The 144,179-nt window shown below is 35.7% G+C and overlaps 2 protein-coding genes across 7 annotated transcripts; both read right to left on the minus strand.

Annotated features, from left to right (window-relative positions):
• Window positions 1-33,527: 33,527 nt before the first annotated feature.
• On the minus strand, window positions 33,528-93,104 carry LOC149554035 (uncharacterized). 6 transcript variants are annotated; one of them, XR_016353219.1, is made up of 6 exons: window positions 91,704-93,097; window positions 56,076-56,124; window positions 43,542-43,698; window positions 34,440-34,575; window positions 34,042-34,312; window positions 33,528-33,951 (listed from the first exon to the last, which is right to left on the minus strand). XR_016353219.1 is itself a non-coding variant. In XM_089789365.1 (5 exons), the coding sequence occupies exons 1-5, from the start codon at window positions 92,406-92,408 to the stop codon at window positions 34,148-34,150; spliced, it is 1,212 nt and encodes a 403-aa protein (XP_089645491.1). In that variant the 5' UTR covers window positions 92,409-93,097; the 3' UTR covers window positions 33,528-34,147. The 6 variants fall into 6 exon arrangements, 4 of the variants coding, with proteins under 4 accessions (XP_089645491.1, XP_089645492.1, XP_089645494.1 ...); XR_016353220.1 differs by having other exon boundaries at window positions 43,542-43,670; window positions 56,066-56,124; window positions 91,704-93,094; XM_089789365.1 differs by having other exon boundaries at window positions 33,528-34,312.
• Window positions 93,105-117,756: 24,652 nt separating this feature from the next.
• LOC149554036 (xyloglucan endotransglucosylase protein 6-like) lies at window positions 117,757-120,165 on the minus strand. The gene is made up of 4 exons (XM_089789974.1): window positions 119,933-120,165; window positions 118,723-118,823; window positions 118,437-118,630; window positions 117,757-118,350 (listed from the first exon to the last, which is right to left on the minus strand). The coding sequence occupies exons 1-4, from the start codon at window positions 120,114-120,116 to the stop codon at window positions 117,942-117,944; spliced, it is 888 nt and encodes a 295-aa protein (XP_089646100.1). The 5' UTR covers window positions 120,117-120,165; the 3' UTR covers window positions 117,757-117,941.
• Between the last annotated feature and the right edge of the window lie 24,014 nt (window positions 120,166-144,179).

Below are 144,179 nucleotides of genomic sequence, written 5' to 3' on the forward strand. Positions count from 1 at the left end.
AGGATAAGACTCTAAAGGATGGTTTGAGAAAGAGAACCAAATCCAACACAAAGAAAAAGGACATCCAAGAACCTGAGAAAGATCTTTCAGACTAGAAAGAGGTGGCTGGAAGAATGATTGAGCTAGAGATTTAGGCTATAGATATCCCTAGAGATATTGTCTGAGCCTTTCTCTTATTTTTTTGGGCTTGTCTTGGTTTTCTTTTCTTTTCTTCCTTATTTTTTATATTTTTTCTTGTTTTTTTGTGGGAGGTTGTTGTTTTTGTAAGTGGCTTTTATGCTAATGATACTTTAATCACTTTATCTATGTTTTTCTTTTTCTATTGTGGGGTTTCCCCCATTAAAACTTGTTTTCCTTAATAAAAAATAATACTTGGTCTAATTGATGTATATACCATCCTTGAGTTGGTAAATCTACAAACCTATAAAGATTTTGATTTCACTGACCATGCACATGATTTTTAAATTCCATCTTCATTCCTTTTAAGAATGTAATGCTCATCACATAATATCGTCAATAATGATTTATGAAATCAACAACTTGTCTTCACTTTCTACCTTTAGGATTGCATTATTGTTATCACTTGTGCTTGTGAATCCAATATTTATTAAGTAGGAATGTAATTGTTATAAATAGGGACTACTAAGAGATGGGGTGGGGGGGTGAATCAGTGTTCCACAAACTTTTTCCCAACTATGGATATTATTAACAATCTTTAAACTTGCATGTATGATCATAATGAAAAGTAAACATAACTATAACATAATACAACTCATATTACCATTATTTGTTAACTAGGGAAACCTTGGCCAAGGGAAAACCCCAATGGGGATGGTATCCACAAAATGTTCCACTAAGAAAAAGTATACTATGAAAGATATTAACCCTATTAGGAGTCTATTATATCTATATAATGTATCTATCCTTGTTAGAGGACTAGGCCTTGTTATAAGCCTCAACCTTGTTAGGAGTTGGTATTACAATACAAAAGTATGCAAGAAGAGCCCATTGATAAAATGAGGAATAATATCTTTACAATGCTATCAATAGAGATAGATTAAAAAAAAACTTTTATGCAGTGATGGTATCTTCAATATCTGACCTATCTTCAAAACTAATCATACAATTGTATTGTTCTCTACTAACATCAAATTCACATCAATATTGATCATATAAAGTACACATTCAAACATTATATCATTATAATACAATGCCATATTTTTCCTCAATCATGCTTCTCTTTAATACTATCAAAGTTGCTTCAATACTAATCATAGAAAGTGTACATTATATTATATCATTATAATACAATACGACATTTTGCTAAACAAAAAGTTCTTCCTTTGTACCAAAATCTTTCATCTCGTTGGCCTTGTTGCTTGATGCTTTGTTGAATATTTTGAATTATCTTTTGCCACATGTGGATTAACATCTAGGATATCATCCTAAGATTGTCAAGTAATTGTTTTAGTGAACCAAAAAAAATTCTTAATTGAAATGCCTTTTTTCTACCTTTAACCATTTTTCGTTCTATTGAATTGTACCTTGAAAGACTATAATAACTTTGTCTATACATATCCAAACTTTAAAATTTTTTACCCACACATCAATACATCATGTCCTTCCTTCCTATACGTGTGCATAAGCCTACAATCTTCCAATCAACTATGCTCAACAAAATAATGTTGACTGTACATTGTTCTACTATCATGTACTTAGATAATTTTCTGAATAACTATACTTTAAACTTATTTGTACATTTCTCCTTCTCAAAGTAAGCTATATGTTACCACCCTATCATACTACCTTGGCCAAATTTCCAACAATCTCTTCATTTTGCATTGATGTCAACATATGGAAAAATTGGCTAAGTGTCCAAATTTGCAAAATGTCAAAACTTATGATGTACTTCACATGGCCATCAAAATTTTAAAAATGTGGATCATTTGTATATTCATTTACCATTTTTTACATATATGCTCCCCCTGAGATTATACTTCTATTTTATATCTCCCTTTACATTTCTATATATTATACATGCTATGTTTTTACATTTTTTATACTAACACTCTCTCCCCCTTTGACATCAATGACAAAGATGAGTTAAAAAAAATATGTACATGTCAAAAAAGTTTGTTTTGCCTTGCTTTCCTCATCTTTTTGAATGGATGAAAAGAAGTGTAATGTAATCTAAAAAATTCTTCTTTAGATTGGTGAACTCTTTATCCCAATTCTCCTTAACCGCATCTACTATGCTAGTAAGTGCACAAACTCCATAGGATGCTACCTCTACTGCATCTAGGATTGGATTAAAAAAATTAGCATATTTACTTCTAAATAGGTATTCAACTGCCTCTAAAAAATGTCAATATTTAATGTCAAGTGCTCTCTTAGTAGTGAGAATATTTTTAGGATTCTTCTCTATTCAACTCAAGAATTCTCAATTCATCATTGATCTTGCTGATTTTTTGTTTATCCCAAAGATGTTTTCCTTTGGGTCCATCTCATCCACAACTTTCTCCAACTCATTTGTTTTATGTTTAATATTCTTGAAGATGTCTTGGTAGTATTTGTGTGCAAGCACTCATTTTTTAGGTGAGTCCTTTTCTTCTATAGAACAATTCCTCAACTCGTTAATACATTGATCTAGTATTGTAAGATCATTCCTAATGTATCCACATACTGAGTGGAATATGTTTTCATAATGAACTACCTTTTACTCTAGGTTAGTTGCCTCTTCAAGTGTAGTGAAATGAGTATCAAAGGCTTCCATAATCTTATCTTCTTTCTCCTCAATGTTTGGTTCATTTGACTATATTAGAGGTGGAGAAGGTAGTGTACTCTGTAATTTCTCAATAGATAAATTAAATAACTTTTGAGAATTCTTGCTCATCTTTTGTGTTTCTTTAGCAAACTTTCAAACTGAGAATGTTGACAACTCAATATACTTTTGTAGATCCATATTTCCATCAAACATATTAGTTACATCTTGTGGTAGTCCTAAGAAAAGTTCTTCAAAGGGTGACTTTGAAGTTATTGTAGGTATATATTATATTGGCTTAGGAGGGGTTTGTAAAATAATGATTTGTCTTGATTCATCTTCCTTCTAAAATCATGTTCTCTACACAGTTGAAGTTTGAGATGGTTGCATATCCATTTGATTTTGTCTTGGTTTCTCATCTTTTTTTTGTTCAACTTCCTTCTCTTCCTATGACAAATAGATAGTAACTGTTGTGGCCTCATTCACAACATCCTGCCAATGTGGTTGATAGTTAAAATCTGTACTCCCAGAACTAGGTGTTGATGATATCACTTTTAGTGATTCCTAACTATGCATAATTTTCTGGTCTTCTTGACACTTCTTTTTACCATGTTCATCATCCTCTCAACTAGAATAGTCTGCAATGTTCTCAATGACCAAATTGTCAACATTGAAATCTTGATGATTTACAAATGGATTTTTTGATGTACTTGCAAAGGGGTCCTCACTGGTATCAACTATTATTCTTGCTCCCCCTATGACCACATTGTCATCCTATTGATCTAGTGCATCAACAATATCATTAACCTCAATTTCCATAAGAGAAATGCCAGGTTATACTTTGTATTCTATTGTTGTTGGAGGTACTAGTGGTTGCATAACATCAAGCTCACTTAGTATCTAATATATTGTTTTTTTAATTTATTCTCTTACCTCTTCATATTGTTCACCCATTATTCTTATAGATCTTTTCTTGTCTCTCAATAGGGGACTTAGCTTTTGATAAGTAGGAGATAATTTCCATAGAAAGTCAAATTGTGACATTGCTATCAAGATTTAATTATTCAATTTTGAGTCAAACTCATTGGCCCATGTTTCATGAGTAGTGATTCAACATGAATCCATCTCTCATGAGAATAAATGGAACACTTAGCACTCATTGGATCTAGGTGATGCTCACATGGGTGAACCACTGGAACTTCTGAGGAGGTTGCCCATCCTAGTACTACTCCAACTTGAGCATGCTTAACTATGGAGTTTCCTCCATGGTTAAACCCAAAACTTGCAACCCCATTTGTAAAACCTTCACCAAATGTTGTGCCTTATGAACCATTAATTAGAAAGCCCCTTAAGCTCCTCAATTGATAAGTAGGAGATAATTTCCATGGCAAGTCAAATTGTGATATTGCTATCAAGATTTAACTATGCAATTTTGAGTCAAACTCATTGACCCATATTTCATGAGTAGTGATTCAACATGAATCCATATCTCATGAGAATAAATGGAACACTTAGCACTCATTGGATCTAGGTGATTCTCATAGAGGTGAAGCATCAGGACTTCCCAAGATGTCACCCATCCCAATACTACTCTAGCCTGAGTGCACTTAACTATGAAGTTTCCTCCATGGTTAAACCTTGTTCAGCCCATGGCGAACAGGAAAGAAAACATATAATCAATGAAAAATACTATTCATTATCAAATTCTTTTTCATACACAAAAATGATACTCCATACAATGATAATGATGTCAAATACATAAGTGCCCACCATATTTATAATGTCTAAAATGGTGCCACTAAAACAACACAACTATCATTGCATTGGTAACTGTCTAACTACTCATTTTGCCAGACAACATCATCCCCCCCAAAAAAGAAAATTTGTCTCTAGGCAACTTCAAAAACTAAAAAAAATAGGAGAATACAACATAGAAATAATATAAACTAGGGAAGAGGTGGCATCCCTGAAGTGCTTTGCTATCGATGCAACTAGTACACTTGATCCATGAAAATGCATAAATCCTTCTAAGTCTATGTAGTAACCTCCACTACTTCCTTCAAAAGAAGTGTTACATCCATATCTTATGCCTTAGCTATTTAAAATCCTTGCTCGACCACCTATAGTCTTTGTTTGGCCATCTCCTTATCTCACAAAACTATTGTGTGCTCAACTACCTACACTACCTATTGGCTAACTAAGTTAGTGGCTAACTTCTCTTGAGTCTCCCTCTCAACTATCATAAATCTCTTAGTTGTGATCCTCTTTGATGCCCTAATTCCACCTCTGCATGCCTAAGAGCATAGTAGATGCCTTTATATAACCCCACTATCTTGTGTGCCAGCTTGTCTATTGGAGTGTTGCACAGTCCTAGCTCAAGCTTTGTCACCCAATCAACCAACACCTCTGGTGTCTCCACTATTGGCCATCCCCTAGCCTCAAAATAGGAGAAAAAATTCTCAGGACAAACTCCCTAAATATAAGCTTGGATCAAATGTAACTCCTTCCTATGCGACAAAGCCTGGCATGCAATGATGTGTCCTTTTTCCATCACAACTTGCATAGCTTTGACGTATGCCTTGCATCTATCCTCATCCAACCCATAATCCTCTTTTTCCACATTGTCAAGGGTCTACTCCTCATTAATATCCATCTCTCCCTCTCCTATGGTAGCCACATCCACATCTAGTGCCACCTCCTCCTCTCTAGGATCATCCTCAGACTATGGTACTCCCACCTCTTGTGGCTCTAAAATGGTAGTTGGTCCTAGGGATACCCCTTCATGCCTCAAGGATTGAATGGAAGGACTAACCTCTATAGTAATGAGTCAAAACTATTGTCATAGGAATTCATTAGCACTATCCATCACCTCAATCTTCTTAGGTTGAGTTGCCTATGTCAGTTGAATGCTCTCATTTGGTTGTGCTAGTTGTACTAGTGAAACTAGTTGTACTAGTGAAACTGGCTGTACTAGCAAAACTGGCTGGACTAGCTAGGATGGCTAGGTATTAGCAAAAAAAGAGGAAGATATGGTGACCATAGTGTCAAAGCCAATCACATCTAATCAAACTTGAGGTTCAAGCTCTAGCATTGGCAACTCTATATGTCTGTGATGGGCTCTGCTAGTGCAACTGAATCAGGTGAAAAAATTTGTGAAGGCATAACAGCTATCGTGGCCATCAGTGAGGTCATAACATCTATCGCGACCATCAGTGGAGTCATAACAACTAGCACATGTCTCTAACCAAATAGAGGAATGAGTGAAGCAGTGGCTTTAAAGTGTGCCAAAGTTGGCAATTAGGGTGGGGTGAAGATTGTCGTACCGTCACGTTGCTGCCAACTTTTGTCGAGGTACTTTCTTCCTCAAAATTAGCCCCATTGCTCTCTGTGGTTTCCTCCCTTCTACTGTCTATCTCCTCATATGCCTCCAATCCCTATAATACTTTCTTCTGCCTGGTTGTGGTTCCACCCATGTCTAAATGTCTTCAGTAGAATATTGGGGGTTCTCTTGTTGCCAACTTCCCCCTTGGTGGAACCTCAAAATCGTCGACTAGAACTTGATGAAAGGCTACCTCCAAAAACAAGTCTATGGCATGATGTGACATGAAGAATTTCTGATGTTGGAGTGTCATAAACTCTTCCATCCTATCAGTGACGACCATGGTCCAATCATACATAGTACCATTCATGAATGTAATTTGCAGCAAAGTTATGTTTGAGGCCTGACTTGCCCCTATCAACCTGCTTTTAATTACATCCATGATACATCTCTAGTGGCTCTCCCAAATAAAATCTCTTTGTAGTCCTCAACTCTTGGCACCCTTCACCACAAACTCCATTTCCTCTAGTGTGAGGTCACGGTCTACTAATTTCACCCAATACTATTTACGTTCTTGTGACAACTTGTGATTCTTGATCTCCACTTTCCAACCACCTTGGCTAGGAATGCCAAAAACCCTACTAAAATCCTATGGTTTGAAAGAGAATATCATACGGTGCTTCTTATAAACAAATGCACTCATTTTTTTGTTCCTATTATATGATTTTATCGTAGTTCTCAAAATTGATTCAAATAACTGAATGGAAAATATTAGAAGTTGTATTGCCCAATGTACTTGTGCTTGTAATAGAATTTTTTTGATTAAATTGGTATCTGCAGTCTCTTGCCACCATTTTTGACACTCACTACCATTTAGTCCTTCAAACTGAACTATGAGGTGTGATAGGTCAACCTTCACTTTCTACTTCTTATTGCTATATGTTGTTGGCTTTGCAACTTGGACTCTAGAAGCCAACATTCTCACATTCTTTTCCATATTTGCCTTTAACTAATTCTTTCAATACTTTCTTTTCCTGTAGACTCCATAATAATGGTCTCGTAATTTGTCTTTTAATGTAACCACAAGAAATGGTTAGGGTTTCTCTCTCTTTTTGCCTTCCACAATAGTGATTCTTCAACGGCAATGGTTCCCACAATTGAATGCCTTTCCTTCCTTGCAGATATTCTTTTCTTCCCACGGATGATGTGCCTACAATATTTCCTTTCCTGTGGACTATAGCTTCTTCCTTTTCTCCTTCGGTACTTATTTTTCTTATGACTTCCTCATGTGGATGTTCTTCCTTTATGCCAACACTAATGCTACTACTGCAAATTGCCTTTCTCTCGTTGGCATAAAATTTTGTTCCTCTTACGACTAGCTGGCTTATGTGAATTAACCTTAGCACTTGGTATTTATTTAAGAGACCCACATGACTTTGATTTCTTTTTGTTTTTTCCTTTTCGTATTACCCCACATAATTTATTTTATTCCCAATAGTTTTATCTGTGGCCAAGTGTCCTTGGGACACAAGTGCCTATGGGACACAAGTGTTTGCGACCATGCATCTGCGGGACACTTAGTGTTGTCCACGACCACGTGTCTGTGGGACACTTCATTTTTTTCAAAAAAAAATAAAAAAATTACCTAAGTCTAATTTGGCAATTATTTCTTACTTCACCTCCTTATCACTCCTAATAGATTTTTAACTTTGATCCATTGATGGCCTCAAGGATTTTGCATCCATCCAAGGTCCACAATTTTATGGATCCATTGTTGCTAACTTCTCTCACTTTATATGGTCTCAACCACTTAACCTTGAACTTCCTAGATTTTATCTCATTATAGCCATTGCACTGAAGCATGAGTTCCTGGCTAGAACCTTGTCCTTTTCAAATGTTTTTCATGCCACACTTTTCGATAGGCCTATGCCACTTCTGTCACCCATTGCATTGTTAATCTGTGATCATCCAGTTTGTTCAATTGGTAGAGGCATTCTCGTAAACTCTCCATATCTCCCAGTTTATTTTCAATTGTAATTTGCAAGCTCATGACCATAAATTCAGCCTGTACCATTGCTTCTTGGCCAAACATCAACTAGAATGGCATCTGTCTCATTGTGACTTTGAATGTGGTATGGTAGGCCCACAGCACTAAAGGTAACTTCTCTTCCTAGTCAGCCTATTCAATGCCACGTGATTTGTATGTAATGCCCACCAGAATTTTATTTGTGGCCTCCACCTAGCTATTGGCTCATGGATAGTAGGGACTTGACAATGAATGAAAATTTTTGAATTTTGTTGTCAATAATCTAATCAAGTGGTTGACAAAGTGACCTCCTCTATCACTTATCAACTGAATAAGTATACCATACCATGTGATGATTTGTTCATACAAGAACTTGGTTGTGTTGATTGCAGAATTATTAGGTAGTGTCATGCTTCTATCCACTTTGCTAGATACTCTATGGCTACCACTATGCATCAATAGCATCAGGTCCTACTCGCCTTCAGGGGACCAATGAAGTCTAATCCCCAACCTCCAAACAACTCTTGGGCATGGGACGGGTTTAATGGTATAAAGTCCCTCTTGAGTGGTTTGCTAGCTCTTTAGCATGTGTTGCAACTTAGCACCTATTCTCATGCATCATTGTTAAGTGTGGGCCACCATAACCTAGCAAGAAAAACCTTCTTTGCTATTGTGTTAGGTCCCATGTGGCCACCTATCAGCCCTTCATGTGCTTCTCTTAGAACACTTTGCACTTATTTCTCCATGACACGTCATCGTAGTCTTGATTAGTACCCATCTTATAGAGAAGACCATTTATTAACTAAAAAGTTTGGCTTCTTAGAACTAGCTTCCACCATTCACCTGGCATAATTTCTCTCATAAATTGGGCATTGACAAATACTCCCCTATAAACTTGTACCATTTAGGGAGAATGATGATTCTAAACAAGTGTGCATCCAAAAAGTTATCATCGACCCCTTTTAGCAACTCCCTGGACTTGATTTGGGAGAGTTGGTCAGCAATGAAATGATTCTTCCTAGGTCACATAATGATGGTGAAGGTAAATTATTGTAGTAGCAACAACCATCTGCTAATTCTTCCTTGGATGATTGGTTTGTTCACCAGGTACAACAATGCTTGGTGAACCATGTAAAAGGTAAATGGTGTGGCCAATAAGTAATGTCTAAACTTTTGTACCAAGTACACCATCCTAAGAGCCTCCCTTTTAGTGGTACTATAATTCCTCTCAACTTTTGATAGTAGCCGACTTGCAAAATACACTGTATAATCAAGACCATGATCACCAATTTGTACCAACGTTGCACCGATAGCAAAGTTTTATGCATCCATTTGAACGTGGAACTCCCTGTCCCAATTTGGATATGCCAATATGGGCACTCTCAACAATCTATTCTTTAGTTATGAGAAGGTGGTCTCCTACTTAGAAGTCCAGATATATGGTTCCCCTTTTCATGTCAACTTGTCTAGGAGTAGAGCAATTCTGGCATAGTTCTTTATAAACCGTTTGTAATACCCAATGTGTCCAAGAAAGGACTTGACTCCCAATACGTCCATTTGGGCTTCCATTTCCACTATCAGCCTTACTTTATCCAAGTCATTCTTTAGTCCCATCTTGCAAACAATATGTCCAATTAGTTTTCCCTGAGGAGCCATGAACTGACATTTCTTTGGATTTAATGCTAGCCTTGCTCATCACCACCTCTCCATACATTCCTAAATTTCCTTTAGGTGGTTGTCTTGTCCACTAGAAATGGACCAATCATCCAAAAATGCATAGAAGTTGCATATTGACATTTTGTCGAATATGTACAAAATGATCCACTAGAACGTGGTAGGTGCGTTACATAATCTGAAAGGCATTTGGTTGTATGCATACACTCCATCCTCCACCACAACAGTAGTCTTCAGTTTGTCTTCCTTAGCAATGGAGATCTAGTTATAGCCAAAAAATCCATCCATGAAGGAATAAATCTTGTGTTCCAGAATTGTGTCGGTGAATAGAATTGGGAAGGGATCCTTTATTGTGATCGCATTGAGGCACTAGAAGTCCATGCATATCTGGATTTGGATCCCATCCTTCTTCATTGATATCACAATAGGTGACACCCACTCACTTGTTAGAACTTTGAATATTATGCCAGCCTCTAGCATGCATTGTATTTCCTCATCTATGTGGACTGTGTAGTTTTTATCCATTCTATATGGGCATTTCCACATAGGTATGGCTCTGGGTACCAATTGTATGCATTGGAAACACATCTATGATGGGATTCCCTTTAAATCTTTGTAACTCCGTCTAAATACATCTTTGTACTCCAAATTTTTTTTGAATGTCATAGCCTTCAATACTAGGTTCCAATTGTCTCCCATGTGTATGTTCCTTAGATTCTCTATGTCTCCAAGATTAGTAACCTCTACGGATGACTCTTAGTATCTTATCTATTTTCCTTCAAAGAAATGGGTGGGACTCTCATTGATCTTTGTGTTTCCTTCTTTGTATTCCATGAATTATGGTGGGAATGCCTCCTCATCTTTGAGTTCTTCCATGCCAAGCATGTACGTATGGAAGAGTTCATTATCTTCCATTTGCCAATGAAAAAGTCCATTCAGCAAGCTTGTCTTGTCCTCTGAACACTCCTCCAACTCTAAAATGCCTTTGTCATTCAAGTCCATTCTTCCCTCATATGTTTTGTGCTCTCCATTTGACTTAGATTTTGACAAAAATGCCATCTCTTCATTTACCACTTGAGTTTGGAGATCAATCACAAATTTCCACCCTCCACTTTCCATTGATAGGATATTCTTCTTCTAGTTGTGATTTACTTTTACTGCCACTAGCCATCCTCTGCCAAGAATGGTGTCATATCCCTTTTTCTTCAAGGGGATTACTATGAAATCCAACACAAATGGTTGCGTCCTAATAGTTACCTGTTGAGCCACTAGGGTCCCCAAGGGTTTTATCCCTTGCTGGTCATTGCCAAGTAGGTTGAATGTGAACAACCATAGGGTAGGCTTTCCCAATTTCCTCCATGTCTTTTGGGAATAACATTTACCTTGGACCCACCATCCATAATGGTGTCTGTCAAGATGGTTTTGAGGATTCCCATCTCGACCACCACCAAATAACGATCGTTGCTTACTATCAACAACATGGGATCTATTACAGACCCTCCTAGTAAGGTTGGTTTTTCTTTCATCTATACCATTTCTATGTAGGTACTCAATAATGTCATCCTTAGTTGCGCTACTACTTGTAAGAGGTCTTGAACTCTGACAGGCACCTCCATTTATAGGATCTGATTGACCAAGTTATTTTCTCCCCCCGATCATTGAGGAAAGGCATCTTTCATATCCTTGATAGCCTTCATTTCTTTCTCTATGTCTTCCCATGCCTCTCATAGCCTTTTCTTCTTTGTGCGAGGGTCAGGATAGGTGACCTACTTAGCCTGGTTGTAGGTGACAACCAAAACCTTTTCCTCATCGATGTTAATGAGATTTACTTGTTTTAGACAATTAACATCTTCATGGTCCCCTAGACCACACCATTGACATAATTTTAGTGGAGTGTTGTTCTTCAGACACTCTCTAGCGAAGTGGCCCCACTAGTTACATGTTTGGCTTTGGATTATGGACGTCCCTTTGGAATCATATTTGTCCTGGGTCTCATTGTTTGTGCCAAACATGGATGGTTGTTCTTGTGTGAATAATATCTATTGGCTCCTAGTCTTCATATTGAATAGAAATTCCTTTGTAGAATGCCCTAAGACCTGATAGATATCACACATCACCTTTTTGGAACACACTCCTTTTGAATGGCTCTTCTCTTTGCAATCTATGCACCAGATTTCTCCTTCCTCCATGTAGCCATTGATTCCCATCGTGGATTTGAATTCCTTCTGCATTTGTTATAAGTCTTTTTGAAGTGTTTGTACTTTCTTGTTGGGCTCCTCCTCGTTGTCTACACTGCTACCCTTGTCAGATGATTTATTGCTCCCAGAGGAGGATGAATATTTACTTCTCTTCTTCTTCTTCTTCTTCTTTGTTTTTCTTTCACTTTCTAGATTTAGGGCATGGTCGTATGGATCGGTGTAGGACGTGGGCAAAACTATTTTCATTTTTATTCTCAACACTCCACAGAGGCCTTCTACAAACCAACATTTCTTTAGTTTATCCGCCAATTGAGTAACCATCTAGCTAAGAAGATCTTTAAGCCTTTGATTCTAAGCTCAAATTATGTCCTTCTTCCTTGTTTGCAGTTGTAGATTTTTGCTACAACCTCATTATTATCCCAAAGCAATCAAAATTCTACTTGGAATTCTTTCTTCAAATCATCCCATGTGGAGATCTTTTCCTTGTCCATGTTGGAGAAACAATCCACCAGTACCCCCTGTAAGCTAGCAGGAAATTGGTTTAACCATTCATCTGCATCCATGACCACATTAGTGGTCCATATCATTTTACACATACAACAATGTCATACAAGATCTTCCTTCCCATCGCCCATGAACTTCGGGAGTTTTTTCTTTTGAGACATAGTGCCTCTTGCCCATTGATTACCACTATATCATGTTGTTGAACTATTAAAAGTTGATCTCAACGGGTTACTCTGACCAAAATGCAATGCCGCTCTGGCACTTCCTTTCGCATCAGTGTCTTTTTTCAGCCTCACCTCTTCTCCTACTTCTTCATAGGTTTGCTCTTGTAGTGGTGTACATGATGGATGTAAAAATTGATCCTTTGTCTCCTCAAGCATTGCTAATCGATGTCATGTTTCCTTGAAAAACTCCTCATTTCTTTGTCCCTATGAACTGAGGCACCCTTCGATGGTTCTTGTAAACCCCACTATGACCACCACACTAGGTGATTCCTCTAGCTACCCCTCAATCTGTTCCCCAGTGAGTTGTCTTATTCTACACTGTCGCTCAACTTTACCATGCATAATTTGTAATTCATCAATTTCTCCCCTCAAATTCCTAGTCTTATTCAAAAGATTGGACATTTGGTATATAGCATCATTATAAAAGAAAATCAAAATAGAACACTCTTTTATTTATTTATTTTGTATACATCATGTGTCGACTTATGCGAAAATTGCATTTTTTGAGTGCCCTTGACACCATGGCGCAACTGCTCATGGTTTAGTTTTCCAATGTTGTGCATCTCTTTCCTCATAGAATTTCTCCAGAGTCTCTTGATGATGTTTCTCACATTATGCTTCCTCCTAGTGTCTCTTCTATGCCACATAGGCTTGTGTGATCAGTGGGGGAAGTTGGTAAAAAACTTTGTTTATGGTGGGGCTTACATGCATGTCATCCCACACACTATCTATCATAACCCCGTTCTTCGTAGCCTCTCTTTGTATGAAAGTTTCCAGGCCTACATGATAGAGAATTTGAAATTTTTGCACTACCTCGTGCTCTCCTTCAAAAAAAATGGTTTCATCGTCTCCATCTGTCTTCTAGTTTTCTTGTATTTTTCTTCCCATTTATCTTCATCCTTCCATACTACACTGAATTCGAACTAGCAATGACACCAAATGTTCATCCTGTGGCAAATAGGAAAGAAAACATATAAACAATGCAAAATACTATTCATTATCAAATGCTTTTCCATACACAACAATGATATTCCATACAATGATAATGATGCCAAATACATAAGTGTCCACCATATTTATAATTTCTAAAAAGGTGCCATTGAAATGACACAACCGTCACCATAACAGTAACTATCTAACTACCCGTTTTGCTGGACAACAAACCCAAAACTTGTAAACCTATTTGAAAAACCTTCACCAAGTGTTGTGCTTTATGAACCATTCATTAGAAAGCCCCTTAAGCTCATCAATTGATAAGTAGGAGATAATTTCCCTAGCAAATCAAATTGTGATATTGCTATCAGCATTTAACTACACAATTTTCAGTTAAACTCATTGACCCATGTTTCATGAGTAGTAATTCAACATGAATTCATCTCTCATGAGAATAAATGGAACACTTAGCACTAATTGGATCTAGGTGATGCTCACAGGGGTGAAGCATCGAGACTTCCCAAGAGGTCACCCATCCTAGTACTACTCTAGCCTGAGCGCACTTAACTATGGAGTTTCCTCCATGGTTAAACCCAAAGCTTGCAACCCCATTTGTAAAACCTTCACTAAGTGTTGTGCCTTCTTCTCATGAGAGATGGATTAATGTTGAATCACAACTCATGAAACATGGTTCAATGAGTTTGACTCAAAATTGCATAGTTAAATCCTAATAGCAATATCACAACTTAGCTTTTGTTTTATTGTATCCATTTTCTCATGATTTCTATTATGCAACATTTATGAATACATACATCTCTTAATTTATTTTCTTCCTCCACTACCCTTAATCTTGATTTGTAATCTTTTGTATATTTCTTATGGTAGACTTCCATGTAAATTGATTAGAGGATTCTTAAATTTGATCATTTACTTAATAACGGGTATATCCAAGTTTTTCTTTTGATTGTCATAATTATCATAAAATTCTTTCAACTTGGTTAGGTTACCTTCATTCATAATCATCTCATTCATCTTTCCTATCTCAGGCTTCAATTTTCTTTTCTTGCTACCACTTCCCTATTCTGGTTGATCATCCTTTGATTGTTATGTAGGAGGAGATATTTGACCTCTCATCTTCTTCATTGGTGTCTTTTTCTCCTCCTCTATCTTTTTCTTCTTTCTGGCATATGTCATTAACACTTTTGGCTTCTTCCTAGGTCCAAGTCTAGCTTCCAATTCTTTAATTCTCTTAGATCTTTTAGGCCTCTGAATTTTCTTTCTTGACTGTGATCTTTGTTGGTGATGACCTTGTTAATTTTCTTGTACAAGGTGTTGGTTGAACATTAACAACTATGACTTCTTCTTCTACAAGTTGAGCTCCTGTGGCTAAAGGTATTGTATGGCAACTACTGGTGAAATAACTACAGGTGGTGTGCTTCTTGCAGGTTCTACTGATAAAGGTTGAACTAATAAAATGTTTCCATGTCCATGTTTCTTCATTTCAAACACTATTAGATTATCTTCTGCATATTCTACCTTAGACATTTGTGTATCCTTAGGCATTTGTCTACTTTCTTGTTATAAGATGCCTAAGGATACACAAATGTCTAAGGTAGAATATTTATTATCAACAAGATCTTGTCTTATAAGATGAATCTATAAGATGATAAAAATGATAAATGGGGAACAACTAAGGAAATACTTTTAGATGCATCTTATAAGACAAGATCTTGTTGATAAATCTTACATCAATTTTTTAATCAAGCTCAACATCATTCACCTTCCATTCCACTTAGATTATGTGTTTTTTGTACAATTTTCTTTACATTTTTGTCATTAATATGTATTATCCCTTTGTCGCTCAAATTTATTACTTCATGAATTAGATCACTAGTAATTTCAATAGGTTAATTTCTAACCCAAAAAAAAATTTCATGTACTCTTCTTAGAATAATTCTCATTTATTCCTCATTGTCAAATTTATGGTGAAATATGTATTGTGCAACCATAAGTTGCCATAGATGCTCAAAACCTTCCTTAAATTTTAGATGTTTCTTATACACATTATTAAATTCACTCTTAATGTTTGTGTCTCCTATGATCTCAAACTTGTAGTGTATATATGTCCTAATATCCTCCATTATCAAAACTTTGTCTGGTATTTTCAAAAATACCCCAGCAATGTCATCTTCCAAAGGTGCAATAAGGTTCCTTTTAAATTTATGCCTAGGTTTCTCCAAAATATAATTAACTAGTGAAAGATCCATTTCCACAATTTTTTATTCAAACTTGCTTTAGAAATTAACCGTGCTAATCATAAAATACCTCAGTTATCATAAATTTAGGGCTTTTTCATAAATGTGTTCAAATTGTTGCTCAAATGCTCCAAACCATCTTTTAATCTCTTTGATAACTTATTGTAATATATAAACATTCAAATGGTTTCCAAGATAATTGATTTCAACCTTTATATCTACCCAAATTCATGTTTGCATTAATTGTTCAAGTACACACAACTGAAGAATTTGATTCTTTATCCAATGAGCTAGATTTCTTTTCTGTGATCTCATACAATCGTATTTTCTTTTGTGCTCTTAATTATAGCTTCCTAACAACATTTACATGCTTCTCTCAAGTGCACAAAACTTTATGTTATCATTTAGGGGCCTAATAAATATCTGGTATATGAATTCATATTTCCCTCATAAAGATGCTTGCTTAAGTTTTAACGGGTTTATTGATTTCATATTTTTTGCTGATGTGTCTTTAGTCTTCTCTACCCATACCTTAGTTCTTGTAGGTGTTCCTTCTCTAACAAATTTTTTGTTTAGATTTTCAATTTGTTTTCCTTTCATATTCTTATTCCTTCTTACATTTTGTTCACATTCCTTCCAAAGTTTGTATTTTGCAATTTCATGATTGTTGTTTTCATGTTATTCATTCTACAAAAATCTTGTTGTGTGTCCAAAATTGTTGCAAATCTGACATGCTATAACTCTTTTTTCATATTTGGGTCCAAATTGGTTAGTTTGTAGTCTACAATCCCTAGTAATATGCCCAAAATTATTGCACTTATAACACATAATTCCATTCATTTGTTGCTCCCAATGGTTTACTAGCTACAGGGTTAGTGCATTCATACTTCCTATTATTATTATATCAAGGTTTCCTACATTCATTAGATTTATGCCCATAAGCAAAGCAATTATAACAATAAGCAAAAAAGGGTTTAGTATACTTACTTGTGTAGTCTATCTTCATGTGTCCAAGTTGATTATGTGCAAAGCATCTTTAATTAAATTGTTTCTTTACTTCTTTAGGTTGTTCAAGTTGATTAGGTACTTCTTTGTTCAAATCTTCTTATTGAAAAAACTATTGATTCACTAGATCTCATTCTTTAGTAACTTTAGATCCTTTAGATGATTCTCCTTCAACATATCCAATCATTTGTTTTGTCTCCAACAAGTGTTTGTGTCATAATCTTCTCATCATGCTTCTCAATGCTTGAATATAACTTCTCAAGATGTTTCTTTTTTGTGTGTAAGTTCTCCTTTAACAACATTGTTGTACTTCTCAAGTTATGCATACTGTAACTTTTTAGCCTCAAGTTTAGATGTCACCTTGGTAAGTTTGGATTTCAGATCTGCATTCTTTGATCTCAAATCTAACTAATTTCTTTTCACCTTCCATCATGATCATCTTCAAGTTTGTAATTTCAAGGTCATGTTTTACAATTTCATTCTCCTTCTTAAGCTTTGAAACTTCTTCACTATCCTTGATCTAATCATGTGACTCTTTATTTTTCAATCCAGGTGATTCAATATGCTCTTTCAAATTTTGAATGAAGTCTTGTGCATCTTTAAGTTTGATCTTTAGTTTATTTCTTTCCTTTGTAACTATATAAAGTTCCTCAAGATTATTTTGCAATTGATCCATGTCCATAAAGATCCTATTCAATCTTTTAGGACTCCTCTAAGTAAATATGCTCTGATACTAATTGTCAGAAATGGGGAATACTGAGAGGAGGTGGGTGGGCGAGGGTGAATCAATGTTTACCTAACTATGGATATTATTAATGATCTTTAAACTTGCATATATGAACAAACTGAAAAGAAAACTTAACCATAACACAATGCAACTCATAACACCATTATTTTTTAACTAGGGAAACCCCAACCAATGGAAAACCCTAGTGAGGATGGTACCCAAAAAAATGCTCCACTAATAGAAATTATCTTGTTAAAGATATTGCCCTTGGTAGGAGTCTATCATTTGTATAGTGTATTTGTCCTTGTTAGAGGACTAGGCCTTGTTCGAAGCCTCAACCCTATTAGGAGTTGGTATTACAATGCTAAAGTATGCAAGAAGAGACCACTTCTCAAACAAGAAATAATATCTCTACAATGCTATCAATAGAGATAGATAAAATAACCTTTTACACAGTGTTGATATCTTCAATATCTTATTTGTCTTTGTATCTTTTTCTTCAAAACTTATCATACAACTGTACTTATTTTTACTAGCATCAAACTCGCATCAATATTGATCACAAAAAGTGCACATTCAAACATTATATCATTATAATACAATGCCACATTTCACTAAACAAAAATGTTCTTCCTTTTATACCAAAATATTTCATCTTGTCACCCTCATTGCTTGATACTTTGCTAAATCTTTTGAATTATCTTTTTCCACGTGTCGATTAACATCTAGGATGTCATCCCATCCTTGTCAAGTAATTTTTTGGTGAACCAAAATAACTCCTTAGCCAAAATGCCTTTATTCTATCTTTAACTCTATTCTATTATTTTAACCCGTACTTAGAAAAACTGCAATAACTATGTCCATACATATCCAAACTTTAAGCACTTTTCCCATGTGACATATACATCATGTCCTTCCTTCCTATAAGTGCGCATAAGCCCACAAGCCTCAAGTGAACTGAGTTGAACAAAATAATGTTGACCGTACATTGTTTTGCTATCATGTACTTAGACAATTTTTTGAATAACTATACTTCAAACTCATTCTTACATTTTTCCTTCTCAAAGTAAACAATATGTTATCATAAATGACACCCCTATCATACTATCTTAGCTAAATCACCAACTCACATACCATGCTCTCGAAAGATTGTCTCAATCCATACAAGGCCTTTTATATTTTGTACACCATGTTCTTTCCTCTGAATTTGCAAACCCTTCAAGTTGTTCTATGTAGACTTCTTCCAATATATCATTCATATGCTCACTTGACATCCATCTGATAAACCTTGAATTCTTTGTAAGCAACAAATGCAATTAATATTCTAACTCCTTCAAAAGTGTCATTTGTTGTAACTTTTTCCTTTTTTCTTTTTCTTTTTCTTTTTCTCTTGGGACCATGTGGAGTTAGGATTCATAGTTTGGGGGCTTATGTCCTTAGACTTGGTGATATCTTATCTTCTAACAGTTCACCAAAATCATTCATCGTCTTCTTCTTGCTCTTCTTCATTATCTTCCTTTACTATGAGTGTGACTTGCCTCATACGCTCGTTAAAGTTGGGACTACATGTACCATCTTAAAAAGTGTACACTGGCTTTGTAAGACCTTTACCCTCCTTAGTATTGTTTGGTAGATTAGGACCTTTTATTGCATTTAATAACTTAAATCAAGGTCCTTTTCTCTGTCTCAATATTGTTCAAAATGCTAAGTTGGCATTAATTTCTATGCATGGTTCCTCATTTATTCCTCCAATCTTGAAAATCATGCATTACATGGATTTTCAATTGATTTTCTCACATCTTTCATCATTTTTCCTCTAGCCAATGACAAATCTTGGACCCATGACCACCTTACATTGGATTATCCATTGAAGGTAGAGGTTGAAATCAAAATCTACCTTGGGTAAGGGTCAAGGTCAACCTTTACTCAAGAGGCCAATTTTGTTTGATTCTCAAGCTTGATGTGGAGCATTATGTTTTTTCTTGTCATGTGCAGTTGTCCCTTTCAATTTTGATGCACAAAATTGGTATAAAAAGAGGCTTACACGCTTCATTTGATCATTCATGATGACTATAAGAAATCTATGCTCAAACTCTCAAGGTGCATTCAAGGAGTTCTCAAGAAAGGAAGCATGCAAGACATTCTTCTTCATCCATTAAAGTATTAAAGATATTCATCTATCATTGTTTCTCCTCCTAGATCTAGCTTATTTCTTGTAGATATTGGAGTTTGACTATCAAAGAGGATATCCATATTGTAGGTGTACTTCCAGCCCTCCAATTTTAAGCTTCCAAATCAGCCCATCAAATAAATCTTTTGTTGGTTCATTTTGCTGATTATGGTGTTGTAGGATTCATCTTATAAGAAGATAGCATTTGGTGAAAGCACTGAACTTGAATCCTAATCCTCAAGTTTAAATGTTCAAAGATTTACACGCACTTGGTTCGGAATCAAATTCAATGTTCAAATTCTGACTTACAGTTTCAAAGATCAACCTCCAAGCACAACTTCATGAACACAGATTGTCGATTCAGATAATGAGATCATCAGTATGAAGGTTTAGGTTCGAGGTTCAGAATATGCCATTTTAGAGGTTCATTATTGTCAAGCTTGGATTATGGGTGCAGATACAGTTTTAGTGATTCGAGTGAAATGCAAATTTTGTTTCTTTTCAAAGTTCAGTGATGAGTGCAGATTTACATGTTTAGCTTCAAAACCTATTAATTTCAATGTTTAGGTTCAAATAGGGAATGAATCATATGCTTCATTCTAGCCATTTGAATATCATTAAAATGCATCCAATGAATGATACTTGGTGGAGAAATCAATTAGTTAGCTCTATTATTCATGAAGAAAATCTAGTATAAACTATAAGCACCCTTAGATCATGTATTTAAAGAATGGTCACATGATCATTGATTTTCTTGAGGTCATAATCTGATTCCACAATCTTTGAAAGGTAATTTGGTGCCAAACAAATGGTAAGGAAGATTAAAGGGTCACAATTGCAGTAGAATTGAATTTGCGTGAACAAATGAAAATTGTGATAATACATCATCAAACCTATGGAAACAAACATGATGTGAGCAAATCATTACACCTATCACTCGAGTGCATTGTTATCATGCGAGTGTCATCCATTCTAATATAGATCAATAAATGATACAAGTGCCTGCGGTATACATATAATAGCACAAACTTCTCCCCAAATGCTTTCAGCCCACCTGTTGCAAATTGCAAGGAAAGATGTATGTTGGGTTCTCCATGGCTCGAATTTACTACATAGGGAAAACTCGCAAGCAATTTGATAGAATGCCCGAACAAGTGAAAGAGAAAGGAATAGCATCGATCAAGAATGCATATTAGTCTCCATGTTATTAAGCCATATGATGATAACCTTGCTGCAAAGTGAGGATGGGAATGACATAGAAATTATGATCAAAGTGTTTGATCAAATGTTGACAGCCTCCACCGAGTGGTCATCTCAATGCATTATGAAAGTTTCAAAACAATTCATAGCCACCAGTGGATGAATCTCGTGGGTTGCTAAGTAATATGTACTTCATAATGTTTCCATTATATCAAGGAAGATGTCAGAGATGAGTGCATGCTCGAACCCTTATAGGAAGAATAATAGCAGGGTATTCGGCTCAATGCAAACAAGCAGTGCAATATCCTCTCAGCGTGAAAAAAAAAACATCATTTCAAAATACAATTTGAAGAAGCTTCGGCATCCACCTACGTGTGAAAGTTCAAACCCGAGCTTCATAACAACCACACTTCTATGTGGAGTCTTTGCTTTACCTTATGTCCATGACTAAAGGACACACCCGCGGCCAGTGAAGGCATGAGAGCCATAAAGAAAGATATAAAATGTTGCAGCGGATAGAAAATGGTCAAAATGTTTGACCATATGCAGATAACAAAATGAAATAAAGAACCTGAGCCCAAAGTTGTATTGCTAGACCATTATCCCAACGGAATTATATTTTCAGGTACTAATGGCAGAGAATAAGAGCAAATAGTATTGTCTATGCAGTGAAAGGAACCTGGATCATTGATGTTATAGTTGGAGAATTTAGTCACTCTGCTTTAGGGGTTTATGGGGGTCTATGGAGTCCAAAAGAAGATGCCATTTTGGCTCATGGATATGGTGGATCTTTTCATCTTTGGAAAACGTTGTTCTTTCATTTGAAGATTGGCAGCCTCAGCTAGTTCCATTAGGGCATCTTGCAGTAGTATTAGATCTAGGATGGGCTAAATCTAAGCAATTTATATTGTCAGCCAGTCATGATCAGACAACTCGATGTTTCGCTCCTTGGGAAAGGCACAAGGATGACAAACTAGAAATATCATGGCATGGAATTGCCCGTCCACAAGTCCATGGTCATGATATAAACTGTATGGCTATTATAAAAGGAGAAGGAGACCATCGTTATGTTAGTGAAGCAGATGAAAAAGTTGGAAGGGTCTTTGAGGCTTCACTGTCATTTCTACGGATCTTGCAGCACACCACTTGGGGACATTTATTCATTCTTCAGTTGATGTTAGACATGGTGTTGGAGAGATTATGATCGATGTTGTTGTTTATCTAACTCTTGACAAATCAAGCTATGCCATGGGAAACTCTACCACAGACACTCACAAATTGATAGATTTCCAAGACCAAGACAAATCAGTTTGGAAAGCAATGTATAGGTCCTTGCTTTCTGATGTTTGCAAGGGTGAAGAAAATGTATTTATGATACATGCACATAATTATTGGGCAGATGGCAGGTCTTCTATTAAGAAGAAATCTCATTTATTTAAATGATATTTATTTTAGAATTTGAAAGGTTCCAATCGGTGCTGCATAAAAAGCAAAGTTTTGGAAATATTTGAAATGGATTTAAATATGAAAGAGAAACTTGAAAGCTGTGAAGACATAAATGTGAAAAGTCATAAGTAAGAATCTGAAAGGTCAGTTTTAGTAATTGAAAAGTCACCGATAGAGAAACTGAACAATGGCTATGAGGACAGTATTTATTGTAAATTTTGAGATGGATTGGGGGGTTCTTCTTTTTTACAAAAAGTAGGTGTTGCTAGAGTAGAGGGGAGACAGTAGTTTATGCATTTCATTTTGTGTATTTAGGGGATTTTATATTTTAATTTTTGTAATTGATTTGGCAAAAGGATTGTGAGCAAATAAAGTCAGAGTATTCTTACTTGTGGTGTTCAATACAAAAGAGGTTTTATTTTGAATCGGAGTATTTGGTTATTACTTTTTTTATTATAATCAATCAGAGCATGGTTGTATTTAGTTTTGAACACTTTCTTACATCTTGAGTCAAATGGCGAATGGGTTGTAGATCAGAGTATTTTCAAATGTTCCTTGATACAAAGATTAGGACATTTAATCTTCTTTTCATTTTAGTTTCATTATATTTACATTTACAGTATTCATTTATGCATTACCAATGCTGGGAAGCCATATGAAGTGTGGGTTCTTGGAGTTGGCTAGGTTTAGGGTTAATTCACTGCATGAGTTAGTTTAGTTTGGGGCTAGCTTGGTTTTCCCTCTTCCATTCTCAAGTTAAGAACGTACCCAGTTAGTTTAGGAACAGACAAATTCATTGAATATCACTTGATAAGGGAGTTGTGCCTTTCAATTCAGAGAAAATCTATCAACTTGATAGATTATCCAACTGTTGGTATTGGGTCATTCTTTCAGATTTGGGCATTTGAGAGTTAAATTAAAAATAACAAATATGTTTACCAACACATATCCATGCATTCAAGTTCTTCAATCCATCATTGAGGCACAATTGCAAGCATCCACATGCATGAGGTTTTGTAAGCATCCACGTACATGAGGTTTTGTCTTACATGATTGTCTTTTGATTTTGTGATGATTCAAGGTCATTGCATTAACATACTTGATCACATAATTGCATCAACATTTGTTATGATATTCTACATTGTTACATCTACTTCTACTACATTTTAGCATTCTTTTGAATTTATATCTATTCCAATTTATATCTTGGGATTCACCTACCTTATACAGATTTACTATACCTATCACTACACATACCTCCTATTCTTATGAAGGCATTAGTCAAACACTAAAGACTAGGCCATTACTTATATTGTTCTTTCGTGTATACAAATGTGTATGCATACAAGTGAAATTAAGCATGATGGCCATATAAATTTAATGTCCAATATTATGTATATATTCTAAGACCAATATTACATACATACATATATATTTGAATATGTTTCATTTCTTATTTAATCCTCTTCATCCGCTTCGAATGAGTCTTCTTCCCTTTATATCTCTCACTATGAGGAAGAGTTTACATATTTTCATCATAAATGCCTTTTGGTAAGAGATGCAAACATTCACCATTAGCACCCTTGAAAGAGTGCAACTCTTTATTATTTTTTCCCTTTGAAAGTGACAACGACCCTTCACAATCAAATATGCATATCTTATTAAAATAAGATATGTATTTTTTATTCCTCATTTTCTGATTATAGAACAAACACTTAATTCCTTGATCCTTTTTGGATGTTGATTTCAAATGAATCATCATCCATTTTATATCTTCCCATATGATGAAGAGGTCGCAACCTTTATTAATCACATTCCTTTCAAAAACACACAACCCTTTGGATAAGTCACAACCCTTAATAATAACAATCCTTTTGAATAGTCACAATCCTTAATAATAGTCACAACCCTTTGAAAGAGTTACAACCCTTCATCATTGTTGTTTTTAAGAGATCACTTTCTTATTTCTTATTCAAGTTCCATTCTTCTTCTATTGGTCCTTTTAACTCATGCATTCTCCTCTTCTTCCTTCCTTCATATCCCTTTCAAATGATCTCTACTTCATTTTATATCTTTTTTTTGGGGAGTCACAATTTGGCATTATATATCTCTTAACCTTTCATAATTTTAGTTAGTTTATGTTATATTCTATTTTATTTTTTATTTTTTATTGATTTTTTTATTATTAATATTTAGTAAATCCTATTTCAAAAAGGGGACATTATAATCTACGCATCCCAAAACTACTTGTGCTTAAGCAATTCCAAATTTTATACTAATCTTTCAACATGACTAGCTTCTACTACACATCTAACATTAACTAATGCATTGAGAATTTACAAGCTTTGCAATTTTAAGATGAGTTTTCTCATGTTCTAGAGACTAGGATAAAGGCCATCTTATAATGACATCAAAACTAATATAGAGTGACCAACTTTTGCCAAAAAATAACATCTTTGCACTCACTCTAGTTATTCTCTTAGTCTCGATCAACAAAATTAGAACTATACATGGAACATACACTTGAAAATATGAAATATACACTAAAGAACTTGTAGGCACAAATCCTACATACATTGTTTGAACCCTTCTTATTGGATTGAATGCAATTTTTTATTCATCTTTACCACATTGGATGGAAGTATCTAAGCTTTGATACCATATGTAATGTTCCCAACAAGAACTTTAAATGATTTCCTTAAATTCCCAAGTAGGGTTTGGATTGTGCTTAGATATGCCAATTTATTTATTCTCTCTAACGTTCTCTACTCGGAAGTTGCCTATTTCAAACAATTAACACACATCATCACACATTTCAAACAAATTAAAGATTATAATACATTTGACATTTAACATACTTAAGCCCTAATACTTTATTTCTCTCCTAAACATCAACCCTAAGGAGGATGAGGAGTTACTTGTTATAGGGCACTTGACACCAATCTACTAGTGTGCTCTCTAAAGGCTTTGGGACCTCATCCATATCCCATCTTGGGATTCACCTATCTTGTGAGGATTTACTCCACCTCTCTCTATACAACACCAACCTATTTTCTAAAGGGATTATAGTGAGTGATTAAGGATAGGCTATGAATATTGAATCATCTCATTTATTATAAATAAAATATAACAAATATATTCCTAATTTCATTGTTATGAATGGATATAAATGCTACGACATATATATTAGACTACTTCCCTAACCCTAATTGAGGATGGTGGAATTATTGTGTCGGGGTGCTTGGAAACTAATTTACAAGTAGGCTCCCTCAAGGCTTCAAGACCTTGTACATATCCCATCTAGTGATTCACCTACCTTGTGTGGATTTACTCCCTTTCCCCCTATGCAACACTAATCTATCCTATAAAGAGCTATAGTGAGTGATTAAGAAAAGGCTATGAATCTAGAATTACAAATTATATCATGTATTATAAATAAAATATGGCTGATATGGTTCTAACTTCACTAGTATTAATGGATATAAATGCTACAACATCTATATCAAGGTACCTCCCTAACCCTAATAGAGGATGGTGAAGTTATTGCGCTAGAGCGCTTGGAAACTAATCTACAAGTAGGCTTCCTCACAGCTTTAAGACCTTGTCCATATCCCATCTTGGGACTCACCTACCCTATAAGGATGGACTATGATTATAGAAATATCTAATGTATTATAAACATAACATAACTAATATAACTTTGATTTCACTATTATTGATAGATAAAAATGCAAAAGCATGTATATTAAATTGCTTCCCTAACTATAATGGAAGATGATGAATTCTTGTGTTAGGGCTCTAGGAAACGTATATACGAGTAGGCTCCCTCAAGACTTTAGGATTCTATACATATCCAATTTTGTGATTCACCTACTCTACATCTCCCTACAAAAACCTCATATCCTTGTGAAGGAATTTGTAGGAAATTAAAGAATAGGACATCAACTATATTGATCTTTCATAAATACAAATGCATATGCATACACATGAAATTAAACATGACTATCATACAAATCTAAACTCTACTATTATGCATATATTTCAATTTATATATTTAAGTTTATTGTATATCCCACTTCTTCTTTAATTCCCTCTATCATCTTTTTCAAATGACCTTTCTTCCTTTTATATCTCTTAATGTTAAGGAGAGGTTGCACCTTTTGCATCATAAATGCCTTTTGGTGAGAAGCACAACCTTCACTATTAGCACCCTTGAGAAAATGCAACTCTTTACTATTCTTGCCCTTTGAAAGGGACCCAAACCTTGGCAATCAAATCAACTTATTATTTAAATCAGATCTATTCTTCTAATTCCTCCTTTTGTGATTACAACACAAACACTCATTTTCTTGATCCTTTTTGAATCCCCATTTCAATTGAATGTTTATCCAATTTAATTTTATATCTTTCAATATGACAAAGAGGTCACACCCCTTCATAATTACAACCCTTTCAAAAAGGTCAAAACCCTTAATAATTACAATCCTTTCAAAGAGTCACAACCTTAATGATTGCCATTCTTTCGAAGAGTCACAACCCTTCATCATTGTTGTCATTTGAAAAATTACTTCATTCTTTTCTTCACATTCATTTCTTCTTCTATTAAACCTTCTTTAACTCCTATGCTCTTCTTCCCTCCTCCATATCCCTTTCAAATGAACTCTCCTTTTTTATATCTTATTTTGAGGGAGTACAACTCTTCATTACATACTTGTTAACCTTTCATTCAATTTGCTTAATTTATATTATATACAAAAAAAAATTTGATAGGTAATTGGCCAAAGCCTAGATTATATATTATTATTGTAAGATTAATTATTATTATGTGTTGATCTCAAATAGATTTGAACCCAAGACCTCCCCAATGAGAGACTCACAATTTACTGATATGTAAAGCCTATATTATATACTATTTTATTTTTATTATTATTATTTATTAAATCATATTTCAGAAAGGGAGCATTACACCATATTTGAGATCTCATTTGATACTCCAGAAATAATAATAAAAGAACGGCTAAGGTTTTCTTGCTTCATGCGAACTTTCAATTTTTTTTGCGTACGGCCCTTTGCTTGCACTCCCCTTCTGTCGGCACTTGTCATACCACATTTACTATGGGAGCTTTAGGTTAGGATATAATGGCTCCGGCCACTGGTGAACCAGTTGTTTCTGGTGTTCACGCTGCTGCTTCGGACTGCCATGGCGCTGCCACCGAACAAACGCCCGCGCGAGTTTGTCTCGAAGGTTTTCCACGAGGTAATCCTGATATTGTCCTTCATTTGCAAGAATTTGATGCTGCATGTGACTGGTTAGAACAAGATACCTTGATAGGGTATTTTGTTGGTAGGACTCCCCCTGAAGCTATGCTCAGAGAATGGGTCAACAAAAGCTAGACTCCTCATGGAGTCCGCCTTGACGCTGTGCAAAACCTTACCAAAGGTTTTTTTTATTTCGCTTTACTAACCCGTCGCAAGCAGACGCGATTTTTACCAACGGCCCTTGGTCTGTGCGTTCCTCTCTGCTTGTTTTTCAGAAATGGTCCCGAGACTTCTCTGTCTCGGATGATAAAAAGCTTAGGGTTCCTGTTTGGGTCGAATTCCCAGGTTTACCCTTGCCCTGCTGGCCATTTATTGAGTCTATTGACCAAGCCCTTGGCAAAGTTGTTACCAAGGAGCTAGAGAAATTTTTTAATGCTCGCCCTCAGCAATGTGTTTGCATTGAAGTTGATCTTTCTAAAGATCTCAAAGATTCTGTGGAAATCCAGATTGGCGCTCAAACCTTTGCACAGAAGGTGCTTTACTTGAACCTACCTAACACCTATTATAGGTGCCAGTCTACGGAACACAAGATCAGGAATTGCCCTCTGGCTACACCTAGGGTCAAACCTCAGCCTAAAGCAAGACCTGTCAAACAGGTCGAAGGAAACAAAAAGAATGGGTTACTGTTGGGCGCAAAGGCAAGCCTGCCTTGAATCCTTTGGCCCCCAAGCCATCCTATGCGGCAGTTACCGCGATTCCTCTGCTTCCACCGAAGTGTCAACGCCTGCTAGCGTGGAGACGCCAGCGGCTTCTGTTGCACTTGTTCTGGTTTTGCAGGTTTCAAACCCTGCTGGTTCGCAGGGGATTAAGGCAGCCGCCAGAGCTTCGTCCTTGGCTGGGGCTCGTTCTCCTCTTGCAGTCGCTTCCATAGTACCACCAGCAACAAGGCGTTCTCACAGTCCTCCTGGACGTGCGGAGCTATCAGGGGTCAAACGGCAGGCTGTAAGTCTAGAGGATTTCCCGTCTGACTTCAACCCGATTTCTACCTTTTTGCAGAATAGTTACTCCTCTAGAGGACGAGGATGATATGGAAGAGTTCTCATGAATTTCCTCTCTTGGAATGTTCGAGGTCTTACAGACCTCCCCAGAAAGTTCTATGTCCGAGATACCCGTCATAGACTTGGGAATTTAGATTTTTTTTGCCTGCAAGAAGTTAAGATTTCTGGTTTCATGCTTTCTGCTGCATGCCGCGTCATTTGGCAGGATAGCGTCATGTTTTCTTCTCAGCATGAAGCTGGCCGAGGTGGTGTAGTTACTCTCCTGTCACCTCGCCTTCATTCTACTATTATCTCGCACGGTTCTGACCCCACACACCGTATTATTTGGCTTTTGCTTTCCATTAACAATCATTCTTTTGGAGTCATTAATGTTTATGCCTCCAATGATGCTGTGGAAAGGGCACAAATGTGTGTTTGGCTTGCTGACAACTTGCCGCCAGCTACTTGGGTCCTGTGTGGGGACTTCAATATGGTTGAAGTGGCCTCTGACAAAGATAGCATTCTGCCTTTCCGTTGGACAGCTGGGGAAAGAGAAGCCTGGTTTTACATACGTCATAAATTGGGCCTTTTTGATCCCGATACTAGCCGCCGTCATGATAGTGGGGCCTGGCACACTTGGTCCAATTTTCGAGCCGGTCCTGACCGCATATTGAAACGTCTTGATCGTACTATGATCTCAGCGCAATCTTTTTTTTTCTTTTCTGAAGATCAGGATCTACCTGTCATTCCCCTAACAGATGTGACGTTGTCAGACCACTATCCCACTTTTTTTGGCATTTTTTGGCAAACAGCTGTCCCCAAAGTGGCCAAGTCTCAATTCTTCCTCAACACGTCTGTGTTGTTGCATGCTTCCACCATCTCCCACATACGTGTCTGAAATTTGGAACCACATCCACATTCCCATCGAGGTTGGATTCAATGGTGGAATGACGCCATTACCAGAACGGCTCAATTTTTGCGCATCTACGGGCGTCAGCTGGCAATTTTTAGAAAACGGTCTTATGAAGCCAACACCCTTGCCCTCAAAAAAGCCTCTGAAGCGCTCACCTTCAACCCCTTTGATGTGGATCTTCAAATTCAGCTTGCCAAGCTTCGCCATGAAAAGAAAATTGCTGATAACTATGCTGCCCAAGGAGCTCAAATCAAAGCCTGTCTCCACTGGTTGGAGGTTGGCGACAAAGCCTCGAAGGAGTTCTTCCAAGCTCTCCGAGCCCGTCATACCAATGTTGGGATTAAAAAGATAAAACAGGGAACTGATGTTCTTTCCAGTCTGCCTGACATCCTGCAAGCTTTTGTTCTTCACTATGAGAACGTTTTTGCTTCGCAAGGCCATTCGGTTGCTCAGGAGGAGGCTCTCAGAAAGTGTATTACTGTTACTCCAAACCGCCTCACGGTTGAGCAACACGCTTTCTGTGAGCAACTTCTTTCCCTCTGAGACCTTAAAGAGGCAGTTTACTCCATAGCGGATGACAAATCCCTTGGGTGTGATGGATTTCCCTGTGAATTTTACAAACATCTTTGGGAGCAAATTGGTCCTGATCTGCACAAAGTCTATCTTGAAGCATACCATTCTAAAAGCTTAGGAGCGATCATAAATAAAGGCAATATTAAATTCATACCTAAAGCTGGTGATCCTGAGGACATCTGCAACTGGAGGCCCATCACCCTCCTGAATGTGTCTTATAAGATCATTGGTAAGGCGCTCTCTCTCAAAATCCGCCATATGCTTCCTCTAATTGTGCAGCCTGAACAAACTGGCTTCATCAAATCTAGGTATATTCTTGACAACATCATTGCTGTCTGAGAAGGTATGGAATGGGCTCGTAAGTCCAAGCAGCAGGCTATCTTTTTAAAGATAGATTTTGGTAAAGCCTATGATCGCATTGAATGGCCTTTCATTTTGGCTATGCTTCAGACTCTGGGTTTTGGTCCCAATTTCTTTCAGTCCATGGAGATGCTCTTTGGTGACGCTAATGCTTGCATCACCATCAATAATTCGCAATCTAAAGCTTTTGGACTTTTTCGTTCCATCAGACAAGGTTGTCTGCTAGCTCAAGCGCTTTATGTCCTTGCTGCTGAAGGTTTTGGTTATTTTCTTGCTCACTCTGTGTCTTCAGGACTGGTCCGTGGCATTTCCTTGCCTGATTCTTCCTCCCAGTTAGTCAATGGTCATTTTGCTGATGATTCTTTTCTTACTCTTCTTGAAGATGAAGAAAACATAAAAAATGCTTTAAATTGTCTGGACACTTTTTGTCAAGCCTCTAGCTCTGTCATTCAATGGCATAAAACGCTCTGCTACCGACAGTCTTTTTTGCCAGCTCCACCTTGGCTCAGCCAATTCCAATGGAAATGGGTTACTTATGGAGAAATCTTCCGCTTTCTTGGCATTCCCTTTGCTTTCCAGGCTTCCCCTGTGGAACTTTGGAATGCTGTGCTTACAAAGATTAGCAAAAAGCTTGATTATTGGATCACTAAGCCGCTTTCTCTTGCTGGTAAATTCCAGATTTTTTTTAAGATTTTGGCTGCCACCCATGTGTATTATTCTTCTTGTTGGGCTCCCTCCAAAGCTTCCTATCTCAAATTAGAACATTTGCTCAGAGATTTTGTTTGGGCCTCTGGTTTTGACCATCATGGTTTTCACAGAGTTGCTTGGGATTTCTGTTGTCTCCCAAGGGAATCTGGGGGTCTTGACCTGCTTTCCTCTAGGAAGCAAGGCCTTGCCCTCTGTGCTAAATGGATTATCAGAGTTATTTCTGGAGATGAAGCCTGAAAAATTCTTGTCAGGCATTGCATCTCTTCAGGCTTCCCTGCTAACAGACCGGCATGGAAAGGGATTGGTTTTCAGACCCTTCTCACTATGAGTGAACCAGTGGTCATATAGGGCTCTTTTGTTATAAAGAGCATCTGGAAAGCCTGGGAAGCTGTTAAACCTTGGCTTCATTGGGCTGGTGATGAGTTTCGCAATGGGTTGTCCTTAAATCAACAGAACATTTGGTGGTCTCGCCTGTTTGCCTTCCAGGGTACTCTTGCCAAGATTCAAGGTGCCAGTGCTCTGCGTTTCTTTAAACGTGGCATCCGCACTACCAAGGACATTTTTTCAAGAGTCACCATGAATTTCAGGTCATGGGAGGATATGCAAATTCAATACCGCCTTGTTCATGCCGATCGCCAGACTTATGACCTTCTGTTGTCTTCCATCCCTATGCACTTACTTCATAAAGTGGGGATTCAATTTGTTCGTCCTTGGTGGTATGATTGGAAGTGGTTTCCTACCACTCCATTTACCAATTATAAGCCCAATATGGGATACAGATGGCTTTCGCCCCACCTTCCGATGGTGGACACGCTTAATCAATGGTGGCATTTGCATTCTTCGCTTTCTCAATGGAGAAAACGGTTCGACACCTTTTGGAGTGCCATTACAGAACCTAAGATTGCTCACTTTTCTTGGTGCCTTGCCTTCCAAGGTCTTCCCCTGGGGCCTCGGCTCAAGCACATTGGGGTTACTAATCCCAGATGCCCCTTATGTGGCCAACCTGAGTCCTTTTTGCATATTTTTTGGTTTTGCAAGCGTGCTCAGAATTATTGGCACTGGATTCATGATTTTTTCAAGCCTTTCAGGCCCGAACCTTTTTCATGGCACATGATCGTGCTGGGTGATTCCCCCAGATTTCCTCGGAAGTTCTCCCAGATTTGGCATACTTTCAGGATGGAAATTTTGTTTTCTCTATGGAAAGATAGGAATGCAGTTTTATTCACTCACAGTTTTTTAGATGTTAACATTGCAATGTACACTAAGGCATGCATTTGTAACAATGTCATTATGCAGATACAGGTGCAAGCTAATAAAGTTGCCCTGGAGGTTACCCACTTACAGGAATTGTTAAATCATTGGAGCAATGCTCCTTGCACCATTGCCAGAGTGCCTCCGGATGCCTCGGCTGATGCCTCCTCGTCTTGCGATCGTCGTTCCCGACGCCAGTCCTCTAGCAGCCATTCACACACGCCGTGCTTCCAGGGTCCCCGCCACCACTCTCCCAGCAATGGTCATGGCGGTTGGAAGCGTTGCTCCGCTTCCCCACCGCGTGGTGGTTCTGGCTGGTCCCCGGCTCCCCCCCCTGGGCGGGCTTTTGGCCGGTCTCGGGCTCCTCGCCCTGGACGAGCGCACTCTGGCAAGTTTCCTCGGCTAGCCTTGGCAATTTTTCCTCCACGGCCAGACAAGAAGGATGCGGAGACTGCGACTACCCCAGATCTTGCAAATGCTGCTGACGGCTGGACTGTTCCCAGTCCGCCTCACAATCCCACTGATGCGTGGGGATTTCCTGATAAAGATGATCCTCCTCCCTCTGCTGGTACTGCCTTGGCAACTTGAGGTTGTTTAAAATGTTTTTTTTTTTATGAATAGTTTATAATTTCTGGCTGCAGCCATGTTGTTTATTCCGGCTTCGGCCGTTTTAACTCATTTGCGGGGTGATCCTGTACCCTCCGACCCTTTTTTTGTGAATTGTAATCTTAGTAAATTTTATTAATTGAAAAGGACTATTCATCAAAAAAATAATAATAAAAGAACAGCTACAACACCTACATATATAACCAATGATCTTACGTAATATTCTTCAAATTTAAAGAAACAGCCTGATTTTGCTTATGGCATTTTCAGAGTAGTGGTTTCACCAAAAGGATTCATCTATCAATGATCGGCCCTTTTTTGGGCTTTGTACCTTAAAATTGTGAATTGTTACAGAAGATAAAGCCTGCAAATAGCTACTGCAGTAAATATTTTACAAAACATTAAAAACAAATCACCTTACACAAAATATCTGATCAGGATCCACTTACAATTTCACTAATTATCGTTGACATACATGAAGGATGGACCCTTGATCTTTTGATTAATAAACAAGCTATGATTTCTGGCTTTAAATTGTTTAAGCTGTAATAATTTTAATTTGGTTGTGTAGACTAGGCATTGGAGATGCAATACAGATACACCATATTACATATATTTACGCTCTTGCTAGTGGAACATATGATAGAGACAACGCAAAAAATTGGTTGTATGTGTGGCCCAGTTATAATAGCCAAGTCAATTGACAACTTGTTCGAGAAGTAAGCAATAAATGTCTCAAACTAATAAACTTTCAGAGCGATCGGTAACATGTGCAAATGCTTGATCATGCCTTTAGTACCACCTGTAAACCAATTTGCAATTTCTATTTAAGATGGTATATTGCATTTTTCACTGCATTTTATTCCATCATTGAACATAAACTTTGCTTTACCTTTGAAGCCAACAGGATGAAATAAGGATGTATTTATGCCTGTGTGTTGAGGTCCAAGGATATTGCTGTGCCATTACTTTTAGCAGAATTTTACCATCGCAAGGTACTATGTAAAGGTACCATATTGCTGTCCTGAAGCATGAGGAACACTCAGAGAGCCAACTCTTTGCATTGCATCACTGTGTTCTCTATCATGATCTGACTTACTGGATACCTGCCTCTCCATCTTCTGCACAACTGGAGCGCTCATCATCCTCTCTTCCATCATTATCTATAGCAATTTATAGATGGAAGGAAATGTTAGAGCCACACAGACCATCCATAGCAAGGTATTATGGTGAATGAGCCATAAAAATTAAACCTAAGACGGAAGCTCTAGTATAAAGGAAAGTATTTACATCTAGAGCCTTTTGAGACTCCCTCTCTATCCCCACAATGGAATGATCTGTAATTGCATTGCAGGAAATAACAACGTGTTCAAACCTTCCATCAACAGGTACAGCTGTTTTTACACGAGGAGGGAGGCGTCCATACCTAGATTAACACAAGGGAAGCAATAAAATGCTATTAGTCCTGATTCACTACAAAATCAGAAAGTTATAAACTAATTTGCTAACTATGGCTAATGAAAATTGCTTTTCCACTGATAGATGTCATCACATATTAAACTTTAGAAATAATATTTTGAATGAAATGATGAAACAGTTGGGAGTACATCTTAAGAAGAACGATAACATGTCTGTATAGGATATGGTTTAAAGCCTTTATGGGAACACACATGATCCTAATGCTCTCAAACCATGTAACAACCTTTCTGATTTAGTTTAATTCATTAAAACGATTATTTCAGCCATTTTCAAACAGCCTGATTAACTAAGGACATAGAAAGTCTTGACCAACCAATGATGCATCTTGGGAAGAGGAGGCATTTCAAGCACAATACCATCACTTGATTTGCAACAAAGCTTTCAAGAAAGGAGAATTAACGAATAATAACTAATAACATTACAGCTAGGTATCACTAGCAGAACAAGTAATTATATACATGCACCTCAACTATAAAGGTACTAGTGCATTAATGAAGAATCACAAGAAAGTCACTAACTCCCCATGCCCAAAAGTCTAAAATACCGTCGTCTAAAGGTCCCCAAGAGAAGTGACTCTAGATCCAAATGCTACACTTAGTAATTCCTTTTTAATTCCATGTTGAATAAGTAGCTATTTTTGTTAATGGAGGAAGTTAGGGGAAATCTTGCTCCTGATGCTTCAGCTCATTTGATTACATCCCGTGCAATGCCAGATTGTAACTCCCTTGTACAATAATAATCAGGTCAAGAACCCTGAACCTGTTAAGAGTGATAAACATTATGTTGTTTTTTCAATCTTCTGTCACTATTTTGTATACCTCCTTACTGATTTAAGACGGTTCTTCTCTAATGTTAGTATAATTCTTTCTTGGCATGTAACACCTCACCCAGAAACCCATGATAAAATAACCTAACTAGACATAATGTTGATGCAATTCTTTTTTTAACATTAAAGATACATTAACAACATTAATGTGGAAGCAAGATATGTATAAGTGCATGCTCAATCTAGCCAATTCAGGGGGGACGATGCCCGATACTTGCAAACCTGCATCACAAAGCCGAGCATGTGCAGACATGTTTACAATCATAACAAGCAATGGTAGGGATCAGTATATCGTGTAGGTCTTGTAAACAAGTAACTATAACTACATCCCTCATCATACACACATCAAACAGAAGCATAGAACATGTCCATCATCAATATAAATGCAAATATAGGGGTCAGTAGGTCAGTGAAACATAAATATCCATAACATCATTATATGATAATAATAAGCATCATCTAAGTAGCAACATGAAATAAATCAATGTATCAATGTATCAATGTACTGCATCATCATAGGATAAATACTGTCATAACATCAAACTATCATCAAATCCAACTGAAAATCTAAGAAACATAAAAGTGGCCTAAAAGAGTTTGGCATCATAAACAAAAATAACAATCTATTGGTGGGCATTGCATGGCATAACAAAATTGCCATCCAGAATTTCAGTTTACAGTTTTCCTCAGCTTATGCATTGTATTTCACTAGTATGGAATTATGAAGCTAATTAAATACATTCAATTTTTTTCTCTGTGGAAAATTTAGGACCATCAAGAATCTTGGTCAATGTCTAATTATACAATATAATGACAATAATAAACTGTTCAAGTTTAAATAATGTTATATTATATTTTTCTTTTCACAACCTGTTTTATACCCTGAACTTATTCAATTTAAGATCTTTTCAGTTTGTTTCTTTAGACATGTTTGATTGTTGTGTTTGTGTTACCTATACTACTTTTGTCTCCTTTCAGATATTAGATGTGCCCTTGACTACAGAAACATGGTACCAAGTTCTGGAACTATTAACGCAGGCAAATCATGGTGCTTGCACATTAGTACACAACATATAAGAGGTAAAGGGTTTTCCAAGCACTGTTAGAGAAAGTTGTGGGGCTTAGTCAAGAACTATTAGAATATTACAATGTTTCTTTAATGGTCATCTTAGTTGGTCTTTAGTTTATTAGGTAGTTTCTATTTTCATCTTTAGTTCACAATGGTTTCTTTTAGAAACATGGTCTTTGTAAATCTATATAAGGAGCTTTCATCTCCTCTATTTAATACAACTATAGCAACATCGATTTACCATAACATGGTATCAAAGCAAGATGATGGGATTTTATAAAATTTGGTGAATTTTTGAAGGAAAATTCAAGCCTCTTTTGATCAGGAATTTTTTTCCAGAAATTTGTTTTTCGATTTTTAGAAATTAGAGATATTTTATGAAGCTTTTGTGGTTCGTCTTCAAGGATTTGTTTGCTGGAAATTGCAACCCTGGTTAAGGGTTTGATCCTACGATTTCTTGGTTACAGCAACAGTCTTTGTTTTTTTAGGGTTGCATGTACTTGAATGTTTGTTGCATGTGCTGATTTACCATGCAAAGTCTCATGTTTTAGTGCCCTTAAAAATTTCGGTGGGCTTTCATAATTTTTTTGATGGGTTTTCATAAATTTTTCCGTAAAAAAAATTTTTTTATAAATTTTCATAAATTTTTCCCTTCAAAAAATTTCTGATGGGTTTTCATAATTTTTTCCCTCGAAAAATTTCTGATTCTATAATTCACAAAATTGTGTAAGATTCCTTTGTGAGTTTTTAATTTTTTCCTCAAAAATTATTTGGTGGGTTTTACCAATTTTTTCTTTAAAAACGAAGCTTTGTATTGCCTAGTTTTGATTGATTTTTCATCTCAAAAATCATGTTCGGCTTTTTTTATTTTTTCCCTTGAAAATTGTGACTTTTTTGCAATCTTTTTTGGGGCATCATGCTCATCTGTAATGTTTGGGGGGTTTGTCGTTTTTTCCTCAAAATCGTGCTAATTGTTCTCAGTGTTTGTCTTTGTCTCCAAGGAAAAGCAACTCCATTATCCAACATCAAGTTGGATATTTTATGGTGATTTTTGGTCTAACATTTTGAGGATTCTAGGAGGATTAGTGGCAAAGTGAGTGGCAGGCTCGTCTCTTGTTGCAAAGCATTTTGAAGAAGGGAACACCCTTCTCTATTTTTTCTTGACGAAATTCGGCTTCTTGGTCATTAACATTTTGCAAAGATAGGGAGGGTCTCAACAGCAACAAAATGTTTTGAAGAATTTGAGATTAAAAGACATCAGTCAGACAATGACCACTAAGGGAGGGTATTAGAATATTATAATGTTTCTTTAATGATCATCTTAGTGAGTCTTTAGTTTGTTAGGTAGTTTCTATTTTTCATTTTTAGTTCATGATTGTTTCTTTTAGTAACATTGTCTTTATAAATCTATATAAGGAGCTTTCATCTTCCTCTATTTAATACAACTACAGCAACATTGATTTACCATAACAAGAACTTCGAGGAAATAACTGCCCTTTTTAGACTATTGAGCATATCATGACATTGGTTTCTCAATTAATTGATTTACCATAATGTGCCTGACGATAATACCCTACCTTGAACAGAGATGTGTCGTAATGCCCTTCCTGCCTATGAATTTTCCCCTCAAGTTTTCGACGAGCTAAATCTAACATATACTCGTTGGAAGTCCACAAAGTAGATAGAAAACATAATTTGCCACCCCTTAAGAGACTGGTAAATGCTAGAAGAACTTTTGCATGATGCTATTGTTACATCCCAATTTTCAATCCAATTTAAAATCTTCATATAGCCGTTGAGGTTCACATGATGTTAGTGACAATTAAATTTGTTATAATCTTATAAAATGGTAAGATGGTTAGTCGTTATAATTTCATATGAAGATAACAAGATAGTTGATTATTTATCACGAATTCATGGAATTGAAAAGGCGGTTAGCTGTTATCATTACTTATGATTAATAACTTATTATGATAATATGATTTAACTATGGAAAATTTCCTTGTAGGGAGCACGTCAAAGGGGTGGAAGCATTGTCAGAAAAGAATTGGGCATAGGAGCATCACCAGCACTCGGAAAATAGGTATGAATTGTGAATCACCATATTTAAGGACCTAGAGACTGCATAATAAGATACACACATTAGACACGCATGAGCTATTGGATAAAAATATTAATGATCTTAATTTAATTAAAGTACGAACCTTTATTGGCTTTAGGTTGACTTTTCCACCACATCATTATAATACATATTTATGTACGTATAAATAGATATAAATTAAAGGTGACATCATAGTATTATTTTTATACAAGATTTTATCTATTTAATACATAAATTTACATGCATGTACACGAAGATAAAATAAATTTTCTAAGATGAAACATGTATTTAGATATACATATTTAAAAGGTACGACCTTGGATAAACAATTACCATGTGCCATCTTAATAAGATATATTCATGTGCAAGTAAATAAATATGTTTATAATATTCTTCTAACTTATAACCTTCAAATTCTTTTCCTTATTTATTCAATTCTTTACTTGAAACCAAAATGCACACTTGGCATATTATATCGGCGTCCAAGGCAAAACATTTTCTTTAAGAGTTACAGCTTCTTGGAAGTCTTTCAAAAATCAAATGCCTTTACATATATTTGGAAGCCGAGAGAAGTTGGATATGTTTTTTGCCTCCACACGGTTTTACTCCTGAATTTCTTTCCACAGTTTTATTCCTTGTTCTACACCCTTGTTTAAGGCAGAAACTAGACACATTCTGTTACTGCATTTTTCCTCGTGTTCTTTCCCTCTGCATATTTTCGTGCCATGATATTCCCGTTTCATTAAATACTTTTGCTGAAAGACGTGATTGGTAATCACACTAAGGTTTGCATTTGGAGTTATTTCCATGAAGGAACTAGTTTATAGCGTCCAGGCAAGGCTCCAATACTTTCCAAACTTACCAGGTTATATGGATGACTTACCATATCCAAATGATTTATAATGTGTATTTATCAGATACCACTACATTGTATTTACAGCAGTAAGATACAGTTCCTTGAAATGCAGTACAACATCCTTGTTTGATATCATCGGATAGTTCCTCCTTAAGTCAGAACTTCTCATGATAAGTCAAGACCAATTGTTCACGATATGATTTCACATCTTTATTTTATTGCTGAATGTCAGAATCAAATGGTATTTATTTTGCAAAGATTACATTTCTCAGACCTATCTTCTATTACTTCTTCGAACAATGGGTTCAAGAATATAGAAAATTGAGGCATACTATCATGAGAGCTTTCATCTGAATCAGCAAATGTTTCATCAAATAAATTAAAAATTTAGGATCTCCATTTAAGAAATAATGTTGAGAATTTGATAAAACACTGGCGTTGATGTCGAAAGCATGAAGACAAAGACTCTAAGAGATGAATACATCCCAAAATTAATGTGACTAGGTAGATTCGGAAAGAAAGAAAAGGCAAAGTATATAGAATATGCAATGAAGAGAAACAATAGTATATAGAGTTCACTATGATCAGTAAAGATATACATAAGTTGAGCCTCATTGAAAGTATAAATAACATGTAAGGCAGTAATTATTGGTGTCATTGATCATGTCGATCAAATGGCAAAGTGTTATTGTTCGGGCTTAATTTAATATATATCTAATATGCTTTAATGTGGGCACATCAGAATGAAATAGAGTGACACTGGCTTGCCATTGGGTTGGAGTGTGACCAATTTAATCCCATCAGGCAAAGAGTACAGAATATCGAATGAATATGAAAAGATCATCTTTAGTGAATACAAAAATAGTGGTAATCAAGACACTCTTGTGCAGATCATATGCCGTCAGGGGTGTTGATGTGCTTATTGTTGAAGACTCATGGATCTAATAAAGCAAGATAATAATCGTATACTATAGCCAGATGTTGGATAAGAGGCAATCTGAAAGACTTTCAAATAGAAATAAGTGAATAAGATAATAATCAATAGCTGAAATAAAAAAACGGCACTATGAAGGCTATCACAAGTGATTACAAGAGATCTAGAAGACCAAGGACACTATTTCCCAGTTAATAACAAGTAATAGACAAGATAAAATAAACATATGGTACTATTAAGGAGATTCATCACCGGTGATTGTTAATAAAGATATCAAATCAGTCTCCAGCAGTCATCGTAAAGGTTGTGAAAGAAACAAAGTTAAAACCGGGCACATAAAAATCAAATAGCAAGTCCTCCTCATGTGGATGCTGTCAGGACTTAGAAGAGCCACGAAGTTATGTAGTCAATAAAAGCCAACAATAATAAATATCTATTAGCTTCTGAACCCCAAGTCACGTATGAAGAAAAGGAAAAACTATCTAACTAAAACAATAGCAAACACAAAATATTGAAGGATTGACGGGAGTATCTAAAGATGGTGTTGGTCCTGAAGATGAGCAATTCAGTTAAGACGCACAACTTTGTGGATTTGAAGACAAAACTTTTGATGAAAAGAGGACAGTCGGGCAAACACTACGCAAGACCTATACAGAGTGACACGTGAATGCAAACAGCTCCAAGTCAAGAGAGAAATCGAAGTCAAAAATGAAGCCGCCCACATCCAAAGCCGTATAACACACAGGAAATCATATTCATCACGTACACAAAGTAATGGAAGTTTATGAGATGGAAGAGAAATTATAATAGAAGCCATCCACATCAAGGTTCTGTGACTTAAATTCACGGGATTATTTTTGAAGGAAAGCATTAAAAAGTTAAAATCATTCAAACTATTGAAGGCACCAAAATTTATTCTTGAAAAGGCGTGGTTAGTAATTCAAAGGAGGTGCGATTTATTTTTAGGGATATGATTTTTAATTTCAAAAGGTCACGTTCCTTTTAAGATATAAATATAGAAAAGATATGACCTTTTATTCAAAAAGGCATGACTTTAGGAAGGATAAGAACATTGAGCCAAGGAGACATTGTAACATATCCAAACATTTTTTATATTCTCTCAGGAGAAAAGTATTTTTATTTTATTATTGTATGGAGGAATAAGGGGTCTATTATGATTTTGTAATATAAAGTCCATTATTTTATTTTTTAAATAAAATAAAATGTCTTTTGTTTATTTTTAAATGGCGTGGAGATTTAAACTACAGGCGAATCGTCCTTCGTAATTATATTTTAGAATTTTGCATATAATTTTGATATCAAATAAGTGGACATGGTCAATTAGCTTTTTAAATTTGATCATCGTTGGTGTTGTGAAATATTAAATTGTTTCCGTACCGCTGTCCAATTTGTCTCCTTAGCGGAGTTAAAACTCAATCTGGACTAATTTAAGATTGCATAATAATTGGTCTGTCACATTTGGATTATTAAAATTGTTAGCAGTATAAGTGCATTGAACATTATGAAGTTGTATGTAAAAATTCACCAAAGTTGACTCTATCGCCCGGATTAACAAAGCACTGGTCTTTTGTTATTAAAGTCAGAAAATCTATAATATTCCTTCTACAAGTGTCAAATTCATTATTAACAAACTTTACACAAAACATTCAATTATCAAGTATTCAGCATCCAGTTTCATTTTGATCAAGTTTAGGGACCTTGCCAGCCGAGGAACTCGCAAAGTTTAAATTCACTATAGAAAACCCTTGAATTGAGTAGTCAGTGTTCAAGGTGAAGGTCTACCCGCTTGGGTGTCGCGGAGCCCGAAGCGCAGGGGAATCTAAGTGATTTCCGTTTGTTGGCCAGAACTGATTGAGAAGTCCTATCGGAGCAGTAGCAGGCTCTTGGATTTCCAATCTGCGGTTTTGGGAACCAACATGGGGTTTGATTTTGAACCCCTGACCCTCTAATATCAATTGTTTGGTTGTTGTTGCACCAAAAGATCGACTTGTCAATGCCCTATAAAACCACTTGACTTTTAGAACAAGGGAGGTAGTTAAACCATATCATGAACCCAAGCGATGTGCTATACAACACAAGGAGACCAAGGGAGCACACCTTGCAACAAGGGTCCTATGCTTGAGCAGAACACCCAAGCTTAAAAGGATAGAGAAGACATTATCACTATTAGTATTTTATTACGAATGTTTGCAATCTCAAGTAGTATACATTATGTAATTTAAAACAAAGCCATTGTTTCATACATTAATTACTTATATGGTGTATAATATAGTGAATTAAAAGTTCTATACCTACAAGAAATTGAATACTCAAGCGTTAGTCATTCCCAACAATTTTGTTTCTTCTCGTTAGACATGAACTTTCAAGTCCTTAACAGACACCCATTCAAATTTGAGGTCATGATCATGGTGTGGATCATTGCAGAAGAATATCCCTGGAACAGGAATCAAACCTCAGATCAATAACAACCTTGAAATCTATATCTCATTGATTACAGCAATAATATACCATTACATTCTATAATGTGATTGTGATTGTGCTAAATATTTTCTTGTTCATCAAGTGTTCCATCAAGCTTGAACTAAAGAAAATAATCTGCCATAAGAGACCTCAGGTTAGTCTTCTCAGTATCTAAGACTCAGTCATGGCTGTTTATATATTAAATTGCTGAAATTCTTCAGTTCCTAATAATATAATGTTATATTATTCATTACAACAAACAACATAATTCAAAGGGAAGAAGGCTTCCCTCTAAGGATTATCAGTATTTCTGACTACACAATGAAGGTAAACAGATGAACTTTGTTTTACAGCAGATGGAACCCCAAACACAATCATACAACTTACAAGAGAAAATTTGAATAACATATAAGAAAAAATTACAATTTTCAGGAATCTCTATCTGATATAAAAAAAAATTTAATGTTTTGTTTTCTTTAATATAATTTACAGAATACTTTCTTCAGATAAACAAATCAATAAATCAAGAAAGCGCATCAAGCAATTTTCACAATTAATTAATCTGAACAAAGACAATAAATATGTTCAACTGAAATATAAGAAATTGCATTCATAGCTATCGAAAAAGAGCTTTGTGAGTACTTACCTGCATAACTTCCTTTCAACAATATGGTATAAACGCCCTGGAACATAGAGACGTCGAGGATCTCTCAACAGCTTATCCTCTGGAGTAAAAGTGTCTCCCACACAACTGAAGCACAACAAGCATGGCAAGCTGTCCCACAATAAAATCAAGTCACCACCTGGCTGACAAGAAACCTTGAACTGAGTTGACTTTAAATTTGTAAGGATTATTTTGTTTGTTAAATATGTCTATCAGCAACCAAATATATTGCAGATATTAATAAGTGATCAAATTCATTTAGTAATGTTATGGACTGGAATTAAGATTATAATTAATTGAATGTTACAACAGGACAAGTACAATATTTTTACACCTCTTCTAGACACTTTAGCAAGAAAAAATAAGTTTCATTGATCATCAAAAACGAAATGCTCAGTTAATTGTTTATATGATGATTGTTAGATACATTAATATTATTTGTAAAGTTTTTTTTGATATTGCATCAGTGTAGGCATTGTGAAACTGTTGACAAGCCTACTCACAGATACATGGTACTGGGTTAATCATTTGTAAATGGATCCAGTTTTCTTCTAGTCTCCATGGCAAAGTGATCATGCCTAAGAGGATACTTGTGTTGCAGTTTCAAAAAGAGGTCTTTGATGGCAACAATTTGAATGTTTATTACATATTTGGATTCTTCTTGAAAACTATGCAATTTAAGAAAAAAACACATCATCTCATGTCAAGTGTGGCTGCAAAAGTTATGGATTCCAGAAGATTAAGGGTGAAGTCTTTTAGAAAGTGGCAGTTTTGAAACTTTCAAAGTAATTTTGAAAGCACACCTTTCTTGTATTAGGCGGCTTCACTCTATGGCCAGGAAGCGTTCCACGGCATTCCAAACTCTTGCTTTTCAGAAATTACTAAATTTTGGAATATTATTCGATCTTGTGAAGCATAAATACGCCATTGTAAGTATCAATTTGGGCATTCGAATTAGTTCATATAGGGAAATGAATGAAATACATAGGAATTCATTGTTCCAAACTTCCAAGTAAACAATTTGCCATTGTTAGCTCACCTGACTTAGAGTTGTGTTAAAGGCCTCAAGGACTGAAACCACTGATATTCAGGCCTACAACTCTATTTCTTCATTGAAGGTGTGGGATTTGAGAGAGTTGCAGCTCACATTTTGCTGGAGTTTCCTCCTATATGTGCGTTTCTCCAAGGGAAATCTTGTTTCTTCTCACTTACGCATGGTGTTTTCTCCCATTTACATTCCTAAGGTTCAATCTACAAATTGGCAAGTTTGCAACATGCCATTTCTTTCATTAAATCTGTTGTTGATTAACTATAGCATGAAATATCCATCTTAAATAGTGATGTCAAAGCAATTGTTAGCATGAATGCTGATGGTATCCCTTTGGGGGAATATCCTAAGCATTGGAGAGCATGTAGTATGATTGACATGTTGCATTCATGACTGTGTTTGTCATTGATGATAACATAGTATGGTTTCTATGAAGACTGGCAGAACAGCAAACAGAGATCGAGGTCATACAAACAGATGATTGATGTTCAAGTCAAGCACAATTAAGGACATGTTCTACACTATGTCCTGGTAACGAGGTTAAGTGCGCATGAAGTAAGCCGAAGACATACAAAAGGTATGCTTTATTTACAAAAAGTAGTATACAGACAAAGTTTTCTTTAGAAGCAGTTTCTAATGGTTGGATAATATCTCCTAACAGAGATAGAATCTTGATATGCGAAGTTATACAGTGACAGAGGACAGCCTGATGATGACGTCAGCGAGTGCGCAAGGTCTAGAGTCACACGTGTGAGAAGTTGAATAAACTGTGAGCCGACAATGTTGTGTAATTGTGAAATAATTAATTATCGTAATGAGGTCCTATTATAATTAATTGGGAAAGCCTCAAGGCCGACTCAAGCAATTGTTTGTGGACATGGTATAAAGGAAAGTATTTTCCTTGATTGAGAAGTGTGAATAGGATGAGTGTGAAGTGTGAAGTGTGCAAACAAGAGCAGAGTATTGGTAAATGTGAGTAAGCGATCCAAGGGATTATTGAATGTAAAGTTTGTGATATGGTATCGAGATCAGAAGGAGCAAAAGTCTAGTTGAGAGGGCAGAGGAAGAGAAAGTACAAGTACAATTCATTTCTATTATTCTGGAAAGAATATTTATATTAGTACATCATCTTGTGGGTACCATCCCCACTGGGGCTTTCCCTCTAATCAAGGGTTTCCCTAGTTAACATATCTGGGTTATTGTGTATGAGTATCTTGTTATGGTTGCTGATTATATTGCTCATATGGTTAAGGATTAATAAGGTTGATAATTGTTATAATAGTTGGATAACTGATTCCCACCCCCCCTCTTAGTTATATTGGTGGACTTTACATTCTAAAAATTTCTTTCCTTTGTGGAAATTGTTGTGAATGTTTTGCAAATTCATTCTACTACTAGATTGTGTAGAATACGTATTTTACATTATCAATGAGACATTAGATCCCATAGGTAAAGAAGAGTATCTAGTTATTGAAGCAAGATTGTCTATGATTGAAGCCAACATTGCAAGCCTTTCTCAATCAATGGAATCTATGAGAAACCTAATGGAGATGCTACTAAACATGTTTTTCTCCATCAAAGATACCAGGGGCAAAGGCAAAGCCTACCCCAAGGAAAAAGAGGATACCAGTAATGGTCAGAACAATCTTCCAAGCTAATATCTATTCAGAATAAAGGCTAATATTGAGATTTTGCTATTTATAGAAGACATGGACGCAAAGAATAATGATCATTGATTAGTTCAATTTAGCATGCGTTCACCTGACTTGGAATAGAAGATTTTTTTTGGTATGTCAAGATCAACAAAGAATGCTTGGAAAGTTGGACGTGAGTTGGGAGCATCTTGTCTTCTATGGCTTTGAGAAAACAAGCTCCAATTAGTTCAAATAAACTTGTGAAATTGATTAAGAAACTCTTTTATTGTATTTATCATAGAGAGGGTAAGCTGAAAAATGCATTGAATGAATTCCCTTTAACTGAAATAGAGACAAAGTGTGCAAGAGTACACTATTAAATTTTGTAGAAAGGCTGTCCAAATTGGGAAAGATATGCAACATGAGCAGCCCTTGATGAAGTATATTGAAAGCTTTCTTGGCCATTTTCAAAGTTCCGTGTTGCTATCCATAATTGGTGGACATAGATTAAGCATATACACATGTTCACTATATTGAAGTAGATACTCCATACTCTCCAAAGGACAAGAGTGAAATTCAAAATGAATAAGGGAAATTTCACAATTACCAAGTAAGAATCTGCAAGATGTAATAAATTAAAACAATGGACTTCTAAAATCCTCTCGTCGGAAGTTGCAAATGAAATAAAACACTCATAAGCAAGTTTAGAAGGGAAATAAAAAATCGAATAAGTGAAAACGGGAAGAGTTTGAAGAGAACAATGGTACTTCTAAGGTGGATTCTAGGATTTACTTGCATTATAAAGAGTCATTGATGGTTCAAAAAACATTTGGTAGCATCAAAATTCAAGTAAAGAATGTTAAAATTGATGTGCTTTTTGATTCTTATTCTCAAACTAACTAAATTTATCAACATTTCATTCACAAAATTGACCTAGAAATTGTTATGGTAAATCGATGTTGTTGTAGTTGTATTAAACAAAGGTGATGAAAGCTCCTTATATAGATTTACAAAGACGATGTTTCTAAAAGATGCAATTGTGAATTAAAGATGGAAATAGAAACTACCTAATAAACTGAACACTACTAAGACGACCATTAAAGAAACATTATAATATTCTAATACCCTCCCTTAATGGTCATTGTCTAACTATAGTATTTTGGTCACAAATTCTTCAAAAATATTTTTCTATTGCTGAGACCCTCCCTGGATTAGCAAAATGTAAATGACCAAGAAGCCAAAATCTGCTAAAAAATGAACAAAGAAGGGTGTCCACTTCTTCATAATGCTTTGCATCAAGAGATAAGAGCTTGCCACTGGGACAAGTCTACCACTAACCCTCCTAGAATCAGCAAAACATTTAACCAAAAATCATTACAAAAACATCCAACCTAATGTTGGATAATGAAGCTACTCTTCCTTGGATAGAGACAATCACTGAGAACAACTAGCACGATTTTGAGGAAAAATCATCAAACCTTCCAAACTTTGCAGGTAAGCATGATACTCCAAAATAGACTGCAAAAAGCCACGATTTTTTAGAAGAAAATTTGACGAAAACCCAACACAATTTTAGAGGTGAAAAATCAATCAAAACCAAACAGAATCTGAGACATGGATTAGAGAACAAAGCTTTATTTTTTAGAGAAAACGGTAAAACCCAACAGATAACTTTTGAGGAAAAAATTATAAACCCACAAAGGAATTCCATAGGACTATGAGAATTACAAAATTAGAAATTTTTTTGAGGGGAAAAATTATGAAAATTGTTGAGGTATTAAGATTGTTGCAAACGTATTAACATTGCCTTCTTGGTATGTGTTCTTCAAATGCAGCAATCACTTGTATTTATATGAAGAATGAGATATGAATAGACATGTCCCTTCATGGGACATGTCCATTCATAATAAAAATCGTTATAATTATACACACACACACACACACGCACACACACTAGAAATCATTTAACTGAAGCAACAAAACTTCAACAAAAACCCATCAAAAAAACTTTCATGTGGCAAAGCATGAGGCTTTGCATGGTAAACGAGCACATGCAACAAACATGCAAGTACATGCAATCTTCGAAAATCAAAGACTTTTGCTACAACCAAGAAATCAAAAGATCAAAACCCTCATCCAGGCTTGCGATTTCCAGCAAAAAAATTCAAAGATAACTGCATTTTTTATAAAATACCTCTAATGATTTTTATTTCAAAAATAGAAAAACAAATTTTTGGAAAAATTTCCAAATCAAAAGCTTGAATTTTTCTTTAAAATTTCCCCAAATTTTATGAAATCTCATCAACCTACTTTGATACCATGTTATGGTAAATCGATGTTGTTGTAGTTTTATTAAACAAAGGACATGAAAGCCCTTATCTAAATTTACAAAGACGATGTTTCTAAAAGAAACAATCATGAACTAAAGATGAAAATAAAAACTACCTAATAAAGTAAAGACTAACTAAGATGACTATTAAAGAAACATTATAATATTCTAATAGAAACTTATCGACACCTGAGGCCTTATCATTTAGGTTTGTATTGAACAAGGGACTCATTTCCTTGTGCATAAATATTGTGCAAACATCAATTGATACATCTGCAAAGGTTGACACCATAGTACAAATTTTCATCATTGCACAACCAACTCAGACTACAGAGGAGCCCACAAATGATCAATAAACTTAAGGTGCAACTCAAATAATAGTGATTGATCAAGGCGGGTCAAATGAAGATTGTTGTTCATTCCAAATTTGTTGATGAAGTGGTTGTAGATATTGTTCCTTCTAAAGCGAGTGGAGTTTTGTTTGGCAATCTCTACATGGTTGACAATAAAGTTTCATATTACCAAAGAAAATAAAAAGGAACCACTTAGTCAAAAAGTGGCAAGGGCTTCATGTTGTTTGCTTACATAAGCAAGAAGAAGGAATCTACGATCTTGAATCTTCACAAAGGGGGGTTATTGAGTGTAAGCACCGAGATCATTGTAGAATGGTTATCAATGCACATTGTACAAAACAATATAGCATGGATTCAATTGTACCAACATGACAATCATTACTAGTACAAGAGTACCCAAATGATGAAGAAAGGAAATGTTATTATTTTATTGATTACCAAAAACATGAGTACATCATCCATATTCAAAAGATCTTATATAATGGTCGGTTGGTTGGGAAAACCAAAAGACACATCCTCTCGCTTCCTAACTACCTTATCCCAACAAAGCTTAACTAGTTCTAATTATTTATTGTCTACTACATTTACCCCCCCTAGAAAAGAAGTCAGTGTTCTAGACGACTAGCCAACAAACTAAAAAGAAAATCAAACTTCAAGAAGTAGGTTGTGAAGACATCCCTAGACTCGGGGCTCATTCACGAAGGCGTCGGAGATCCCGTTCAATAGCTTTCTACTTGACACGAACAACTTTTTCCATCTTCCATTTTTCTTCCAAAACAACTCTTTCTTCTTTCCATTCCCTTTCCATTCGACTAATCAATTCCTTTCCCTACTGAAGTTCCAAGTATGTCTTTCTAAATGCTACCTCCATTTATGCAAGTGTGTGCATGAGAGGTGGTTGCTCAAGGGTCAAGGGTACTAAATGTTTGGCCTTCCATATCTTTGCTACTTGTTCATGTATGATCCCACTCTGCATAAGTAAACTCTAATTTGTATAGCAATCGGTCCTCATAATTGCTACCAGTGACTCTTCTGCTTTGATGGTGGCATCCAAGTTCTGCCCCTAAGCCTCTTTTATGATCTCCTTAGTAGCCTGTTCCATTCCCTATAACTCTTTGAGGAATTTTTCAGCTTTTTCCTCAAATGAGAGTGTTGCTAGTGTTGCTTCTAATGGTTCCAAGTGCTCCTCCTGAGTTTCCATTCGGTCTTTTGTCTCCATTGGGAGCTGGAGAAGGGAGAGGTATCGTTTCAAATTTTCCAAAAAAATTATCTACTTTTGCCAATAATGTATCCTCATCTTGTGCTACTTTCATCCCTCTACTTGTTCCCTCCATGGGCTTCCCTCCTTGTACTTCATTCTTGCCTATATCTTGAACCCATTCATCTGCATCATACTTCCTTTCTGCCTGTACAGACTCTGTTTGCAACGTCCATAATACCCTCCATACCAATATTCTCCATATCATCCTCCATAACAGTATTCTCTGTACCAACATCCCCCATACCAGCATTCTTTGTACCAACATCCTCTGTACTAACATCCTCCATACCAACAACCTCCGTACCCACATCTTTCGTACTAACATCCTCTATAACAGCATCCTACGTATTGACTTCTCTAGTCCAGCCAACTATATACAGCTGCCCTATCATTTGTATGCACTTGCGGACTGGCCTTTGTCGCGTCTTCTCTCTGTCGTACTCCATTTGATAATCGTACACTAATTTTCCCTCCTATTGTTGGTTGTACAGTAGTCCTTTGTACTCCAGCATGCCTCCATACTCCAATCCCACGTACGAGGAATGTCCTTTCTACTTCAATTCCCTTGTGTATTCCTAATCTTTGTGCTTGTACTCCAAAGCTGTGTATGTGTTTCTTAGTACATGATTTTCTTTTGCCCATACCATTGTTTTATTTCTTCATCTTCTATATTTAGGGTTGTATTTTGATTTTATTATTTTCCATTTAGTTCTTCCCTTTATCTTCCCCTCCTTTACCTTCTCTATTATTTCCTCTAGCTGGCTTTTTTCTTTTATGTCTATGGAAAAAATAGTAGAAGATTCCTTTCTTTTCGATTCCTCCAGCTTAGACTCCTCGTGCTCTATTGTTTTATCGTTATCAAATGTAGGTGTTGGGTATCATCAATTGAGGTTGTGCCTTCTATATGATCCTTGTAAGACCCTAGATAACCTTTGTTAGGATCCATCTATTGAATCTGCAACAAATTGCACTCTAGTTGCAACACTACGAAATCCCCCATTTGCCAGTGAAATAGGCCATTAAGGGAACTCTTTTCATCTTCTAAACATTCTCCCAGTCATAGAATGCCTTTTTTGTCTGGCTCAATTGCATTACCATCCTCTCCCTCAACTTTTGAATTAGAGGCGAGTTCTTGACTTACTAACTAGTTCCTTAGGTCAATTGTGTACTTCCTACCATCTACTTCAATGGAAATGGTATTTTTTTTCCAATTGTGATTAACTTTTGCTGAGGTTAGCCATCCTCTCCCCAATAACGCATTGCATCCCTTCTTCTCCAAGGCAATCACCACAAAGTCCAAGAAGAATTGTTGTGTTCCAATTGCTACCTTTTTTCCCATCAAAGTTCCTATTGACTTGATTTCATGCTAGTATGCACCCACCAATTGGAATGAAGGCGCCTAGAGTGTAGGTTTCCTTAGTGCATTCCAAGTCTCCTCAGGTAGGACATTCACAATCGAACCTTCGTAGAAGATAGTATTTGATAGTTTACATATCTCCATTTCTACCACTACAGGTGTCCTCCCCATTCCTATGGTGAACAAGGTGTTAGTCTCTTTCCCACTTGTGCTTCCTCTTTCTTCTCCTCCTTGGAGGGTACTCTTTTGATACTTGCTCCTTGTGTTATTGCTACCTGCAACTGAGGTAGTGTTTCTAATAGATCCAAATCTTCACGAGAATAGTGGTCTTCAGTACTTGTTTTATGATGTTTGGTACAGGCTGAGTGGTTGGAAGTTTGGTTGTACTTGCTTTCCCTTCCTATGCCATGTTACCTCGAATGTCTTGTCTGGCTTCTTCAAATCTTTCTTTCTTTGTAGCTACATCCAGATATGTAAGTTTCCTGGCCTACATTCTCATGATGTTCACCCCTTTTTGTCTGCGGCAATTGGCATCCTCATGATTACCCAATCTACACCATTTACACAACATTCCTCCATTTTGTCCTCCACCATTCTAGCAGTCCCGAGCAAAATGCCCCCATTCGTTGCATCGACTACATTGAATCATGGGTCTTCCTTCGGAATCGTACTCGATTGCTCCCTTGGGCGTGTTATTACTGTTGTTATTGCTTCCCTGCCTATTGTTTCTATAACCTCTAGGTGAGGCTTCCGTATTTTTGTTTCATGGAGGGGTGGAAGACAGTGTGGATTTTTCTCCTTGGGTAAAAAATACTTGTGTAATCTGTGCCTTTAGATTGTAGGGATAGTCCTTAATTGTGTGGCCTAGCACTTGATGGATATCACATAATGCTTTGCGCGAACATGTCCCTTTTGTGTGTCCTTCCTTTTGAAATCCGTACACCATAGTTCCCTCCCCTCTTTTCTCCTCCTTACTTCATGTTACTTCATTAGCCTCATCATGTATTCCCTCAAGGCTTGGATGGTCTTACATTCATCCCCGCTCTCCTCTGAACTTTTACTACTGCTTCCATGTCTCTTGGCTTTGGAAGTTTTATTCTCACTCTCTATATCTATTGCACGGGTGCAAGCATCGACAAATCTTCATTTTTCTTCTTAATGATGGAGTTAACCCTTTGATGAACCACCTCTTGTTTAATCCGTCGGCAAGTTTGTTGTCCAGCTTCCGTATCAATTCCTTGAGTCTCCTGCTATATGCTATGACAGAGTCATTTTACCCTTGCAGTGTATTATAAATTTATGTGACTATCTTGTCATCATCTTGTAGAAGTCTAAATTCCTTCTCAAAGGCAATACGGAGGTCCTTCCACGTGGTCTTTTTCACAACCTCCAAGTCTGTATACCAATCAATAGCTATACCTCTTAGCGTGGCAAGGAACACTTTTAACCATTCATCTACATCATTTTCTCCATTGGCTTGCCATACGGTTATACAACGTGCAAGATACTCGAATCCTTCCCCAGTAAATCTAGGGAGTTTTTGTTTCTCTAACGCCATTCTCCTTCCGCTCTTCCCTCCTGCGAGGATGCTACAACCTATCGGGCTAGATTCTTGGGTTCTTGGTCCAGTAATAACTCCTTCCCCTTGTGATTCTCCTTTTGTCTGGCTGGAGCTTTGTTCTTGTCGATGCTCTCTTCATACAAGGGTTTCAAGATTCTTCCCCCTTCCTTCCTGGTGCTTCCGAAATAGCCAAGTTGGCTATACCTTCTATAGTGTTTTCAATCAACCTTTCTTCAATTTGATTTGCACTTTGAGAGTAGTTCACCAGTCCCCTTAAGTGGTGACGTCTTTCCTCCTATCGGTGGAGACGCAGAGTCCACAAGGTAGCTTCCCCCTTAGTTTCTTCTTCTAGCACTTGCCTGGGATACTTATTTGGAAGCAGGGGCATTAAAAAAATTTAGTGTTTGGTTATCTCCCTTGGATTGTCATGCTCCTCCAATTCCCACGTCCTCTCGGTGAATTGTTGGAGCTCTTGTTGTCTTCTTTGATCTCTTTCTGTTTTTGCTCTTTCTTTCTCCACACATATCAAATTTCTTGCCAATAGTCAAGGATTTGTCCAAGTAGATCATACACTACTAGTGGTACCGAAAGCTCATCCTGTACCATGCTCTTTGGAACTGCTCTTTCTTGGGCTTCCCTTTGCATGTACTGGTCAATTGAAACTTCCCAGGCCACAACCAAACCCTGTGTCACCTGACCACCTCTTGTTATTTCCTCCTCTTCTTCATCATTATTTGTTACTTGTATACATGATAGGAAGGGTCTTCCCATTACTCCATCCTGCCTAGTCGATGACCTCTATGTTTGGACTTAGGCAACAACACCAAAATGTAGAATGGTTATCAATGCACAATATACAAAACAATATAGCATGTATTCAATTGTACCAACATGACATTCATTACTAGTACTAGAATACCAAAATAGTGAGGAAATGTTATTACTTTATTGATTACCAAAAACATGAGTACATCATCCATATTCAAAATATCTTATATAATGGTCGGTTGGTTGGAAAAACCAATAGACACATCCCCTCGCTTCCTAACTACCCTATCCCAACAAAGCTTAACTAGTTCTGATTATTTATTACGTACTACAATCATTCCATTCGAGGAAAGAACAAATGTTGATCTAGTTCCTTCATATGTAATCTTTAAGCAATGGCAAATCATATAGATATTTGGAGGCAAAGTTTTCTAGGTATAGGTTGCAATGATGCAAGGTGATATGGCAACCGGATCATCATTCAAGGGGAGCATTAAAAAGTTCCTTAGTGGAGAGGTGTGATTGTGAATGAATCTGGTTTTCTTCTAGACTCCATGGCAAACTGATCAAAACTGAAAGGACGCTTCTGTTGCAGATCCAAAAATAGCTCTTTAATGATTGTTTCAATATTATTGCATGTTAGAATTGTCTTGGAAAAATGTGTAATTTCAAAGAATGACACTTTGTTTTGGGTCCATACACAAGAGTAATGGCTTCAGAAAGAAAGGTAAGAACTGTCAAAAATGACAATTATATGACTGTCAAGTTGTGCTGTTGAAAACCACCCTACTAGGAAAAGGCAATTTCGGTCTACAATAAGGAAACACCCATATGGTGTTTCAGATTCATAGATATTTTATTTAATCAACTTTTGGACTCTTGCCCATGCTTGTGATGTTAGAATAAAACTTAAATCAATATAACATATTAAATCATTGTATAGTTATTAACAATAAATATAAATAATAACATGGGCAGTTTCAAAGGTTGATCAGTTCATTTCTAATTGCTATTTCTCATCACACACACATACACACACACACACACTATCCTTTATTCATTTCAATTAGTCTCCCAGATTTATTATAATATGTTATGGTACCAAAACAAGTATGATTCTATTCTTGTGATTTGCCGATGCCAAAATCATGACTTTCTTATCATGGAAGAAGAAACTAATGGTAGAGGGGTCGTAGAGATGGCAAATAAGTCAAGCACCTCTGTAATGTCCACCAGGGATATCACCACAGAGAAGAGTTACAGAAGCCAACATGACTATTAGCATAAGCAGAAAACATACTGCCACAGTATCAAATGTCTTTCCAATTGAGCTAAAGCAACATGTGAACAAAGAAACTGCTACAAACAACATTTGCTAATATTGGAGGGAATTCTCCACATGCATGCATACAATCTTGCCAATTCTATGTAGCAGTCGGGATTGTGTTAGGAAAAGATGAAACAATTTGCATTGTTGCATCTGACAACAATGGCATTAAGGGCCCAAAGGTCTTTAGTTGTAATGGAGAACAACTAGTCCAACAAAATGGTAATCATGCAATTGACCTTGAAGTGAAAGTCACAGCCCATAATAACCCTTCATCTCATGTAAAAGCTTGAAATGGAAGTGTGGGTTCCTAGTCATAATCAAACATACTCTGCATGGTGTATATTGGCCCCTATAGATAACATGTTATCTCAATAAGAACAAATGAAACTCAAAGCAATTGATAAATTCACATAGGCTTTTAATGCATGGACTTGACCAAACCATGATTAATATAAGAGGACCCTATAGTTAATAATGATGCACTCTCGAAATAATGTTCTTAATTTTTTTTATGACATGTTTGAAATTTAAATTTAGTTTTACATCATGTTTAATAAGTTTGTAGTACTTCAAATTCTTCAACAAATGAAAATCTTAGTTACCCTTAAATCAAAAGTGATTGGATTAATAAGAAATAGAGAAAATGCTTAATAAATAAGAAATTAGCTCCACAGACAAGATAAAAAAAAATTAAATTTGAAAAACAAAACTAACAATCAAACAATCATTTACCTCATGGAATCTCCTAGAATGCATCCTAAATGAATCCAAACTTCAATACAAAGTGAAAGGAAAAATTCCAAGAGCTCAATAGATGTTTATAATTTCAAATAGATATTTCACAAAGAAAATTTAAATAGCATACCAAAACACACATTTGAACATGTCCTCCAAAGGAGTAGCTGTTCGTGGCATGAAATCATCCTGTAAAGACAAAATCGATAATAAGAATTTAATGCTACAAGAAAATGCTATACTAGTTCTATAATGTGGCATTTATAAATGAATCTGAAAAATAATCAGTCAGATGTATATAGAAGATAGTAGAGATGCTGTGATGTATGATTATTTTACGTCGTTCAAAAGATTCCTATATCATTTGTTCATTTATGTCAATGTTTGATCACGAATAAAAAGAAAATTACTGTATCTGCTTCTTGCTGTAAACTGAACATGATGCTTCCTTTCTAGTTTCTGTTGTTTTTAGTATTGTTCTAATCATAAATATAGATTGCAGGAATAGGGTATTTCGCTGCAGTTTTTGCAGGGCAGAATATTGCTTTAGATACTTACTTGAAGGAGCAAAGGCTTATCTTGATAAGTTCCAGGGAATGTGACTTGCAGCCAGCTGCCACAGAGATGGTATGGACTCTGCACCAAGATGTGAATCTAAATGGCACTCACTCTTGTACACCTTAACCAATTATTCTGTTATGGCTTACCTTATCTCTCATTGTAAATACCAAACTCAACCTTCATATTTTGCCTGAATAAATGCACTTATAGAAAGTAGTCTTTTTCTCAGCCTAAATAAATTTAAACATCATGAGGTTTCCATGTTTCTCCACAGCACTTACTAGGCACAGTGGCTTGTACACTGTATTGTCCCTTCTAAGATCCTTTATAACTTGGGATTAATTTCTATAACTTCAATTGCAATAGACTTGTTTTTATCTAAACTTGAACACAATTCTTTAATTTTCCAATGTTTATGGTATCAATACTCTTTGCTTGATAAATTGTACAAAAATGGAGAAATTGATTAATGTAGAAGACTATGGACTTGATATTACTGAAAACTGATTTGTGCTTGTATTCTTTCCTTTAGTTTGCAGATATTTCAACCTTCTTAATCTGCATACATCTTTTCCCTAAATATGTTGATGTGATGGTATTACTGAAAGCAAATATTACTGTAATGCTTTGTCTAGAATTGCCCTAGATTTCTCAGATACTCAGTGTTACTCTGTTCAGATGTAATATGCCCTCTTTCTTATATTCTGTTTATATGTTTCTGAATATATATTTCCTACCGGTAATGGGCATGGCTGGGAAATTACTATCTATTTGATGGGTTAAAGCCACGCTGATTGTTCTCTATTATTTCTTTTGTCTCTCATCCTTATTCTTCCCCTGACAGACTTATATGTTAATGAAATATATGAGTAACAGCCCTTGGTTGACTTACGTTATCTCCTTCCTTTCTTATCCTTCTCTATCCTCAGGAAGGAACAAACGCTGTCTGGGAATCTGCAGTTGATGGTGTATTTGTCCGAGTTTATTATTATCGCTGACTGGAATGTTTAAATTAATGGTTGGACTCCTTCACTGTTTGGTGACTGAGATATAATTCCTAATGCAGACGTGTTAGACCTCCTCTATTCTTGATTGGAGGATATATTTATCGCATCGCTTTGATTGTCTTTTAATAATGATATGATTGGTATTCCATTCCCGTGACTGCTGATAGGAACATTGCTTAAGCAAAGTTAATATTGAACAGCATAAAAGAGAAAATATATTTGATTGCTATGGTTATCATTTGCATTTTTTACTGGCTGCTGCATGTAATCACCCTTTATTTGGCAATATTGGAATGCAGACGACTTGTGTTGTTTTCACGCCATCGCCCCATTGCAAATTGGGACCCCCTCTTTTTGCTTTAGCAAGTAGGAATTAGTGTCTTAAGTGGTTTTAATTGGCAACATTTTTCAACTCTCCAAGTCCAAGGGTGAGTTTGAGAAATTTTGACTTGCTATGAGGTAATATTTGTCTAGCGTTTGTGTGGAGTTTTGACATCCTTTTGAGGTATCTTTGTAGCCTAAGTCCAAGTGGGAGGGTGGAACTTTTGGTCCAAATGGTAAAGGTTTTTATGCTTGGGAGAAGGATTGTAAGCAAAATTGAATTCGGTGGAAATCCTTGAAGTTTAGGATTTCCCTTAGTGCAAATCCTTAATGCTAAGGATTCCCACCAGCTATCATTTCTCCCCAAAATCTCAAGATTTCTCCTTTGGACAAGGTGATGTGCAAGCATTGTGAGGGATTCTTATTACAGTGGCAAACTAATCAATGCAATGCTAAACGATGAAGAGAAGCAAAAACGATAGTTTTCCTTGAGGATAACTGGCGTAGTGAATTTTGTGGAAACCCTTAGCACATCCATCCTTAGCTTTGGCATTCGTACCGAGGCCCCAATACCAGACCAAAGGGATGGCAAATCGATACACTAAATAAGGATAACTGGCATAGTGAATTTTGTGGAAATCCTTAGCGCTAAGGATTCCCACTGGTGGAAATCCTTAACACTAAGGATTTCCCCCATCTCCTCATCAACCCAAATGAGATGCAAAGTCATGCTAAGGCATAGCAAATCGAAAATTAGTGAAAGAATGGGTATAAGGGTCAAAATGGCAAGTTTTGGGAGTCTGAGAGGCAAAAGTGAATTTGGTAGAAATCCCTAGCGCTAACACTAAGGATTTCCACCACATTAATCCTCCCAAACCCAAAATTCCACCACCCTCTAAGGCATTCAAATCCAATTTATGGCAAGAAGGCAACATCACGAGTACAAATAGAATAACAAATCGGCAAGGAATGTTGAAATGAGGTAAATTTTGAGATAATCATACTTGGTGGAAATCCTTAACGCCAAGGATTTCCGCCAATGGAAATTTTTAAGGTTAAGGATCCCCACCACATTTTTCCCCTTTTATTTTTGCACAGAAATGCATTTCAAGCAAGTGTTAGGGGTAGAGGATGTTGAGTTAGGATGAAATTGAGTAACAATGATGAAGTTTGGAAGGTTTAAAGATGAAGGCTACACTGCATTTGGTGGAGATCCTTAGTGCTAAGGATTTCCCTTGGTGGAAATCCTTATCGCTAAGGATTTCCACCAGCCAACTCTTATCCTCTATAATTGCCAAAATGACCCACAATGAATTATTTTTGCAGCCCAAGGATGGCAAGAAATGAAGCACCAAATGAATTTGGTGGAAATCCTTAAAGTTTAGGATTTCACCACATTAATCCTCCCGATTTGCAATTTTGCCCCTTTCCCTTTAGCCTTATTTTCCTTGTGTAAAATGAAAGACAAATCAAATGGGCATATTGGAGAGTTGTGAGAGAAATGAATTTTAACCCTATGTGGGATGAATTTTGTTTATTATTAATGTGAATTTATTTCCAAAGTTTGTTTTAACAAACTTAATGATTTTCAGATTGAAATCATAAGGAATTTCAGGAGAGCACAAAGGATCCAGCTACATGAGGACAATTCAAGGAAAATCAAGAAAGATCAAGTTCACAGGTTCACAAAGATGCAAGTGATTCAAGTCAATTCCATGAGGAAATTTCAAAGGATAGAGAAAATCTCAAACTTTGGGAGATGCTTTCTAACAATCGAGCAAGAAATATTTTCAATTTTAACAAACATCTTCTACAGGCCAAGACTCCAAGCACGGGATAAGGATGATGAGGTGGCAATTGGTTGTCTCCTCCAATTTGAAAATTTCAATTTCAAGTGCAATTAATCGCAACATGTCAAGTATACTATTTTCTCATTGGCTGGAAAAACATTGTAATTTTCTTGTTAGCCCATGAATTGGATCCTTCGTGTGATTGGTTGTAAATTTGGCAACCCTAATTGGGGTTTGTGGGAAGAAATCTCGATCATTGGTCTTGAATCGATCTTGGCCTTTCGTTGTAATGGACCTACTATAAAAGGCCAAGGCCTTCTCATTTGTAATTCATGAGCTTAGAAATTAGTTTTAGGAGGTGAGATAAGAGAGCTAGAGTAGAGTAGGATAGCTAAGGGAGAGACTTGATCAAATTATTGCTATGATGCTTTCAAAGTAATGGATAGTTCATTGTTGGTTCTTCATGGTGAATTACTTGTTATTGCTTTGGAGTGTTGTGTGGTTTCCTCAATCTTTCACTTGGAGTAGATTTATTTTCATATTGAATTAGTTTAGTTGAATGGAAGTTGTTGTGGATGTTTACTTGTTTGACTCGAACAAATCCAAGCCATTAGTCTCTTGCCAATGGTAAGGGTGCCTTGTGTTGTAAGCCAATGATTGAATGCACTCAACTTCAATTGATATTCAATCTTTAGTTTGCATCCATTTGATGGGATTGGAGAAGAGATATTGATTTGAAAACCATTTGAGTATTCCTTAGAAGCTTGCACTAGGTGGGTGGAGCCACTGGGGAGCTTACATCTAGTAGAGTCCAAGTCGTCCATGATTCCTTGCATTCGCAGTTAGAAGTAGAAATAAAAATTATAAGTTGGAGTTGGAGTTGAAGTGGAAAATTGTGAAGCATATATTTTCATTGCACTTTGTGAAGCAAAATTTTTAGAAGTGCAAGAGTTGATATCCATTGGATGAATAGTGCAAGTCCCTTTTTGATAACCAACATATCACATCACAAAACTAAGTGAAGTCCACGATTAAGAAGGAACCTTGAAGTCATTTCATGATCTTACTTTGCAAGCTTAGCATGAGAGATGACCTTATATCAAGACAAGATTGAGTGTTTGGTGTTTCTCCTCAAAACATTAAGTATTTGATTTTGCATGTTGTAGTGGAACAAACTCACATCAACAAAGACTATTCAATGATTTATTCATCTTCCGCAGATGCTTAATATATTGAGTGAGGCTAGGAAGGCTGGTCGTGTTTACAAAAGATAACTCACCACAATTTTAGGCAAATTGCACAATTCTGAAAATAATAGATTGATTATTAGTGATTAAAAGTTATTTAATATTATAATATGATTAATTGATCTGATTGTTATATAGTAATAGAATATATCAAATAGTTAGATTTAGATATATATATAACTAAATAATGATATAAATAATTAATAAACATATAATATTTAAACTAATTATACATTCATTATTTATTATTATCAATTTCCATTAAAATATTATTGTCTAAAAATTATCAAATTTATTCAAATTTATTATTCATCTATTGAATTCCCTTTCATTATTATTCTAATATTTAGTTATTATTTATCTTGGATACCAATTCCGATGCCGATCCCAAAGCGGATGTGGGATGTGGAATTTATTTTTTTGGGGGGGGAAGGGGGAATGTGTGCGTGTGTGTGTGTGTGCAAAGAAATGAAAGAAATATACAAAATTAAAACATTTGATAGCAAACTTATAAACCGTCTCAAAGAGTTAGTGATCATCATCATTTTATTCATCAATAGCAGCACCCACCTATATAAGGGTTTGAATATTTCATTACAGCCTTCACGTCGCTTTACTAGCTGCCCTTAATCTTTGTCTTGCAACAAATTTCATTTTATAAATCCATTATAGACTTCTTGTAGGTGTTCAGAATGCCACGAGCTGGCTGTATTTGTGGACTTTAATATGCTACATATCTTTCTTGTCAGACTAGAAAAATAGTTTTGTAATTAGTTGCAGGTATAAATTTGCTTGACTTTCAGACATGAAGGACGACTAGTAAAAGCAGTCGTGAAAGATGTTTTGGATATCCTGAACAAGATAGTTCCGCTAGATGTTCCTACGCATCCTGTAGGACTTCAAAGGAGCATTTGTGAACTAATAAACAATTTACATCTAAGTTCAACGGACTCAGTGGATGCGTCATTATGAGTTTGACAGGCAAAGTATAAAATATGACTGCTAAAATATTACTTATGATGTGTGCGTAAGCTGACTGAAAGCCATTACCAGCCAGCTGAATACGACTGAGAGCCACACAGTGGCTTCCTGCCACATCCAGCTGTCTGGGAATGGAATCCGGCCAGCTTCCAAACACATCAGCTCCTGCCTCTGCATCTTCTGGATCCAGGATGCAGGAGGCCGCATCGGCTTCTAGGTTATTTATTATTAATAGATTGTATTATAATTTTTTGTTAGTTCATTAAATATTATTTTTATTGTTAAGTACTGAATCTTATATTGAAAAAGGGACAATAAATACACTGTTTTTATTTCATTTCCCAAACCATTAAAAGTTGAAAGTTAAAAGTGATTATGCATTTTTTTATTTCACTCACAGGTAAAGTTGTAGCTTTCCAAAACAAAAATTCACAATAGAATGTTTTGCTAATATGTTATTTGTCTACAAGATTCTGAATTAATGTCAATCTTGGCAATAATTGTCATACAGTTAACAAGAAGTGCTTCTGGATTTGACTATGTTTTTGTGCCCATGTTTTGGACAACCACTATGATCCATCATCAGGACACATAGCTAGAGAAGAGAAATGAAGGATAGTAGCAGAACAAGCAGAATAAATAGGTGTGAAAGACAAAACATGGGAAATTGAGAGAGATTTTATGCACATTGAAAACAGTTAAAGAAGTACCATGTCCATTGATTCTAATAGGACAGCAAGTAGAGTAACTGCCACATCACTCCTAAAAACAGGATTTTAAGATCATCCAATGTTAGCTAGTACAATTTACAATAATATAATCCCCAAAAAAATTAACACTAAAGAGCAGATTTTAGGATGTTAGAAAATGGAAATAGAAATGGATCCTTATGTGGTCCACGATACTAGATTATGTTTTTTTTGGGTGTACAAATGGCTTATAGTAATATGAGACTGCCTCGTACTCCCTACAGGAGACACCTAATTGTGCTACAAAAGAGGTGTACATAACCTACCCTATTCAAGATTTGAACTTGTGACTTCTCTTTCAAGAATACAAGTTCAATCTTTACAATATAAGCATGAAGAGATTAAACAAAACCAAAAAGGTGAGAGGAAGGATCTACAACCTTCTTTACAAAAGAAAGGAAGAAAAAAAAACCCACATTTAATTGATCAATATGGTTAAAATTGGTTGAGTCCAATAGGGAATCTACCATTATTGTTAAGAAACTCCAGCCATTGGTCAATGCTTTCTTGTCAGGTTTAAGTTATCTTTGAATCTATATAACTTTTCATTTAAAGAACTTATTGAATGTTTATAACTTCCATAGTTACACCACTCATCAAGAACAGTAGGACGAGGAGATGGGATAGGGGTACAAAGGGCCTACATTTGGGGGTGGCAAGGGTGTTAGATTATGGTGACTGATCAAGAAAGTACTATACATACTTCATAAAAAAAATTTGGCCGTGGCCGACATGGTAGCCGACATATTATGGCCGACATGTTGCAACCCTAAAACAAATAAAATACTTGTATAAAAGGGTTTAGGGTTAGGTATTTTTCATTATGTTGTGATGTGAAATTGGTTCTTGCGGCGGTATTGAGCTGTAAGGGATTACGGATTGTAATCAGGTTGTAATCACTGGATTGTAATAAGATCGGACTTGATGTTTGGTGGACGTAGCCCAGGGATTGGATGAACCACATTAAATCTTGGTGCCTTGTGTTCATTTTTGTGTGATCTATTATTTTCTGTTATTGGTTATATTTGCATATAGTTTTATTTATATCCGTGGTTTATCCTAACAAGTGGTATCAGAGCGAGGTTGTCTTTTAGTTATCCTCTGTAGGAAAGTCTCACAGTTAAGTGGGAGTCTCACGGTTGAGTGGGAGTAATGGCAGATGAGGGTAAGCTGAGGGTTGACAGGTTTAATGGGCAGAACTTCTAGTTATGGAAGATGCAAATGGAAGACTATCTTTATCAAAAGGATTTATGGAAGCCGTTGGACGGCAAAGCCAAAAATCAGGGAACTATGTCAGAGGCTGAATGGGATCTTTTGGACAGAAAGGCACTCGGAAGCATTTGGTTATGCTTGGCACCATCAGTGGCATTTAATATTACAAAAGCAAAGACGACAGAAGATTTGATGAAAACCCTAGTGACACTGTATGAAAAGCCCTCCACTTCAAACAAGGTATTTCTCATGAAGCGTTTATTTAATATGAAAATGGCAGAAGGTGGATCTGTTGCAGATCATTTAAATGAGTTTAATACTATTACTACTCAGTTATCTTCTGTGGGTATCAATTTTGATGAAGAAATTAGGGCTCTCTTGATTTTGTGTTCTTTGCCTGAAAGCTGGAATGGCTTGGTAATGGCGGTGAGTAATTATGTTCCTGGATCTAGTACCCTAAAATATGATGATGTGATTGGTGTTGTTTTGAGTAAGGAAACTCGTAGGAAATCCTCAGGTGGATCTACACCAGGAAGTGCTTTGAATGCACAAAGTAGGGGCAGAACAACTGAGAGAGGAAGTAACTCTGGAAATCGTGGGAAATCAAGAGGAAAGTCAAAGGGGAAGAGGTCTCAATCAAGAGGACCAAACGACTGTTGGTACTGTGGGAAACCAGGTCATAAAAAGAAAGATTGTTGGAATCGCAAGAAAAATGAAGGAGATAAATCAAATGGAGACAAGGAGGCAAATGTGGTAAGTAACAAATCTGAAGAGGATGCTTTGCTTCTGTCTTTAGAAAGTGTTGATGATTCATGGGTTTTAGATTATGGTGCTTCATTTCATGCTACACCTCATAGAGGTTATTTCATTAATTATGTTCAAGAGGAATTTGGGCTTATTTATTTGGGGGATAATGAACCCTGTCAAATTGTTGGAAAGGGAAAAATTAAGATTAAGTTGTAGAATGGGAATCATTGGCTACTACATGAGGTAAGACATGTTCCAAAGCTGAGTAGCAATTTAATTTCAGCGGGGCAACTCGGTGATGAGGGTTGTGTGGTTACTTTTAATGATAAAAATTGTAAGGTTTCAAAAGGTTCCCTTGTAGTAGCAAAAGGTGTGAAAGTAGGCACCTTATATCTTTGTACAGGTCATATTGTTCCTTCTACTTTGATTGTTTCAGAGAAAAATGAATGTTCAGGAACAATTGCTGCAGTTGAGCAGGGAGAACAAATAGCTGCTGTAGATACTGATACAGCGCTATGGCACAACAGACTTGGGCACATGAGTGAGAAAGGTATGAAAGTACTTCATTCAAAGAAAGTTTTACCAGGTCTAAAATGTGTGAATATGGATTTCTGTGAAAGTTGTGTGTATGGAAAACAAAAGAGAGTGAGTTTTGTAAAGACTGGGAAGGAAAACAAAAAGGAGAAATTAGAGCTTGTGCATACAGATGCATGGGGACCAGCTCAGGTATCTTCCCTTGGTGGCTCTCATTATTATGTTACATTTATAGATGACGCAACTAGAAAAGTATGGGTTTATTTCCTTAGACAGAAATCTGATGTATTTCAAACTTCTAAGAAATGGAAATGCTTGGTTGAAAATGAGACTGGTAAGAAATTAAAATGTCTCAGATCTGATAATGGTGGTGAGTATTGTAGTCATGAATTTGAAGATTATTGCTCCACTAATGGTATTCGTAGACAGAAAACTGTTCCAAGGACTCCACAGGAAAATGGAGTGGCTGAACGCATGAACAAGACTATAATGGAGCACGCAAGGAGCATGAGGTTGCATGCTGGGTTGCCCTTACACATGTGGGCGGAGGCTGTCAATACTGCAATATATTTGATTAATAGAGGTCCCTCTACTCCTTTGGGCTGTGGTATTCCAGAAGAGGCATGGACTGGTAAGAAGGTGAGTTATTCTTTTCTCAAGACCTTCGGTTGTGAAGCTTTTGCTCATATAGATGCTGAAAATAGAACCAAGCTGGAAGCTAAATCAAAGAAATGTGTCTTTGTTGGATATGGCATTAATGAATTTGGTTATAGGCTTTGGGATTTTGAAAATCTTAAAATTGTTAGAAGCCGGGATGTCATATTCAATGAGAAAGTGTTGTACAAAGATCTGTTGCAGCAACATGAGAAGAAAGAAGATGATTACGTAGTGTTGGATGATACTCCAAAAGATGATATTCCAGCCATTCCTAATGATGTGCAACAACCGCAGCAACAAATACCACACACACCAATGAATGTTAGACGGTCAACGAGGCAAATTAGACCTCCACAAAGGTTTTCTCCCTCTTTGTATTCTATTTTGCTTACTAATGCTGGTGAACTTGAAAGTTATGATGAAGTTGTGCAGGTGGATACTAAGATTCAGTGGGAGTTTGCAATGAAAGATGAAATGGACTTTTTGTTGAAGAATAAGACATGGGATTTGTGCAAGTTGCCTGCAGGTAAAAAGGCTTTACAGAATAAGTGGGTTTACAGGTTGAAAGAAGAGGAAGGAGGTCAGAAAAGATTTAAGGCCAAGTTAGTCGTACAAGGATTTGCACAGAAAAAGGGAATTGATTTTGATGAGATATTTTCTCCTGTTGTTAAAATGACTTTTATCCGTACTGTTTTAAGTCTTGTGGCTACTGAAGATTTGCATTTAGAGCAGCTTGATGTTAAAACAGTCTTTCTTCATGGTGATTTGGATGAAGAAATATATATGGCTCAGCCACGGGGATTTGAGGTCAAAGGTAAGGAGAACTTAGTGTGCAAATTGAAGAAAAGTTTATATGGCTTGAAGCAAGCACCTCGGCAATGGTATCTGAAATTTGACAGTTTTATGCATGAGCATGGATATAATAAGTGTCATTCAGATTATTGTGTTTATTTTAAGAGGTTGGATGATGATAGCTACATTATTTTATGTTTATATGTTGATGATATGCTTGTAGCTGGGTCTAACATGGATCATATTAAGGGGCTGAAATGCCAGTTAGCACATGCATTTGCTATGAAAGATTTGGGGGCAGCAAAACAAATCCTTGGTATGAAGATTTGCAGAGATAGGAAGAATAGAACATTGACGCTATCTCAGGCTGATTATGTTGAGAAGGTGTTGCAATGTTTCTCCATGGAGAATGCTAAAGCTGTCACCACACCTTTACCTGGTCATTTGAAATTGACTAAGGAGATGTGTCCTAAGACACAGGAAGAGGAGGATAAGATGTCCAAGGTACCCTATGCTTCAGCTGTAGGAAGCTTGATGTATGCTATGGTATGCACTCGGCCAGATATTGCACATGCAGTGGGAGTCGTTAGCAGGTATATGAGTCATCCAGGATTTGAGCATTGGAATGCTGTCAAGTGGATTCTCAGATATTTGAGAGGAACATCCAATAAGTGTTTACACTTTGGGGGCTCTACTACTGATTTACAGGGCTATGTTGACTCAGATTTGACAGGGGATATTGATACCAGGCGGAGTACTATAGGTTATGTCTTTACTGTTGGTGGGGCAGCCGTGAGCTGGGTTTCTAGGTTACAGAAGATTAATACTTTATCCACTACAGAGGCAAAGTATGTTGCTGCTACAGAGGCAGCCAAGGAGATGATATGGCTTCAGTTCTTCTTGGAAGAATTGGGACATCCTCAGAAGGATAATTATTTGTTCACAGATAGTCAGAGTGTCATTCATCTTGCCAAGAATTCTGCTCTGCATTCTAAGACCAAACACATACAGTTGTGGTACCATTTCATTCGGTTAGTTTTGGAGGATGGACAGTTAAAGCTGGAGAAGATACATACAAATGATAATCCAGCAGATATGTTGACAAAGGTTGTAACAAGGGAGACGCTGAACTCCTCTTCAGCTTTGGTTGGTCTTTTAGACTAAACATGAATAAAAGAACAGCAGAGTCCAGGGTGGTTTGATCCAGTGGGAGCCCCATGCGGTAGTGGTATTGCTACAGGATCAGTCTCCAAGTGGGAGATTGTTGTTTAGTGCGGAGCCTGATTAGTCCCCAAGTGGGAGATTGTTAGATTATGGTGACTGATCAGGAAAGTATTGTACATACTTCATAAAAAAAATTTGGCCGTGGCCGACATGGTAGCCGACATATTATGGCCGACATGTTGTAACCCTAAAACAAATAAAATACTTGTATAAAAGGGTTTAGGGTTAGGTATTTTTCATTATGTTGTGATGCGAAATTGGCTCTTGCGGCGGTATTGAGCTGTAAGGGATTACGGATTGTAATCAGGTTGTAATCACTGGATTGTAATAAAATCGGACTTGTTGTTTGGTAGACATAGCCCAGGGATTGGGTGAACCACGTTAAATCTTGGTCCTTTGTGTTCATTTCTGTGTGATCTATTATTTTCTGTTATTGATTATATTTGCATATAGTTTTATTTTTGTCTGTGGTTTATCCTAACAAGGGGATGGCAGCAATGGGGATTGTTGTACACTATTCATAAAGAACTTGAAATGCTAGTTATGAAAACATGTATAGATAAAGAAGTAAAATAGAAAAATTGCAAGTACAATGTACATACTAATACTGTCATACTAAATATTTGAACATTGCAATGAACATTAAATATCGTATCATCAATAGAAGTAGAATAATAAACAAAATTTCAATTTGACAAATGAAATTTTTGAATCAGCAAATGAAAGATTTCTATTATACGACTTACAGAAATATCATAAAAACCCAAAAATTGAATTTAAAATCATGCATGTTCTTAAAGTTTCTTGAAAAATCGCTGCCCCCCAAGGAACACACAAAGGTCCATGGAACGGTCAAGAGACTACTGCAAATCCCCCGCTGTTCTAGGAATGTCGTCAAGTCCCCACATTCCAGTGGCGATAGTGGGGGAACTTGGAAACATCGTTCCCTTCTCCTAGGAACTTGGAGAGAGGGGAGGGTGTTTAAGGGTCGGGAATGTGTCCCCGATTATGCTGATAACTTCTCATTTGAAGAATATATTGAATAAGTACACTTTTAGTTCATGTGGGCAATGAGCCCTTTGCTTCTGGGGCAAGCTACCATACTCTCATTTTGTTTGTAAATAAACTCTATATGTGTTGTTGCATAAACAATCAGAAAAGGAACTTAGAACCTTCACAGATGCAAGGGTCCGAAGCAGTGAGGGCTAGGTCACAAACAATGAATGTTAAGGTTCTTAAGGAAATGGCAAGAAACAAGGAATATGCAGGAAACAATGGAAACTTCTGGAAAAGCTAGGAAACAACATCAAAATCTTTAAGAAATTCATTGAAATGTAACTGGATACCAAAAATTATTTTGCGAAGCTGAGTTTCAGCCCAGAATGTAATGTCCCATTCATTGCCAATGATACTAAAACAATTAAGTAGTTTCTGATCAAGGAGTGACAGTCCTTGAACACCTATTGTCAGTAAAAGTAGCAAGATAATAAAAGGTAGATGTACATATGTTTTAATAGAAGAATAAGATGTTTAGAAGTAAGTGAAGTCTTATAAATAAGACAGTTTTCCAAGGTTGCACAGGGACTTCACTTGTTATTTCAGATTACTTGTTATTTTATATAGAAAATCTGAGTGAAGTCTTATAAATAAGACAGTTTTCCAAGGTTGCACAGGGACTTCACTTGTTATTTCAGATTACTTGTTATTTCATATAGAAAATCTGAAAATGAGTCATGGCAGTGAGTTTCAAAATAAGAACAGCGATAAAGTTTGCAGATGTAATGTATTCTTTTCAGTTTCAAATTTGCAATGTGTCTGTAATGATAAATATGCTAAATGTTTAGATGCATAACAGAGAAGGCAAACATTAAACATGAACAAGAAGATCATAAATCATATCACAGTGACAGCAAAAGATAAACTTCTGACTCTAACAGTGATAAAGTTTACTGTTAATATTATATCAAAGTTTCAGACTGATTAAATATTGAATTAAGCTTGATAAACAGAAAGCTGATATGCAAACAAAAATCAGAATTCTTAATCAAGGTCCTTAGCTATGATGCTCTCCACTGAGTATCGGATACTCGGGTACATGGGTATGTGTACCAGTATCAAGTACACATCCCAGGGGTATGGGTATGAGTACCCCTGCAACTATGCAATTGTCGTCGGTAGAAATTGTGTTTCGGCCAACGGGTCCCTTCAGGAAGGAAATTGTGTATCAGCCGATGGGTCCCTTCGGGAAGGAAATTGTGTATCAGCTGACGGGTTCGTTCGAAAAGGAAATTGTGTAACAGCCGACAGATCCCTTCGGAAAGGTTTTTATGTAACGACATGTATGTGGCCGACGGACTCATTCGGGAAAGTTCTTCAGAAAGTATTTATAACCCCTTCGAGAAGCATTGTATTCATCTTATCAGGATATCTTATCATGAGATCTTACCATCGAAGCATAATGTACTGTGGGCATATGCGAATAATAATAAGAGTTCTGTTGGTTGCTGTTCATGTTCGTATTCTTTGTCTATGTGCGTTTGTTAATTAATCTATGCGGTAAACATTTGGCGCCATTGCCCGATGGACCTGGTACGCAGGCAGGCGGATATGAATTAAATGCCGAATCAGTTGAACAAAAATAAGAATAAGTTGAAGGAAAAAGATGACATACGCATTGCGCAAGAAAATTTAATTTTGGCTTAGCAAACAGAGCGCCGAAGGAGATTCCAGAAGATTTCCGATGGGAACAGGAGTGCCGAAGGATTGTTGAAGGAGACTCGACAACGGCTTGAGTTGGTGGAAGAAGCGAGGGAGGAGTTTCTGAACCTGCATACGCCACGGGAAGAGAATCCTGACAGAAGGAGATCGACTCGCACGGCTCGGAGTGTCGAAGGAGCACGAGCGTGGAGTGACCTCTTCGTCCGAGATATACTTCCGGAATGGACAACTTCAGTTGATGAACCCTCTTCTTCACCAACCAGCGTAGGAGTTGAAAACAGCGTGGAAGCACAGAACAGCGCGGGTGTTGAAAACAGCGCAGAAGCAGAAAACAGCGCGGGTATTGAAAATAGCGCGGGTGTTGGAAACAGCGCGGGTGTGCAGAACAGCACGGGTGTTCAAAACAGCGCGGGAGTGCAAAACAGCGCAGGTACACAACAAAACTCTCAACATACAGTGATAATGGCAGGTCCGAAAGAAAAATTGCCTAAATTTGATGGTGATGAAGCAACTGATCCCATTCGACACTGTAAAACATGTGAAACGATCTGGAGGGCAAACGGCATAACAAATGCAAACTAATGGATCCGACAATTTCCCGCTACCCTACGGGGTGTTGCGATTGATTGGTTTACTGATACTGATCTACAGAAGTTAAATAGTTGGGATAACATTAAGGAGTTCATCGCAAAATTTCAACTTTTGCGTGACGATAATGAAATTGTAGCGGAGATATTCAATACCAAGCAAAAGAAGAATGAAATAGTACGGGTCTTCGCCAGGAGGTTGAAGGACTTAATCAGTAAAATGGAGAATAAATCGGCAGATGGGCTCCAGAAAAGATGGTTCATTGAAGGCCTTCACCCGAAGCTACGGAAAAAGATGAAGATTGTGCCACCATCGACATACATTGAAGCATACAATCGGGCAATGAACCTCAAAAGTGACCAGAAGACAAAGAAGAAGAAGAAGACCAGCTCATCGGATTCAGATGACGATGACCCTTCAGGAGAAGATAGCAGCGACAATGACGAGGGAAGCAACAAAAAGGTTCGTGCTCTCCAGAAGGACATGATTCGGATGATGAAGGAATTCAAAAACATGAACAAGGAGACTAAGGGCAACGACCTATGGTGCACGGAGTGTAAGAAAGAAGGCCATACGAACGGATCCTGCCCAAAAGATCAATTTTGTGAGATTTGCCAGATTCTAGGACACTCGGTAAAGGAATGCCCTTTCAATTTGAAAACAAGAACACCGCAGCAAGTGTTCCTCACGCAAGAGGCATCCCCGTCAGGAGCGAACGGGAACACCAGTACGGAAGGTGCCACATCGGGCGAATACAGAAACAACCGGCTCGGTCAAAATAACAACAATAGCAGCAACAACAATACAGGCAGAAGGAGTTGAATTCAGTATGATGCGAATGGTCGACCGATTGTTCAATGCCGTGCATGCAATCTGTGGGGTTACTTCGCCCGAGAGTGTACAACGGCGAACACACCGAAGTTGTTATGCAGATGGTGTGGACCTGGTGATCATGAAGATGCTAGGTGTCCGAAGTCGGCAGTAAACTTGATCACCGTCAGGACGGACAAAGAAAAGGTACCCCGACCCGGCGGAAGAAAAGAAGAGACTGGAGGAAGCACGGGTAGAGATCCAGAAAGCAACACAGGGAAAAACGACACACCTAAAGGACACGCCGAGTACCTCCGTACGGAACTGTGCAGAACAGAACATTGTACGGCAAATATTGCAAGCTGAGATACCCGTCAGGATAAGTGATCTATTGCTCACTATGCCTCAGCTCCGATCAGCACTCACAAACATTGTTCCCGCTGCTCAACTACCAGGAGAACATGGAAGGAAGCAGGAAAGTGGAGCAAGTGCAGCGGACAAAAAGGAGAAGGAAAGTGGCGCAAGTGCAGAAGATCCGATGCTGTTAGCTCTTTCATCCGGACGCTATCCGACGGTTGTTGAAATGGGCATTCTCGGGACTGTATTGACGGAAACAATTGTGGACGGAGGGTCCGGTGTCAATGTGCTGCCTGAAGACACCTGAAAAAAGTTGGGACAGCCAACATTATGGCCGCCTACATTCCAGTTGTTAACAGCCGATCAACATGGAATCAAGCCATTGGGAGTCCTGACAGCACAACCAGTGATGATTGGAACACAGCCATTCCTGTTGGACTTTGTCGTGATCCCACTGAAGCGGAGAGGATATGATGCCATTCTGGGCCGGGGGTGGCTGATACAAGCCAAGGCAAAACACGATTGGAAGAAAAATACTTTATCACTTGAAAGCAAAGGTCGGAAGTATGTCATTGATCTACACACTTAGATGGTTGGAGAAGAAGCTCTATCGTCGGATTTCGAAGGAGAAGATGATGAGAGGAGGCAGAGTATGGAACCCGATCAGGAGGGAGTCCTACGATTGGAAGGAGATGACGATCTGGATTCAGTAAATGGTCTTTACCACTGGCAGATAGAGGATTACGAGCTCTTTCCAAGTTGTAATATGCTAAAGATCGACGAAGGTAAGAAGGAAGAAGGAAATGAATGTCCGAAGGAACACAGAGAAGCCGAAGGAGGAAATGAATGTCCGAAGGAACATGGAGAAGCCGACGAAGGAAATGAATGTCCGAAGGAACACAGAGAAGCCGAAGGAGGAAATGAATGTTCGAAGGAACACAAAGAAGCCGAAGGAAGAAATGAATGTCTGAAGCAACACAGAGAAGCCGAAGAAGAAAACGCGGATATGACTGAAGCTGAAGGACAGAACATACAGTACGAACCCAAAAGAAGGAAAGATTCTACTGTACGACTGCACAGGAAGAAAGTATTACGTCGAACCATAGATATAGCAGAAAGGTACTGGCAGCAAGGAAGACACACGATACGGTCTACACAGGCAACAAAGAGGAAGGGTTCAATAAAAGTTGTAGCAGTACAGAGTGAATGTGTTATTGACGGACAAAAGGGGCAACTGACGGAGTCCACGGTAGCGAGCTCCGGGAACAAACTGGGCGATATGGAGATGACACAGAACAGGCATAGCAGGTTTCAACTCGAACAGTGGGTATTGAAGTACGACGGCCAGAATGAGATCAAACCGGGCAAGTTCAAGGTTAAGTGGGTCGGGCTATATCAGATTCGGGAAGTAGGAGACAATGGAGCAATCAAATTATGGACTTTGGATGGACACGAAGTGCCTCAGGCGGTGAATGGGTCGAAATTGAAGATATATCACGAGCAGAAGACTTCTGCGTCAGAAAATGGCCTTCGGGAGACCCCTTCGTCATTGCAAACCGATGGTGACGACGATCGAAGGGTAAACTGACTTTGCTATTCTTTCTTTAAAAAAAAAGTACCGTACGGTTTCATAATTGCAGGGGACAGCACCGTACGGGTTCTCATCTGAAGGGAAACAGACGTAACCTACGATTTTTCATATCTGAAGGAGGGTGTACGGATTTCATGTTTGCAGTACGGTTTTTAAAGCCAAAGTACGGATTTCATGTTTGCAGTACAGTTTTTAAAACCAACGTACGGATTTCATGCTTGCAATACAGTTTTTAAAGATGGCGTACAGATTTCATGTTTGCAGTACGGTTTTTAAAGCCAACGTACGGATTTCATGTTGCAGTACGGTTTTTAAAAACAACGTACGGATTTCATGCTTGCAGTACAGTTTTTAAAGACAATGTACGGTTTCCATCTTCAAAGTTGGTGTACGGTTTTGCTGTGGTACGATTTTTTCTTGCACTGTACGGTTTTTAAAAGTTGCACTGAAACCACCGTACGGATTTTGATAGCCTCAAAAGGTTAACGTACGGAATTTGGAGCCAAAATTTGTTAATTTCCATTGTATAGATTTTCAAGACTTGGTGGGATATTACAGTGTGGCTTTTCCAGAAGATTGAAATAGTGAAGACGCCTTCAGAATTGTTTCATCAAAACCCGTGTGTGTGGCAGCTCCAGGAAGGAGGCATCCATATGCAATCAGCAGACAATGTCAAGATTGAAGCCGTACAGATTTCATCACAGAAGGGTGACAGGAGGTTTTCTTTAAAAAAATAAAAATAAAAATATGACAAAATCAAGTTGTTCAGAATGAGTGACAGATGATGCCAAAGGGAAGGGGACGCATCCGTGGTTGCCAAAAAGAGTGCAGAATCGGCAGATAATGACAGAAATGGTGTGTTCCGTGCATTTCTGTGTGGGTTGCGAAGTGCTAATTTGGTCTTGGCGGCGAGGGGCCCTGCCCCTCGACCCCGCACCCGAGGCGCTACCCCAGGACCACGCGAGGGCGCTGCCCCTCGACCCCGCCCTGGACCCCCAATCGTTGCGGATATCAGTCCTGGGAGTCTGACCAGTTGTGAAGACTTGGAGCTGCTGCAGGCATGGAGTGTCTATGTATCAGAGGCATTGAGAGTAGGTGTTGGCCGTGAGGCTGTCTTGGTGGATGCATAGAGAGCTCGGGAGGAGCTGATCATCCAATTGGAGGTAGTGCAGCGACAATTGGCTCAAGGTACTGAGGAGTTGGAAGCAGAGGAAGCAGCACAGGTGGCTATCAAGGTCAGCTTGAAGAGTCAGTATTGTGTTAGCAAAGGCTATAGATGCAACGGGATGAATGTGAAAGTGATATGGCAGATCAATATTATTGTATTAGTTGTTTGAGTTGTGTTCTGTAGTCGTCAGGAGACGAATTTTCTTTTTGGGGGGGATGATGTCGTCGGTAAAAATTGTGTATCGGCCGACGGGTCCCTTCGGAAAGGAAATTGTGTATCAGCCAACGGGTCCCTTCGGGAAGGAACTTGTGTATCAATCGACGGGTTCCTTCGGAAAGGAAATTGTGTATCAGCCGACGGATCCCTTCGGAAAGGTTTTTATGTAACGACATGTATGTGGCCGACAGACTCCTTCGGGAAAGTTCTTCGGAAAGTATTTATAACCCCTTCGGGAAGCATTGTATTCATCTTATCAGGATATCTTATCATGAGATCTTACCATCGAAGCATAATGTACTGTGGGCATATGCAAATAATAATAAGAGTTCTACTGGTTGCTGTTCATGTTCGTATTCTTTGTCTATGTGCATTTGTTTATTAATCTATGCGGTAAACAGCAATTTTCTTAGTTAATTTGAAGGAATTAGTCGAACTTGATGATCACCTTTCAAGAAGGATGGCAAGCATTATGTCAATCATGCCAAGTATGTATCTTAATTGTTATCATGAACCTTATAGACTACCATTGTGTAGATCGATTGGTCAACGATTGCAAAGGACAGACGGCATGGTATGTCAATGTCAAAGGCAAAGCTGAGATCAGCTGATAAACCAATTGTCAAGATCACCTTTATAAGAATGACATACTATCAAAGAGAAGATGATACTATTGATCATCATAAGATATCTAATCAAAACATATAAGTTGATTTAAATATCAAGTATTGAGTCATCATATGAAGGAAAGAATCAACGAAGACTAGATAATCAACTAATGACGAATTCTTATCGACAGACAACCTGAAAGAGGTCTACTAATTTACATGCATGTGTAACAGATAGATGGCAACACCATCAGTAATGATCATAATCCACCAAGGCACCTACGATCTTGTTGGTAAACAAATTTGTCTTCGCACAAAATGCTTACAAAATGATTTGAAAACACCCAAACTCGAAGACAAAATAGAACAAGCAATTGGATCGCATTGCAACGAGGTTATGCAAGTGTCCTCTGAATTTTACACGGTACAGCTCCCCGATTAGATATGCAAAGAATGAGATTAAGAAATGCTTTTAACTTGAAAGCGAATGCTACCCTCACTATTCTTGGATAGGGTGCAAAAACTATAACATAAATAAAATGAAACAACCTACACATCCGACAATGGGAAACACAGTGTCTTTCCACTTGCATATGCATTCAAGAGAGATAATGACACTAAATAAACAAGAACTATGCCCAATATACAGATCCAGCAATACAAGATGACCCCATAATCCAATCTTGATTCAAATATAAACCACAAAAAAGGATTGAAAGTATGCAACCTTCGAATAAGATATGAAGCTTTTCATTTATTCAAAATTCATTTGAACAAGTTATACTGTTGAACATTTAGAAACTTGCAGAGGAAAGAAAAAGACATCTAAATTAACACTAACAGTTTTGATCACAATAAAAAACTGCTCATTCCTATACATTCTACATTTCCCCTGATATACAGCACATAGTCTGCCTCTTTCCGAAAAGGAAGAACCCCCTGTCGTGAAAATCTAGAACTAATAAATAACTGATGATGTTGCTTCTGGATTCGATTGTGTAAGTTTTTTTATCATCAACGTTTCGGATCACACTCTGTGATCCATCATCAGGATGAGAGAAGGAAGTAAAAAAGTATGCAGACTAGCCAAGCCCAGCAGAATAAAAAGAAAGAAGAGAGGGGGAGGAGCACACAACACGAGGCAGAGAAAGAAAGAAATGAAGAGAAAGAATTTTTTAAAAAGTGGGGGGACAAGAGAAGAAAAAACAACAAGATAGAAGAAACACAAGAAAGAGGGAAGAGTAGAGAAATAACTCTTTAATTTATGAATCTATAGCAATAATTTTTAAGAGAGAATTAAAAGATTAAAAATATTAAAAATAAAAATAAACATAAATAATTGAAAAATAAATTAAATCAATCTAAAAATAAAAATAAAAATAAAAGAACCAAATGTATAAATATATATAATTATAAAGGAGAGATCGCAAAAGAACCCGAGACCAACTCGAAACACGAGACAAAGTAAATGAAAGCAAAAAATAAGAACATAAAAAACCATAAAAATACAAAATATTAAAAATAATGAATAAATTGATAAAATTAAAAAATTAGAAAAATAATAAAATTAGAAGACCAACAACATAAAGAGAAGCAAGCCGCACGCGAAAAGAAACAACCAAGAGACCGAAAAGAAGAGGACAGAAAGGAAGTAGAAAAAACAAAGAAAAAACAAGACAAAGAAGAGCCAACGTACCAGGACACCAAACCACAGACAGGGGAGGGGGGGCTATCCATGCTGTTGCCGGCAATCGAGCGAGCGAAGCAAAGGTTGCCACGAGGGGTTCAAGGACCACCCATCATCTCTATTAAGGTTGAGGGGGTGGTGGCTAATTTCAATGGCTTCTTTGAGCTTTCTCTTGAAATAATTGCTCTCTTTGCAAAGGATTTGCGCTTGCTCCAAACAAATGTGATGTTTGGTGGTGACAGAGTGCTCTGCTAAGGCCGATTTTTGGACCCTATCATGCAAGATGTCTGCCCCGTGCTCACGTATCCTGGTCCGAAAAGAACGACCAGTTTCTCCAATGTAGGGGGTGCCACATGAGCACACAATCTTGTAGACTCCTGAGTCAAGAAATGAGTCTTTGGAGTCCTTGAGCTGCGGGACAAGATTACTTAACTTTGAAAGGGGTTTGAAAGCAACTCGGAGGCCCCTTTTTGTTAAGATTTTGCCAATTTTTGACAACCGCTTATCCTTTCTTGATGTTCTTCTCATCAGGAAGCGGGATGGCACCTTTGGTAGGCAGGTTTATCGTAAATCCACCCACACTGACTTATATCTCCACTCCTCTTCCCACCACCACCCCAGCCATAAAGCCAGCATCCTTAGAACCCTTGCCTTGAGAGCCTTCAGAATATGTGATGAAGAACACTTAGATAGTGAGTTATCTCATCTTCGTCAGGTCTTCTCCTTGAATGGATATCCGTGCAAGCAAATTTCTAGGGCTCTTCGCCAGGCCAAATCCTTCTTCCTTTCTTGCTCTAGGCCTTCCCTGTCCGCGAACCTCCCCGCTCTGCATGTCTCCATTCCTTTTGTGGATGGCATTTTTATACATTGTCAATAAACTCCCAAAAGATTGCCAAAATCTTAACAAAAAGGGGCCTCCGAGTTGCTTTCAAACCCCTTTCAAAGTTAAGTAATCTTGTCCCGCAGCTCAAGGACTCCAAAGACTCATTTCTTGACTCAGGAGTCTACAAGATTGTGTGCTCATGTGGCACCCCCTACATTGGAGAAACTGGTCGTTCTTTTCGGACCAGGATACGTGAGCACGGGGCAGACATCTTGCATGATAGGGTCCAAAAATCGGCCTTAGCAGAGCACTCTGTCACCACCAAACATCACATTTGTTTGGAGCAAGCGCAAATCCTTTGCAAAGAGAGCAATTATTTCAAGAGAAAGCTCAAAGAAGCCATTGAAATTAGCCACCACCCCCTCAACCTTAATAGAGATGATGGGTGGTCCTTGAACCCCTCGTGGCAACCTTTGCTTCGCTCGCTCGATTGCCGGCAACAGCATGGATAGCCCCCCCTCCCCTGTCTGTGGTTTGGTGTCCTGGTACGTTGGCTCTTCTTTGTCTTGTTTTTTCTTTGTTTTTTCTACTTCCTTTCTGTCCTCTTCTTTTCGGTCTCTTGGTTGTTTCTTTTCGCGTGCGGCTTGCTTCTCTTTATGTTGTTGGTCTTCTAATTTTATTATTTTTCTAATTTTTTAATTTTATCAATTTATTCATTATTTTTAATATTTTGTATTTTTATGGTTTTTTATGTTCTTATTTTTTGCTTTCATTTACTTTGTCTCGTGTTTCGAGTTGGTCTCGGGTTCTTTTGCGATCTCTCCTTTATAATTATATATATTTATACATTTGGTTCTTTTATTTTTATTTTTATTTTTAGATTGATTTAATTTATTTTTCAATTATTTATGTTTATTTTTATTTTTAATATTTTTAATCTTTTAATTCTCTCTTAAAAATTATTGCTATAGATTCATAAATTAAAGAGTTATTTCTCTACTCTTCCCTCTTTCTTGTGTTTCTTCTATCTTGTTGTTTTTTCTTCTCTTGTCCCCCCACTTTTTAAAAAATTCTTTCTCTTCATTTCTTTCTTTCTCTGCCTCGTGTTGTGTGCTCCTCCCCCTCTCTTCTTTCTTTTTATTCTGCTGGGCTTGGCTAGTCTGCATACTTTTTCACTTCCTTCTCTCATCCTGATGATGGATCACAGAGTGTGATCCGAAACGTTGATGATAAAAAAACTTACACAATCGAATCCAGAAGCAACATCATCATTAACAATGGATTGTGGAAACTTGATATTATTAATTAATAAATAACTTTCCTTGTTTACCATTACCTATAACTGATTCTTGATCCTCTATAAAGCTTTTATAAAACTTTTGCAAATATCCCTCTCGACCTTTTGGTCAGAAATCTTGTTATATGACATCTAAACTTGCTTTATTAGAGGTGTAAAAACCCTTGGTTTACCTCTGCAAGTCTTAACGAACAAATTCCTCTTTCCCTTTGTTTTATTTCTTTAAAAAAAAAATATTTCAGAATATATGTTAACACAAAGGAAAACTCTATGATCATAAAGATAACTCCAGGATTACATTGGATTTTATTTTCAAGAAAATCAAATGTCTCTAAGCAAACTTGTATTCCAAAATTACAATGCTTCAATGAACCTGATTACTGTATGTAAATGCAGGAACAGCCAATCAGCAAAGAGTATCCAGAATGTATCCACGTGGCTCCAATATTCAGCCACAGCTACCTCTTAACTCCTAATGCCAACAGAAACCCCAACATCCAATGCTAATTTAGAAGAATTACGGCCCCAGCAGTAATGCCAGCAGAAGTAATTGACGTTGAATGTCTATTATATAGCATAGGCTTACTCATGTGATTCCCAAATGTATACTCGGTCTTTGCTAGCCGTAATGGCTGATCTGGCCACTTGCATTATTTATTCAGTATTCAATCTGAAAATTCAGTACTCCACACGTATTTCCAGAATACACCTTCAGCTGTCATAATCACTAAATCAATCCCTCCTCAATTATCCAACAGAAGCAATTGATTAACCTCTAAGATGTTCGTCTCCTTAGCCACAGTGAACATAGTAGGAGAATCCAACAAATACCAAATCCATTATACTTCAGAAATGGAAGGAAAAACACTTCTCAGATACAGTGATGAACAGTAGAGAAGTTGGGCAAACTTAGCTATACCTCAGCAGCTAAATTGCAAAAGAATTTCCACCCTTATACATCAGCAAGGGCATACAGAACCTAGGAAAAAGCCACAAAGGCACAAAATCAAATATATAATCAAGTGTGTTTTTCTCAACAAATGGGCTTGTATTTATAACCTCCAAATCCCTTTTTGCTGCCAAAATGTAACTTCACTCAAGAAGCTTCGCCACACAACATTAATTAGAAGCTTCCTTTAAATTCTCTCACTCGACTTGGCTTAACTTATTAATAAATGGCACTTTCCAATGATAACTCAACTCTCAAGTGAAATTATAAAGTTAAATTATAACTTTATAATAAGCCATATAATTATTTAATAATAATTTGGCCACTAAAAAAATAATAACTCCCAAAATACTCATCATTTAAATATGCGGTCTTTTAGATTCTCTCACTCAACTTGGCTTAACTTATTAATAAATGGCACTTTCCAATGATAACTCAACTCTCAAGTGAAATTATAAAGTTAAATTATAACTTTATAATAAGCCATTTAATTATTTAATAATAATTTGGCCACTAAAAAGATAATAACTCCCAAAATACTCATCATTCAAATATGTCGTCTGAAATAGGAGTCATACCTATTATTTCTCCACGTGACCAAATGCACTTTCCAAAAATAGAAAGGGTCCATCTCGATCAACACCAACTTACCACAAATAGTAAGTACACAAAACTAAGCCCAAACGAAGTCCGATCTGAGCCAAATGAAGACCAACTTGTAGATTACTAAGATGTGGAGAAGATAAGACCCTCCCAATCTAAGTCACTGCCATTAAAGACCCTCTATCCACAATAATTAGCCTACAAGGATCACAATAATAGGCTAATCCCTGAAACTTTGATGCCGACAAAATGGGGACATTATGAGAGGACACATATGGCTACATGGCACCACTTTGTTTCAGCAACACTTGGTATCACCTCCAATCTATGAAATAGTTGCCACCAAAGTATTTATCTGTCGTGGTAGAATTTTCAACCATATGCACTGATTAGATTACAATAAAAGATGTGATAATATGTTGATTCCATATAAACAATGTATGTGAAGTGCCCATGTTCATCTGTATATCTTCAATCCATTATGTATTTTCAAACCACCAAGGCTTTCCCCTTGAATGCCAGCATCTCTAGTTGAACACAACAATTGCTCACGTCCTTCGTACACTCTCGATGCAACTCAATTATCATTTGAGATCCCATATCTTGATATTGATACCCATGTCATGACTGAGCGGATTATCCATGTCTTTGATCTCATCGATATTACAGAAAATAATTTTCAACCAATTCTCTATTATCATCGATCACCTTACATATTCCATGCTTGAGCTTTGATAGCAACTCCCGTGATTCAGTACCCAACCACCACACATCTTCGCAGTTGTATTTTAATTGCATTCGGAACCTATCATTTATTGGAGTGGATTGGGCATATATAGGTTTCTCAAAAAAAGGATTTTATTCGTTTGATATCATATGCATGATAACATTAAACGGATTCACTCAATCGATTAGCATTGGATTGAACAATTCACTTTCTTTCTTTGTGCCTTTATATATTGGGTTGTGCATTTTGTTAAACACTTTGTTTGTAATGGTTCTCTCTACATCCAGAATTTGTGCTCAACTGACACTATCATTGCATTTCAATGACTCCTACCCTGTGGATAGTGGACTTAGCCACTTGACCCGTAGGTTACATGCCCCCTTACAACTGCAGCTCAATTGCATTAGACTTTGTCGTGGCGCCTTTCTCCATGTTTTAGATGTATTTGCACCAATGACACAACCGACACCAATAAAATGTGGCTTCATTCTTGACCACCATCGATTTAGGCTTCCTGATACTTGGGCCTCTTGTCAAACAATTAATATGCACATTCTCCTATAATGAGTCTTCTTCCGTAATGAGGGAGATCATGACTTTTGCACATTAATGACACCATTTGTTGCATCATGATATTCTCCTCTATCGGCTTCATATATTTCCCTTTGTATTTAGGTTCAATCTATCTCCCACAAAATGTTGTGTGGCCTAGGTGATTGTGTGATTCATAAGATTCACTTCCTATCTATATTAATAGCTTAATCCTTTATCTATACTACTGGAACTTCGTTATATATATATATATATATATATATATATATATATATATATATATATATATATGTATATATATGTATATATATTTATTTATTTATTTTATTTTTATTTTTTTTTGAAAATACATTTGTTTCTTACTGGTGCATAGGATATATCGGGCCAGGCTTTGGGTTACAAGGTGTATGACTTTATGCAATATGACAAGCCTTCACAAATTTCACCATTTAGAACCCATAAGGAGTATAGTTGGTATATAATGGGAACACTTTCCATGAATAATGAACCATGAGTTTCAACTATATTGTTCTCCTTCTAATTAAGATCGGCAATGGTGTGATGATATTGAACTTGGTCTTTTAATTTGACCTCTGAATCACTGAGCCTGAGCTAATGATGGATACGACCAAGTCATTGAGGCCTTGGAAATTATCTTCTTGCTTCTAAACATTTTGTCCGGTTCCCATCACTAATTAAGCAAAGAGTGCTGACAATATAGATACCAGATGTAAAAGTACATCTTTGTTCTGAAGGTCTTGCATGCACGTGTGTTATCAAGTTGGCCTCCATGACATTTATGATTGGGTTTTCCACAATGAACCCACATGATGTCTCTCTATTGCAATGGTTTTGAAGGGAATGCATTATTTGAGCCATGATCATCTTCAATGTCTTAGAAGTATTTTCAACAACTTCCATAATCAGAACATCCATCATACCCATATATGACTGAACTAATGACTTCTAACTCTGCACTTTTGAACTGGTAGAGCTGAAACTTGAATCTGAACTTGTTTTGATCTTTGGACCATCTGAAACTCTGAATCTGCATACTTTTGAAAAAGTGAATCTGCATCTCGAGCTCAAACCACTACTTTTGCATTTGAGATACTTGAACTTTGAACTTTGGATTTTGAACCCTTAAACTGAATTTCTGAACTTTTGAACTGTTGAATCACTGAACCTTGTTCAATGAGTACGAAGTGGTTCAAAACCACTTTGAGCCTAGCTCAATATAGTTTCAAAATTACAAAGGAAAGCCTTGAACCTTGGGCTTGAATATTTTGGTCCACTGTAATGAAATTTCATCTGAAACCTGCCTTTCACAAAATGACTTTACACAGCATCTTCAACATAAATCAGAGGAGAATCATTAGGAAGACTAAAATTTCGAGTTCAAAATTGGGGTTTCAAAACACCAACTAATAGATCTATTGTGATTTCACAACGCATGCACCATTTCTCATAGAAATAGGGACCCCTAGTAAATTGAATTTTCTACACCAGGATCCTAGTTCGGAGCCTGAGTCATTTTGGACCCTCCCAAGGGTCTAGGACAAACCCTAGTCTCTGATTAGACTGGGGAGGTTTGGACAAACAGAAATGCAAAAAAGAGTCTCAATTTCAATGGTATCTGCACTTTGGGATAGGTGCACATATGCTTACCTTTAAGAGGTGTACATACGTGCACCTTTTGGAAGCGCGTAGTTGCATAACTCTGGAGGAGCGCACTTGCCCAACCATCCTTGAGTGCACAATTTCTCCGAGATCTATGTAAGACCCTGGGCCCCCTCTCCTTCTCTCATTCTGCTCCCTTGCCTCTTCCAGTCCTGCACCTCCGCACTTGTTTCCTATGCGCAATTGCACTCCCTCGCTCTTCACTCCCTACACAAACATACACCAAGATTAGAACCCCCTATAAGGTGCGCACATGTGCACCTTCATGAGGTGCGCATGTGTACACCTTCTTGCATTAAAGAAAACATAATAAAGATAAAAACAACTAAACAAAACTCCTAAGGCTTATGAAGGTGTGCACCTTCCCACATATAAAAAAGAAAAATAAATAAACAAGCAAAACCCTAAGGCACGCAAGTGTGCACTTCTATACTTAGAACAAAAGCTGAACTTAGACTCTTCCCCCCCCCCCCCCCCCCTTTTATGCACTGCGCAGTGCGCGCTTGCATAACTTCCATAGGTGCACAATTGCGCAAAAAGCCATTCAAAGGCTAAATATAACGCACCTGCAAGGATGCGCTAGGTGCACTGAAGTGCATAACAGAGCATTTTGAGTGGGGGCGGATTGCCTTTTTGTGTATCTTGAGTGGTTTTGATCTATTTGGAGTCAGTTGGAGTCTATTTTAGGTCAAGTTTTTACCTTCGGACTAATGTTTGCCTCTCTTGCGCAAATAAAATGACATCCTCGTCCTCTTCCATCGCAGAGAAAATGGCTCCAAAACCTATCGCATTCGAGTATCAAGAAGCACCGAAGAAGTCAAGGTTCCAAGATGGACACGCAGAGATCAAAGACACAAAACTAGGACATATAGACTGGAACGCATTCCTCACAATCTGCAATAAACCAAGGGAAAGGTCGGCAATGATATCTGCACTCATCCGATTGAGGCTTGTGAATGCAACATCTCACCCCACATCAGTTCAATCCTCAAAACTGATAATGACCTTAGCTGAGCACCATGTGACTGAAGAAAAGGTTGTCAAGAGCATATCTAGAGAAATTGTCTTGGACCTCTGACCTTGAAACATTGATAAAGTGTTTCACCTCCCAAGGGTGGATCATTACTTGCAAATCTCATATGAAGGGGCAGAACAATGGTACGAGGATAACTTGAAAGAAGCACAAGAAATAGTGCAATCCTCTTTCCTCATTGACAAGACACCTATGGGCCACAGAGTGGGCAAAGTAGATATGAGAAGGGGATACATGAAGGATGATATTGAATATGCAATTGTCCTTTTGAGCAGTCATAGGTCTCCTAGCAGCAAGTCACCTTCAGACTTGGATGGTCCACTTCATTGAAACCACCAGAATGGCAAAGATGTCAATTGATTGGGCTACCATCCTAAGTGACAACTTGGATGAGCAACTAGTAGTCATCAAAGTCAACCCGCGCTTCTATATAACACCATACATGGTGTACATACTAGCAGCTAAAACCACAGATTACTCAGGCCTCTACAGAAAGGGAAACATGCAGGATGCAAATGCTTAGCCCTATGTGGTATACCTACAATTGGTAAAGAAGAAGCTCCCACTGCAAAGTGTGGAATAATCTTTGCAATCATCCAATTCATTGAAGGAGATTATGCAAAGAGAATGTCAGTAGAGGCAACAGCCTAAATCATAGAGATCGGGGCCTACTACATTCAATTCAAGACCTTCACATATCTTCAAGTAGCTGGTACTCTGTTGTGCCCAAAGAAGCTCCCAAGATACCCATCAAACGGGCTGATACTCTTGGAGATAGCCCGCCAGCTCACTTTTGCATATGACCGAGAGAAAACAACATAAGAAGACATGGGTCTGGCCCATCACAATTGGTGCCTTTGAGGTGAAGCAAAAGCAGGATATTGCCACCTTTGATTCTGAGTGGGATCAATATCCCTTGGAAAAATTTAACTCCCCTCACCCAATCTTTCATAACATTGGGATAGTGCAACATTTGGCAAGAAAACCATTTGTACATGTTGATGCGTTAGAGGATCACTAGATGAATGCAATAGATGACTCTGATATCCGTATAAGGGCTTATTGTAGGATGAGTCTATACATAGCAGAGAATGTGCTAAAGATGAAGATTCCTCTCAAGGTTGTGGAAAAGGATGCCCCAGAAGTTATGGATCCTTTATACAACAGAGATAAAATCTATGACCAACCAATTATGAATGTTGAAATAGGGCGAGATGAGAATGATGACATAGCTCATCAGGCTAGGCATATAGTTGAATTAACAAAGGAATGGATCAAGAAGCCATTTAGAATGGATCTAGTTCCTCAAGCCATACCCCTATAGGCCACTGCTAGACCCATCAAAGGAAAAAGTGCAAAGGTCATCGTACCAACCTTCCTCGCTTAATCCCCAGTAAGGCCGGAAACGATTCATTAACACAAGTGGGATGTTGGGTACTTTGAAGCTGATCAAAGCAAGAAAAGGAAATGGGTACCTCTAAGGGCAAAGAGACAAGCCGTTCGAGCACCTCCACAACAGGTACAACCTGAACCGGCACAAGCAGAGCCATAAGAGCAGGCACAGCTGGAATAGCCAAAGGGGGAACAAGTAGAGGAGCAAAGGGTTCCACCAGTGACAACTGAAGAGGAAGAAGCTTCCCATTCGGCTCCAAAGAAAGCAAGAATTGAAACAACTATGGTGGGAACACGAAGGAGAAGACTAAGGAAGAAAAATACTTCGTCCCCACAGGTTCCTGAGACCATCCCAAGGTTGAGCATAAAGAAGGGGAACAAATAGAGTCTATCCCCTTGAGCCAAAGAACCCATTCGGCAAAAGCTGCAAAGGAAGAGAGGAGAAGAAGCTCTACGGTGACACCTCCATCTACTCCAAGAGAGCCTATCTAGTTATCAACTTCAGAGGATGAACAACCGAACTGGATAGCAATGATGGAGAGTATGGGAACTGATATCTTCAACCTCTCTGACTTTGATTTTATGCCAGTAGGCACTGAGATGGTGGGAGAAAAGATTAGAGATACTCGCACAAGCGAACCTTTAGGAGAGGACTGGAATCAATTGCCGCCTCTACCTCAAGGACCTCTGGGCATTCCACCACCACCATCTTAGGATTTGGCCGTTTTGGATAAAGGGTTGGTAACTCCACTTCCTTTGGTTACCCAAGCAGAAGAAGAACAAGCAACTGAGGAAGGAGAGTTCTAACAGCATGCCAATGAAGTATTCGAGGAAGGACAAATACTAGAAGAAATTCATCAAACTCCTCAGGATATAGAGGCTAAGACCTTAGCCCAACAGAGTGTAGAGACTCCTACTAAAGATCTTTCACGTGAGAAAACTCTAGAGAGGAGTGATAAGGGAAAGGAGCCTGCAGGAGAACTAACCTCTTCAGCCAAGCACATGTCACCCAAGGGCACTACACCAACATGGCTAAAGAGGGAGGTTATGTTTTGATAGAAGAGGCAGCTGGACCTAACAGTGGAGGAAGGAATAAAGGAATTGAACAATGTAGTAAAGAGGACCTGAGCCACCTAAGTGTGATGCAAGAACATTGGCCTTCATAATGAAGAACCAAGATTAAGACCTACTTGCACATATTGCCATTCCTCCTCACACCGACACCAAAGAACTGACTCTGAAAGATTATCAAATCATGGAGATCATGTTGGGAAGACCCATGGTGGATACAACTAAAGTGATGATCACTACAAGCATGAAAGAGGTGTTTAGGCACATAGATTAGGATGAATCAGAGCTAATCACGCTACGAAAGCAGAACAAGCTACTCAGAGGCTACTTGAATGTAGTAGGCCCAATTGACCTGGAAGATCTAGAGGTTGCTTTTGGAGCAGCATTAGGAAGAAAGGGAACAGGAACACAGTTGGATCCATTTTTGGAAGCATGTCAGCAATGGCGTGACAATTTTGAAGTGAAAGGTGTGCTAATAATACAAGGTAATTTGAACCTGTTACACCACATCTAATCGAGTACCAACAAGTTGGTTTCTATAGTGAACCAAGATTTTGGGCTGATTGATGAAGTTAGGCCAAGGACCTACAAGCATTAAAATCAATAAAAGGTCAAAGGTATTGTTTGCTAATGGAGGTATATATTCCTGAGGAACTTGATAAGCTCAATGATTGGATAGAGAAAATATCGACAGGTAATAAGGTTATGGAGGGATTGCACGAATAGATTCAATGGATTAAAGATAAGGCTCAAGAGCAGTTTTTTGAAGCGAAGAGGTATTACAACACCACTTGCCTTAGATTTTTGAGGATGAGTCAAAGGCCAAGCTTTTTGCGTTGCAATCAGTTGTCCAATAGTTCAAAGGTACATTTGAAGAAGCTTCATCAGAAGATGACATCAAACAAGCCTTCAAAACCAAAGAAGTATTATTGGAACCAGATACCAAGCTCAAGGATTTTGTGGAAACAAGGATCGAAGTAAGCAATTACCGGCAAGTAGTAAAGGATAAGTGTGGAGCTTTGAATTTACCGGAAGCTAGCCTAGTGGCTGTGATCATAGAGAAATTTAGAAATAAATATCCAGACATCGTTTTGGTCTAAAGGGGAAGAAAACCCAAATGCTAGAAATTCAATTTTGACACTTTAGAAGAATTTTGAATTTTTTGGAACCTGTCACCAAGGTGCGTAGGTGCACTTATTCACAGAGGTGCGCCGACAATTTTGAAGTAGTAGTGTGCCGACAGTTAACTGCCAGTTCCTAATTTAGAGCATTCCATGCACCGAAAACGCATTTTGGTGACAGTTCAACTCCAAGAAATGCCTAAAGAAGGTCGAGATCCCATTTTTAGAACTTCCAGAGACTCAGATCATCTTATAGATTCCTTCTTCTTCTCTTCTCATTCTTTTCTTCTTTTATGTCATGTACAGGCTCATGCACCCAATAATAAAGACAAACTAGGGTGGAGTCCTACTTAGCACCATTTAGAGAGTCAGTTTGTATATAATTAGATTTGTTTTATTAGTTTTTAGTATGAGTTTGCATTTTAAGAGCTCTCACTCCTAAAACAAAGGGAGGAGATGATTTCTTATAAATACATGGATGTAATATGTACTCCAAGCCATTATTTTGATGCAATAATATATGTTATTGGTGCTCTCATTTTGAGCATAGTTATTCTTACTGGAGTGTGTTATTTTTGTGAATGCATGTTCATGAATAATAATGGAGCCAATGGATTTATTGTGTTGTTATGATTCTGCGATCTTTTAGTTTTGGTGTTTGCCTCTAGTTAACGAATTCCGCTGACGTAACAAATTGGAGAAAGGATCACCTATTGTTCTTGCATAGCATCTTGTCTCACATGAGCGCACTTTCCGTGGCCTTGCAATTTGAGGAAACGTGAAACATCTTTCGATTATTATTGAAGTTCTCATCGACGATTGCATCATTGGAGTTGAGGAAGCACTGCTCCTAATTTCATTGGTTTCCTACCCAATCCTTTTGATGATTTAATTCGTAGATGTGTTGTTTCTGTGGTTTATGTCCGTTAGGAATTTCCCTTTCAAGTTATTGTCTTTAATCTCTCGTTAACCTATCTTTGTTATTTGTTTTTCTAAACACTTGGTTAAAATAGGAATTTATATAGTTGCATCGATAAATTGCCTTCATCATAAAACAAAGACTACCAAAAATATATCTCTTTTTTGGTTACTTTTCAAACAGCAACAAATCAAACAGATTATCCGAAATTGGTTCAAACCAGCAAAGGCCTCCTAGTGAACATACACATTTATCTTCAATTGAGCAAATTTTAGTAGGTTGTAAGACCACCCAGAACCTTGGAGTTGATCATCGATCAGCTTTTCAAGAAAGGGATTCACAAGGATCCCTGCCATTCAGCATCGTGCAAAATGACAGCTCAACACGATCAACAAAGAACAGAAGCACTATCAAGGGATAAGGGACATGTGTAAACATCAGCATATCAACTTATGAGAGGATCCAGATCGACATTCTAGAAAAAAAGACAGCACAGGTATAATCGATTAAACAAGACAAGAGCAATATCGATCTGCGTATGGCAGGAAGCAACCAAGCATCAATGATCAATAGAAATTAATAACCATTGGTGATAGCAGCATTTCAAAGGATCGAATATCATTGGCTAAGGCATCATATTGATAACAGACCAACATCCAAACTAATATCATCAACAAAGGGATGAAGGAAGGTTATTGATTCTTGAAGATCATTGATATCAGAAGATAAAGGATGAAAGCATTCCCTAAGTAATCAACTAATTATGAAACATTGATATCAATTTGCTAAGCAACTTGATCGATAGAGTAACCAAACTATATTGTGTTATTGATCTGCAAAGGCTAACTAATGAAAGGACACGATAACAGATTGGAGATTAACCATAATAAAAAGGTGAGATCTGAAAGATATTTAATTATTTGATGAGGAGGTGCAATTAGATAAGCATCAAGATTATGAAGTGGTGAGATGTCAACAAATGGGAGATTAACTTTATGGAAGAAACACAATAATAATCCATTGTCATTGGTTAGAGATTAATGGATGCATTTAGTATTGTATATGCAGCTATTATTGCTTGTAAATGGTGTAATTACCATAAGATATGATACATCTCTCTATCAAAAGTAACTCCCCATTCCAAGCACACAGACATAAGAAGCTATTCCACCATTCATTCAAGGCATCAGTTTGGAATTTTATCTCTTAACTATCCATTCTTGTATCTGCTCATTTGAGCAATTGCCTTCTTTGGCAAACTAATTGCACTAGCATACAGGGAGATCAGAGACAGCACCATCATTGCAAGCATTAAGTACAGATGAAGAACATCAACTAAACGCTATAGGTGATATATTCACAATTGCATATCCATATTGTTAGATCAGACACAGCAATATATCTTGCTGCAAGCAATACCCTACATAATGCATATCCATATCGCTACACCAGAAATTGCAACATATCATTACACATATTCATGTATATTCAAATCAGAAGTAGCAAATCCTCTATTGATACAACAGAAAGTGCTACTGGTCGATATAGCATAAACATTTAAAATCCCTTGACATATTAGACGAAGCTAATATCATTTAGCAAAGACGTATTATATTCATATATAGACCAAAACATTTTGCATATATATTTATAATTAAATCAGAAATAGCAGGTGATATTGTTCATATTCTCCATTAAATAGTTCAATTGCCAAGATCACATAGTGAGATGTGAAGAATTGAAGTAATTGTTCTGATATTCCAAGATCTCTTAAAAGGGGATATTACACAGAAACATCTGGAGAAAGGCTCGGAACTGCCGATAATTGCTCTCAATTTTTAAGCTATGTTTTTCAAGTTTACAGTTTTTATCTTTTCCGCAAAATTTCTGACCTGGGAATATTTTGGAAAAAGGTTTCCAGCCTATTAACATAGATAGATGACAAGAATCAAAGCTTGTACAATATTATTTCTTCTCATGATATAAAGCTTTACTTTTGAACAAAAAAAACTATTAGGAAATCTATGTAAGCTTGCCTGTAAGATAACAGAGTTGATTATGTCTGCACTCCGCACAGCCAAATTGAGGGAAACACATCGTGCTGGAGCAATTGCATAGCATCTGATCTGTTTCCTAGGAATATTAGCCAGCAACTCTCTGTTACTTGCAGCTTTTAGGGCCAACATGGAAGCCACACCAGATCCTAAAGAATGTCCAGTAAAAGTCAAATTATAATCTGGGTGACTGCTAATTAAGTCTCTCAGAGTCTCCACCTCCTTCTCAAACACCCAAACTGCTGATTTGAGAAGACCATGATGAACATATCCACCCTCAAACTTTTCCTGCCCTAATTTGTTATCCAAAAGCACTGCATAATCACTGTCTCTCACCATACTCAGCCCCCTAAAAGCAAGGACTATATCTTTGGCATTGTGATCAATATAAATAAGATATTGAGGTGCCATCCCATAAGTTTCAAGGTTGCCTGCCCTTTTTACAACACAATGGGTGTCAAGTTGATACCCTCCAGGTGGAGGCCACAAAGGATTGTCCAAGTCCTCCTCGTACACAGCTAAATTAAGTCTACACATTCTGGGTACAGGCTCAAAGTCCTCAAAACTGGCAGTTCCCCATATCTTGCTGTCTTCTGAGCCTGTATACAGGCACCTCTTCCATGCCCATCTACACAAGGCCATAATATAAACCGTCTCGAACAACGGTATCCCAGTCAAGCAGCACATTTTTTATTCAACTTCAATTTTGGGTAAAGCATAAAATCCTTCAAATTCGAATTTGGGTATTGAATTAAATCCGACAAACTCAAACCTCCGGATTCATAAAATCACGCGAATTCAAGTAAGTGTGAGTGCACACATTCCTTCAAACTAAAACTTTAGAATGTTTAAAACCATGCAAATTCCAACTTGGGTTTGTAAACAATTTTTCAAATTCTAATTTCACTATGCATGAAACTATTCAGTGGATAGATTGAGAAGCCGATGTCCTCTTCCATCTTTCACAGCTGAGAGAAATGACTCTACAGCGTAACACCAATATCGACGCTCATCTAATAATTGAGTAAACCATTCAGAACGGTTTAGACTCTTTTAGAGTCAACTCGGCTCTCGCTAAGAAAAGAAATTAAAACGAAGAATGTTTGCTACATCTACCATTCAAAGAATCCACCCGATGCTTACAAAACTACAACTGCTGAATGTTAAACAATAGCTCTTCTCTGCAGAGAATATTGCATGTAGCAAATTATTCTAGTGATATTCCTGGTTTCATATACATATACGGTTCTCGGGCTTCAAGAACATCGGAGACCAGTAGTTATGACTATGGCACACGAGATTCGAGGACTTCAGCAAATTCTAATGGGAGTTGGGGTCTGGACTTGAGAGTCTCTAGTCCCCTATACCGAGGCAGATTATTATAATATTATTAGCAATAATATGGAGGAACCTATTTTAGCATAGACCCAAATGGAGATATTCTCTTAGCTGCCCTGTATTGTTTCAATGAAGTATTTTGATAGTTTTTATTTTTTAATTATGGGATTGACCAGCAATCATACATGTCATGTGGCAAGGCTGTCTTAAATATTTGTAATAAAATAAATATTTGTAATAAAATAAATATTTGTAATTGTATCTTAGTATGCAATGGGTAAATTGAAGAGGTTTGGAAGGTCAAAAAAGAGATTTTTTTTTCTATTAGTTGCATGTATTTAGGCAATATTATCATATTATGGTTCAGTTTGTTTAAAGTATTTTGGTGTAACAATTATTTTAAATTTTATTTTTATGACTAAGTTTTATTAGTTTTTATAAGATTCTCATATAAAATAATATATGCACTATGCATAATAAAAAATAATAATTAAAGAAAAATAATTTAAAATATTTTTTAAGAATTGAATAATAAATATAATTGTATTATAATAAAATTATTATATTTTATTCTTAAGATATATATATATATATAACTATATAACTTAATAAATTTAATTTTTAAATATAACTAATATAAAAATTATCAAAATTTGATAATTAAATTTTTTTTTTTTTAAATTAGTTTGAATATTTATTAATTCAACTATTAAAATTACTTTTACGAATATATATTTTTCAAAATATAAAAAAATTGTAAGGGAAGATTTTAGGAGTAGAATTTCACTTCATCTAGATTCATTTTAGGCAATCTAAATGGTAATGGTGGGTTTTAGTAGTTTAATATAATGTAGGATTACAGGGGTTAATTACACTAGCTATTCTTTATCAATCATGCTTGTGTGTCCATAATGGTTAACAAGTGTATAAATAGTTAATTTTTACTATATAGTTAATAAATATAATCTAATTATTCTAATTTTAATAAAATTATTTTATTTTAGTATAATTCTATCTAATATAAAAGTATATAAGTTTCTTAATAAATTTAATTTTTAAATATAACTAGTATAAAAATAATCTAAAATTCATTACTAATTATTATATTAATTATATTAATTAATTTAAATATTTATTAATATATATAATACAATTTCAAATAATAAATTATAAAATATAAATGAAAATAAATATATAATATAAATTGTTAATTTTTAAATAAAGATATTCTAAATATATAATATACATTTAACATGTCAATTATATATTTGTATCATGATTAAATATCAAGTTTATTATCAATTGCACGCTTTCGATAGGTGCTCAATAATTAAATTATTTTTTAAAATATAATCTTATGCATGAACAAATTAGATTATTAATAATTTTGAATTTAAATAACATAATATTTACTAAAAAAATTAAATAGATTAATAAATATTATTTATTTAAATTCAATTTATCAAATATGAAAAATAACGTCTCTATCAAATATTCTATTGACAAAATAAATTATAGAAACTAAAAAATAATATTTAAAGAAAAAACTAAACTAATATAAAAAATAAAATTTATTTAATTTAAAAATAAATCTTAAATCAATTTTAAAAATCAAAAGTTAAATAAATAGATATCACAACATGAACTAATGTAAAGATCACAAGTAATTATTTTTTAAATAAATTAGAAAAGAAAAATAATAGTTAAAGGTGGAGATTTAAAATATAATCTTATGTGAACAAACTTGATTATTAATAATTTTTAACTTAAATAACATAATATTTACTAAAATCTTTTAAATAGATTAATAAATATTATTTATTTAAATTCAATTTATCAAATATGAAAAATGATCATTTAAAAAAATTTCATCAAAAAAATTATTATGAAAAATTAATAAGAGAAATAAATAATAATAATATGAGAAAATAACAATGTCTCTAACAAATATTATATTGACTAAATAAATTATAAAAACGAAAAACTAATATTTAAAGAAAAAACTAAACTAATATAAAAATATTAAAAATAATTTAAAACTAAAATCTAAATCAATTTTAAAAATCAAAAGTTAAATAAATAGAGATCACAACATGAGCTAATGAGCTAATTGGAGATCACAAGTAATTATTATTTTAAATAAATAGAAAAAGAAAAACAATAGTTAAAAGTGGAGATAACAACTAATAAATATCAAAACAAGAATCAAATGTGGAGTGAGATAAAAATTGGCCAGTAAATAATTAACGTTAAAGATTTTACAATTTTTCTACCAAACTGACAACTTTTCTGACCAACTCACAATTTTTCTAGCCAACTGACAACTTTTCCATAAAAAATTCAATTATTGAGAACAAAGTTCCCACCTAGCAATTGCAAGCTTTTATGCTTGCAATGATGAGCTAATAGGTGTTTATATTAAGTAAAACAAAATTTAATTTTGTACTAAATCAAATAAATAATATTTATTTAATTAATTTATCATATACTAATAAATTTATCATCTAAAAAATATTCCCATAAAAATCTATTATGAAAAACTAATAAGAAAATAATATGAAAAAAATAACATGTATAAAGTGGAGCAAAAAATATAAACTGAAATAATTATAAAACTAAAAACTAAACTTAAGGAAGTCTCGATGCTTCACTTCTGTAAGCATCACCTTGATCCAATGGTTGCTAAGTATTCTTTTTATTAGCATGAGAGATGGATTCTTGTAAATCGCTACTTGTTAAACATGAGTCAATGAGTTTGACTCAAAAACTAAATAGTTAAACCATAATAACAATATCACAATTTTAACTTGATGTGGAAAAATATCTCATACTTATTAATTTAAAGTCTATTAGCTTAAATATATGAATAAAATTATTTAAAAAATTATAAACTAAACTAATTCAAAATCTACCAACTTAAATATATGAAAAAAAAATCATTTAAAAAAATCTCCATAAAAAAAACTATAATGAAAAATTAATATGAAAAATATAAAAATAATATATTAAAAAATAGCAACTCCCACAAATATCATATCTAAAATTCAATATTTAAATGAAAAACCATACTAATTTAAAAATTAAAACTTCAATAATACAAATATCCTAATTGCTAATCCTATTCACTAAACTCAAAAGTAATATTTAAAGTGAAAATCTAAACTAATTTTAAAAAATAAATTAAAAACTAAAACTTTAAAAAATAATTTTAAAAATGAAAAAACTTAACTAATTTAAAGTCTATTGACTTAAATATATGAATAAAATATTTATTTTTAAAAATCTCCAAAAATTAATATTATAAATATTTAAAAAGTACACTAAAAAAATGAATTTCTCCCACAAATATTCTATTGGCTAAACTAAAAATTAATATTTAAATTTTTAAAAAAACAACTAATTCAAATTATTTAAAAACTAAAACTTCAATCAATTAAAAAAATCAAAATCAAATGAAAAGAAAGAAAAACATGAGTTAAAAGTGGAAATAAAAACTAAATAATTTTCTAAATAAATAGAAAAAAATAAGAGTTAGAGTATAGATAAATAAATTTATAAATTAAATACAAGAGTTAAAAATGAAGATAAATAAATAAATAAGAGAAAAAAAGAGTTAATATTGTAGATAATAGCTAATTAAATTAAATAAATAGGAAAAAAAAAAGAGTTAAAGTTGGAGTGAGATAAAACTAGTCGAAAAATAATTAATAACAAGGGCTAACAATTTTCGGTCAAAAGCTAACAATTTTTTGCCCAAAAAAGTAATTTTACTAGAACAAAGTTCCCACATATAGCCTATCGGCTAAATTATTTTAAAATCTTAATATCAAATGAATTTTCATTGATTTGTTTTAAAAATAAATTATATCTCCACAAAATTGATCTAACTTTTTATCATTCTTGTTTAATTAATAGTTATTAAATATTAAATAATCATTCCTATTTAATATAATAATTTTTAAATGTTATATATTATTTTTCATAATTGTCTAATACTAAAATATAATTATTTTTATTTTTAAATAATAAAAATAATTTAATACAAATAGAATGAAGAGTTGGAACGAAATGGCATAAGGATAAATTCTTATTCCAAATGTTAGTATAAAAATATTAAATAAGTAATATTGTGTTCTTTTTAGAATCTATCACTAATGTCATAAAAACGATAAATGAAATTTAAGCCAGCTTTGATTTGGAGGTATTAAAAATATCTGTTAAAATATTGGAAATCTACAACCGCCTCTAATTAGACTTCTGCAAACTCATAAAGGATGGAGAAAATACCTTTGACAAAAAATAATGGTTTACTTGTATTGATGGTATTATGCATGATATATGCATGGCATAAGCGGGGTCCAACCCAATTGAAATTTGTGGTCGGATAGTCACTGCCATTAGTTGCATGAATTTAGGAAACATGAATTCAATTGATAGGCCATTTAGAAAATGATGCCATTTATGGTAACAATGATCTTTCACACAATAAGTGAATGCCTTTCCTTTGTAGTACCAATCTTGGTGCATTGGTGATGTCATTTTGCATATCGTGTATTCGTTAAGACTTCTTGTGTGCCCTTTGGTGCATTGTGAAACATCTTAATGTCATTTGTAACATGAAAAATTGTTTGAATCTAATGTTGTCTAAAATAATGTCTCATGTGAATACTTAAGACATTACATTATGAAAATGTCTACAAATGATTTGAAATTTTTAAATAAATTTTTGCAATGGATAGAATTGTTGAAGGATATAAAGTTTTTCCTTTGTCTTGTTGATGTCGTGATCTTTTGGCTAGAGTACATGAAGTTTAGAAATCCATTAGAATTTTACTTCTTCTTTTTTTCTTAGAGTGCTCCACTTAGCAACTAAACCACCTATGAACAAGCAACAATGAAGTGATGGATCTAAATCAATAATGCATTCAATTGGAATGGTTGAAATGTGAATGTTGTTGGATCTAGCTTAATACCTACTAGACACATTTGGAAACAATATTTAAGAGTTTCCTCACTCATTTGATTCAATGAAAATCATATAATCATTATAGTCCATGAGACTATATTACATTATGACATTTAATCAAACAGGTTTCATGCACCCTCTACTATCCTCATTTGCTTACATCTTACTACCATAAAATTTCATGGTACAACATCTTTTCCTAGAGTTTCATCAAACAACTAGTGTACATTTTCCAGTCTCAATTTTTGTATGTAACCTTCTATCATAATATTCCATGATTCTATAATTAATTGTGGCATATTATCCAAAACATTGAGAGCATCATCAAGATTACCATTATGGCAATACCCTTCAGTCATGGAAGTCCATGAGATCACAACTCATTTAGGCATTTTCTCAAACAAATCTCATGCCATTTTCATGATTCTTTTTTAGGTACACACTACGATCATTGCATTCTAGGATACAACATTTTGTATTCAAATATTTTGTCAAAAAAATTAATGTGCATCATCCATTCTAATATGTTTTTACATATTGTATAATCCTCGCATTTTGAGAACCAATGTTTAAAATGACAATTTCATTACATCTATAATTTGACTTCTATTTGGGTGTTGAGGTTAGATATACTCTAGTAATTTTAATGTAGTTTTGGACTTGCAAAACATAGTTTCATGTGACCTCTATCTTGAATCCATTCACAACTTGGAAACTATTTTCATTGTTTTGATATAAACTATTCATAATTTAAAAAATTTGACAATCAAAATTATGCAAGAAAAACTTCACGTACTATCTGCGTGAAGGTGAAAAATCAAGGAACAAAAATGTTTCTATCATCATTCTTTTTATCTTTAAGCATTTTTTCTCATTGATCACAAAGTATAGGTTGCTCATTTCATATAAGAATGCCTTCGGTGTCTTATTAATAGTTGCATCTAAGGAGGTTCAAGGAATGTGTTCATAAGACATTATGGATAGAATTTAACTGTTAAAAATAAAAAATAAATTTCCTATATTAATTAAAATAGTAATGAAATAATTATATTTAAATTAATTCTAATAACCTTTTTTTTTTATAGATAATAGGGTTAAGCCTTAAATATTTTCTATTATCTTATTATAATATATTACATGAAAACTCGTTCAAGGTGCACACACTAAGGGAAAAAGAATGAAGAAGAAAGCCCCTAATATTCCCTAGGATGAAACATTTTAATAATTTAGTATTCAATGCATTTTCCACAACTTGTTTAGTATAGGAATTTATAGGAGGCATACGCCTAATTACACAAATATATGAGATATACAAAGATACAAATTGAGATGATGTTGGTTGAACTTAGCCTATTTCTTAGACTAAAGTTGAATATGAGTCATGATTAGTCATCTTTAGGCATCCTTCAATCTTATCATAGTTACTCTCCCAACTTTTCTTGTGTTTGATGTCAACAATCCACCTCTACTCTTCTTAAGGTCCTACATTCTTGACTCTTTTGGCTAAGATATATTATTAATCTAACATGATAAGTGAAATCAAAATAACATAACAAGCATGCATTTTGTTTTATTATATTCAGATAAATTACAAGAGAATGAAGCATCCTATTTCCTATTATTATACAAATATTTTTATACCAGAGTTGGATCATATTACATACTACTTAATGTTAATGCCCTTGGCATGAAAAGAAAGATAATTGCCATGACTAACTTAGTGAAATGCATATTAGCTATAAATAACTTAGAATTGCCAAGAGAAGTTTAGAACCAACCTATTCTTACTATATATGTCAGAGTCATAAAATTGTCAAGGGATACAGGCCTCCCCCCACCCTTGGTAGTGAGATCAGTCCTATGTTGTAAAGTCATATACCCATTTCCTTGTTATTGCCTTATAATAGTAATGAAACTAATAATATAAAGACAAGCATCTACTCATTAGGTGCCTAAAATAAAACCATATGCTAGATAACCATGAACACCAAAAATAATAGCATAACTCAAAGTAAACATAAATGATGCCAAAATAGCATAATAGTTATTTGCACAATATCTCTTAATGCTTGCTTGTTAATCAGACTTTGCTCATATATGAGTATAAATATAACAAGAAACATTGAATACAACATCATATGTATATGTCAGCAAAGTACCAAAAGTAGGAGAATACATGCCTAAGAAGAAATAAGAATATGTAAAATGTGAAAATGAATATATATACAAAGGGAAATGTAGAAACAAAAAAACCCGCTAGAAGAGGAAGACAATGGACACCATATAAGAGAACAAAACCTAACCAAAGATAAACAATATGATCATAGTAATAAAAGCTAACAATAATATATAAAGAGTAAGTTCAAATTCATATAGGAGTGCAATAAAACCGATAATGTCTACCAAACCTCCACTATTACCATATAAATAATATTGTATATAAGTCACAACTATCATAAACCTTCAAACTACCCTTGCATAACCTAGCTTAAGAAGTCCTATCATTTAAACTACCACCATGACCCAAAATCAGAATATGAACTAAAAACCTCATCCTAGCCAAAGATGAAGTAGTTAAGACTAGCCTAGGTCTCCAACTTAAAGTCCTTGTCATTGTGATCCAATTTGTTAGCTTTTAGAAACCATTCTAGTTCTTGTTCTGGGTGAGTTTTTAAGTACATACTCCTAAGCAAGAAGTATCAATTCCTTCTAATTAAAGGAAGATGTTTTGAAAACTTAGAGATTGAGAATCACCAAGATGGGGATACCTCTAGCATTTGGTCTCTAATGCCATACTCACTCCTTTTGGGAATGTGTAGATTTTCATCTATATTGTCCATGACCAAATCTAGCTTAGCCAACAATTTTTTTTTGAATGGATTGTAACATAATAAAAAAATTGTGGGTTTGTCTCTTTCTGCTTGCAGAATGGTGGTTACAAAAATTGTTATAATATTTGTGTTAGTATTAAAAGCATATCAACTAGAAAAGATAATTCCTTACCAATGACTTTGATGTCAGCTCCGATAATCAATATATGTTTTACATTCATCATTAGTTTCAACCTTAACTCTAATTTTTTCCCCCCAAAATGACATCTCCCTTGTCCCTATTCTAATATTGATGTGTGTCCATTAGGAGAGATCTCTTTTCCAATATAGTGACAAAATATAATGGAAGAGGATGAACAAAAAAGAAAATATACCCCTAATCCATGTGAGATTCCCTGATAATGATGTGTGTAACTTTTTCAACCTAAAATGGCTAAAAGTACAATCCACAAGGGTTATCATGTCATGATTATTGGAAATACAACATGTAACATTTTAATAACTTTAAGAATGAATAACAAGGGCGGTCACATTGCAAAGTGTTCTAACCTAGAGAAATGAAAGAGGATACTTGAAAGGGGAAGGTAGACAAAAGGGAGAAAAATAAAAAGAGAGACAAATAAAGAAAGGAAAAAGAAATGAGAAAAGAAATAAGTGAGAGGACACACCCAACTATATTGCAAATAACTATTGACAACTATAAATATGATAATAGAAGATTTTCTTTTCTTTTTATATCCATATATATTTGTTTAATGATCAATATTTATATCTAGGAGCATAACTCAATGTAAGAAGAATGGAAAGGATCCAAAAAGGAAACTAATAGGAATGGTTAGTTGATGCTCAAGATCTATCAATAAAACAACATTGAAGAAGATATAATTACCGCAAGTTCCCAAATTGGCTTAGTATGATGGTATCATAAACCTTACATGGACCATTATCCTAGGTTAACTTAGATACAAATTAATGTGACTATATGTTTGATTATTTGATAAGACACTTCCAACAGTCCCTTATTTGCTAGTTCATCTTTTTTTTTTTATCTTCTCTAAAAATATGATTGAAGGTTGAGAAAGTAAATAAGGAGACCGAGTACACAATTATAGTTAAGTAGGGGCTTAGTTTCTAGTTGGGAGTATGCCTATGTCTTAAAGAATTAACAATAATAGTCTAATCTCCTTTAATTTCTAGATATTAAATTTTTATTTTTATTTTTATTTAGAATTTCAAACCTGAACTATTATAAGTTCTTGTATTTCTACCATATTATTCATGGTGTCCTCAAGAGGGTAGGATAAATAAGTTGATTTTTCACCATTGCTATTATGAATGACACACCCAATGCCCACCTACTTGGATTGCCTCTATAAGCCCCATCAAAGTTGAGTTTATACCATCCTCCCTTGGATGGTAACCATTTAAATTATTGCCTAACTCTTCCTTTATCATCCTTACTTGGGCCAATAAAGGAAGGAAGTTTTAACCTTCCCATTTTCTTCTCATTTTTTCATCCCACCATGTCATTGATGTTTCCTTTCTAGGTTGTTTAAGTATCTTTATGTTGTATGTCTCTATAATGCTAGCAATATATAGTTATTTTTCTTTAAATAATATTTGTTTTCTTTCTTTCTTTCCATAATTCCTAGACCATAATGGAGGGGGAGACAAACCATAAAAGGCTATAAATACTAGTTCAATTAGTGTTTACTTATACTTGAAATAAACATATGATGTTATTAGGTAGAGTAGTAATCCAACCTATCTTCTCACACAACCATTACCAACATTTATTTTAGTAAGCATAATTGAGGAGTATGTTATTCATAGTTTCCTAATCCTTTTCACATAAAGGGCATCTACTTGGGCCCTCAAAATCCATTTCTATGAATCAATCAAAGTTATAAGGATATTTTTTCGAAGACTAATCTATGCAAAGAGACCTAACTTTGGAAGGTAATTCTTATTCCAACAAAGTTTCAATGTTGGATTGGATTTGAGTCTAGATAAAATGTTATAACCATCATTGGTATTATAGACCCCTATCTTGGAGCCCGCACAAATTTGTTTATCTTAATTCTAATCTAAGCAAATAGATCTTTTCTTAAGAATTTCAACTATGTCTTTTATGTCATAGTAATATCTACATCATCCAAGTCCTTCCATTTCCATTTTAAGGGGAAGTAATTAGAAGGAAATGAGATGCAATCTTTAATATATTTGCCTCATTGAGATTCTAGAATCCTTTTTGAGGTCTCAAAATTGTAAGAACTACAAAATTTTCGATACACACCCCAAGAGTCATCCCATAATAGAGTTGATTTCTCAAAGGGTTTACATATTCCATGTTAAGTAGTTATTTATAAGGTTTTTGCAATCCATCATTGAGTTCTAATTAAAAATATTAGCAGGGTCATTTTCATGTAGTAGGTATTTTTTGTTCAATATTTTTACCCATTTTAAATTTGAGTTGGAGCATATACCCCATACCAATTGGGCACCTAAAGCCTTACTATACTCTTTGATATTTTTAAACCCTATACCTCTTCCTCTTTGGGCCTACTACTATTATCCCATGCCATTAATCCAAGGTTCCCTTCAAACATCTAAAAATTCTCTTTTCAATTGTTAAATGCATTTTATTTTTATAGTAACAAATCCAAATGCATATGATATGTCTGGCCCAATACGAGTTAGATATTGAAATCCTCCTATCATGACCTCTACCTAGTCTAAAATGTATTAAGTGAATAATCAGTAGAAGTTAGCATACAACCTATCACCATAGGAGTCCCAACAAGTTTACAATTTTCTATCTCAAACATAACCAAGTCCTTAAGATACTTAATTTGTGATCTGAAAATTCCATCCTCTTTCTAACTTATATACAAACCAAGAAAGTATATCAACTCTCCTATCATAGACATCTCTTCATCTCTTCAAAAAAACTTATTATTCATTTCATCATTACAACCAAAGATAATGTTGTCAATAAAAACTTCAATGATAAAAACTTATTAGTTCTCAAAAATAAGTTACTATCTGCAATACCTTTCTTGAAACCCAAATGTATAATATAAATGTTTAACCTTGCATACCAAGCTCTTGGAGCTTGATTCAATACATACACTACTTTCTTCAACTTGTAAACCATGGCTTACTAGTCTTTCAAAGAAAATCTATTGGGTTTGTTAATGTATACTTCTTCCTCAAGTTCTTGATTGAATAAAGTTGATTTGATACCCATTTGATAAACCTATGCACAAATCAATCATATTGCTCCAATTCTAGTCATGGGAGAAAAAGTATAACCAAAGCCAATAACTTCCTATTGTGAATATCCTTTACATAATAATCTTTACTTTTTCCTCACTACTTCAACTTGCTCTTTCATTTTTTCCTAAATACCCACTTGGCTTCTATAATATTCTTATCTTTAGCCTGGGAACCAATTCACATGTATTGGTCTTCTCAATTTGTTCTAACTCTTCTTTTATTTCTTTAACGCATGATTCATCTTTACATGCTTCATCAATACTTTTAGGCTCAACTTGTGATATCAAACATAATTCATTCCTCGGTCTTTCTGTTAGATTGTGGTGATTGATTAGGAAAGTACTGTACATACTTCATAAATTCTGAAAAAAATAAAATTAAGCCCTATTTTATCGAGATTTTGGGCCAACATGTAATTATTAATTATAACCCTAAAGTGGTAAAAATACTTGTATAAAAGAGCTTAGGGTTAGGGATTGTTTTATAGTTGTGATGTAAAATTGGCTCTTGTGGCAGTATTGAGCTGTAAGGGGTTACAGATTGTAATTAGGTTATAATCATTGGATCGTAATAATATCAGACTTGCTATTTGGTGGATGTAACCCAGGGATTGGTGAACCACATTAAATCTTGGTATCTTGTGTTTTTTTTTTTTGTGTGATCTATTATTATCTGTTATTGGTTATATTTACATGTAATTGTTATTTATGTCTATGGTTCAATCCTAACAAGTGATATCAGAGCCTAGTTGTTTTTTCAGTTATCCTATGTAGGAAAGTCTCACGATTGAGTGGGAGTCTCACAGTTGAGTGGGAGCAATGGCAGATGAGGGTAAGCTGAGGGTTGACAGGTTTAATGGGTAGAACTTCTAGTTATGGAAGATGCAAATGGAAGACTATCTTTATCATAAGGATTTATGGAAGCCGTTGGAAGGCAAAGCCAAGAATCAAGGATCTATGTCAAATGATGAATGAGATCTTTTGGATAGAAAGGCACTTGGAAGCATTTGATTATGCTTGGCACCATTGGTGGCATTTAATTTTACAAAAGCAAAGACAATAGAAGAGTTGATGAAAACCCTAGCGACACTGTATGAAAAGCCCTCTACTTCAAACAAGGTATTTCTCATGAAGCATTTATTTAATATGAAAATGGTAGAAGGTGGATTTGTTGCAGATCATTTAAATGAGTTTAATACTATTACTAGTCAGTTATCTTCTCTGGGTATCAATTTTGAGGAGGAAATTAGGGCTCTCTTGATTTTGTGTTCTTTTCCTAAAAGTTGGAATGACTTGGTAATGGATGTGAGTAATTCTGTTCCTAGATCTAGTACCCTAAAATATGATGATGTGATCGGTGTTATTTTGAGTGAGGAAACTTGTAGGAAATCCTCAGGTGGATCTACATCAAGAAGTGCTTTGAATGCACAAAGCAGGGGTAGAATGACTGAGAGAGGAAGTAATTCCAGAAATCATGGGAAATCAAGAGGAAATTCAAAGGGGAGGAGGTCTCAATCAAAAGGACCAAACGACTATTGGTATTGTGGGAAACCAAGTCATAAAAAGAAAGATTGCTAGAATCGAAAGAAAAATGAAGGAGATAAACTAGATGGAGACAAGGAGGCAAATGTGGTAAGTAACAAATCCGAAGAGGATGCTTTGCTTCTGTCTTTAGAAAGTGTTGATGATTCATGGGTTTTAGATTCTAGTGCTTCATTTCATGCTACACCTCATAGAGGTTATTTCATTGATTATGTCCAAGGGGATTTTGGGCTTGTTTATTTGGGGGATAATGAACCTTGTCAAATTGTTGGAAAGGGAAAAATTAAGATTAAGTTGTAGAATGGGAATCATTGGCTACTACATGAGGTAAGACATGTTCCAAGGCTGAGTAGGAATTTAATTTCAACAGGGCGACTTGGTGATGAGGGTTGTGTAGTTACTTTTAATGATAAAAATTGGAAGGTTTCAAAAGGTTCCCTTGTAGTAGCAAAAGATGTGAAAGTAGGTAGCTTATATCTTTGTACAGGTCATATTGTTCCTTCTACTTTAATTGTTTCAGAGAAAAATGAATGTTCAGGAACAATTGTTGCAATTGAGCAAGGAGAACAAATAGCTGCTATAGATTCGGATACAGTGTTGTGGCACAATAGACTTGGGCACATGAGTGAGAAAGGTATGAAATTACTTCATTCAAAGAAAGTTTTACCAGGCCTAAAATGTGTTAATATGGATTTATGTGAAAGTTGTGTGTATGGAAAACAAAAGAGAGTGAGTTTTTTAAAGACTGGGAAGGAAAACAAAAAGGAGAAATTAGAGCTTGTGTATACAGATGTATGGGAACCGATTCAGGTATCTTCCCTTGGTGGCTCTCATTATTATGTTACATTTATTGATGACGCAACTAGAAAAGTATGGGTTTATTTCCTTAGACATAAATCTAATGTATTTCAAATTTTTAAGAAATGGAAATGTTTGGTTGAAAATGAGACTAGTAAGAAATTAAAATGTCTTAGATCGGATAATAGTGGTGAGTATTGTAGTCATGAATTTGAAGATTATTGCTCCACTACTGGTATTCATAGACAAAAAATTGTTCCAAGGACTCCATAGGAAAATGGAATGGTTGAAGACATGAACAGGACTATAATGGAGCATGTAAGGAGCATGAGGTTGCATGCTAGGTTGCCCTTACACATGTGGGTAGAGGTTGTCAATACTATTATATATTTGATTAATAGAGGTCCCTCTACTGCTTTGGGTTGTGGTATTCTAGAGGAAGCATGGACTGGTAAGAAGGTGAGTTATTCTTTTCTCAAAACCTTCGACTGTGAAGCATTTGCTCACATAGATTCTAAAAATAGAACCAAGCTAGAAGCCAAGTTAAATAAATGTGTATTTGTTGGATATGTCATTAATGAGTTTGGTTATAGGCTTTAGAATTTATAAAATCATAAAATTTTAAGAAGCAGGGATGTCATATTCAATGAGAAAGTGTTGTACAAAGATTTGTTGTAGCAACATGAGAAGAAAGAAGATGATTATGTAGTGCTAGATGATACTCCAAAAGCTAATGTTCTAGCCATTCCTCATGATGTGCAACAATCGCAACAACAAATACCACACACACCGATGAATGTTAGATGGTCAACAAGGCAATTTAGACCTCCAGAAAGATTCTCTCCCTCTTTGTATTCAATTTTACTTACTGATGTTGGTGTACCTAAATGTTATGATGAAGCTATGTAGGTGGATACTAAGATTCAGTGGGAGTCTGCAATGAAAGACAAAATGGACTCTTTGTTGAAGAATAAGACATGGGATTTATGCAAGTTGCCTGCAGGTAAAAGAGCTTTACAAAATAAGTGGGTTTACAGGTTGAAAGAAGAGGAAGGAGGTAAGAAAATATTTAAAGCCAGGTTAGTTGTGAAAGGATTTGCATAGAAAAAGGGCATTGATTTTGATGAGATATTTTCTCCTGTTGTTAAGATGACTTCTATCCGTACTATTTTAAGTCTTTTGGCTACCGAAGATTTTCATTTAGAGCAGCTTGATCTTAAAACAACTTTCCTTCATGGTGATTTGGATGAAGAGATATGTATGGCTCAGCCACAGGGATTTATGGTCAAAGGTAAGGAGAACTTAGTGTGTAAATTGAAGAAAAGTTTATATGGCTTGAAGTAAGGACCTTGGCAATGGTATTTGAAATTTGATAGTTTTATGCATGATCATGGATACAATAGGTGACACAGGCAAAGGGATGAATAACTAGGGCCAAAGGCTCACCCAGCTATCCAAACCATCCTGCAAGAGTTAATACAACAGAAGCAAACACAAGTGGACATCAACCAAAGGAGGAGAAGAGGAAAATACTTCTATTGATTCATTAAAATATTTTCATACATGCCCAGCTGTGAGGCCTTCTAGGTTATAGCCAATTACTATACATTCACATTCAAAGATCCAACAACAAATTCACACTTTTAGTCTGCTCTCTCAAAACTTCTTCTCTCCAAAAACTTATTCTCTACTAAAAACTTCCTTCTTCTAAAACTTACCTAGCTCTAAGCCTAAACTCTCTATTTATACTTGCCAAAACGGCTTACAGAACATTCTAGAACATTTCATAAGAGGAGGGCCGACCCAACAATGGTCTAGACTCATCCCAAGAAAAGATCTTAAATTAAATGTCATAAATGAAATAATTCCTGCAAGTCGGCTCTCAAAAATCACATCCAAATACTGGCACTCGGCATACACTGGGTAACTCGACACCTGAAGGAATGCTATAGTAACTCGGCACCTGAAGAGTGCTACAATAACTCGGCAACTTAAGAGGGCGACAGGAGCTCAACACCTAAAGGGTGCGATAGGAGCTCGATACTTGAAAGTGGGACAAGAACTCGGCACCTGAAGGGTGCGACAGGAGCTCGGCACTTGAAGAGTGCGACAGGAACTCGACACCTAAAGGGTGCGATAGGAGCTCGGCACTTAAAGAGTGAGACAGGAACTCGACACCTGTGCGACAGGAGCTCAACACTTGAAGAGTGCGACAGGAGCTCGACACTTGAAGAGTGCAACAGGAACTCGGCACCTGAAGGGTGCGACAGGAGCTCGACACCTGAAGAGTGCGACAGGAGCTTGACACTAACTGCAAAAAGAACAAAAAAAATGAGCAGGATAACAAGGCAACCCAGGATGCTCCTGCATCAATAGGTGTCATTTAGATCATTATGTTTATTTTAAGAGGTTGGATGATGATAGCTACATTATTTTATGTTTATATGTTGATGATATGCGTGTAGCTGGGTCTAACATGGATCACATTAAGGTGCTGAAATGCCAATTACCACATGAATTTGCTATTAAGGATTCGGGGGCAGCAAAACAAATCCTTGGTATGAAGATTTGTAGAGATAGAAAGAATAAAACATTGATGCTATCTTAGGCTGATTATGTGGAGAAGGTGTTGCAACGTTTCTCTATGGAGAATGCTAAAGCTGTCAGCACACCTTTACCTGGTCATTTGAAGTTGACTAAGGAGATGTGTCCCAAGATACAAGAAGAGGAGGATAAGATGTCCAAGGTACCCTATGCTTTAGTTGTAAGAAGCTTGATGTATGATATGGTATGTACTAGGCTAGATATTGCACATGTAGTGGGAGTTTTTAGCAGGTATATGAGTCATCCAAGAATTGAGCATTGGAATGCCATCAAGTTGATTCTCAGATATTTGAGAGGAACATCTAATAAGTGTTTACACTTTGGGGGCTCTACTACTGATTTACAGGGCTATGTTGACTCAAATTTGGTAGGGGATATTGACACCAGGTAGAGTGCTATAGGTTATGTCTTTACTATTGGTGGGGCAGCCGTGAGCTAGGTTTCTAGGTTACAAAAGGTTAATGCTTTATCCACAAAGGCAGAGTATGTAGCTGATACAAAGGTAGCCAAGGAGATGATATGGCTTCAGTTCTTCTTGGAAGAATTGGGACACCCTCAAAAGGATAATTATTTGTTTACAGATAGTCAAAGTGCCATTCATCTTGCAAAGAATTCAACTCTGCATTTAAAGACCAAACACATACAGTTGTAGTACCATTTCATTCGGTTAGTTTTGGAGGATGGACAGTTAAAGCTGGAGAAGATACATACAAATGAAAATCCAATAGATATGTAGACAAAGGTAGTACCAAGGGAGAAGTTGAACTCCTCTTCAGCTTCGGTTAGTCTTCTAGATTGAACATGAATAAAAGAATAGCAGAGTCTAGGGTGGTTTGATCCAGTGGGAGCCTCATGAAGTAACAACATAGCTACAGGATTAGTCTCTAAGTGGGAGATTTTTGTTTAGTGTGGAGCCTGATCAGTCCCCAATGTGGGAGATTGTTAGATTGTGGTGACTGATCAGGAAAGTTTTTGGTGCCTATTTTATCAAGATTTTGGGCCGACATGTAATTATTAATTATAACCCTAAAGTGGTAAAAATACTTGTATAAAAGAGCTTAGGGTTAGGGATTTTTTTATACTTGCGATGTAAAATTGGTTCTTGCAGCAGTATTGAGCTATAAGGGGTTACGGATTGTAATCAGGTTATAATCACTGGATCATAATAATATCAGACTTGTTGTTTGGTGGATGTGGCCCAGGGATTGGGTGAACCACATTAAATCTTGGTGTCTTGTGTTTTTTTTTCTAGACATCACACCACTACTAAAATTACCAATAATCTAATCATCTGAATGATTTAATGAAACATACATTGGTGTTCTATCTGTGCAACTCTAGGTTCTATTAATTTGTATCTATATCCCATTATCAATCTCAAAGAATTGTTCTTGCTTGATTTTGATGTTGCTGACTTGTAGATGCATGATTTACTTCATTATCTAAATCACAATCAAATTTTCATTCATTAGTCTTCACATTAACACTTTTATTTATCTTCCTCAATCTTTTATTGTAACATCTATCTGATTAAACCTTAGTAGAATAAAAAAGAAATATTCATTCATCATTTCCAGGATCAAACTTTCCTATCTCGTCATCTCTTCTTTTATAACACCTACTACCAAAAATTATGAAATACTTAAACTAAATGTACATTACTGAACTGAAGCTCATATGAAGTTCTACCTATACCATATCTGATTTGAATCTAATCAATGTGTAAATTGTTGTAGTGACTCTCTAATGAACATGAGATACCTTGCCCTCAAAATCATAGTCCTTATTGTATCAAGTATAGTTTTGTTCCTTCTTTTTGCTTCTTCATTTTTTTGTGGAGTCCTAGGAGTTGATATTTGTATAAATATATCATTTTCTTCACAATAAGAATTTAATTTGTTTCATTTAAACTCTTCTCCTCTGTCTGATCTTTAAGTATTTGATCCTCAAACTCGATTCATTATCTTCCATCTCTTTGTAATTCTTGAACTTTGAAAAGGATTTTGATTTCTCACTAAGAATTGCAACCCACATAATCCTAGAATAATCATCAACAAAAAATAAAAAGTATCTCTCATCATAGTATGATCTAGTGTTTGTAGGACCACATAGATCTATAAGTACCAAATCCAACGTTTCCTTAGCAGAATGTGTCTTGCTCTGAAAGTTATTTTTTTATGTTTACCTATCACACATTCCTTTCACAACATGTTAGTAGGCTTTACAATCATCTTCCATTGCCTAGGAACATGATGGAAGAGCTAGAGTTGTGCCACTTGAGGTTAACCCTTTAGAGACAAAATCATACATTGCAAGAATAGATTCATTGAGGGATGAATCTTATCGTAAGAGATGAAAGTGAGAATGAAAGAGAAGAAGAAGGAAATTTTGAGCAGGAAGGAGAAGATGAAGTTCTAAACCAAGAGGAAGAAAGGATTTTCAAGGCCCTTTCCAAGATTGGAAAAATACCTAAGATTTGAGGTTTCCACATTTTTGGGCAATCTTAACCTAGAGGAATTAATTGACGATATCAATGAATTGGGAAAATATTTGAACTATGAAGATATTGGAGATCCTACTAATGTCAAGTTTGTGAAGGCTAGATTGAAGGGTCATGCAAAGATTTGGTGGTAGGAGATCCAATTGGAGCGAAATAGAAGAGGAAAATAGAAAATGACAAGATGGGATTGAATGGTGGATAAATTGAAGTGACAATCCATTCCCATGGATCATAATCTTGATATCTCAAAGAAAATGCTAGGATTGAAGCAAGTGGGAAGATCTATTCAAGAGTATATAAAAGAGTTCTACCAAGTCCTCATATGAACAGGCCATGCATAAGCTGACAAGGTGAATGGTTCTCATAACCTTGATAGATTGAGTCCAAGTATTCAGGAGGAGTTGAATCTAGTTAGAATGAATAATATTAAAGAGACATACGATTTTTCCTTAAGAGTAGAGGAAACATTGAACAGGAAGTTTGAGAGCAAGCATAGTAGAAGAGGTCGTGATGGAAGATCTTGTGAACGATCTTATGGAGATCAAAATGAAGACCAGAAGGAGAAGGATGAGGCCAACAATATTAATTAGAATAATAGGGGAAACAATTTAAATTATTTTATTACATGGAATCATCTCAAAACAATTACCAATTGTATTTTTAGGATTTTTGGGTAGCCTAACATCTGAAGACCATAACTTTAAAATTGTTGACTCAATTGGTTATTATAACCCCTTTTCATAAATGAAAAATACTCTTCAGTGTGTAATCATGCGAGTGTCCATTAGTCAAGGTTTGACCTCATTTCAAAGCCATTTTGGCTTTCAAAACTAGGCTTAACATTTTTATACCAAAATTTCATATCGAAAATCTATTATAACTTCACCCACACATAAGATATGATAATGGAACTCATATGGAAGGATTCTATATCTAAGATGAACCTTCACTCATGAATTTAGAACATAAGGAGATCATATGACCAACTTACTATAAATAGTAAGCTTCCACAAGTTGCAACTCTATATTGAAATAACCCTTATTCAAAAGATAGAAATAGAAATATATTTGGTTGATGCAAGATTGTCCTTAGACACAGGATGCTCTTGCATGAATACTTGATCATATTCTAAGAGAAAATTGGATCTACGTGGTATGGTAGACATCATTGTTTAGGTCTAATCTCTGCTACATTGATAGCTCTATTTTCATTACATTTATTTTATTTCAAGGTTGATTCCTATACAAGGGTTTGATGTAGGAAAACTCTTCTCTTCAACCATCTTCCCCTTCTTATCTATGTGTAGGAATGGGCTTCAAGAATTTTGGATTCAGATAGGGGAGGTTATGAAGCACTTGTTGATCCTCAAAAAAAATCATTAGATTTGGACTTGAAAGGACTAGGTCGACCAAGTCATCCCTGTCCTTGAATGAAACTTTTACAAATTCTAGATACAAATAACAAAATCCTGGATCTAGAGTTTCACTTGGTTCTAATAGTTTGATGATAATAAAAAGTAAATCTAAAATTACTTTTTCTCTTCTAACTTCAAGGTGTGACCATTCTATCCATTTTCCTCTTACACATAATTTCCTAGATCAAACTTTTCTTTAATCATCTATCACATTTACATATCATTCCTCATCAATCCATTATAACAAAAATTCAAAACTTTACATTGTGTAGATCACAAATTGGTACCCTTATTTAATTGGAGTTGCTACTCACACTCACTTTTCTAGAGGCTTTGGGTACTCCAATGCACGTAGGGAGTGTAATATTACATTGATCCCCATTTCATACATTATAGTAATGATGCTATGAAATTGTGGCTTGCCAACCAAGACAATACATTTTTCAGAGGGAGTCGGTGGCCCTGGCTTAAGTCATTCTCTCGGTAATGATGACCAATGCATCACAGCTATTCAAGGTCGTGCCCTTGCTAATTTGATATAATTTTGTTCCTTCCCCATATTGACCTTTACAAAATCCTTGACTACTCAATGGGAGTAAAGCTAATGCGTCTATAGATGTTATCTACTACAACCTTCTTTGGGAGCATTTTGAAGGCATTTTAGGTGATTTGTGGCAATGCAAAAGTGACAGATTGAGCAGATTTGAGGAAGAAAATTAATGTATTAAATTTTTTTTGGAATAGTTCATTTTCAAAGGCCCCTGAAGAAGATTTGGAAGTTAAAATTATCGTTTGTCCCTTGGCATAGTGTGAAAAATGAATTGAAATTAGATCTCCTGAAAACCTTTCCACCAATGTGTACCATTATGAGTTTTAAGTGACGAGTAGAAAGTTATGCCTCTACAAAGTTGCAACACTGAAATGTCAAAACAACATGGTTCCTTCTAGATATACAAGATCCGTTCCTTCAAAACTCATTCACTTTTCGATGTGCTCACTGCAGAAAGCACCAAGCATCAACACTATGAAGTTTTTAAAGGTTAGAGGGAAGAAAAAACTCAAGAATGCCTGCCAACATGCCATGTGTCATCACCACAGAGTTTTAAATGCCTTCGCTTGAGACTTTCCCTCTCCAAGTTTCATTGTCGTGACATGTTTCTAGTCCACGATCACACATTCAAAAGGAAGCAAGGTTCACATCCTTTAAGTAAACATGTCACATTTTTTATTAGTAGCAAATCTTGATGTAGATTTGCTCTGTATACACGGTTGTTCTCCATGCATGAAAAATGAGGAACTACTATAAGTAGAGTTGGGAGTTTTATTTCCTCACGATGGCAAGAAGGTTTGAAAAAGGTGGTGTCCATGTTGTACATGTGGAAGAAAAACAATGATGATTGACATGTTGAGACAACCACAACCACAACCATGATGAGGTTTCCACATGAAACATTTACATAACCCTTTGTCATTGCATTTTTGAAATTCAATTGAGAGAATTCATTCTATAGAAGGCATATAGACACATTGCAATAGGGTCATGATTTGGAGAGTTCACTTGGACCTAGGTTTTCTATTCTAAGAGTTTTGTTCATTAGTAGAACATTGCAATACACTTGTATTTGTATTCTTCTAACCTTAGTCTTGTAATCTCTACATATTTAATGGAAAAAATATATTAGACTATGCCCAACATTGCTTTTACTAAATGTTCCTCTCTATTTTTTTAGATGGTTTTAAGGTTCCATGTCATTTTCTATCCTCTATTTCTTTTAGGTTGTTATAGCCTATTTTTGGGTTTACAAGTTATTAGATCATGTCTGAATACTTGTGGTCTAAGCTTATACCATGCCATTATGATGAACAAGATCCTTTGGGAATAGTGGTTTTAGTTGGATAATAGGGCATTTTCCCTATGAGCATTGATGAGTGATTCTTATGGGAAGATATGAATGCTTTGAATTGTGTCTAGAATCTTGCCATTGTGTTCTCTTTTTAATAATGAAGAGTCTGTGGCGTCTTGCGCTCAATTATGGGGTATAACATGTTTATTATCAATGATGGGAGCTCGAACCTTGGGTTTTAAAATCTCTAGCCCACTAGTCTAATTTTGTTTGAATTTCCTTCCCCTTCCCCAAATCCACAAGGAGAAGAGCCAGCTTCTATAAAATCTTAGAGGTTGCCTTGTACGACACATTCCTCTTCCACTCTTGCAAAGCGTTAAGACTTCCTTCATTTATTTGAGAGCTTAAATCTAGGATCAATAATGTCTTTGTCAACAACAGAGGAGAAGGGAAAACATGTCATGGTGGAGGAAGGTGTTAAATCATCCAGGGTCTATAGCACACATGAGTGATATGCTATATTTAAGGTTATATAACATGCTATGAGTAATATGCTATGTTCAAGGTTGTATGCCATGTAATCTATTGTTTGTTTTGTTTTGGTAATCATCATATAGGTAGACATATTTTGGGTATTTTCAATAGGCGATGTTGAGGGCTTTTGGGCAATTGTATATTATGAGAGGGAACATGGTCATTATCTATCTGCTATTTACAAGTGGGTTATAATCAAGTTGGTTGCATTTTGGTTTGGGTATATATGTTAGGTTGTAATGGTTAATGTAAAATAAAAAAAACCATATTCTTATAGTTAATGTATAAATAGTCAACCAATAATGATCTAGAAGTATAAAATTGCATACATCTTATTGTACTTATCATAGGTAGTACAATTGCATTCACTAGCACGCAAAACTAGTGAATTAGTTTTTGTTCAATCAACCAATGATATGTAATGATTTTTCTATTAACCAAATAATTCTAAAGTTTATATATTTATTTATAATTAAATATATTGTAAAGTTTTTTGATCTCAAATATGATAGGTTGATTTGATTTGGTGTTATAGGAGCCCTTTTTTAGGAGGCTTCCCATATTGCTTTTTTTTTGTGGCAAAATATCAGGCCTAAATTTTATTAACGTACATTTAGAATTTAATCTAAAGTTTATTAAAGTGCATTTAAAATTTAAAGACTGAAAAGTATTAACCTTTGAAGTTTTTTCTTACATATTTCTTTTATTGTTTATAAGTTGAATTTAATAATATCAAATTTATGTCCATACATTTTGTTATTATTAATAATAAAATAAATAGAATATTTAATAATATATAAAAAGACATTAGAAAATCTAACATAAAAACATATATAATGTTAATCTTTGATATACTTATTTATAATTTTGAATAAAATTATTATTATTATTATAATGATGAATGTTATAACTTTAACTAAATACCAATTTTAAATTTAAATTTAATCCAACTAAATAATAAATTCAAATTCAAAATAGTTAAGCAATAACTTAGATACACTTAAAAACTATATTTAAAAATGTTAGATAAAAAAATATTATTCTTTACTTCCCAAATAATGTAATAAAATGTTAAATAAATGTAACATGGTAATTATCTCATAATAATTAATGTTTCAAAATTAATTATAAATATTTTTCATTTAATAATTATTATAATCTTTAAATTCTATAATTCATTTAATTTTTAATTAATAATTATACTATACAAATTATTTTTTCTATTACAATTGGTTAAACTCATTTCAACAATATATGCAAACAGTGTTTAACTTAGGCTATGAACTATACTATAAGACATCAAAATATAGATTTATTGATCTTTTATCTAAAGATAAAACACCTCAAATAAAAAATAAATATAATTTATATAAACTTAAATAACAATTACATTTATGTATCTACTTTATATTATCATATACAATTCACGAAACAAGATATTTATATGTCCACTCTAACAAAACATACACAATTTTTTGAATGATCCATTAACTACAAAATATGATCCTTGCACTTAATTTTATAATAGAAATAAACAATAATAATTTATATTATTAGTATATTAGATAAATTTATAGTTTTTAAAATAAATGATTAAAAATTATTTATTGGTGGGTTCCATTAAATTTTATCCATATAATTGAGAATAAGAATGTATATTGAGAATATGAATGACTATGGAAGCTATTTTTTGGAATGGAAATAAGTTCATTTTAAGGATAAAATGAGAATATATATTCCTATTCCCTATTCCCTATTGCAATTGACGCACCAAACAAAAAGATAGAAAACATATTCTTAATTTTCCATTCCTATTTCTGGAGTTGATCAAGAGAGGGAGAGATAATAAGAAAGGTATAAATATAAAGATAATTTTATGTAAAATGAGTGTTCTAATCTAATTACAATAGAAGAATGGTTTCTAAGAAGAAAAAAAAATGACATAAAAGCTAAAATAGTTCTTTGTTATGAAAATATTGAGGATGATTTCTTCTTTAGGCATGTTACGATCCTACACGCCGGGGTAAGAGTGACCTTGTCTTCTGAAAATGTTGAGGATGATTTCTTCTTTAGGCATGTTACGATCCTACACGCCCGGGTAAGAGTGACCTTACCATCCTACAAGGTCACTCTTACCCGGACATGTAGGATCGTAACATGCCTAAAGAAGAAATCATCCTCAACATTTTCATAACAAAGAACTATTTTAAAAGGCATCAGACTGCTCCTTGCCTTTATGCAGAGCATAAGTACTATCCTTGACATGTGTTTTTCCATGAACTGAAAGCATTCTTTATATTTTCATTCGACCATCACTTCGTTTAGATTTAGCTGGAAATAAAGAAAGTCCTCTCTGGTAGGATGAGAATGATAACAAATCAAAAGTTTGCAGAAAGAAAACATATATCAGGAAAAGATTCATCGCCTCTGGAACCAGAGGCAGAGGAATCCATTAATCTAATGTCTCGTACAAAAGTGTTGCCCCACTACAATCCATCCATCATATATTCACTGGCGGTAATCTGAAATGGTCTTGAATATAAGTGGATGCACAAACTGCATTCTCTTAATTATGTTCTTCGTGCACACTCTGGCTGAGGCGTGGGGAACCTGGTGGAATCCCTGCAGTAGTCATAAATCATGTGTTTCTCTTGTATCCACCTCAGCTTCATCCTCTGTTTCCCATCAAGAGAAGCATAAGCAGGCTGATCCCACCACCATGCGGATGAAGATGATGAGGAGCAGCCATTAATGGAGGATGGCCCCCTGTACTCACAAGCATCAATGCTGAAATTCCTGTAAGTGGCAATGAAAGGGGCATGGCTCCAGTCAGTTTTCACCAATCCACCCTGTGTGGCCCAGTCATCTGCATTCCATATGGATGAATACACCCCCATTGCCTGCCTCTCTGGATATGCCACTCCTGTTTCATTCTCCTTGTTCTTGAACACTCTGACTGGTACATCATCCACCATGAATCTGCATTCATATTTCTCATTAGTATCAGTGTTTTAAGCTACTTAATGGCCAATGTATGGGGTTAGAGATTTGTGTTTTGGGCTTACACAACTTGGTGTCGATTCCACAAAAGCGAATATGAATGGAAATCTTGTGTTGGATCAAACCATAGGTAGAGCCTCTGTTCTCTGTTGCCTACTCCCTTGGAGTAAACATTGGTTTGCACAATGTATGGTTCTCCAGATTTGTTGCCCAAAAACTCGAAGTCGAATTCATCACGCTGGTCACGTTGTGAAGACATCTGTTATTCAAGCAATCAAATCAATTAGGCTAGTAGCATAATGAAACATGAGCACTGAATGAGCAGACGGTATAAGATGCAGATATGATTACATAGAATGCAGTAACAGTGCCAGCAGAGTCCCCTGGAACAAGTTTGATCTGCACATATGCCTTCCCGAAGAGATATGTGCTCTTGGAAGCAAATCCGGCCCCTGCACCAACATCACAACGGCTAAGGTTATACCATTAATTTACACAAGAAGAACCATCTATGATCACACAAATCAAGACAGAATAAAATCTGCTCGTATTGAATTACAGAGCAGTCCATTTGCACAACTGCATTCAATCCAGTACTGAATAAGTTATAAACCATGAATTTATACAAGAAGAACCATCTCACACAAAACAAACAAAAAGGATTTGAGTCAAGGAAAACTGCTCTTATTGTTTACCTACTGAGTCAAAATAGGTAAACAATCAATATACTTTCTTCTCATGCAGCAGAAAAAAATTACATGGTGTGGTTTAGAATAAAGTGGATTGATTATTATCGACTGTGGAAACTTAATGTAGGTGGACAATGCTTCAAAATTGATAAGCTATGCATTTAATCACGAGTTAAATATGAAAACAGGACACCCATTGAGAGCTCAGGTGCACTTCAATGGCTACTCAATGGAAGAGAATGTAAACTGAATTATTCGCTCAAACATGAATAACTTACGAAGAAATCCTTATAAAAGCAAAACAAGACAAAGGGTATCTGCTCTTATTGGACTGCAGAGCAATCTCTAATCCAATTCATGTGGTGTTGAACAAGAATAGGTAAACAATGCTTGAAAAATGATAACCTATAAACAAAATCACAAGTTAAAACTCCAAAAATAGGGTTCCCATTCAAAAATCATGATTATAATGAGGTTTATTTCAATTGCTAATCACTAGCTATGAAAAAAAAGCTGAATTGTTTGCTCTCAAACCACGAAAAACATGGCATAAATTTGAAAATAAAAACTAAACAAGAGAAGGGTATCTGCTCTTATTGAATTGCAGAGCAATCTCAAAATAGAGACATTCGTACTACAACATTCAATCCAGTGCACAAGAAATTGAGTCGAACTAATTAAACAATGCTTGAGACTTGGCATCGACAATCTATGCACACAATCACAAGTTTAATTCGAATCAGAACGCCCATCAAAATTTGAAGCTGGTTCACTTCAATGGCTACTCATTAGAGAAGAATGTAAGCTGAATTGTTTGCTCCTAAACCATGAAAACCATCATTAAAAACATAAAAGGACGCCTGGTCTTATACCAGAGCTGTTGTCAAGCTTAAGCTTGAGCATTTGGCCCTCATACATAACATGATCTTCTGCCCAACTAGGGTAAAAGAATTCATTGAACTCAGCACAATGATATCCCTCAAAACCCACCATCAAAACAGCACTGATACTCATAGACCACCAACATAAACTCATTACTTTTCCTGCCCCCGCCATGGAAACTAAACTCTTAGCACTAAACCCCACAAAAGTATAGAAACAATTCTTGCGTAGGTTTTAGGAGACAAACACAGCAATTTATAGGATGATGAATTGTAGGGCGATAAAACAAAACAATCACAAAGTGGGAGCTCCTCCTGCTCCTACCCAAGCATCCCGTGAACCGTACTTCCACCCAATTTAATCAATTTTAAATTCCCCCAACTGTAAATAATAACAATATTTACTTGATGGGCTTCCACTCTGCCTGCCACGCTGTATATTTATGCGGTTAATTGGGCAATGTCATGTCATTTCCATGGCGTCAAGAATCACAATTGATGCACGCCAATCCGACAGTTACCTGGAAAGTTTAACTCACACAGGGAAGTTCCGTGTCGTTTTTGTTCGATGTGTTGCAGCTGTAATTTGGGAAAACAGAGGAAAAGGTTCCTTTTAGAATAGACAGAAAAAGTTTGATTGGGATCTGTTGTGAGTTATCAACTGTGATTAAAATGTGGGGGTCCAGGAAGGAATGCAGGAGTACGGGTGCTTGGAAGATGATGTGTAAGCTTAAATTGCTCTACTGTGGGGCTGAGGATCATGTCCGAGCGAATTTGGTCCAAGCCATTGAAGGCAAAAGCTAAACCTTCAACAATTTTTTTTTAACGAAGATTCCTAGCCCTTGATATTTGTGTAGAAAAGATGAGGGTGGTCTTCTCTTCAACTATCACTATTTTGGCTATTTTGGCACTTTGAGATGACTTTCTCCAAGTGAGCTTATATGTATTTTTTTATGAGTAGGTAGTTGATATTATTTGTATTAATAGTGGATTATTTTTAAAAAAAAATTGTTGGTGTTTAGTCTATTTGTGCACTCATTTCATAAAGATTATTAGGACATTCAGTCACAAGTTGCACTTTTCTTTTACTTAGTGACTGTTGGTGCATGAACATGATAGATATCTGGCGAGCATTTTTAATTGCACTTTTGGACCACTTTGTGTTCCACAATCTTATAGAGAAGTCCATGAATATCCCAATGTCAAAATTTTAACTTTAAGCACTTCATTCCCCTACCCAAGTGACTACTTGATGTTTTCCCTAATTAATCATTTTTTTTATGAAGATTGTAACTTTCCAATGAATTCTCATATAATCTATAAAATATAATCTATAACTAAATATATGTTTGGTTTCCTTTATGCTCTTTTTAGATTTAGATTTAAAAGGGGCATTGCTTTTTCAATAATTGTTGGATCACATTTAATGATCTATCATGGTGAGGATGACAAAAAGTATAAAGAAAAAAATCTCCATGGATATGAATTTTTTAACTCCTTATCCTTTCTATTATCATAATGATAGATTAAAGTGCATTGAAATGTTGATGAAAAAACTTATACAATCAAATCTTTACACAAAAAAACTACTTTTATTAAGACTATTTATTTTTAACATATCATTTCATAGAATTAAAATTGTAGAACAAAATTTGTCTGGCTATATCTAATTCTCCATTTAAAATCATTGTGCTGAGTGAAATTGCAGGGTGATCTTGTGTCCCTCACCCCCCTTTTTTTATGGGTATGTATCTTTAATATTTAATTAATAGGAAATATCTATTCATCAAAAAAAAATTAAAAATCAAAATTCTCTCCTTTTTAGAAATCATGCCTAAAAGGCATTTAGTTTAGCGAAACATGTGTCAAAATGTTATAAATCTCTCTTTTAAAAATTATGAGCAAGATTATGTATTCGGAAGGGGAAATGAGCTCTACTAGGGTTTGTACGACTTTTGTCTGAATCTTCGCTGGTTTCTATTGTCTGTCATATCGCATTTACTGCAGGAACAAGTTTTTATTTATAATGAGCTCGGCCTTCTCTGGCCTAGCAGTTGATGTTAGTGCTGGAGTTGTTGTTGCTACTAGAGAGAATGGCTCCGCTGACTAAACACCCATGCAAGTTCGTACCCAAGGTGTTTTACGAGGTAATTCCTCTCCTAATATTATTTTAAATGTCAAGGAGTTTGATAGTGCATGCACATGGCTAGAACAACAAACCCTTATTGGGTATTTCATGGGTCATACTCGTTCTAAAAGCATGCTACAGGAATGAGTTTCCAAGGTTTGGACACCATAGGGTGTTCACCTTGAAGGCGTCCAAAGCCTTACCAAAGGCTTTTTCTTTTTCGCTTTGGCAATGCAGGCCAAACTGAACATGTTTTTGTGCGAGGTCCCTGGATTGTTAGGTCCTTGTTGGAAGCTTGAATGTTGATGATATTCCTATGGGGGAGTATTGTAGAAACATGATTAGATCATTATCATAATGATATGTTACATTCATGGCTGCATTTGTCATTAATGTCAACATAGCAATTTTCTATGGTATCTGACACAAGAACAACAGAAAGATCAAGTTGGTATGGACAAATCATTGAGTACTTTCAGTAGTGAGGTTAAAGGGAGATTATACTATGTGTCTAGTATACGTAGCTAACCTTGAAAGCATAAGATATTAAATCTGGAAGAAGTTATGCAAGTTTCGGTGAATACTGTTTTGAGATAGAGTTTACAGAGGCATGTTTTGGTAAACCTATTATATCTCTTAGCAAATTTTTTATTCTGAGAAGCCGAAGTTAAAGGTGTGAAGAAGACATGTTGGTGATGATGTAGAAAAGCTCGCTTATCATAATATTACATGTACGAAAATTTATTCAAGTTGCAAGGCAAAAGATTAAGTGTAACATGTTCTTAATGTGGTCCTATAATAATTAATTGAGAAGGTGTAATAGTTGACTCAAGGGATTGTTTTATGGATTCAATATAAAGGAAGGACATTTTCCTTTATCATATAAGAAGTATGAATGAAGGATATATAGATGAATGCGAATGATTGAAGATTGGAATGCAAAGATATGAAGAGCTGAGCGGAAGTGAAGGAAAATTCATTGTTGAGGTTTTATTGTGTGATCCGAAGTTGGATACTTGGATCCGAGGTTCATGACCTAGTCTATAAGGTCTGAAAGTGATTGGTTTGGTTGATATGATAGAGGAAAGAGGTTAAAGTATAGTACACACAATTATTCTGCAAGGAATAGTTGAGAGATCAGTTGGATAATGAGTTTAGTGGTTTTTCCTCGGAAGCTATTTGGATAGTGGGTCCTTCTGTCCTCTACAACTCCTAATAGGATTGGAATATTCTAACAAGGATTCAAAGTCTCCTAATAGGGACTCATATGGACTAAATGTTGTAATAGACTCCTAACAGGGTCCATCCTCTAAGAAGGAATATTTATAGTAGTACATCATCTTGTGGACATAATTCCCACTGGGGTTTTCTCTCTAATCAAAGGTTTCCCTAGTTAACATATTTGGTGTAATTGCCTATGTGCATCCTGTACTATTGACTGTTTACTTTGGTTGAATGGATAAGTTTGTTTAACAACCCCCCCCCCCCCCCCCCCCACAATTATCTTGGTGGACTATTGTTTCTAACAATTGGTATTAGAGCATCAGGTCCTTGAAGATAAAGTTTAACAACTTTGGGAGATCCATGGCAAGCATGTTCAGGAAAGATAGTTCGAAGTTTGATAGAACAAATTATGATAGCTAGAAGGAAAAGGTGAAGACACATCTGTTGTGTATGGGTCCAGGATATTGGATCTTGAAAAAAAACATCAAAGACAATCATTGCTAAAAAGGATTTGGAAATTTGTACCCAAGAAGAAAGAGATCTTTTTATGTGGGACATGAGAGCTAGAGAAATAGACCGCACTTCCTAAAATTGAATACAATCAAGAAAAGTCACTTGTTACTTCACATTTGATTTAGAAAGCCTTGGAAACTAGTTTTGAAGGTGATGAACATTCTAAGAAATTGGGGCTACAAAATTGGATTTGTGCATTTCAAGATACTAAAATGATGGAAGATGAATCTATAAGAACAGATATAGGCAAAATATCATAAATCACTGCAGGTATTAAATCTCAAGAAGGAACCAAAGAAGATGATGATGTTATATGAAATATATTGAAGACCTTAACACCACCATTTAAGTCAGCAGTTCAAATGATATAGTTGTTGATATCTTGTACTAAAGATTTCACAAAGGAGACATTGCTTGGAAGACTTGAAGCAATTGAGAATGACCTTAGACAGTCCAAAGAATTGACCAAAATAGAAATAGCTTTTAGTGCCTTGAATATTCAACCTAGTTTATCAAGGAGCATGAGTGCTATAGGAGACTTTGCTAGCAGTGGCAGATTCGATGAGGATAGAAAGATTGAAGAAGGTGTAACCCTTCTGGTAAGAAGAGAAAAATATGGTAATATAATCTTATTTTATTAAATGTTGGACTTACAATGAATTTGGTCATTATGCATCTAAGTGTCCTAAAAGAGAGAAAAAGTATAAAGGAAATTTCAAACCTAGAAGAAATAAAGAGTGTCTATATGCAAATGAAGAAGATGAATATGATGAACAAGCAGTAAGTGCTAGTGATGATGAAATAGGATTTACAACAATCAAAGAAGAAAGTCTAGAGAAAGTAGCTTTGGTATCACAGGTTAAAAATAAATCTAATTGGATAATTGACAGTGGTTGTTCACATCATATGACTAGTGATATGAACAAGTTTGTTGATTTCAAAAGTCAGGATGGAGGCATTGTCAGAGTTGGAAACAATGCAACATGCCATGTTAAAGGTATTGGATCTATAACTCTTGATGGTAAAACTAACATTGAGGATGTATATTTTTTTGTTAGATTGAAGCACGATCTTCTGAGTGTTGGACAACTACTAGATAAAGGTTATCAGTTGCAGTTCACAGAAAAGACATGCATGTTCATAGACAAAGATGGAAAGATAATTAGTATAGGAACTAGATCTAGAGGTAATGTATTTTAGTTTAATCTTACTGAAATGACATGTTTGGTTGCAAAGGTAGATGACAGTTGGTTATGGCATAAGATATTTTTTCATATAAACTTTGACAACATTGTGAAGACTAGTAGTATGTTTGTAGTTAGAGATTTGCGTAAGATTATAAAACCTACTAATACAATTTTCAAGGAGTGTGTTTTGGAAAAGCATAACAAAACTTCTTTTCCCTGCAAAACGTTTACTAATGCAATAAAATTAGAGATTGTACACACAAATCTCAATAGTCCTACGAAGACTGAAGGATTTCATAGTGAAAGGTATTTCATGATTTTAGTTGATGACTTTTCTAGAGTGATGTGGGTTGTATTTCTTAAATAAAAAATTGAGGCATTTGATAAGTTCAAGATATTCAAGAATAGATTTGAGAATGAATCACACATAAAGATTAAATGTTTAAGATTAGATAGAGGAGGAGAGTTTGCTTCAAATAAGTTTAACATCTTTTGTGAAGCTAATGGAATCAAAAGACAGTTTTAGCTCTTAGAACCCCTGAACACAATGGTATAGTAGAGAGAAGAAACATGTCAGTAACAAAAGCAACAAGAGCTATGTTAGCTGAGAATGATGTATCTAAGATGTTTTGGAGAGAAGTTTTGAATACAATAGTTTACACTATGAATAGAGTACAGGTTAAGAAAGACACAAACAAGACCCCTTATGAATTGTAGTTTGGTCACTAACTTACAGTTAAGTCTTTCAAAATTTTTGGTAGTAAGTGTTATATCAAAAGAGATGATGATATTGGTAAGTTTGATGCTAGAAGTGATGAAGGTATGTTTCTTGGTTATTCATTGAAAAGCAAGGCTTATAGATGTTCTAATATGAGAATTAAGACTATTATAGAAAGTGAAAATGTGAGAGTTGATGAGGAATTCAAGATACAAGAAAGAGTAGTTGATTACAATTCAGATGATGATGTTGTTACTAAACCAAGGAATGATGAAGTATTCCTTCTGACTAAGAATGATTTGCAGAATGAAGGAGAGCTGAGGCAGGAACAAAGCTCAAAACCTTCAGTAGAGCCAAGAGTTGAGATAACAACTCCCACTTCAGGAAATAATATGACAAAGAATCATCCACTTGAGTAGATTATTGGAAGTAGAGATAAAGGTGTGATGAGAAGAAGAAGAGTCAATGAGGAACTATGTTTGATATCTCAAGTTGAACCTAAGAATGCAGATAAAGCATGTAAAGATGACTATTGGAAGCAAGCTATGAAAGAGGAATTCGATCAGATAGTAAAGAATGAGACATGAGAATTGGTCCCCAGACTAGAAAACAAGAATGTGATAGGAATGAAATGGGTATTCAGGAACAAGATGAATGAACAAGGTGAAGTTGTAAGGAACAAGACAAGATTGGTATGTAAAGGTTACTCACAATAAGAAGAAATAGATTATGATGAGACCTATGCTCCTGTGGAAAGAATAGAAGCAATAAGATTATTCTTAGCATATGTAGCATATAAGAAATTCAAAGTATATCAGATGGATGTCAAGTCAACATTTCTGAATGGAGAACTTGAAGAAGAGGTATACATTGAACAACCTAAAGGTTTTCCTTTGACAGATGATAAGAACATAGTATGCAGATTGAAGAAAGAATTGTATGGCTTGATGCAAGCACCCAAAACTTGGTATGCAAGCTTAGACAAGCATTTGACAAAGCTTGGATATAACAAAGGCATGACATATATAAATTTCTATTGGACAGAAATTGATGATGGATTAATGATTTTGGTATTTTTTGATGATATCATATTTGGAGGAAATTATGACGAAAGTGACAAGTTTGCAAAAGAAATGAAGAAGAAATTTGAAATAAGTATGATAGGAGAAATGAAATATTTTCTAGGATTATAGATTGTGTAGGATAAAGAAGGAATATTTATTTCTCAGACTAAGTGTTTGAAGGATTTACTAAAAAGGTTTAGTTTGGAAACATGTAAACCCGTTGAAACACCTATGATAATTGGACATAAGTTATCTACAAAGGATGAGACACCTACTGTTGAGTAGAAGAAGTACATATCTATGATTAGAGGTTTGCAATATCTGACTCACACAAGGCCAATTATAGAAAATGCAATTGGAATTGTTGCAAGATTCCAAATTGATCCCAGAGAAGCACATTATACAACAATCAAAAAGATATTTAGATATCTGAAAGGAACACCGGAGTTTGGATTGTGGTATGATAAGTCTAATGATTTCACTCTATGTGCTTATACTAATGCTAATTAGGCAGGCAATATGGATGACAGAAAGAGCACCAGTGGTGGAACCTTCTTTCTTGGAGGAAGATTAGTTTCTTGGCTAAGCAAGAAGCATAATTGTACCTCATAAAGTACAACAAGAGAAGAATATGTTGCAACAACAAACAATTGTAATCAAGTTGTTTGGATGAAGTAGATGCTAAAGGATATAAGGATAGAAGTCAGTGAACTTGTTGTCATACATTATGACAACACAAGCACAATAAATATTTCAAAGAATCCAATGTTGCACTCTAAGACCAAGAACATTTCTATCAAGTATCACATGCTGAGAGAGAATGTTACAGAAAAAGAAATTAGATTGGAGTATGTAAGCACTAAAGAAAAAATTGCAGATATTTTCACTAAGCCTCTTCCCAAAGAGACTTTTGAGTATTTGCAAGGTATGCTAGGGGTTATGCCTCTTTCTACCATAGAGTAGAAGATACAATAATGCATCAGTCTAGTGTAATAGAACACTATTGTTTGTTTGGATTGAATGTTGATGCTCCTTGTATGGGGGAGTATTTGTGATGGAGAAAGTCATCTAGGACACTTGTTGGATGTTGTTTTGAACAATGTCTTTGGACACTTGAGCTAAGTAAGAATTAGTTGTTGTAGAGTTTGATGCTTATTGAAACCTTTGACATTGATGTCAATGAGGGAGAAGTTTAGCATGAAAAATAATTTGAGTACATAGAAGGAAGAAGAAAATAGTTTGGGAGAAGTACAACATGGGAGAATGATTGATGAAGAGGACTTGAAAAAAAGGTTAACAATCTTTTGTAGTTGGTATTCTTGGAACTAGATGTTTTTTATCTATGTTGCCATGAATGCCAAAGGGGGAGATTGTTGGAAGCATGAATATTGATAATATTCCTATGAGGGAGTATTGTAGAAACATGATTAGATCATTATCATAATGATGTGTTACATTCATGATTGTGTTTGTCATTGATGTCAACATAGCAGTATGTGGTATCTAATAGAAGAATAGCATAACAAAGCATAAGATATTAAGTTTGGAAGAAGTTATGCAAGTTTTGGTGAAGACTATTCTAAGATAGAGTTTATAGAGGCATGTTCTGGTAAAATTGTTACATCTCTTAGCAGAGTTCTTATTTTGAGAAGTTGAAGTTGAAGATGTGAAGAAGACATGTTGGTGATGACATGGACAAGCTCGCTCATCATAATATTACGTGTACATAAAGTTATATAAATTGCAATTTGAAAGATTAAGTGTAACGTGTTCTTAATGTGGTCCTATAATAATTAATTGAGAAGGTGTAACAACCGACTCAGGGAATTATTTTTATGGATTCGGTATAAAGGAAGGACATTTTCCTTTGTCATGTAAGAAGTATGAATGAAGGATATATGGATGAATGCAAATGATTGAAGAGCAGAATATGAAGATAAGCAAAGCTAAGAAGAAGTGAAGGAAACTTCATTATCGAGGTTTTATTGTGTGATCCAAAGTTGGATACTTGGATATGAGGTTCGTGACCTAGTCTACAAGGTCTGATAGTAATTGGTCCAGTTGACATGATACAAGAAAGAAGTTAAAGTATAGTACACACAATTATTCTACAAGGAATAGTTGAGAGATCAGTTGGACAGTGAGTTCAGTAGTCTTGCCCCAAAAGCTATTTGGACAGTGGGTCCTTCTATCTTCTACAACTCCTAACAGGGTTGGTACAACTCTTAACAGGGTTGGAATCTTCTAACTAGGATTCAAAGTCTCCTAACAGGGACTCATGTGTACTAAATGTTGTAATAGACTCCTAGTTGTAATAGACTCCTAATAGGGTCCATCCTCTAACAAGGAATATTTATAGTAGTACATTATCTTGTGGGCATCATTCCCACCAGGGTTTTCCCTCTGATCAAGGGTTTCCCTAGTTAACATATCTAGTGTATATCTATGTGCATCTTGTTATGGTTACTATTTACTTTGGTTGAATGGATAAGTTTGTTTAAGGTTGATAAATTTTTTAATTATTGGATAATTGATTCACCACCCCCCCCCCACTCTCAGTTATCTTGGTGGACTATTGTTTCTAACAGTTCTCCCTCTTGGTTTTTCAATGTTGGTCAAGAGATTTTGTTGTTTCTGATGATCAGAAGCTTAAGGTGTCTATTTGGGTAGAGTTCCTTGGGCTTTCCATTCCTTGCTGGTCTTTTTAAACCACAATTGTGCAAACTGTCAACAAGGTTGTGTGCATTGAACTGAACAAATTTTTCAACACTCGACCTCATCATAGGGTTTGTGTTGAGGTCAACTTGTCTAGGGACCTCAAAGATTCAATATAAATCTAGATAGGTGGTACCACCTTTACTCAGAAGGTGCTTTACATTAACCCTTTGAATAACTGCGATTGGTGCCAGTCAACTAAGCATAAGATTAGGGATTGTCCCTTGTTGGACCATAATTGCCCCCTATTTCAGAAGCTAAGTCTATTATGGCCACTAAGAAAGATGAATGGACTATGGTGGTGAAGAAGGGGAAGGGTTTGATTGTGGCTAAGTTGAGCTCTTTTCTTATGGATAATGGCAGATCTAGCTCAAGCTAGATACCAATAGAATCCTTAGTTCCATTACGTCGTCCACCTCCTATTTCAAACCTTAGAGGCCAGGGGATAGTTGGCATTCATGCCTTGGATCCATGCCCTCTTTGGACTCGAGTCTCGCAAGTGACATTGATGATTTCCCAACAAACGCTATGTCGATCTCACAGCCCAAATGGCCATGATGAGTTTTTTGATAATGGGGAGAAAGATTGAAAGAGTCATTACTCTTGATGACTCCTTGTTTGAGGCTCCCTCATTTTTGCACAACAACTTCTCCTCTCTTGGGGATGAGGATGACATGCAAGATGGGTTATCATAACTTGTCTTTCATGGAATGTGTAGGGGTTGACAAAGCTCCCTAGAAAATATTTTGTTTGTGATACCAAGCATCGGCTTGATCTTGATGTGCTTCGTCTTCAAGAAGTTAAAGTTGTTGGGTTTCTTCTCACCTTAGCTTGTCGTGTTATTTGGCCAGATAATGTTGTGTTTGCTTCTCAGCATGAATTTGGTCGAGGTGGTGTTGTCACTCTTCTCTCCCCTCATTTAATTTTCTCTATTATTTTGCATGGTTTTGACCCTATGCATAGGGTAGTTTGGATATTGTTGTCTTTTTAGAATCATTCTTTTGGTATTGTTAACATTTATAACCCCCAATGATGCTATTGATCACTCACACCTGTGGTGTTGGTTGGTAGATCATTTGGCACTTGTGACCTAGGTTTTTTATGGGGATTTTAACATGGTTGAGTTGGCCTTTGACAAGGAAGGTCTTCTGCCTTTTAGATGGGCAGCTGGTGAATAGGAGGCCTAGTTTTACATGCAAAAGAAGCTAGAGCTTTTTGATCCTAATGCGAGCCACCGCTGCCCAAATGGGATTTGGCATACTTGGTCCAATTTTTGAGCTGGGTCCGATAGAGTCTTCAAGAGACTTGACAGGGCTATGATTTCTTTATAGTCCTTTTTTCCCTTCTCTCAAAAGCATGCCCTACCTGTCACTCCCTTGCTAGATGTGACGCTGTGAGATCACTCCCCCATTCTCTTTTCTATCACCTGGTACACAACTCAACCTTGTCTATGTAAAACTAAATTTTACCTCAACACTTCCTTGTTGTCCCATCTGCCAACAGTTGCACACATCATGTGCGTCTAGAATCTTGAGCCTCGGCCCCACACTCATTTTGGATGGATTCAATGGTGGAATGACGCTATCCTCTCTACTGTGAGATTTCTTCACATTTACAATAGACAACTGTTTATGTACCACAGAAGATCTTATGAATCCACTACTCAAGATCTACATATGACCTTTGAGGCTCTTTCCATGAATTAGTTTGATTTAGATCTCTAGGTTCGGCTTGCCAACCTTTGACACCAAAAATAGGTTGTAGACAACTATGTTGCTCAAGGATCTTAGATCAAGGCCCGTCTCCATTGGTTGGAGATCAGTGATCAAACTTCCAAGGAATATTTATAATGCTATGAGGGATCGTTGGTCTACAATGGGTATTAAACACATCTGAGAAGATCAATAGGTTCTCACTAACCTACCAAACATTCTCTAGGCTTTTGTGCATCATTATGAGTGGGTTTTTATGGCTTAGGGGCCCTCTATTATGAGTGATCAAGCATTACAAGCATGCCTTGGTGTTACTCCCAATAGGCTTGCTCTTGAGAAATATGACTTTTGTGAGCAAAAGCTTATGCTTACAGACCTAAAGGAAGCTATCCTTTCCATGGCTGATGACAAAGCCTCTGGATGTGATGGATTCCCTTGTGAATTTTATAAGGTACAATGGGATGACATTGACCCTGATTTGCTTCATGCTTGTCATGAAGCATACAACTCTAATTCATCAAGCAACATCATTAATAAAGGGAATATTAAATTCATACCTAAAGCTGATGATCCTGAAGAAATTTGTAACTAGAGGCCCATCACTTTGTTGAATGTCTCCTACAAGATCGTTGCCAAAGCCCTCTCTCATAAAATTTGACATCTGCTCCCTCAGATTGTTCAGCCTGAAAAAACTAGCTATATCAAGTCCTGCTATATCTTGGACAATATTATTGCTTTCTGAGAAGCTATGGAATGGGCCAGGCAATCCAAGCAATAGGCCTTATTCCTCAAGATTGATTTCGCCAAAGCATATGACTAAATTGAATGGCCTTTTATTTTAGCTATGCTTCAAGCTCTAGGTTTTGGCCTAGTCTTTTGACAGTTGGTGCAGATAATTTTTGGGGATGCCTTTTCTTACATCACCATTAATGGATGAAAATTTGAAGCTTTTGTGCTCTTCAGGTCTATCTGACAAGGTTGTTCTCTTGCACCTTCTCTCTATGTTCTAGTGGCTGAGGGCTTTGGCTATCTTCTTTTCAATGCCATATCAGGGGGTTTGATGCGTGGCATTTCTCTACCAGAGTCCACCACTCAACTATTTAATGATCATTTTGCTAATGACTCTTTCCTCACTCTGATTGAGGATGAGGAGAACATTGCCAATGCCTTGTAGTGCTTGGATACCTTTTGCCTTGCTTCTAGTTGTGGTATTCAATGGCACAAAACACTTTGCTACCGACAATCCTTCTTGCCAGGCCTTCAGTGGTTGCAGTAGTATGGATGGAAATGGCTTCAACATGGTGAAAATTTTAAATTCTTGGGCATTTCCTTTGCTTTTCAAGCCTCTCATGTGGAGTTGTGGAATGTTGTTCTTGCTCAGATTGAGAAGCTAGAATATTGGATCACTAAGCCCCTTTCACTTGTGGGGAAGTTCCAAATTTATTTCAAAGTGCTTGCTGCTATGCATGTGTACTATTCTTCATGTTGGGCTCCCTCCAAAGTCTTGTACCTTAAGCTTGAACATCTCCTCCAAGAATTTCTCTAGGCCTCTAATGCTATGCATCATGGCTTTCAAAGAGTTGCCTAGGTTTTATGTTGTTTTCCCAAAGATTCTGATGGCCTTGGACTACTTTGCACTCGCAAACAGGGGATTTCCCTTTGTGCCAAGTGGGTCATATAGGCTCTCACTGGAGATGAGGCCTAGAAAAGTTTGTTACAATGCTGCATTTCTTTAGGCTTTCTGGTTAACCGACTGTCTTGGAAGGGGATTAGCTTTGAAACCCTTCTTGTGACTTCTGAACCTATTTAGATTTAGGGCACTTTTGTTGGTAAGAGCATTTGGAAATCTTGGGAATCCATCAAGCCATGACTTTACTAGGCTGGTAATAGGTGTAGAGATGGGCTCTCAATGAACCAACAAAACCTTTGGTGGTCACCCTTGTTTGCCACTCAAGGTGTGCCTTTATCCAAGATTCAAGGAGCTAGTGCTTTGCATTTATTTTGCAGGGGTATTAAATTGCCCAAAGATTTATTCTCTAAGGTTAATATGAGCCTTCACTCATGGGAGGATCTGTAAGTGCAGTATAAGCTCATTTGTTTAGATCGGTAGACAATCGATCTTCTAATTTTTGCGATCCCTCCCAATTTGTTACACAAGCTTGGAATTCACTCATCCCACCTTTGGTGGAAAGATTGAAACTAGTATCTTGCCACTCTAATGATTAGTTACAAGCCTAGGCTGGGGTATCGATGGCTAGTGCCCCATCTTCTAATGGTCGATACTCTCAACCAGCATTGGCAATTGCATTCTTCTCATAAGACTTAGAGTCTTAGATTTGTCACTATTTGGCATTCCATCACAAAGCCAAATATTGCTCACTTTACCTAGTGTCTCCTTTTCCAAGGCTTAACTTTGGGTCCTCGACTCTGACATTTGGGAGTTCCAGATCCTAGATGCCCTTTTTGTGGACAGAATGAAAGCTTCCTGCATATTTTTTGGTTCTGCAGAAAAACCCATAATTATTGGCTTTGGATTTATGATTTTTTCAGGTCTTTTCATCTAGAGGCTTTTACTTGGGATATGGTGGTTCTAGGTGATGCTCCCCGTATCCCTTTTAGATATGCCCAGATTTGGCATGCTTTCAAAATGGAGATTTTGTTTATAATTTGGAAAGATCACAATGTTGTTTTATTTTCTCACAACTTTATTGATACTCATGTTGCTATATATTCTAAAGCACATATATGTAATAATGTCATGTTGCAAATACAAGTATGAACTGACAAAGTTGCATTGGAGGTGGCTCACTTGTAGGAGCTACTTGCTCACTGGGAAAATGCCCCTTGTGCACTTGCCCATGTGCCTTTGGATATTTTTTTCGGTGACCGCAACCCTCCTCATGGTCACTAGTGAGGCTGGAGAAAATTTTCTCGTTGCTCATAGACCCCCAGGTTGTAGCCTCATTGCTACTCTCCCAGTGGTGGCTTTTGTGGCCATTGCCACTTGGCCTTGCCTCCTCAAAGATTAGGCTCGAGTTGGTCCCCGGTGGCTCCCCCTACTGCCACTGTAGGTTGGCCGTCTACTCACCATGACCCCAAGTGGGCTTTCCCTCAACTGGATTTAGACATTTCTCCTTCCAGGGCTGAGGAAGATAAAGAAAATGATGCTGATAAAGATTTGTTGATGTTGATGGTTGGGCTCCCCTCGAGCCAACCACTAACCCCAATGATTTCTGGGGTTCTGATGATAAAGATCTTCCTTCGGATGGTACTACACTTGCAGCCTAAAGGCTTTATGTTTTTTACTTTTATATATATATATATATATATATATATATATATATATATATATATATATATATATATATATATTTGATGAATAGTTGATCTCCAATCTTGGGCTGTTTGAACTCGCAGAGTGATCTTGTATCCCCTAACCCCTTTTTTATGAATATGTATCTTTAAATTATAATTAATAGAAAAGGTTTATTCATCAAAAAGAAATTATGAGCCAAAAAAAAAAAAAAAAACTTCTCTTTTTAAAAAAGTAATGTCCAAATGCATTTAATTCATTCAATCATTGTCAACAATGTATTAATAGCTTTAGTGAAATAACCACTATTGTATTAATTGTTAGAGTGACATGATAGCTATTGTAGATGTACGACCCCTATTGTATTAATTATTGAATAAAATGATGACTAGTGTTTACATCATAACTTGACTTTGTTGTGTATTTTTTTATTTATTGATTTTATTTGTTAAAAAATTAGTCATTCAATTTTATTTTGACTTATTAATTGTTTGAATGACATGATGACTATTGTACATGTCATACTCAATTTTATTTTGACTTAGTAATTGTTTGAATGACATGATGATTATTGTACATGTGATACTCAAGCTTGTGTATTTTTTATTAATTGATTTTATTTTGTAATAATAATAGTTTGTCATTATATATTTTTTAATTGAACAAAGTAAATAACATTTAAATAATGGTAGTTCAAAGATAATTTAAGAAGGAAATAAATTAAAGATGTACACATGGCCATTACTATGCCGTAGCATTTCTCTATATGAAGTGGGAGAGCTGAAATTTCAATCCAACAATTCGAAATGGAAAAGAGGCCTTGACGACCATAGAAGCCATTGCCCGTGACTATACAGCCACGAAAAATGCACTTCCTTTACATTGCTTTTTCTAACTTTTTAAAAAATTAACTAAGTCCTCTCCTTCGTATGGAAGTGCATTTTCGTGGCTGTATAGACGTTGCCCATTATGACCATCAGATTTTTTTAACTGTTGTTATGGGAAGAAAGAATGTTTTGGTTCTGTGGAATTGTACATCACTGACATATTAATTTTGCTGCTGTAAGTATATTGGACGTTGGATTGTGGGCATCTACCTGTCGTCGACAATGAAGAGCAAAGCCAATGGTGCGTCGCAATGCCAACAATGGTGCATCCGATGCCCATACTGTTACAGATTTATCCTTCTTAACCCAACAACACCAGTTGCATCACGCGTTCCAGTTGCGGGTTGTCATGTTGGGCGCCATCATCATTCAAGCCGTGCCTGGAATACTAGAATTATGTTCTTCGGTGTTTTACGTGCATGGTTGTTTGTATAATCCATTTCACTCCAACTTTAGTTCTCAATGTCTTGATTTTGATTTTTATGATTTATGTATAGATGGATATGGATAAACTAGTTTTTATTAGTTTTTATTTTTACAATAGGAATTTACTTAATGCACCATTTTAAATTCATCCTCCATTAAAATAAATAAAAAGGGATGCAACATTTAGAAAATATGACATCTAAATGCAAAGATAAGTAATGCCTACTAAATTAAATAAATAAGGATTGCATTGAATATTTAAAATTTTTACAAAATATGTTAATATCATGAAGAAATTTTGTTAAGTTAATGATTTTTTTAAAATATTATTTTAATGTTTAAAGTTTAAGTTTCAATCTTTAGATTAAATAGTTTATAAAATCTTATGACAAAATGTATAAGATAAGATGACCATATTAAAATTAAAATTAATTGATTATTTTTATAAATTTAGGCAATATTATTAAGCTTCAAATTGATTTTATGGTAATAGACCTTCAAATAGTGTAAATTTTAAAGATAGATTCAATTGAGTATTTGTATTAAAGGAAACAAAAAGAAATTACTTCAATATTAAAGAATTTTACTATTTTAGATTTGATAGATAAAACTTAAAATTTCAAGATCTCCAGGAAGTAGAAATAAATAAAAAGATGAAAAATATAAAATTTATTTCAAATATTTCAAAGAAATAAATTTAAAGACTGAGATACGATAAATTGAATAGGGATATCACTATAGTTAGTATTTTTTTGATTATGGTATATTTTAGTATATAGATTACTTCTCAATTTCGCTTTAATTTTTACAGAGGGTTGTCAACTACAAAATATTATTGAAGAAAAGACCATGCATGATCACTTTTTTCATATTAAATAAATTAGTTATGGTACCTTAGTGTAGACATAAATTATAAACTAGGTTAATTTATTATTATTTATGTTTACCTAATCATTTATATCATAATTTATTGTTGTCTTCGTATATTGTAAGTATTAGCAAACAAGGCACACACATATGAATGGCTCAACCCTACAAATAAAAAAAGAACAATTTATCTTTGTACAAATTTTGATTATTTTAAAGCTCAAAATCAATCGTTTATACAAACGAAAAATGAGATCACAATAAAAAATAGGTAGGAATGGTAAAATATATATATCATAGAAAATAATTGTTTGGTTTTTATTAATATAAAAACTCAAGATTAATGGTTTGTAGAAAGAGAGAGATATTGCAAACAAGAGATAGATGGGTAGAGGAGGAGAGAGATAGGGATAGAAAGAGGGTGAGGTGTAGAAGGAAAAATAAGAGAGAGATTAATACATATGTAGATTAAGAAGCAAAGGGATATGGAGAGGTAAATGAGATATAGAAGGAGAGAGTGAAGCTAGAATATATAAAAATATAAAGAAGAGAAAATGAGAGGAAAAGAGCTATAAAGATAAAGATAAAGATAGAGGTAGAGATGGAGATGGGGGAAGAAATATGGTGATGTAAAGATTTAAAGGTATAGGAAGGGGGTGATGGAAAGATGAATATAGAGTAAAAGGATGGAAGAAACTTATATTTTAAAAATGAGATAGATCGAGAGGTAAAGGGAGAAAGAGATCTAGGGAGATAAAAAGGGAGAGATAGCGAACAAGATATAGAAAGAGATATAGATGGTGAGATAGACTAAAAGAGGGATGAAGAGATGAAGAGATAAAAGAGAGGATGAGAGAGAGAGAGAAACTATGGGACAAATACTTAGTTGACCTTTCATAACTCTGTGGCATGCCCATTGCACACTAAGGTGTGATTGCTAGTATAGTTTTTCTTGAACTAGTGAAGGGAATTAAGTTCCAATAAGAAACAACAAAGTACATAAGTTGAGCTAGGGTAAAGGAGGGTATAGTGAATCAGGATCTAATAGAAATTCACTTAATTTTATCATTTATTTACCACTACTAGATAATTTGTATACCAATAATTGATCATTGTTTTGCTTTGTTGACCTTTGATTGGCTCACCTATGCACCACTTTTGGTGACTTATGAACCACTATTGGAGATTTTTGAACCACTAGTGGAGATTTGTTAAGCACTCTTAAGGATTTATGAACCACTATTGGTGGTTTGAGAGAAAAAATATTGGTGATAGGGGTCAAGTATTGGTTAACATATTTTTGGACCACTTTTGGACCCTTTTGTGCATAACATCTCTAATTGAGTTCATCGTTGTTGTTAAGAAGTCAAAAAATTAGCTTTAAATAGTTAAGTCACATACGAAAAAAAACAACTTAAAAAATAGTCAAAATATGATTTCATACCTCAGTTGAACACGTGAAGTTTTCTATATCCACTATACGCTCATTTCCCCTAGTTAAGGAAACCCATTTCTACCAAAAAACAACAATATGGGTATGTACAGGATCATGGTGTGCCCAACTATGGCCATAAGTGACAATGCAACTTAAAAAAATTAGGATGAGACAAATCAACGTGAAATTTGAACAATGTATCAATCTTATATCAAAAATAAAAAGAAGAGAATTTGTAGAGAATTGAATGTAGGTTCTAATCTACCAACCCTTTTTTGAAAAAAAATCTCTATGGTGAGAATTTCAATTTTTAATGCAAAAGTACAATTTTTTTAGGAAAATGATAAGAAGTAGGTGTATGTATGACCACCTTAAACAAATCAAATAACAATAATTTTTACAAGATTCTAGATATAAGTAGTAGACTCGATCTCAATGTGACACATATATTTTTTATTTTTTCTAAATAAATAATTAATTATGATTTTTCTACTACAACTTTTTTAGAATAAAAAATTGTGTGTTTGACCACCTTATCTTAGTCCAAAATTTATAAAATTAGTTTTTTTTTTTTTTGTAGTAGGCGATACATAGAATGTGATGCATGTTTTAGACTTTACAAATATTATATCATTTGAAAGTTATAGCTATTTTTTTAACTAATTATCAATTATGATTTCAGAGGTAAATCAATTAGAAAATAAAAAATAATTACTTGTTGAACTCAAAGTTTGATAATAATTATATTGATGAAAAGATGAGAATCTCCTTAAGAAACTGTTTATGTTTCATCAAATTTGGATGAAAAAGGTCATAAGCTACATGGTCGAAGTCACGAGATTGAAGGAAGTAGGGGATTTTTTTAATGGGGTTGACCATGTAGGTTTGGCATCCCAAATCCAAAACCAAAGTAAATTTGATTGTGTTAGAGCCATAAAATATTTGATAATACTGGGTATCCAATAGTTACTATAAGATATATGACACATAGAATAATATATATTATATATATTTTAATATATAAACTATCATTAATATATAAATTATATTATATCATACTATATCATATTATAGAGAGGGAAGAGGAGAGAGGCAAGAAGGGAGAAGGTGTTGGCCTAGGTGTCTTGGAGATTGATCGGTAGATAGTTCAGTAGACTTAGTCATCAAAGGTATTTTCATTGATGTCAACACATATGAAGGAACATAGATTGGTAGAGAGGAATGACCAATAAAGTACACTAATGCATGACTCTAGTCCACAAGGATGATCAAAGAAGAGAAGATGTGTGAGCCCAAAAAAGGAGATGATATAGGTGTTCCACTTAGAAGAAGTATGCTAAGTGAAGTCTATGTAAGCAAAAGAGGAAGAAGATAGACTAGTGAGGTGGACTAAGTCAGAAAGGAAAGCTCGAAGCAAGAAACTAGTGACTACCTAGTCATGTAGAGGGTAAGAGTGCACTCAATGTCACATTTAATGGTGATGGAGGATGGATTGACGAATAATTGAAATAATTAAAATTAAAATTGTTTCCAACATTAGCAAGTCATTGAGGACACATGACACCCATGACTCCTCTACAAACATGCTATATTTGACAAGAGCAACACATTATTGCAACAGGAAGCCAAACTAGTCGTAGATTAGGGCTTCCATTATGATGAGAATTTTAATTTTGAACTCATAGATTAGGGCTTCCAAGCGAAGGTAGAAGAAAGTATAAAAGGAGGCAGAGTTGAATGAGGAAAAGTTATATTATCGAGTGATTAGCCAAAGAGCCAGAAGAGCTAAGCTAAGTGGAATCTCAAGAAGTAAAGGAGAGTGACAAGAGAAAAGTCACCTTCAGAGAGTTATTGTACCAAGGAGAAGCTAGAAATCCCAAACAACACAAGGTTATTGTGTACAAGAGAAAGGAGAGCTAAATGCACAAGTGATCAAGGTATGAAGTTACAGAGCCAAGAGAAGGAAATGCATAGTTCTAGACATATGAATAGAGGTGAAGGCGGATCTATTTCAAGATAAGTGTTGTAGCTATCTTTTAGATCATTCCCTATTATTTACTTACCTTTATAACAAGTCCCATTGAGGGTGGACCCTAATAGGTTCTTTGTATAAATTCCCTAATATGGTAACACATTAACTTGTGTTCTAAAGTCCTTTAATTAGGTTGGTCCTAATAGGGAAAGAATTTATTAGATCTTATCAAAATCCCTTAATCAGCTATCACCTAACATTATCTTTGTAATCTTCTAACAATAAGCTCTTGACTAGGTGCACTTTAGAAGAGTACAAGCTTTGTAAGGATCAACTCACACACCATGGTTTTTACCCTAGTTGAGTTGCCATGAGATAAATACTATGTTATGTGTTGCTATTTTTATGTTCCTTATTTTTTCTTAATCTTGACTAGTTATGTTATAGCTAGTGTTGACCCGTAGATAAGTGTGAAGTGTGATCTAGAGTAAAAATTTGAAACTAGTGAGTATACTGATTCACCCCCCCTCTCAGTATACTGACCTATGGTAGGACCAAAAAATGGTATTAGAGCTTAGGTCCTTAGAAGACAAGAGTTTAACATCTCAATGAAAAGATCAAAATGTTTAAAAGAGATACACCAAAGCTCTTAGGGGAAAACTACAACTCATAGTGTAGGAAGATGCACTTGCATTTGAATCAGACCTCATGAAGGAGAAGGAGATACACACAACCACAATGGATTATCTAGCGAGCACCTTGTCCTACTCTAAGTACAAAGATGTGGAGGAACTAGAGATAACATATAAGATGTGGGAGAAGATGAAATTTGTCCATAGTGGTGATAAGCATGTCACGAGGGCTGCTAAAATAATGAAAGTAAAGTTTGATGACATGAGGATGCAAGAAGGTTGAGAGATTGAAGCCTATTGAAAGTGGGTAAGGATGTCATACTAGCCATCAAAGCATGTAGAGGAGTAATACAAGAAGATGAGTGCTTAAGAAAGGTACTGAAAACCATGCTACTCAAATACACCATAAGAGTGTCATCCATTAAAGAGATGAAAACTATAGAAAAGATGGAGGTATCATGTGAAGCCTTGATAGGAAAGTTCACTACATTTAAACATACCAACTTTGACAACAGTCAACCACCCAAGGTTGAAATTGCATTCAGAGCCTCTGCAGAAATGGATGTAACACTGAGAGAGAGAGAGAGAGAGAGAGAGAGAGAGAGAGAGAGAGAGAGAGAGAGAGAGAGAGAGAGAGAGAGAGAGAGAGAGAGAGAGAGAGAGAGAGAGAGAGAGAGAGAGAGAACATCCAAATATAGGAGAGAACTGGAGACCTTGTATGCTGAAGAAGTGAGAGAGAGAGAGAGAGAAGAACATCCAAATATAGGAGAGAATTGGAGACCTTGTATGCTGAAGAAGTCAAAGAAGAAGAGTTGGAGGTTCTATTTGCAAAAATAATTGTCAAAGGAAAAGGGAAGTACAAAGGTAAGCTTCCTTTCAAATGTTTCAATTGCAAGAAGGTAGGAAATGATGCTACTAGATGTTCAAAACCATTAAGGAAGGAGAATGATAACTGAAAGGGAACCAACAAGAAGTGGTCAAACTCCAAGGCAAAGGAGAAGAAATGATGCTACATTTCTAAAGAAGGTGTGACTAATGAAGAGTCAAGTAGTGATGATGATGAGGAAAAGGATGAAGGATCCTTTATTTTTATCATATAAGAAAGTGTGGAGAGAGCCCTGATAACAAGTATCAGTATCCACAAGAACTGGATAATAGATAGAGGTTTCTTGCACCACATGTATGGTTACATTATAAAGTTTTATGAGGTCAAGGCCTACGATGGAGGAGTGGTGAAGTTCAACAACTAACCATGCATAGTGATAGGTAAGGTTACTATAGACCTAAATGAATCCACTACCTATGAATTCATGCTACATACTAAGGAGTGTCATCACATTGTCAAACTACATGAGTTACCCTGGACAAGTCTCTCATTAGATCCTATGTCCTCAAGCGTTGTGTTACCTTGGATTGGCCACTTTAGACCTCAAACCTTCAATGTGACATATATGGAACTATAATACCCTCTTATGAAGGTGAGATAAACCAATCATACCTCTCACTAGGTATATTCCCATTCCCGTCCTTAGCCTATACAAACATTCAAATAATGGGCAAGGTAAAATCTCTAACTTATCTTTTTAATATTTTTAAAATATTTTAATCCTTATGTTATCACTTATTACACAACTTACAATGAGTTACCTTGACAACCACTTTGCGCCCCAACCCCCATTGCAAGCCATACCCATAGAAAATCGCCTAGAATACCTTTCCAAAACTCACAAACCACAATTGTGTCTCATACCACAAAATTAATATTGATTGAATTTGGTTTCTTAATAGGCAACTTGAAAATAACATTGGTTCTCAAAACCCAAGTTCTCATAAATGCCCATCAAAAGATATCTCATAAAATAAATCTCAATTTGAATCATAAAATACATCATGACATCTAGTCAAATGACTATAAAATAAATCTCTAAAACACCTCTGGTGCACATCCTAACTTGGCCCACTAAACAACCCACAAAGAAAACCATCATGAAAATAAATATTAGAAGACTATAAATAGAATATAAGAAAACATATAGCTTTCAGCCACATGATTTAATTCCATCAATTTCTCTTATTTAGTTTGGGTCATAAGGATGTGTTTAGAAATAAAGTAAGAATATACTTTTTTTATTTTTTTGATCGATAAGAGGCCGAAGCCAAGATTAATTATTATGCATTATTATTAATTAAGCACGGGTAGATTCGAACCCAAGATCTCTTCGATAAGAAGCTCATAATTTACCATTGTGTTGTAGGCTCTTACCTAAGTAAGAATATACATATTAATATAAATTGTGATACTAATATACTTATTTAAATAAACAAGTATTTAAATGTCAAATGTTTTGTGCATGTAAAATATCATGCAATATTATCATGTTATTAATTTAAATAATATTAAATCATAAATGATTTAATTAATAAAATAAACATTTCATTTCTAAAATATTGATTTGACTTCTATTTAAGTCCAATATTAATATTTACATTTCCTTTAATTCATAATGCAACCAATGCAACTAGAGATAACTCAAACTTGAAATTATGATTATAATTAAGATATTTACAATTTGTATAATAATATTTAAATATTCATAACTAGATTTTATAGTGAACTCCACTATAACTTGTCTTAAAATATAACTAAATCACAATTGTATATATTTATTAATTTGTGACTCCACTTGCATTAATAAATATATAATAAGTTATAACCAACTAAGAGTTTTAAAAGTAATTGATATCAAAAACCAACTTATAAGAAAATAAATAGTATTGATTTTTTTTAATTTTAAAGGGAAAAGGAAGATGATAGGAGGTAATATGCAAAAAACTATAGGCATTGCTACTGGCATCATTGGTTTGGATCTCGATGGCAATGGTATGGCTGGTAAACTCTCCAAGGTGCTCGATGTAAACAAGTGTGTTCGCTCCATGTTTCCTAATATTAGCATTACTAATTCCCCCTGTCTTCCATCAGATCTTGTACCCTCGGCCATTAATGCTTCCCCTTCAAATTTATCTCTGCCCACTTCCAATGGCCTTTGACAAAGCCACTACTCCCATTAAGGCTACCCCTATTGTCATCGTTAAACCTAAATCTTTCCCAGAAGTGGTCACAAATTCTGCTCCTGCCATTAGCATCGATGCAATATTTACCTCTGCAAAAAATAATGAAGCCAAGTAAATAGGTAAGCATCCTGGGAATCCTTTCTCATTTGATGTCTCTCCAAACCCTGAAATGTTAGTTGAAATCCTAAAGGAAAATGATAGGCTAAGAAATTATGCAATTTTCTTTTTCACGATTGAAATTGATAAGGTTTTTCCAAGGAAATTTCTAGATGATTGGTTCCATAACTACTGGAACCTAAAACTTGAATATCACATCTCATTATATCATTAGATCTAGAGGGGATTATTTGTTATCTTTTTTAATAACCATGAG

The sequence above is a fragment of the Cupressus sempervirens genome, chromosome 6, assembly GCF_028749045.1.
Source record: "Cupressus sempervirens isolate cs-2001-9-10 chromosome 6, ASM2874904v1, whole genome shotgun sequence".
NCBI lineage: Eukaryota > Viridiplantae > Streptophyta > Pinopsida > Cupressales > Cupressaceae > Cupressus > Cupressus sempervirens.

Excerpts from the sequence above, each read along its gene's own strand:
- LOC149554036 (XM_089789974.1), bottom strand. The coding sequence starts at position 120,116 with ATGGCGGGGGCAGGAAAAGTAATGAGTTTATGTTGGTGGTCTATGAGT. Across the intron at positions 118,824-119,932 it reads TAAGCTTGACAACAGCTCTG|GGGCCGGATTTGCTTCCAAG; the intron begins GTATAAGACCAG and ends ATGTTGGTGCAG. Across the intron at positions 118,351-118,436 it reads TGGAATCGACACCAAGTTGT|ATTCATGGTGGATGATGTAC; the intron begins GTAAGCCCAAAA and ends ATATGAATGCAG.
- LOC149554035 (XM_089789365.1), bottom strand. The coding sequence starts at position 92,408 with ATGTGCTGCTTGACTGGGATACCGTTGTTCGAGACGGTTTATATTATG. Across the intron at positions 43,699-56,075 it reads TTTGGAGGACATGTTCAAAT|GTGGTGACTTGATTTTATTG; the intron begins GTGTGTTTTGGT and ends CTTGTCAGCCAG. Across the intron at positions 34,576-43,541 it reads GTTGAAAGGAAGTTATGCAG|GTATGGACGCCTCCCTCCTC; the intron begins GTAAGTACTCAC and ends GTGTTAATCTAG.